Here is a 138,532-nt window from a genome sequence, read left to right as displayed (position 1 = left end):
CTAGTCTAGATATAATAAAACTGAAATTTTGATCAGATAAATTATTCAAAAAAAATCATTATATTTCAATAAAATGTGTAACCCAAAAATATATAGTAGGTCATTAGACGCATGATTTACTCATAAAATTTAGCATTTAAGTTAATTTTATTTTAAGTACACATAATTACATGTATCTGCTTTGAATGTATATGAGATACATGTATCTGGATGAGCCAGATACATCTATCTGGGTAACTAAATATGGTGCGAACTGTAATTTTGAAAACACAAGAGAAGACACATAATTAGATCATAAACTAGTGAAATTTATATTGTTTACTCTTAATTTTTGGGATACATATTGCATATATGATACATTTAATTAATTAGTTACCTAAGATTATAAACTCAAATACGCAAATTCTAAGTTAGAGTAGATTATTGTTGTCTATATAACTCTATCAAAGTACATTAATAAAAAATTCCCAATATTTTGTTTTAAGCACATAATGTGAAATATACACACCTTCTTTTCTTCTTCTTTTGATTTCTCATTTGATATTTAGCATTTACATTAACGTTTTGATTAAATTTAATTTTATACTGTGTAAAATCTATTAAAAAGAAAAGCATTTCTTAACATGATATTTTTTATTCTCGATACTCAAGTTGGAGACGTTTAATTATGAAACTATTTGGTAAAACATACACATTAATCCATAATAGTGAGTGATACCCAATATAGTGATGTGAGTCCTTAACAATGAGTGGTGTCAAATTAATGGCATTATGCCTCCCCCTTTAACTATCACGAGGGGACAATTCTCTCAAAGGCCTTGGAACAAATAAAGTTGGCCAATGGCTCTTGAGAATTTGGATAGATGCTAGTTTGGTGGATGTGTTTGACATAATCAATAAAGTCATTTTCTAAAAACTATTTCTAGGTTGTTTTTAGTTTTATGTTTGTATCAAAAAAAATTATGATTTATCTCACTTATGAATTGAAGTTATTTAGGAAATTTTAATAGCTTAGTTGATTGGTTATCTGAACTTTTATCTAGTTGGTGAGAGTTCAATTTCTTATCTTATACTACCTTCTCCCATTTCCCCTTCCCCTACCTCTATTTTTTTAAAAAGAAAAAAATTGAAGTTATTTTTCTAATAAGTATTTTAAATTTTAATTTTATATTATTCGCTAGCCATATAACAAGTGACGTACCATCTTATTAATTTTCGGTATTCTAATTTTTCATCAGAATACTATATTTTTAAAAAATTTCAATATATTATTTCCTATGTTTTAATTTGTTTGGCTTGAGATTTGGAGTAGGAGAGTCAAACTAACTAATGTTTGATGTGAATTCGTTTATAGAATATTTATAAATAAATAAAAACATTATAAGTCGCAATAGTTACAATTTAAAATATTTAGAAAATATTAAAAATATTATAATAATAAGATATCTTTAAACTATTTAAATAATAATTAAAACAAATAAATTGAAACGAGGACATACTATTACTCTTCCTATCTTATTGGCAAGTGGTTGATGTCTTTCAATTGTCTAATAATTGACATGACCCTAGAAAATCCAAGCACCCCAAAGTTTAAACATTTTATCATGTAAATAAATTGGTAAAAATCAGTGATAGAGATGTACATATTGACCCTCCAATAATTTGGAGAAAGAATACTATTCTACCCAACATTGGACTTGTCAACAGTATAAAAGATATTTGGTCTAAAAAATAGTCAATTTATAAAACTAAAATAGAATTAATTAATTTTTTTAAAAAAATAATTATTTTTAAAAATGAATAATATTGATTATATTGAATTAAAAAAGTTCTTACCTATAATTTTTTATAGGACAAGTAAAAGGGAATATGACAACTAATATAAAAGCGGAGAGCATTAAAAAACAAATTTAAATGTTCCACTTTAATTAATAAAACAAAGAAAAGTTGAATCCTTGAATTTTTTACCTTAAATATATACCTTCAAGCAGTGGGGACTTAAAATAGTAACATACTTTAATTATTAATTAATAGATATAATTCAAAATTTATAAGGACATAAAGATTGAACTCAAATATATGATTGAAGCTGAATGTATAAGAAAATTCACGCACCTTCTTGTAATTTTGATTTATTTGCTTAATCGTTTGTTTTACTTGGCATTTTCCTAGCGGATGACTTATTCTGATTCTTTTGAATCGCTTGAGTCATCAATGTGTTAGAATTTAATGGATTGTTAAAACATAAACAATCTAAATATTCATAAATCCTATCAGTTATTCAGGATCGTCAGGGGCGGCTCAACGTAAATCGGAGGCCTAAAGCGAAATCTTAATTAGAGGCCTAAAATCTAAATAAACTTCACATGCATTTATTTAAAATTTATTTTTCTTACACTTTTAAATGCAAAGTATTACCTAATATTTTTTATATATATAAATGATTTATTCGATTTCTTTTTCAATTATTAGTTTTAAATAAGATTTTATTAATTCAACGTTGAAAAATATTATTTTACTCGAGCAATCATTATATGAATTGTTAACATAGTTAGAACCATAGCTTTGATGAAGTTGATAATTTGGTTACCCCACATTTTACTATGGTTGTTGTAATGCTTGAAAATCTAAGAAATGGAAAAAGAATTTACAATTCAATTTGTTCAATACTTTTTGACTATTAATTGATATTTTTGACAGAATATTACTCTAACTTATCAACAATTTAAAGAAGAGAGTGTAAAAGGAGTTAAAAAGAAAATAATGTGAGTATTATTAGTCGAGAGAGTGTAAGAAAATAAAACAATATTTTCTTGATTTTTTCTATTTGAATTGGGTTGAAGAGATAAAATAATAATTTTAAATATATATTTTTTATCATAAATAATTAATGTTTTTCTTTAAAAAATTAACACATAATTTATTCTTGATAAAAAATTGAGGCCCCCTAAAATTGGGGGCCTAAGGCCAATGCCTTATTTTTGTATACATAGAGCCGGCCTTGAGGATCGTAGAACTATATGATTTTCACATAAATCTATTACTATAATAATTCAGTCAATAATACATACCTGAATCAGCCATAAATAATTCTTGACTTGAATTGAGCGGAAGTCTTTTCTTGAGTCTTGACAAGGAACTAGTTTTCTTTTCTCTCTCTTGACCTTATGCGTATTGGGATACCGTAGATGGGATAGGCTATTCCCTTTTAATAGGCAGAGAGAGGACCAAGCGGTTAATTCCTACTTTCCATCAAAGTAGGTAGTGGGAGTTATAAGTAGTGGGGAGTTATATCCATAATAAACTTCCCATATTTATCCAATTAGAATTTAGTTAGTAATTAAATATTAAACCAAACCAATATTAATGTGAGCCATAAAAACTAACACACGTGGGCCATAAAACTAACATTTTCCCACTTGGCACACGTAACATCATTTACTTAATGGCTTAATAAACATTTCAATTACAATGTGCACATATACTAAATCCAACATTATTTGTTGTTTGAGCAAACCAACTAATAGGAGTCATGGCGGTCATACATCACTTCTTGATATAATTCCTTCCATGTACTACAATTTTAGTGTATTGCCCAACACAACCTTTAAATACATAATGGTCCAACAATAATGCTTAGAATATCTTTATCTAAAACAAAACTTGTCATCATCATTCTCAACATAACGTATACAAGAGAAAACAGGTAATAACAGAAACATATATATAGTTGAGCTCAAAGTGTCAATTGCATAAACATAATAAAATCTTTACAGAAAGTCATTCATTGCTATCAATAAGACCCATTCTTTCAACATGTTCAACAAATGTTTTGGACAGTAATCCTTTCGTCAAAGGATCAACAATCATAAGTTTAGTGCTAATATGTTCAATTGTCACTTTATGTTTCTAGACTTCTTCCTTAACTGAAAAGTATTTCAATTCCATATGCTTAGCACCCTTCGAATACTTATCATTTTTTGGAGAAGAAGACTGTTGCAGTATTATCACAATAAATTTTCAGCGGCTTGAAAATACTGTCAACTAGTTCAAGTCCTAAAATAAAGTTTCGCAGCCAATTAGCCTGAACTGTGGCCTCAAAGCATGCCACAAACTCAGCCTCCATAGTGGATGCAGCTATAACAGACTGCTTCGCACTCTTCCATGATATTGCTCCTCCAGCTAACAGGAACAAATATCCAAATGTGAATTTTCTTGTATCCATACAACCAACATAATCTGAATCTGAATATCCAATCACATCAAGATGATCAGATCTTCTATAAGTGAGCATATGATCTTTAGTTCCTTGCAAATATCGCAACACTTTCTTCGCAGTTTTCCAGTGATCCATTCCTAGATTACTTTGATAACGGCCCAACATTCCAACAACGAAACTGTTGTCTGGTCTAGTACATGTTTGGGCATACATTAGACTCCCAACTATTGATGCATAAGGAATATCATTCATTTGCTTACGTTTCGATTCATTCTTTGGACATTGATTGAGATTAAATTTATCTCCTTTCTGAATTGGAACAGGACTTGATGAGCATTTTTTCATTCTAAATCTCTCAAACACTTTATTAATATAGGCTTTCTGAGACAAACCTAATAATCCTTGTGATCTATTTTGAAATATTTCTATCCCAATTACATAGGATGCCTCTCCCATATCTTTCATTTCAAAATTGTTAGAGAGATATCTCTTGGTATCATGCAACAAACCAAGATCATTAGTAGCAAACAAGATGTCATCAACGTACAGGACTAACATAATAAACTTACTCCCACTAACCTTCAGATATATATACCGATCAACAGTGTTTTCCTTAAATCCAAAAGTTACAATAGTTTCATTAAACTTAAGATACCATTGCCAGGAAGCTTGCTTAAGTCTGTATATTAACTTCTTAAGTTTACACACCATGTGTTCTTTTCCTTTACTAGAAAACCCCTCAAGTTGATTCATATAAACTTCTTCCTCCAAATTTCCATTTAGAAAGGTTGTTTTCACATCCATTTGATGTAGCTCTAAGTCATAATGAGCTATTAAAGCCATTATAATTCTGAGTGAATCTTTTCTAGAAACGGATGAAAATGTTTCTTTATAGTCGATGCCATCTTTTTGAGTGAAACCTTTTGCAACAAGTTTGGCCTTGTGACGTTCGATGTTGCCAGTTGAGTCACATTTGGTCTTAAAGATCCATTTACTCCCAACTCTTTTGACCTTCTGGTAATTCAACAAGGTCTCATACTTCATTTTGTTCCATAGATTTCAACTCATCTTTCATAGCATTTATCCATCTATCAGAATTATTACTTTCAATAGCTTGTGAAAATGAAACTGGATCATTATCAATTTTCAAGTCAATTTCTGACTCGCGTAAATATACCAAATAGTCATCAGAAATAGCAGATCTCTTTTTTCTTTGAGATTTTCTTAATGCTACTTCTTATGGTACATCTACTGCAGGTTCATTAATTTTCGCTTCATTGAGATTAACAGGAGCATCGATTTGTTGTTCTTGTTGATTGTTAGGTTGTACAATAACTTTAGGAACAACATCTTTAAAAGAAGTTAAAGTTAGAGAAACTCTCACCCTAACTTCTTTAATTTTCAATTTACGTGGTTCTTCACTCCCACTAACTTCACCATTCTCAATGAACCTAGCATTTTCAGTTTCAACTATTCTAGTACTATGATTAGAACAGTAAAATCTATACCCTTTTGATTTTTCTGGATAACCAATGAAGAAACCACTGATTGTTCTTGAATCCAGTTTCTTTTCTTGTGGGTTATAAACTCTAACTTCTGCGGGGAAACCCCAAACATGCAGGTGCCTCAAACTAGGTTTCCTACCAGTCCACAGTTCAAAAGGAGTCTTTGGAACTGCTTTACTAGGAACCCTATTAAGTAAGTAAACGGCAGTCCTTAAAGCATACATCCACAATGAAAGAGGTAAAGATGAATTACTTAACATACTCATAACCATGTCCATTAATGTACGATTACACCTTTCTGCTACACCATTTTGTTGTGGTGTTCCAGGCATTGTGTATTGACCACATATGCCATGTTTTTCAAGGAATTTAGCAAATGGACCTAGGTGTTGTCCATTTTCATCATATCTTCCATAATATTCACCACCTCTATCTGGCCTAATTATTTTCACCTTTCTATCTAGTTGTCTTTCAACCTCAGTAATAAATACCTCTAAGGCATTTATCGCTTGAGATTTTTCATACAACAAATAGACATACCCATAACGTGAAAAATCATCAATAAAAGTGATAAAATATTTTTCTTTACTGAAAGTTGCAATATCAAAAGGACCACATATATCAGTGTGCATAATTTTAAGAAGTCTTGTTTGTTTTCCTTTAATACAATTCACACAAATGTTAAGGTCTGTAAAATCCAAATTTGAAAGAATTTCATTCTTAACTAATCTTTCCAATCTTTCTTTGGATATGTGACCTAAACGTTTATGCCACAAGAAAGCAGATTGTTCACCAAACTTCGTTTGGTTCCAATATTATGATGCAGAGTTAAGAGTGTTTCGGCAAATAGATTAACAAGATTCAGTTTGTATAAGTTATCAAAAAGAGTACCAGTACTAATAAGATAATTATGTTTAAACAAACTAAAGCATCCATTACCGAAATTAAAATGATATCCAATCTTATCTAACTTAGACAAAGAAACTAAATTTCTCAAAAGAGAAGGTACATAACAAGTTTCAAGTAAATCTAAGTGACGCCCAGTATTAAGGATCTAACGGTAAGTCCCTATAGCTTTGACTGGAGCCTTCACTCTATTCCCCATATACACATATCTTTCATTCTGATTTATGGTTTGTGTTGTAAGGAATCCCTGCATCGTATTAGAAACATGAACAGTACAACCAGAGTCAATCCACCAAGTATTATAAGGAACTTCAGTTAGATTTGATTCGAGACATGTAAAAGCACTAAGCTTACCTTTCTTCTCGAGCCATGCCTTAAATTTCAGGCAATCTTTCTAAAAGTGTTCAGATTTTCCACAGAAACGACACTTATCATTCTTGTGTTCCTTCTTACGTACTTGAGAAGAGGACTCATTAACATTATGGTGCCTCTGTTTTCCCTTAGCATGTTTCTTTCCTTTCTTTCCAACTCCTTGATGACTTACAAAGTTGATGGAGTGGGTTCCTTGATTCTTGAGCCTTACTTCCTCCTGAACCAACATTCCATGCAATTCATGCACGTTCCATTTGTCTTTCATGGTATTGTAGTTCATTTGGAAAGGGCCATACTCAGACGGTAATGAGTTGATGATGAATTGTATAAGAAAATTTTGTTCCACTTCCATTCCCAAAGACTTAAGTCTTGCTGCTACGTTTGTCATTTCAATGACATGCTCGTGCATGGTATGTGAACCATCAAACTTCATGGTGGTCAAAGTACCCATTAATGTCCTAGCAAGAGACTTATCAGCAGTTTGAGAGGATTTTTCCACAAGTTTCAGAAAATCTTTTGCATTTTCAGTTTTGGGAAGAGTAGTCTTAATGTTGCTCGCAATATTCATTCGCATAAACATTATGCCTAATCTGTTAGATCGATCCCAGTTCTTATAATGGACCTTTCTTCAGTATTGTTGGTTTCAGTAATAGCAGTTGGCTTCTCAGTGTAAAGTGCAACATCAAGATCTAAAACTCCGACATGGAATTTGATCTGTTCGCACCAGTCCGAGAAGTTAAGACCGTTAAAGGCCGTAACAGAGGCAGAGTGTGAATGAAGAGCAAATGCTGCAAATATAATATGCTCATTTGTTAATACTTTGAGTTATGAATTTAAGCATACTATCAAATTCAAAAAAATGGTTAATAAATTCATAAATGTATATTGATGTCCTCCTTTGGGCAAAACATCAAAATACAACTTTAGACATAATGTTGCTTAAATGTGAATTTAACATAATTCAATAATTTTTTAAAGTGTCAATCAATAATATTTATTATCTTTGGATAAATAAATAAAACTAACAACACATCTAAATTATCTCCTTAATGTTCAATGGTTATAAAATTAAAATAATCAATCTTTGGGTGATCCGTAAATATCTTATAACCAAAAACTTCAATATATCCATAAGTGTTATATCGGTTACAAGCATCAAAATAATGGATAACTGAATATACATTTAATCATTATTATTTTGAATTAATTCTTCAAAGATTAGACCACTTTGATGATTAATTAATCTCATATATAATTCCAAATTGTTCAAGCGGCGTTATTTTTTCACATAATAGAAGCATTAAAACTTTTTCATGCTTTCCGTGACAAGAACTTAATTTTCTCATACTGACTAAAATTCATAATAGAATTGCTATTGAATAAGTGTTACATGACACACAAATCAAAGTTAATAATTACTAAGTTGACCCATATAAAAAATCTTTAAGGCAATTTTCTTTTCTTTATTTCATCACCTTAAATTCCTCCATCATCAACATATATATTTATTTTATTTTTTATTTTTAAATCATGTTGACATAACCCAGTAGGCAACAAACACTAAAATTTAGATTTCAAAATTGAGATATAATGGAGCTATAAAATAAATCAGTCTCCTAACATATTCAAACTCATATTTGTAACTAACAGTAATTATGACTCCCTAAACTTCATAAATAAGATCCATAGAATTGAAAGAAACATAAATCTTAATGAAAAATCATTAGTTCCTAAACCTGACTCTGATACCACATGTTAGAATTTAATGGATTGTTAAAACATAAACAATCTAAACATTCATAAATCCTATCAGTTATTTAGGATCGTAGAACTATATGATTTTCACATAAATTTATTACTATAATAATTCAGTCAAGAATACATACCTGAATCGGCCATAAATAATTCTTGACTTGAATTGAGCGAAAGTCTTTTCTCGAGTCTTGACAAGGAACTTGTTTCTTTTCTCTCTCTTGACCTTATGCGTATCGAGATACCGTGATTGAGATAGGCTATTCCCTTTTAATAGGCAGAGAGAGGACCAAGCGGTTAATTTCCACTTTCCATCAAAGTAGGTAGTGGGAGTTATAAGTAGTGGGGAGTTATATCCATAATAAACTTTCCATATTTATCCAATTAGAATTTAGTTAGTAATTAAATATTAAACCAAAACAATATTAATGTGAGCCATAAAAACTAACACACGTGGGCCATAAAACTAACACAATGAACAACTCAATTAACGTCTTAAACTAATACAACATAATTTACCGTATGAAGAATCTCATGCTTTGCAAAATAACAATGGAAAAATAATTACCATTATGTAATATAGTAACATAGATTTTTCTTATCAACATATATATATACTAGTTTTTTGACGATTTTTAAAATATATGTTATAGTAAATATTATTGTTTATTTAAGCAAAGATTTGAATAATAAGCTTAGTACAAAATAATATTGCAGATTCTTTTATGAATGTTCAATGTGGATCATCATATATATCTCTTATTCATACGAACTTATGAAGATGGTCAATGAAAATTTTTATTAGTTAAATAATAATGTTTATATTTATTTTAATTTGATTAGGTGCAATCATGTAATTAGTTGTATCTCACTACTATTATCTTATTGACGATATTTCTTGTGTATATAAAAATTAAACTAATACAAACTTCAACTGACGTTATTACAAGTCATGAACTTTTCTTCGTCTAAAATACTGAAATATTAAGAAATAGTTAATAAGTAAAACAAAAGGGCAATGTTTATATAGTATTAACTATTTTGAAGCAAACTTTCTGACAATCTAAATCACATAAGTATCATTAATAAAAAAAAGTCATTCTTTTGTCTTGAGCATCAAAAAAACAAATCGTGACAATTCTCTCAATTTTGGAAAAAGATATTCAGAAGCATATATCTACATCACAAGAGAAATTGTTAATAAAAACTAATGAATTTAGACTACATCATGTTAACTTCATATATTGGAACATTACATACTAATGTATATATTAAGAAAAAAATAATTATTATATCATCAAAATTATTTTTCTCAAGTACTTGAGGTTATAGAATATACCCTCTTAGGATAGAACGGTTTACTTCATCAAAATAGTAGTACCTCATATTCCGCTAAACTTTTAACTCACTCAACGACAATAAATCACACAAAAAATTTAAAATACAAGAAGAAGAAGAGTAGAAGATTAAAAACAATTGTGGTTGAAAAATGAGAGGAATCCCCTCTATTTATAGTCAACAAAGGATAGTATGAACAAATATTTTTGTGACTTATCTGAAAAGTCATGACTTTTCCGAGAAATCACAACTTATTGAAAAAGTCACAATTCTTTGAAAAAGTCACATCTCATCAAAAAATCACAACCCTTTGAGAAAAGTCACAACTCATATGAACAAATGTTTTTGTGTCTTATCTGAAAAGTCATGACCTTTCTAAGAAATTAAAACCCTTTGGAAAAGTCCCAACTTATTGAAAAAGTCACAACTCTTTGGAAAAGTCACAACTCATAGAAAAATCACAACCCTTTGAGAAAAGTCACAACTTATCGGAAAAGTAAAAACTCATCGAAAAAGTCACAACCTAAGTTAGGAATGTTATAGTAATTTAACATTCAAGTTAGGAGTTCATGCTATATATATATATATGAACTTAGGAGAAAATAACTTCAAACACCATACGTGTGATCTCATCTCAAATGAATACACATGCAAAAAGGTTAAAAATCAAACATAAGTTAAATCACATTAAAATCAGGTATCAAAACGTTATCCCTATTATCAATAGTTTATTCTCTCCGAATTTTGGGATGTTATCAATACTTCTCCCTTAAATATTTTATATCATTCATTGAACGTCGTGCAGTGCCACGTGATTGAATTCTTTGGTTGTATATATTATATACCAAAGTTTTTATATTCTTTAATTCCGTGTTTCATGTGCTGACAAATTCGCAACCTAACAAGCCGTTGAGCTATTAATTTAAGGTTGAATATTGTCTAATAAATAATTGTATTTGTATTTGTTTTAATATTTTGATTCCCTTGTTTTATGAGTTTATTTAATAAACAATTCAACTTGATTAATTTATTTATTTTTCGTAAACGTTATTGTCAACTATATTTATGTGAGTTTAATTATGTAGAGTTGGACGAAATACGTGAGATACACACATATTTAAAATGTAAATGTGATGGTTTTGATTTTGAGAATATTAACTTATTTGCAAAACAAATGACCCCTAACATATTGCACAAAATTGAAATACTATTTTTTAAAATTTATCATACAATGGCAAATGTTCGTAATTGACTTTCTAAAAATTTCCAGAATCTAAATAACATGAAGTCATAAGAAAGCTAACGTTTTAATAATGATAAATAATAAATAAATATAAGTATACTTACTATGATTTGATTAAACCTACGTATGAAAAATTAATATAAATAATATTATTGAGGGAATAATTTGCCTTTAAACAATATAATATTGGGAAAACTATTGTGTTGTATGATCTTCAATTTATAAAAGTTCAAAATCTGTTTTCTAGAATGAATTACTCAAATATATATATTTTTTTAAAAAAATTATCTTCACCAAAAAAATTATTTTTAACTAAGAAAGATAATTTTTATTTTAATTATAATAGAAATCACTCATTTTTTATCAAAATGTCTGAGTTTGAATTGAGGATAAAATATTCTTGAGCATTTTATTCTTAATATGTGATTTTCGATTAAAATTTAAATTTAATTGAACTTTACATTAAATACCTGATATCTAACCTGAGAAAAAAAGTTATACCCTATTATCTATTTTTGAAAAATATTTATGCCACATAGCTTATATATTTTATGAATAAGCACACGTGTTAATTCGTAATAATGCAGAAGTACTTTTTATAAAGAGTTGATATTGATACGATATATATAGTGATTTTTTTCTCCTGTATAATACTGTATGATGTATGATGTTGTATAATTATATTATTAATTAATAATATTAATAATAAAGAGCTTTACTTTTCTATTCATGTCTTGAGCCCCCAAATAAGACCGGTGGGAGCCATACCAAATTTGTATTTATTATAATAATAAAGTTATATTATACTTTTAATAAATAGCACATAGATGGGTGAATTTACCATTAAAACAACAGAATTATTATTATTATTATATTTAAAATAAAAGGAAGCTAGCAACATCAGCAGATATTATATATGAGGGTGATAGCTAGCCTATAGGAAATATTATATTATTGTGCGTAATTCCTCGAATTTCGTGACAACCAAATAATTGAGTTTCTATTGTGTGACCCTATGTGTAGGTTAGTTTGATCGAGTGCATAAAAATAATGTTAATAGAATGTATTAGGAAAATGATGTTTATATAATTAGTAATATTTATATTAATTATATTTATTATATTAGTTATGTAGAAATTACTTTTCATTTATTGTTTGATTTGATTTATTGAAATTAGCATGTATTAATTGTATATATTTTTTTAAAAATATTTATTTACAAATATATATATATATATATACCCATTATAAATATGACGAAAAAGATGGAAAAAAAAATGTTTTGAAGGGAATTGAGTCTTTAACCATTATAATGCATGCATTGAATTTCCTTATATTATCAATAAAGCATGAATTTTCATGTATTAGTAATATACTCCTCAAAACATAATAATTATGCATAAGCAGAAAAAAAATATATACCAAATAAAATATTATTAATACACAAAATTAAAATATATCTAATTTTTTCTAATACACTCTATCAAACTATTCATTAAATTCTATGTATGATAATGATATAGATAGTATAAATATACTTATTACTTACACAAATAAGTCAACCTGTAATTAATCTATTCCTTTCTTTCCTTATTTGTTGTCACGTTTATTAAAAACAGTTATTTTAAATTACTTATTATTTAGAAATATTAAAAGAAAAATTATTTTGTCTTAGTGTGAATTGGCATAAAAGTTAAAAAAAATTAATTACTTATAAAATATATATCAAAAATTCATGGTCAAGTTTTAATAATATTACTCCCTCCGTCCCAATTTTATATGACACTTTTCGAATTTTGAAATTCAAACAAGTTTATCTTTGACCGTAAATTTTTCATATATCTTTTAATTATTTTTGAATTGCCAATTATTATAAAGTATAGTACTTTTTACGTAGTTTACAAATATATAAATTTCATTTCAAGAAAATTGAAGATTCCACACACAAATTTTCAATCAAACTTATATTGCTCTTAAAAAATGAAAAATGATACATAAATTAGAACAAAAACTGTATATAATTTGACCGCAATCACAAAGGTTTTTCTTGGTGATCATGGCTGGTCTTCACGTGATTAAATAGCACACATTATTAGTGCATTTCAAAAGAAAAATAATGCAAAGTATGCTTCATTTCAAAAGAAAAAAGAGGTTTTTATGTTGATAGTGGGTTCAAACCCATAATACTAAATATTTTCACTGTCCTTTCTTACCACTGAGCTGTCAATCAATTATGTTAGTCGTTAGGGACTACTTCACAAGTTAATATACATCTATATTTATTTAACTTTCTAACACAAATACAAGATCTATGAAAAAACTACTGAATTCGTTGGAACCCACGAACCCTGCTATTGGGTCCAAATTCGAGCATGTATCAAACAGATTTATATGAAATCTCAAATAACTTAACAACACTAAAATTCAAAAGAAAAAGATGTTTAAATTTGACTTGTAAGCCTTGTAATATAAGATTGTGTTAAAGAACCTTCCCATGTTTCAACCCAAACTATCCCACTAAGTCCAGAATATGAAATGAAGCTAACTAAAGCATCAAATAAACAATTATTGTACAAATATTCAAAACAAAATAAAATTGGATTATTACAAAGTAACGGCCTAAAATGAAGGAGAAAAGATAATAATAGTGATGGATGTTAGATAAATCTAAAGGAAGGGAAGGAGAAAGTTTGATCGAATATAAAGAAGCTAGAGTGAAATGTGGTGATCTCGTGGAGGTAGGATCTGAAGAATTTACGAGGAAATCTAGAGGTAAATGTTGCGATATAAAATCATGATTTTAAAACAATGCTTGAATATGTGATTCAGGATTATAATTTAAAGTGTTCAACATATCAAATTTTGAGTTCAATGCCACATTTTCCCTTTAAGAATTTATTTTTTAAAATTATTAATCATCTTATATAAGTAAAATCAATATTTTAGATTCTGTATTTAGTCAAATAATTTAAGGAAAAATCTAAACATAAATGAAGTTCATCTTCATATAGATTTTGGGTTGACTATTCAAATCTAAGAGAGTAATGCATCTGGCCATAGATTCAACAATAAATAATATGATAACGTAAATAGGTCCTACTCCTTCCATTTTAGTTTATATACCGTAAAACCTCTATAAATTAATATAAGTGGGATCATGGAATTTTATTATTTTATAGAGATATTATTTAATCGATAAATTAATATTTATTAATTTAAAGAATGATTTGAGATTTAATGAAGGTTAATTTTAATTATATCAAAATTATTGTATCTTACTAATTTATGTATCATATTTATTGATTTCACATAAAAAAACATTATATATAAGGTACAACGAATACATCAAAATCATTGTATCTTACTAATTTATGTATCATATTTATTGAATTGTCACTATCGTGCAAACAAAAGAGCATGGATGACAAGTGTGTTTTTTGATGAATATATTCGTTGGTTTGATGACAAAATGCATGGTAGACGAGTTTTGCTTATGGTAGATAATTGTCCAACCCATAATAGAAATATTGAAGGACTACAAAATGTTGAATTGTTTTTCTTGCCACCCAACATGACATCCAAAATTCAACCTTGTGATGCTTGGATAATAAGAACTTTTAAGATGTATTATCACAACAAATTTTATCGTAGGATATTAGAAGGTTATGAAATGGGACAAATGATCCAGCAAAGATTAATGTTTTGAATGCTATCAATTTTGCAATCCTTGCTTGGACAACAAATGTTCAGCAAGAGACAATAGCAAATTATTTTTGACACTATAAAATTCGTTGGGGAATGCAATTTTAGAGAATTTGAATGAACCCACTTATGAAAATGTCATTCATAAACTTGAGGTCATGATTAATAATCTCGGTTACCACAATAAAATTGATGTCAATAGCATGTTGGATTATCCGGGTGAGAGTGATACATGTTTAGAGGTCCAGAGCTTAGAAGAAATTGTGGAAGCAATGTTGATGATGAAGTTGAAGATGATATTATACCTTTGGAACCAGTTACGTGTAAGAAAATCTTATCACATCTAGAACTCTTCACAATTTTATGGTGTAATTCGAAAGGACAACACCAGAGCTCTTGGATGCAATAAGAAAAGTTAGAGATGAGCTTCAACTAGATTTTAATTTTAAGAAAAAACATAATACAATAGAATCATATTTCACTAAATAATCAGAGGCGTATCCAAGATTTCGAGATGATGGGTGCATAATTACAAAAAGGTTGATCTAAGATATAAATTTGATCGATTGGACATTTAGGTTCTTATTACTGAAAACCGTTAAAATTAATATTATAGGTCCAAAATTAATTAAAATGTCAAAAGTGTTACCAATAACCATTTAGAGAGGTGTTATCTAATTTTAGAAAGAAAAATAAAACAAGATGAATATAAAATTCAAATTTCTAACCTCACGTAAAGAGGTGCACCCAGTCATCATCGCATTATAGATACCCGAGTGTGGGTTCACATATCTATATTTCAATATTTTCAAATATATAACACTACTATATATGATCTCGGGAGGGGACCATGGGTTCACGTGAACCCGGTGACCCCTCCTTGGATACGCCTCTGACTAAATTGTCTTAGATATATTTGTACTTTTAAAGAATTATTAATTTATGATATTAATGGGACCATATATTTATATAGGGGTCTTCTGGAAATATATTATCTTATCAAAATTGGTGATTTTTTCCATTGGCCCAAATCGAAACCGGAGGAAAATATTACTTTAGAGAGATTATTAATTGACCGAGTATTAATTTATAGATGTTTTATTGTAATGTAATTTAATTGTACACAAAATTATGAAAAAAAGTATTTTAGGATAAATTATTATGGTTGTTGGTAATCCTGATTTTAATATCAAGATTACATTTATGGGATATTTTAAATGTGAACCAAACAACTATAGTACGGAGAAAAGATTTTCTGCAAAATGTATTTTAATTTTTCATGTTTGATTGATCATTAAAAATATTTTTCTCGGAAAATTAAATAAATTCCTTACAAATGAGAAAATGATTTTCTTAATGAAAATAGGTCAAAAAAGTTACTTTTAAGTAATATTTTACTTAATTGTTTTCTCTTCACGTACCCACACTCCCCCTCCACCCACCCCATCCCCACCCGACCATCCCACTGTCTGGATGGAGGTAGAAGCAAAACCAAGTATCTTTTGTTCAAATAATAAGAAATTCAATAAATATGTCCATATCTTAAGACTCAGTTATTAGCACCTCAAGACGACATCCTAAATTTCAAAATCCCCATAAAGTTAAAATCTTAATTTTGCTTCTGCCATTACGTACTCTCTAGAATCCATAAAGTTAAAATATTAATTCGACTTACATATAAATACACTTAAAATCATATTTCATTCGTCCAACAATACTTATCCACTATACTAAAAATAGATGTCCAACAATACTTATTCACTTTATGAAATCCATGGATAATTTTACACTTAGGGTGTGTTTGGTATGAAGGAAAATGTTTTCCTAGAAAATGTTTTCTTGGAAAACAAGTTGATTTTTGACTTATTTTCTCATGTTTGGTTGGTGAGTAGAAAATATTTTCCGAAAAATATTTTTAGTGTTTGATTTATGAATGAAAAATGTTTTTGAAAAATTTCTTTTATTTTTACTAGAGTAGAAAATAATTGTTGAAATTGAAAATATTTTTTAAAAACAAACTTAATTTTTTTTGGGGGTGGGGGTAGGGGTGAGGGTGGGGTAAAAATATTGAATTTAAAAACAAACTTTAAATTTATTTTTTTGGGGGGTGGTTGGGGGGGGGGGGGGCTGGTTTGAGGGTAGGGACCAAATAAATTGATTTTTTCAAAAAAAAAAAATTAATTGGAAGTTGGAAGAGAGTTTTGGAAAATGTTTTCCTTAAGTTTTGAAGGGAAGTCATTTTCCTTAAATTTGAGGAAAATGAGTTGATTTGGAAAACATTTTCCAAAACATTTAGGGTGTGTTTGGTATGAAGGAAAATGTTTTCCTGGAAAACAAGTTGATTTTTAACTTATTTTCTCATGTTTGGTTGGTGAGTAAAATATATTTTTCGGAAAAGATTTTTTTGGGGGTCTGGTAGGGGGTGGGTGGGGGGCTGATAGGGGGGTCGAGGGTTGGGGTGAAAAAAAATAATTTTGAAGTTTAAAATATATTTGAAAAACAAAATTAATTTTTTTTTGGGCGTGGGGGGGGGGTGCTGGTAGGGGTTGGGTGGGGTGTGGGGGGATTGGGTAGGGGTGAAAAAAAATGAAATTTTGAAATTGAAAATATTTTTGAAAGACAAACTTAAAATTATTTTTTGGGGGTGGTGGTGGGGGGCTGGTAGGGGGGTGGGTGGGGGTCGAGGGTAGGGGTGAAAAAATGAAATTTTGAAATTGAATATTTTTTAAAAACAAACTTGAAATTTATTTTTATTTTTTTGGGGAGGGGAGTGGGGGGCTGGTAGGGGTGGGTGGGTGGAGTTCTAGGGGTGAAAATATGAAATTTTGAAATTGAAAACATTTTTTAAAAATAAACTTAATTATTTTTTGTAGGGGGTGGGGGGGCTGGGTAGGAGGTGGGTGGGTGGGGGGTCAAGGGTAGGGTGATAAAATGAAATTTTGAAGTTGAAAATATTTTTTTAAAAACAAACTTAAATTTTTTTTTTGGGGGAGGGGGGTAGGGGTGGGTGGGGGGCTGGGTAGGAGGTGGTGGGGGGTCGAGGGTAGGGTGAAAAAAATGAAATTTTGAATATGTAAATATTTTTTAAAAATAAACTCAGTTTTTTTTTTGGCGGGGGGTGGGGGGGGTGACCGGAGAGGGGGGTGGGTGATCGAGGATCGGGATGAAAAAATAAAAATTTGAAGTTGAAAATATTTTTTAAAAACAAACTTAAATTTTTTTCTTTTTGAAGGGGGTTGGGGGGCTGATAGGGGGGTTGATGTGGGGCGAGGGTAGTGGGTAGTGGGGGTAAAAAAATAAAAAATTGAAATTAGAAATATCTTTTTAAAACAATTTTTAATATTTTTTTGGGAGGGGGTGGGGGTAGGGGTGAGGGTGGGGTAAAAAAATTAAATTTAAAAACAAGCTTTAAAATTTATTTATTTTTGGGGGGGAGGGGGGGGGGAGGTGGTTTGAGGGTAGGGACAAAATAAATTAATTTTTTCAACAAAAAAATAATTGTAATATGAAGTTCGAAGAGAGTTTTGGAAAATGTTTTTCTTAAGTTTTGAAGGGAAGTCATTTTCCTTAAATTTGAGGAAAATGAGTTGATTTGGAAAGTATTTTCCAAAACATTTAGCCCAACCAAACATGAGAAAATTAGAAAACATTTTCCGAAAAATGATTTCCTTCATACCAAACACACCCTTAACCCAACCAAACATGAGAAAATTGGAAAACATTTTCCTTCATACCAAACACACTCTTAATTTCTAATTTACCCCTATCATTAATTATAGTCATTTCTCTATTATATTTTTCAAGATATTGTATTTATTATATTCAAAGGGTGATATAGTAAAATTACCCTTTTATAGTTTTTTAAGGGGTGTACCAACTGCCAAGTCATTGGTGGACAACTATTGTTGGACAAAAGAAATATTTTTTTCTTACTTACCAAACACTAAAAAATATATAAAAATTCCACTTATTTCTATTTTCCTTGAGTACCAAACACACCATTAATTCCAACAACCTCATGAGTGGACAAAACATTTTTTTTATACATATATAACCTAATAAAAGAAATTAATTTTGTCTTGAAATGATTCTTGAAAAACTCTCACCAAAGGCCACCCACATTTCTTTTTCCCCTTTCTGTTTATACTATTCCTCTCCCCATCCATGACTCAACCACCACAAAATTAGGCCAATGCAATTAATTCTCTACTTCTAAAATCATTCATTTAATCTCTATATCTACTCAATAATCTCTCATTTTAATTTCAATTACTGATCTATTAAGTGTTTTGAAGCTATGGAACTAAGTGCCATTAGGAAACATAAACACGTTGTGAAGATTTGTCAATTAAGTTGTCTTCTCTTTACTTCTACTGTTTAATATCCTATCTGCCTTTGTGTTTATAGCACTACAATAAAAAAGTTGTTTAGTGTAATAAATTAGTTGATTTTCTCAATTGTTTCATGGCGATGTTGAAATTGAATCGTGGTTGGAATTTGGGAATGGGGAAAAAGTTCGATTTTGGTACTCGTGGAGAAGGAGGAAGTGGATTTTTGAGAATTCGAAGAGATGATGAGAAACAGGGGATTTGTTTGAATTGCTGCAGCGGTGTTGAAAATGGTAGAACGATTACTATGAGTGATACTGATTACTTTTATAGTTCGATAGCATCAGTGACTGATTCAACGACTCAAACTGATAATGACGAAGGAGACGAATTTGTGAGGATGATGAGGGAAGCTCAGCCTTATTTTCTTGCGCATAGGGATCGAACATTTGTTGTTCTTCTGTCAGCTGAGATTATTGATAGCCCTTATTTGTCTTCCATAATCAAGGTATGTGTGTTTATAGTTTAAATTAATCGAATCAGTATGTTTTTGAATATCAAATTGATAAAAGAATGAAATTAAACATAGTTAGTTTAGACGTATATTTACACTATATTTTTGTAAATAATAAATTCAGAGTTGTTTGATGTTAAAAACGTGAATGTTATTATCAAAATGAGATGAATAAAATTCTTCTATTTTGTCTCAAGTTCGAGCATTTAAAAAAAAATACTGACGTACTATAGATCTTTAATGAGTCTTATGTGTTGTAATAAATGGAGGACTTATAGGTTTGAACTTTGATTGACCTGAATTTAATAATTCTATTTAATTAGTTTTAATTTGTTTGTCTTTTTTTTTGATAAATAAGACTTTTGAATATTATAATCATAAATTAAAAATATATCAAATATATTATTGAAAAGTCATTAATATTTTTTAAAAGATATATCAAATATATGTGCCGGGTGCATGTGGTTTACGTGTAAAACTATTGTCGGTGTGAACGCAAAAATAAGATTATTGTAACTTGTAGGAGCTATAAATAGTCGATTGCAATAAATTAAACTTGGCCATTTACGAGGAAGTTTGCTGAATTATAAAAGTAGAAAGGTCGTATTTAAAGCATTAAAAAGGTAAAAACAAAAAAATAAGAATTCTTTAGATATAAAAATATATTATTTTAAAACTAAAATAAAAAAGATCATGAAAAGTGAAACGACAAATTGTTTTTACCTTGACTAATTAATGATTGCCTTTTGTTGGAAATGGACTTCAGGAAAAATCAATTGTAAAAGTTTGTGGTCAAAACATTTTATAAGTACGGTAATAGTTATAAATTGTTTAATTACGATGAATTAATAATTAAATTAATTTAAATATTTTGTTTTGTTTTGATGATGCTATTTATTGTATATTATATTGTATTGTTAGGTTAAATATTATGTTTACTTTAATTGTTAATTAAATTTTATTTTATCATATGATTCATATTTATTGTTAGGATGATGAAAAGTCACGTATAACAATCAGTTTGATATGATCACATTATTATCTTAATATTTATTTTATTTATTATTTAATATTTAATTTTACTTTGTCTTTTTTTAATAGTAGCTTTACTCATGTCCTATAATTTATGTGTAATATTATATAACAATAAAAAATAAAATAATTTAATAATTTATTCTAAATACTACTATATGTTAAGTATCCATTATCCAATAAAATAAAATAAAATAAAATAAAATAATATAATATAACATAATAATAACATTCATGGACCATGGTTGAGACTTTGAGAGTCACCAATCAATATCTTACCTAAATAAGAAGACCGGTCGAGCCGGACAGACCGGGTCGACAGTAGCACTACCGGTTCATGTCCATTCCCGTTTCCGGCGAACATTTCTTCTTCAAAATTCTCCGACTCCGACTCTGACTCCACCAACTCCCCATAAATTTCCAATGTCATCTTCGCCGGCAAGGCCTTGTGCTCCAGTTATTAAACAATGTAAGCTACCAATTTTCGCTCGCACTGATGTTTGGACAACTCCAGTTGGAAATAGTTTCCAAGGGAGGCGAAAGCTGTTATCATTAAGGGTTAATTTTTCGAAGAGATTGTCAATTAGGTGCGGTGTTTATGGGGAAACGGAAAGTGCAGCTAGTATTTCCGACGTGAGCAGTGCAATAAAAGATGACTTATTCGTTGGGTTTTTTCGAGAAGCTTGGCCTTATTTTCTTGCGCATAGAGGAAGCACTTTCGTTGTTTTAATCTCAGCTGAAATTGTAGATAGTCCTCATTTGGATCATCTTCTCATGGCATGTTCCTATTTTAACTTTGTCTTTCTACTCAGGATATTCACCTCCCGTTTGGCCATAGATTTTGAAGCTAAAACTTGAAAATTTGAGTTTACGAAGTTGTGATTAGTTTTGTTTGAACATGCATTTTAATTGAATTTTTTATGAAGTTTTGTGATTGAAAGTGAAATTTCTTCCAAACTGCGAGTTTTTGGGAACTTGAAAATGTTTGAAGATCAGATTTCATGGCCAAATAGATATTTGAAGATAAATTTTCAGAAACTACTGCCAAGATCTATGGCCAAACGTAAGCTCAATGTGTTATTTTTTTTTTCCTTTTCTAGTAGTGGAATTCCGAGTTTGGATTTTTTAAAATAAGATTTGGTTGGAGATTTTTTCAACTCTGCTGCTTAATGTGTGATTTAGAGAAGTTTTAAATTTTAAAAGAACTTTAACTGAACAAAAATTTAAGATTCTTAATGGGTTTGAAATGAAGTGAAATGGATATAGAAGATTCACATAGTTGAATTGGGTTAGTTTGGGATTGAGTAGTAATTGATTGATTTTTGGTTATTGTAAGTTCATTAGTTTGTTGATTTATCCCACTTTTAGTAATGCATGACGGTTTGATTTACACACAAACTTTGCAGGATATCTCGCTCCTTCATGGCCTGGGAATCAAGTTTGTTCTTGTACCTGGAACTCATGTCCAAATTGATAGGTTTCTGGCTGAAAGAGGTCAGCAAAATGTTGTTGTTTTCTTTTCTTGTTCAGTTTTATAGTGCTAGTTTCAGGCCGCTACGTGTGTTTTCTTCACTATTCTGATGCTGATAGCAAATAATTGTTATTTTCTCTTAATTTTATTATTCTTAATGATAGACAAGAAATTTCAGCTTAGGCACCACTTGCAGTAGGTTGGTATTTACCAGGAGTCTTCGTACTTTAGTGAAAGACTTGTATGTCCATGTTCTGTGAGATTTAGTGAACTCATAATGTAATTATAAAAAACACTCTGGAGTACTTAGTATTGGAGTGAAATGGAGCTGAATGTGAATTCAGTTGATTCATATAGCTGGTGTTGGCTAGTTTGTGATTGATACAGAGTTAATCAATTAATTAGTTATCTCAGACGGAGTTTTGATGACTTTGTCTTAATTAAAATGTTAATTTTCCTCGTCTTGATGTTATCATCGTCTAGAAAGTGTCCCTGCGTTGGTACATGGATCGTCCTACCTATCAGATGAACAGAAACAATCTAGACATGTTTTACTCACAAACTCAGAAGATATTAAGCTAATAAAGATTCAGTAAAGTCTAAAAGGTATTCTGCCTCTAATTTCGCTCGAAAATTGCTTGGGTCTGCTTTAAACAGTGAAGACTTCAGGTTAAAGCTTGATCAACCTGCTAATGATGAGTTGGAGCTCATAACCTAGTAAATAGTTTAGATGCAAGATCCTTTTTCCTATTATATTGACTGTAATACATTTCCAAAGATTGCTAAAATTAACTTGGAGAAACCCAAAGCTTCGGCATCCATTTTCATTCATAGAAAGAGGAATCAATAGCATTAATGGCCTTGATAGTTATGCATTTTAAAGTAACCAAAATTTGCATGCAAAGGAGTTTTAACAGTCTTTACTATTCAAAGTCCTCTACTTTTTCCTTTTTAATTAGCACCATTATATTATTTTTCTTTTCTCTAAACTACAATTTTTTCTCTATCTTAAGAAGAATATTCTCAGAAGCAAGTGATTTGAAAACTCTTTCTTACAGGAAGTGAGCCCAAGTATGTAGGCCGCTACAGAGTAACAGACCCTGATTCACTGATGGCTGCAATGGATGCAGCTGGGAGAATTCGTCTTATGATAGAGGCAAAGTTGTCTCCTGGGCCATCATTGACTGGTGTCCGCCGGCATGGAGAAAATAGTCGCTGGCATGATGGTGTTAGTGTTGCTAGTGGTAATTTTCTAGCAATGAAGGTGAGAGTATAACGTCATTGCACAATGTAAATATTATGAAATGTATTTTCATTCTTTTTGGGTTTTAAATTTTTTGCATCAAATGTCATTTCAATGACAATGAGGTTGACTTGGGATTTTCATTATAAATTCCGTCAGAGAAGAGGAGTTGTAGAAGGAATTGATTATGCAGCGACTGGAGAAGTAAAGAAGATAGACGTTTCTCGCATTCGTGAGAGACTTGATCAGGATAGCATTGTGTTATTAAGCAATCTTGGATATTCCAGCTCCGGAGAAGTTTTGAACTGCAAGTATGCTTTATGGCTTTTGATAGGTATCTTTGTTGATGTTATGCATCATTAGTCCTGCATCTTGTTCTACGCAAATCGTTAAAATCAATGAATAAACAGAATTTCAGGAAGCTATATACTAGAGCATAGTGATACATAAGACTTCAGCTTAGTAGTGATCAATTTTCCGGTTCTACCCTCTCTTTTAATTAAACTGGTAAGCTTCCATTTTCAAGTTTCCTTTAACTTATGGGACATTCTCCTTTCTTTCTTTAACTGCTTGACAGGCATAAAATGCTCCTTCTCTCTTCTTCTTCGCCTGCTTATTCTTCTTCATCTTTTTTTTTTTTGTGAAAACTCGTGCACTTGGAAGATTGCAGTACTTAAATTTCAGTGATAGGATCAAAACCCAGAAGTCAATCAAAAGGAAGTCTTCTAGTGAAATCTTAACACGAAAAAGGGGGAAATAACTAGCAAGAATGTCATTTATGCCTAGGGTGCATGCCAACTATTATCAGAAGAAGTGTAAAATTAACAATTGTAAAAGAAATATTACTTCAGGTTGATCTCATTTTGGTCACATTTTGGGTTTATGTTTACTCGATTGAATAGGTTACACTCAACTTGGGTGGTTTCTTATAGTAACATTACCTATCAATTAGTTTCTTCACGATTCATATAGTTTTAGATACAATTCAAACACTCTCAACAGAGTGATAAGGAAGTACACCAATAACTTTCTCTGCTCTTCTTTCGTTACAAGATAGTACTAATAAAAAATATTGTGCTCGTGCAGACACACACACACATATATGCGACATTATGACTCCCATCTATTGGAGGGGTGATATAGATGGACTTGTGGAGTTGAAGTTAGCTTAACATCGAACTTTGAACATATCTTTATCCCTCACCATGGGTAGAAGCCAATAATTTCACGATTTTATGTGTGTCAGTGCCCTCTGCGGGAATGCTATTTTTTTTATATCAATCTGCTTTTCTTGGGAACTTAGCTTGTTTTAAACAGTGGTCATGTGTTTGCGGAGATTACTTCATTTTTTCATGTGTACTAGTTTTTCATGTTTTTACAAAACTATTTCTACTTTCAAAAGGTAGGGGCAAGGCTGCGTAACTGCACCCTCCCCAGACCCCACTTGTAGGATTACACTGGTTATGTTGTTGTACAAAACTATATCTAATTAATTAGGCTAGATGCTCAGTACACCACATTTTTCTGAAACTACCATTGTGAGTCAGCTTTTTGTGAATATGTTAAGTGTGTCACAGCCCTTGGTGTGAATGCTTATCTTTTAAATCAATCTACTATCTTGGGAACTCAACTTGTATTACACAGTGGTCATCTGTTTCATGATCCCATGTTGAGTTAATTCATTTTACAATTCCTAATGTGTAACATGTTTTTCGTTTTTCTATAACCATTTTCTGATTGATTAAGCTAGATGCTCAGCACACAACATTCCCGACTCTTCAGTCATGAGTCAGTGTTTTGTGGATATGTTTTTTCTTTTCGTCTTTATTTTGCCTTGAGTTTTAAGATTGATAATGTTTTTTATTTTATTGAAGCACATATGAAGTTGCTACAGCTTGTGCCTTGGCTCTAGGAGCAGAGAAACTGATTTGTATTATAGATGGTCCAATTCTGGATGAGTCTGGCCGTCTTATTCGTTTCTTGACTCTTCAAGCTGCTGACATGCTGGTTCGCAAACGAGCAGAACAAAGTGAGGCAGCAGCTAATTATGTAAAAGCTGTCAGTCAAGAGGACTTCAATCGTTTAGATCACAATGGTTCTAATGGATCAATCTCTTCCTACAATATGAATGGGTTTAGCCAAAAATACAGTGTTTTTCAGAATGGTGTTGGTTTTGACAATGGGAATGGGCTTTGGTCTAGTGAGCAGGGTTTTGCCATTGGAGGACAAGAGAGGTTAAGTCGACTAAATGGTTATCTTTCAGAGTTAGCTGCAGCTGCTTTTGTGTGCAGAGTAAGATCCTGGCTGTCTAATCACTATATCTGCAGATTTTCAGAAGTGTCTAAACTAGACAATAAATAACCCTAAATATACAACAGAAAATTGCATTTTCTCTAAACTTGACCCTTGATGACTAAAGGGGTAGATTTTGGAAGTTATCGCTCTTTGCTGTTAAAACTTCTTTTATAATAGCTTGTGCATTAGAGATATGTATGTTTACAGAATAGTCAACTAGTTTCATGTTCTCACTACATATTATGGCTATATATGGTTTGCTGTGTGTAGCAACTATCAACTTTCACAGTGATCTATCATCTGATGAAATTTTCATGTCTCTACTAAATTGACTCCTCATTTATCAATATGATATCTCTATTGGCTTATTGGTTAAAAGTTTTGCCAATTCTGTACTCCATTTGCCATCAGGGAGGTGTTCAAAGAGTTCACCTGCTGGATGGTACTATTGGTGGAGTTTTACTAAAGGAATTATTCCAAAGAGATGGAGTTGGGACAATGGTAGCTAGGTATGCAAATCTTGATGAAATATTGATTGTAATTTAGTCAAGACATGTTGATATTCACTTTTCCACATTTACATCATTTCCTCTTTAAGTTGATCAATGATATTCACTTATCCTTGTGTTTTCGAACCATCAAATCCATGGTACAAATAGTTCACTTTCAAAGCAAGTCATGAATGAGAAGACAAAAATATAATCTACAATAAACGAGCTCAGTAGGTTAAGAGTAACAAACTGGGCTAATGTGAGTCACCTTTCACCATCATGGTTAAAACACCACCAAATGTGGAAATGAACAGCAGGAAATTACTGTACTATTATTACTATCCAAATTTGACATTTTATTTCTTTGCGGAGAAATCCATGGTGCAACTTAAAAGATTCAATCCCCTTGGACACAATTTGGTATATGACTATTAGAAGTAATATCCAGAATTTCCTGAGATGTTTAACCAGCTACTTACATTGCCAAAATAAACTTAGCCTTCCTTTTACAATATTGATATACAGAACTCCACGAGCAGTGAGAATCTGCATGTCTCTGGTTGTCTTATCCACTCCCTATATGACATTATGTTTCTCACCACAAAAGTTCATGGTTTCCCTGTCTCTAGAATTAGAAGTTGTACTCTCAGTCGTATAATTATGTTAGGACATGGCTAATAGATATTTGCAATCCTTTTTATGACTATCTTTCGTCTAAGATGTGCATGAATCTCTCTTTCTCAGTGATCTTTACGAAGGAACACGAATGGCTAGGCTGTCGGATATTCCCGAGATCAAACAATTATTACAACCTCTAGAAGAGTCTGGAACATTGATCAGAAGGAGCGAGGAAGAGGTTAATCTTGATGCTTTTTATTATGCGAAAATAGTTACTAAGTCAGCTTCTATTTGGGTAATGTTTGTATATCATTTTTCTTTTTTCATAATTATGTGTTGTTTACTTGTTCTAGCTGGTGGAGGCACTGCATTCATTCATTGTTGTGGAGAGAGAAGGCCACATTATAGCTTGTGCTGCTCTCTTTCCTTACTTTGAAGAAAAATGTGGAGAGGTTGCTGCTATTGCCGTTTCTCCTGATTGTCGTGGCCAAGGACAAGGAGACAAATTACTTGGTAACTCTTTCTCATAGTAAACTAATTACTCTTTTGATAAATAATGCATGTAAGCAGTTTCAGGATGTTGTGATTATTTGTGTTTGTCCTATGAAGTTACAAACACGTTAACAAAGGAACAATCTTAAGTTTACGATATTTCCTGAAGCCTTTAATAACTTGGATTAGCAAACAGAGCAAAGCATAAAATAAAGACATGATGAATCTAGACCTACCATCAATGACGGGTTATATATCAGAACATCATCATAATTGATAACAATGCCACCAACATAAGTTGTAAGAATTAGTTCAGTACCTCCAATAATACCTTAAGATTTTTTATGAAGCCCAAGCATTAAAATGAGCCAATTATACATACCGTATATACCAATGGAATGTGATCATTTAGTATTCCCCCTTGTGATTATCCATTACTCCAAATTTCCTTGTATGTGTGGAAGAAATCTCGAAAGCAAACAATTAGATATAGAACTCCTCACCTACACCCTTATGTGTTTTCCCTCAAAGATGTCCGTCAACTCTTGTGTTTCTCTCAATACAACTTCTAAACCCTTCGGGGTGGCCCAGTGGTTTGAGCTTGGGACTTCCATGTTGGAGGTCTCAAGTTCAAAACCCCTTGCCAGCGAAAGCAAGGGGTTTGCCTTCTGGGTCGAGCTCGTCGCACCAGGCTTGCCTAGTGCGGGTTACCTCTCATATGTGGTTTGCGAGCTATTGCATAGGAGCGGGGGTTTTACCTTGTGCGCACCCAAAGGGTAGCGGCTGCGGGTTTCCCTTGTCATAAAAAAAAATACAACTTCTACTCGCTCTAATAATCTGACACAGTCTAGCCCTTTTCCGTTCTATGAAAATCCATAGTTTGAAATCAACTCACTGAAATCATTAACATTTGCTGGATTCCTTGAGGTAATTTTCTAGAATGGAATTGATGGGAAGAGTAAGGGATGATAAAAGCTAACAGATTAAAATCAACGAAATAAATGAGAAAGCACAAAGTAAATACTGGAGTTCAATATTATGAACATTTTACTGCGAACTAGCACTAGATTGTTCTCAACCAGAATCCAAATTTTTGCCCACCAATGGAAGATTTTGTCTAGTCAAGAATCAAAGAAGATTCTTTCCTCCTGTTTTTTTTTTCCTAATAATTCTTCCTGAATCTAAACAATAACAACAATGAAAACAACAGTCTTTTTTACTTTTTTATTAATAAACAGGAACTAAGACATGAGGGTTTATAGGAATAAGTCCAAGCCAAAGTTGTGATTCTAGATCATTGATTTTTTTTGAGAAAGGTAACTTGTATTATCAATAGAGGAATACTCCAGGAGTAGTCCAGTAATACTTACAAAACAAAGATCACAGATTTGGAATACCCTCAACCCAAAACTTGACAATTAGATGTTACTTGGGTAACAAATGCAACGTATTGACTTGTATTTTGCAACAATGTTCTCTTCAGCTTGTTTGTAACAATTGCCAAGCTCCAAAGGAGGTATTCCTTGAACGCCTTGGTCTTGACACGAGTCAACGGTCCACTAAACATCTCGGAATTGTTCACAATAGGCTGTGTAGTATCTGTCTATCCAGGATCGTATCAAACTGTTATGTGTTTACTTCTCTTCTATCTACCTAAACGCTGTTGGTGTCCTTGAACATTTTGGTCTGATTAAAATTCTGCACTTATTATTGCAATAGCCAATAACTTTCTATTCCAAAAAAAATTGCAGATTACATTGAGAAGAAGGCATCCTCCCTTGGATTGCAAATGTTGTTTCTGCTTACAACTCGCACAGCTGATTGGTACGTTCTTTCCACTTTCCTGCTCCCTGGCCAATATATACATTGTTCTTCCAATTGGCGAACGAACATTGATTGCCGAACTAAAGTGCAATGGACAATGGCAGATAACTGAGTGTCATTAAATTTGTTGCAATATTTATACTGAATTTGAGAATACAAGTCTTTAAGTCATTTCAACAGGGAGATAAAGCTAAGATGCTATGTCAAGGTACAGAAAATCATGAAGGGAAAAAAGAAAAGAGTTCCTCTTGGTTGACTCTTATTATTAGTATTACTACTACTTGTTTTTTGGGTATGCGTGTTACGCGTGTAAATATCATCAATGAGTATAAAATTTTAAAAATCGCATAAATATTATTAAACAATGTGTTTGAGTTATAAAATATAATTTAAAAGTATAAGCTCTTTGATACGATGGATGTTGATCCTATTTAACCAACTCAATAAAAGAAGCTGTCCTGCAAAAAGTATTCAGATGCTTTATTATAATTTCGGTATATGAGTTATGCATTTGCTTTAAAGCACAGACAGAGTAGCACAATGTGCTTACTTGTACTTTATTAAATAATGAAGTTCATGTGTTTTACTTTGTTAAACTCAAAATGGAGCTCTAATAAATCTAACATTTGCTCTTAAGAAAAAACTGACCCGCAAGAGTATTCAGATGCTTTACTATAATTTCGATATACGAGTTCTGCATTTGCTTTAAAGAACAGATAGAATAGCACAATGTGCTTACGTATACTTAACTAAATAATGAAGTTCGTGTGTTTGTCCATCTTTATTCAATATGTGCACATTGGCTGGATTTTGTTGACTTTATCTAGCTTATACAAGTGAAAACCACTCCTCTGATTCTCTAAACTGTTCTACAATTCCAAATCCTTAATATATCCACTCCTTGATATATGCAAGAAACCTCACAATCAAACATTTTTGTCATAGTTTCATTCATATAATGTTCAAAGTTGAGACTGGATTTTGTCCTTGAACAAGAAAAATATCATTAACAGATGGTTTGTTGATTTGATGTTCATGTATACATTTCTCTCCTTCACAGGTTTGTGAGGCGCGGTTTTTCTGAATGTTCCATCGACTGCATACCAGCTCAAAAAAGGAAAAAGATCAATCTATCTCGTAGGTCGAAGTATTACATGAAGAAGCTGTTACCTGATAGAAGTGGTATACGCTTTGACAACCCCTTTTCATAAGAACAAAAAAGAGGTTTCTGCTGGTCTCTGTAGTGGCTCTGCAATAAGCTTGGATTAAATGGGCAATCCTTGTTAATATGTGTCCATTAAGTGTAATCATAGAAAAAATATGCGCCTGTAAAATTTCAGGAATGTTACATTGTCTGCTTTATAATGTAGCCTATGCTTGATTTGGTTGCTAACATTCATCTGTCTTTAACCTTTATGGGTCAAATTTTTAGAGTTTATGTTGAGTTAAGAAAAGCTGGAGCGAAGGTTCCTTCTTGTGCTCCATAAATCTTCAGTTTTCCATTACAAAGACTCTTTTTGTGACATAAGAAGAGGAGCTTCTTTGTATTTTAGCTAGGGTCTTGTTAGTGTCTATAGTGATATTTTTTCCTGTCCCTCCGAATAGGATCGAACCATAATACACGTGGTAGGGATCTATGCCAAACCTTGCAGTATCACATGTATATATAAACATGGAAGAATATTCAAAGTTTCTTGGCTTTCATGCTTTTTTAAAAAAAAAAATTATAATGTAAAACTTGACTCATAGTTTGTATTTTGTAAAAAGAAAAATAACCCATCATTTTAAATTTTGCAAATAAGACTTGTGATCGATGTGAAGAGGCTTTTTGTACCATGTGAAAGGATAATAATTAGTTGTTACTTGTTACCATTGTTGATTAGTATATCTTTGAGATATGTTGTTTGAGGTGCCTTAGGATATTTCGATATCCTGTTTATGAATTATGGTTTGCTGATTTGGTAAGATTGTATAAAGAATTGGAGAAATTTTTATCGTCCTAACAACTAGCAGATTTTCATGTTTACGAGAAAAATATAGTTGAAAAATTCAAATTGCATTTCCAAACAAAACTTCAAAATCAAATCAATCTGATTTCAAATCGGAACATCATATCACATATCCAAATGGACCATTAGTGTACGAGTTGAAACTTCAACACAATATTTTAGAATTCAAACTTATAAAAGTGAAACTCTTAGAATAATGTTCTAAAAGTTTAAGTTACATAGGTGAAACCGCATGACACTCTCCTTGATCAAAAATTCAAACTAGAGGAAAATTCACAAGTAGCCTCATTATGGATTGTCAATTAAGCTTTAGCCAAGATTTCAAAATTATTCAAAGTCACATAAAATTTGGATAAGAATATCACTCAACTAAAACACGAAAACACTCATTATTGTTGGAGTTCGAAGAATTGCAAAAAAGATTTGGATCGTACCAAACACACTCATATAAGTCATAATTTGGTGTCAACAACTCAAACTGGTGTAAAACAGAGAAATTATAATAAATTAGTTTCTTCAAATAAATCAAAGAAGTTGTCCTTCCCCAAAAAAACACATTGGTACACAATTTGCAGGCTGGGATAATACATGTATCAATTCTTTCAATTGAGAAAACAATTTACATACAAGAAAACTCTGGACTCTGGAGAAACCAACAAAAGGTATAGCCTGACAACTTTTAACTTGTAGATCTGGAGAAAGGGCTCAACTCTTTGATTTTGAGTGCTTAACAAGCCAATCAATGACTGAGTCAATATTGGTGGAGTTTTTGCACGATATCATATAGCAACATACCTCCCTATCTGTTATAGATTTCAAGTCCCTGCAAAATCATTCAAAAATGAATCAAAACATGTAATGCAGTTGGGCATCATGAAAGAAGGAAATGGAAGAGAATTTGTTTCCTATCACCAAAATTTTTGACCAATTAGCCAAAATGAAAGATGTAAACTCCATCCCCTTCCCCTAATCAACCATAGCATAAACTACGAAGAGGAGAGACAACAATGAGAGTCCAATTTTATCTGCTTACATCTGATCAGTCAATGCCTGCTTGGAAAGGGCACCAGGCTTGTCAATCTTGTTACCCAATACCAGCAATGGAATACCACTCAACGATGGTTTACTCAGCAGGTCATGGATTTCACTTCTTGAAATGCTAACATTGTCATGATCAGCAGCATCAACAACATAACTGCAAGGAAAGAGAACTCAAAAACAAGATATTACTATGGCTACCAGGATCATTAGTAGAATTCCTTCATGATTTGAATAAAAAGAACGGCTAAAAGAAAGGAATTCTACCACCCCTAAGGTGTTTTAGAAATGAATCTGTCAAAAGCCTGATCAGGTAATTTGAACTAGCATCTATTCTTAAACATATCATGGTTGGTGAAAATTAAATGCAACCAAACAACAACAAGACCATTGATCTACTATGTGCTGTCTTCCATCACTTTCAAAAGTATTATGACTATGCATAATGATGAAGCACTCAAAATTGACTAACAAGCAGTGTACAATGAGGAAGGAATAGTAGCATCTGCACAATGTAATCAAGTAAGCTGAAGAAGGAGCATACACTATAGCAGAAACTGCACGACAGTATCTTTCCCACATACTGCGGAATCTGGGTTGACCTCCAAGGTCCCACAACTTTATAGTCACATTTCCTTTAGTCACTTTCCGCATGTTAAATCCCACCTGTACATCCAATAGATTCGTATTATTATCACAGATCAAAATGATGTAGTAAAAACTGGAATTAGATTACGACTAAGAGCTAGGAAGATGAAAACTTACCGTCGGTATCATATCTTCACTGTATCCACCAGTCTAAGAATGACAGATTGAACAAATAGTATTAGGTCATCACAGACAATCAGACTACATAGAAGCAAAAGGATACGAAAAAAACAGCATAGAGGAATTATCTACTTACAGCAATCACATTTACAAGTGATGTTTTTCCTGCATTCTGCAGCCCTATCAAAGAAAGCTCCATTTCCTGCTGAAAGAAGAGGCTGAAGGAAAAACAAGTTTTAAATTTTAATGAGCTGTTATGAGGAATCATTTCATAAGAGGAGCCAAAGCAGTCAAAGTTCAATGTGTGTTATAAGCCCTTTGAAAACAAAGATACAAATAACTTCCAGTTCTATTTTAAGCCACAAAGCACGAGTAACAATTAGCAAGAGGTCCAAGTTGCACAACATGGCGTGAAACTACTAAACTGGATGAATAAAATAATCATAGATCTGCCAATAATTAGTCATTCATCTCCTGAAACAACCCTCATGAGCTCCATAGGAAGTTCAGGCATAAGATGGAAGCACATATCGTATCACACCCTCAACAGCCAAAAATGTACAAAGGAGAAATTTAATTTCACATTTTCACCTTTCATCATCTTGTCCTTTGGAATATTAGATAAATTATGCTTCTTGTGAAGAGAGAAGCCTTAGAGACAAGGCAATCAATTTATCTAGCAATACACCTCCAAAAAGACACATGAATTTAGTAAAGAAAGCCTAAAGTTACAAGAAGACAAGAACTTTGGCAGAAGAAATGCTACTGGCAACTTATGCAAAATCTTTGGTGTGTGGAAGACGTGGAAGTTCCAAGATTGATTAGAAGAAACAAATTACCAAATTCTCAATAGTCCACTATGAGAAATCGGAATGAATATTGCAACTAGTGTACATGTCTGCTTTAGTCCCGACATACACAGTGAAATCCCACGAAATCCCACGAAGTTGAACCACAAATCAAAATTTTCTTGTCAATAGAATTAAATGACACTTCTTCTATATTCTTCGCATGTAGGGGAAGAGACTAGATAATGAGTGAAGTTGATGGCGGAGCAAGGATTTTCAACAAGGAGATTCAAAATATAAAATGTGAACACATGAAAAAGCCAATAGGATTCAACATTTATTGTATACATACAAAATAATATCGACCTTGTACATACAGTTTACATTTTCAGCAAACCCCCTTGCACCCCCCTAGTTTTGTCACGGGGAAGTGCACTGGGGAATTCAACCAAGAATATTGCTCATGGTCTCCTTTTCCACAGGCTTGGCACTATCTATAAATGGATTGAATATCATTAAACTCAGCAAAATAAAATTTCAAAAAATGAGGCCATATGATCACCATTGTAATCCAAGTTTCATGATAAAAGTCATAATCTGCCTCAGTAAATCAATCACTCTGGCCACCTAAAACTGGGTCTCTTTTTTTTTTTTAAGAAGGTATGTCATTAAAAACATCAAGCAGAAGCAGAATTACAGAATAGACAAAAGGTTCACAGAGAGCATAAGCAAAAGTTGTTAGCTCCTTTACAATCTTCAAACTAGTACTAGACAGCTAACAAAGTCAAGAAATTGTTCAGTGTTAAATTAACACCACTGAACAACATAAGTAAACATCTAGCTTTTAAGAGAGTTGTTTGGAGTTGAGATCCCATCAAAACATCTGTGGTTCCTTTCAATCCATAGACACCAAAAAATAACTCCAGGGATCATAACCCAAACTTTCTTGATGGACATATCAACACTCCATGTATTCCAGCTTGCATAGGCTTCTTTCACATTTTGTAGTCTCTTTAAGTGTGATCAATTTCACATTAAAAGCTTAAGTTGGTAGAAAGAACACACATTTAATTATTTAGGTCTCGGCAGAATCAACAAACTATTAATGGTAGTCGCGTTGAGTTACATCAATCATCTCATTTACATTCCAAAAACAAATGGGAAAATACAAGTAGCAGCAAATCATAAATCATTATTCAACTCACAAAAATTCAAAACACGAAAGCATTCCTTCAAAGGAATTTTATTATAATGATAAAAATTAAAACTAGAGATACCATGGTATAAGGGCCAATTTGCGAGCACCTTACTAATTCCACAGGTACCAAATAAGGAAATCCCTTATTTTTATTTTTTTTTGCCTTCGCTAAAATCTAAACCTAAGTTCTCATAATACTCAACATAGGTACCAAATGAGTTTCTTTAAGTTTGGTCAATCTCACGTTAAAAGCTTAAGTTGGTAGAGTGAACACACATTTAATTATTTAGGTCTCAGTAGAGTCAACAAACTACTAATGGTAGTTGTGTTGAGTTACATCTATCATCTCATTTACATTCCCAAACAAATGGGAAAACACAAGTAGCAGCAAATCATAAAATTATTATTCAACTCACAAAATCCAAAACGCGAAAGAATTCCTTCAAAGGAAATTTTTATAATCTATCACTAGAGATACCATGGTATAAGGGTCAATTTGTGAGTACCTTACTAATTCCCAAGGTACCAAATAAGGAAATCCCCTAATTTTTTTTGCCTCCGCTAAAATTTGAACCTAAGATCTCATAATTCTCAACATAGGTACCAAATGAGTCTCTTTAAGTGTGATCAATCTCAAACTGGTAGACAGAACAAACGTCTAATTATTTTGGTCTCAGTAGAGTCAATAAACTATTAATGGTAACCGCATTGAATTATAGATATTATCTCATTTACATTCCTGAAACAAAATGGGAAAATACAACTATACAAGCACCACCAAATCATAAATCAATATTCAACTCACAAAATACCAAAATGTGAAAGGATTCCTTCAAAGGAATTTTTTCATAATGATAAAAATTAACACTAGAGACACCATAGTATAAGGGGCAATTTGTTAGCACCTTACTAATTTTATTTTATTTTATAACCGAGAAATCCGTCTGTGACCCGCCCTTTGGACCAATCACAACCTTCTAAGCTCGGTGGATAATGGGCCCGCCCCTCTACCCTTCTCCACTTAAATACCAGGCTTCGCTTTGCATGGTGTGGGGCTTGAACCTGTGACCTAAACCACAACTCCTCCACCTTTTGCCACTCGAACTAGGCCTTGGGGGGATGAGCACCTTACTAATTTCACAGCCCACAGGTACCAAATAAGGAAATCCCCTAATTTTTTTGCCTCCGCTAAAATTTGAACCTAACACCTCAGAATTCTCTGCACGGATATCAAATAAGTCTCTTTAAGTGTGATCGATCTCATGTAAAAGCTTAAGCTGATAAAGAGAACACATTTAATTATTTAGGTCTCAATAGAGTCAATAAACTATTAATGTAATCGCGTTGAGTTACATATATCATCTCATTTACATTCCCGAAACAAATGGGAAAATACAAGTGCCAGCAAATAATAAATCGATATTCAACTCATAAAAATCCAAAATGCGAAAGAATTCCTTCAAAGGATTTGTTTCATAATGATAAAAATTAACACTAGAGATACACCATGGTATAAGGGCCAATCTGCGAGCACCTTACTAATTCCAGAGGTACCACATAAGGAAATCCGCCAACTTTTTTGCCTCTGCTAAAATTTGAACCTAAGACCTCATAATTCTCAACATAGATACCAAATGAGTCTCTTTAAGTGTGATCAATCTCACGTAAAAGCTTAAGCTGATAAAGAGAACCTAAGTTGCTCAGACTTGGGTGCGGGTGTTTGATACGGGTGCGGATCTAGAGGTCGGATCTTCTATGATCTAAATTTTAAGATACGGATCCATATATGGATACGGGTGCAAGGATTCGGCTAAAAATAATTCAAATATCTAAAAATAGAGTTGTAAAACCTAAATTATGAGATATTATGTGGAAGATTGAGGAGAAATTATAGATCAAGAGGCCAATCCTAGAAGGAGATAAGAGGAAAGGGAGTGACTATAGAAATTTATATACACAAGTTATTCCATTTTTTTCAACTTCACCTTAGTTTTTGTTTTGATTACAGAAATCATTAAATCTGTCTAGAATTTCTCCCTCGAATCTGGTCAAAGTACCCAAAACCGATTGACCAGATCGGGTACAGATCTCACACCCATGTCATGCCAATATGGGTGTGGCACCGAATATGAAGAATCTGAGCAACTTAGGAGAGAACACATGTTTAATTATTTAGGTCACAGAAGAATCAATAAACTATTAATGTGCGTTGAGTTACATATATCATCTCATTTACATTTCCGAAACAAATGGGAAAATACAAGTACCAGCAATTCATTAAAAAATATTCAACTCACAAAAATCCAAAATGCGAAAGAATTCCTTCAAAGGATTTTTTTCAGAATGATAAAAATTAACCCTAGAGATACCATGGTATAAGAGCTGATTTGCGAACACCATACTAATTCCACAGGGTACGTCCTCCTACCAGCACAGATACCAAACAAAGAAATGACCTAATTTGTTCGCCTCCGCTAAAATTTGTACCTAATACCTCATAATTCTAAACATAGATACCAAATGAGTCTCTTTAAGTGTGATCAATCTTAATCAAGGAGTGGAATTCTCTGCTCCCTAGGAAAACTCCATTGCTTTGACCATCATCAATGACCTAAGGATGCTTCTAGCCATCAAAAGAACACATGTTTGACTATTTACGTCTCAGTACGGTCAATAAATTATAGCTTAAGCTAGCATAGAGAACACACGTTTAAATATTGACGTCTCAAGAGAGTCAATAAACTATTAATGTAATCTCGTTGAGTTAACATATATCATCTCATTTACATTCCCAAAACAAATGGGAATAAACAAGTACCTCACTAACTCCACCTGATACCTGCAAAGGTTTTTCATTTTAATACCATGGTGTCACAGTCAGTTTGCACGCACCTTACTAATTCCACCTAATACCTACTACCTCCTACCAATACAGATACCAAACAAAGAAACAACCTAAATTTTATTTTTTTTTGATCCCGCTATGATTTGAACCTAACAACTCATATTTTCAATCCACCCTAGCTAGGCCACATCGTTAAGTGCCAAAGTTTTTACATTACATCAATCAATCAATTAATAATGTTGCATCCCAATCTAATCGAGATGAACATAGTATAATTGGAAAAAAAGTGAATTAGATCGGAAAATATACCTTCGAAGCCAATTGAGCAAAGCATCCCAAAGACCCATAGCTGACGAGAGCGAGAGATCTGTAAAATGTCACTTTATAGCAGATTTATATGTATATATATAAATCTCTCTCGCTCTCACTCGCAAATGAAAAAATGTGTTTGTGTTCGGTTCAAATTTGAACCTTTTTGAGAAATTTCGTTGCGTCGCAGCTATTTATCGCATTTGCGAAAAAGTATGAGAATCGTACAATCACATGATTATTTATTATGGAAGATGAAAAGAAAGTGACGGATTTGCCCTTCGAGTAACATGGATTTACTGAACAGCCATTCGGATTGTTAAGTGCAGGATTAGTGTCGGATTATACAACTGACTATTGGCTAATTGGACGCTATAAAAGCAGCACACAGTTTTAAATTCATTGCTGAATTTAGGTGCGGCACATTGGTAAGATTTGATACGTATTCGAGCTCTGCAAGGAAGCTTCGACTAAATTTGAATTGTGCACTGCAGGATCCATTTAAAGATGGCGTTCCTAAAATAATTTTTTTTATATCTAATGCTCGACTCTGAGACGTTTTATTAAGGCGGACATGGTAAGATAAGGTATTAGAAAATTATGATTTCAATTTTTTAAAATATTATCATGTAAAATTAATTTAGTATTTTTTTTAAGTTTAATTTTGATAATTAATTATAATTTATTTGACTTAGATTTACGTATATTTATATTATATTAAAAGATTATAACTTTTGACCTTTCAAAACAAGTCTCAATTATGTTAGACTTAACACCTTAGACATATACAAATATTTAAAATAAAATAAAAAGGTTCAAATAATTTTCTTCATTTAATCGATTACAAAAAAATATATTTTAATCGATCAACATTTTGAAGTCTAAACAACATTATCCAAAATGAAGGGCAATCCTGTTGTATAATCATATAGTTTTAAAATATTTATCAAATATTACATTAAATATCATAATATTTAAATTATGAAATTGATTTTTCCAGTTTTAATATAATAATTTAATATCTACCGCAAAGTAATGAATCATAGACCAGGTGAATTAGCCTCAATTATTGGTGAAAAATAAAAAGAATTACTCCAATAATTGGAGTGTCCCACTATCTATTTTTGGATGGACATTGTTCCAATATTCTCATTGATCCCAAATAGAAAAGATCCCCAACATTGCTCACCCTTTGGGGTTTATTTATTTTACTCCCTATGTCTTTAATTACTTGTTCATATTTTTCTTTAGTTGTCTCTAATTATTTGTCTATTTTGATAAATCAAGAAAGGACAATTTTTTTTACCTATTATACCCTCAATTAATTACTTTGAAAAATGAAATCTTAAGTTTTTAATTCATCAAATTCATAATTAGTAGGGGTAAAATGGTAAACTCACTATGTCAATTATTATTTTCTTAATAGGTGTGTCAATTCAAAAGTGGACAAATAATTAGGGACATAGGGAGTACTAGTTAATGGAACCCGTGCCAGCACGGGTACAATATATGTTACTTTCTCCGTCTAACAATAGTTATCTACTATAATAAAAAATAGTTGTCCAATAATATTTGTCCAATTTAGAAAATCAAGAGATAATTTATCTTTTTGTGTCTATTTTACCCTTACTATTAAATATTATATATCATCTAACACATTTCTCTAAGTATTAAATAAAGTCAAGGGATAATATAGTAATATTACCCTTATTATTTATTGTTTCTTAAAGAGTGTGTCAAGTCAATAGTGGACAACTATTGTTAGACAGAGGAAATTTTTATTTTGTCTCAATTTATGTGATATAAATAAAATTTTGAAAGTCAATTAATTTTTTTTATGATTTGTAAATGTTTTAAGTTATTAATTATTATAATTTATAGCACTTTTAATATAATATTTAGATAATATATGTTACTCCTTCTATCCCAATTTATGTGGCATCGATAAAATTTCGAGAGTTATCAAATTTTGATGTCTTTTATATATATTTAATAGATAATTATTATGATTTATAATACTTTTACGTTATTTTAAAATAAGATATGTTATTCCATCTATTTCAATTTTGTGACACTGGTAGAATTTTTCATTTAATCAAATTGCATAATAATAGTAATCCAAGTGACATACAAGTAGGGCCCACAAGTTTAATTGACATAGTAATAATTAAGTTAGAGTAAATTTTATGTATAGCAAATATAAAATTCATAATTGTATGTTATGGCAATAGTTTATATAATTGCACTCCATAGCAAAATTTTAGTTTGCTATGGAGCTGTCTTTCTGTATATCTTGGTATTCCTTCAATTTTATATACGTTTTGATTGTTTAAAAAATTAAATAAAAAGGCGGTAATTTCGGTTAGAAAAAAAAGGAAAAACAATCATTGAAGTCACGCACATTCTGTTTCAATCGATTTTTCTTCCTTCTACGTCTTCTTCAACAATAAGAACTCCATTGTAACTCAGTTCAGAAAATCGATCAAGTTGTTGATGGTACTATACAAACAATCGAGATCATATTGATTTTAGAAATAACAACAAGAGGTAATTTCAGGACGAAAAAATTCTCTGATTTTGTTTATTTCTGGTCGAAATTGGTGTTCAACGTGTATTCAAAATCAGATTTCCTTTTTAACTTTCATCAATTTCAGTTGAATGTAGATTCAGAGGTGTATTTTTGTTCGTAATAGAGTTTAACACTTATGATTTGTATAGTTAATTTGAAATCTAGGAAAATTTGTGAATTGCAAAATTTCTGGATGAAATTGTTGATTATTTTGAATTTGTGATCGGATATTCGCTCTTTTCACAGTAATATAATTGATGTTGAAACTATGAATGAAGATGAAATTGTATTATGATTTGCTTAGAGTTTATACGTATAGGTGTTTAGATATGATTCAGTAAGATATGTATAATTCGTATATGAAACTATTGACCTTTTGTTTTGAATTTGTATATTTATACAGTGCAGGTTCATCCTAATGTTGGATATATTATTCTTATACAAATGCAAAAACATATACTGTGTGAAAGTAACAATACCCCTACACTGTGTGAAATTGTAAATTTGTGTATAAAGCTTCAATTTGTGTATAGAATGGTTTATATAATTGTATATTCAGAATATGTATATAAATGAAAAACTAAATTCCATGTACGTTATAAACATATTAGTGTTGTTGTGACATTATAAGTATATGAAACTGTGACTGTTCATTGGAATTTGTAAGTTATATACATATATCGATTAGTGTTGTTGTGAGTTGTATAAGTACATGACATTGTTGATTGTTTATTCGAATTTGTATATTTATACAGAGCAGGTTAATCCTTATTTTGGATATTTGATTCTGTATATTTATATACAATAGGTATATGTATATGTCAATTGTTTTAGATTTGTCAATTGTATATTTGTATAAAGCTTTAATTTGTGTATATAAACATTTGTATAAGTATATAATGGGAATATGTATATTACTGAAAAACTGAATTCGCTATAATTTGTATAAGTATATGTTTTATTTGTTGTTGAGATTCTTAATCGTATAAAGGTATATGTATATATAATTTAATTTTTTTATACAAAAATTCTAAAAATGGCTTCATTAGCTGTGTACAAAAAGTATCCTTATACAAATGCAAAAACTTATACATAAAACAATGCACAAAACTGTATCAAATGTATAAATGTTTATACTGTATATATATAGAAGTTATTGTGACACTACTAATACAATAACTATTAATATTATACATTATACAATCAATTTCAAATGTATAATTGTTTACCTTGTATGTATAGTTAAATAGTTCTATTTTATACATTTAACTTTGCATATTAACATAGTGACTATATAAAACTGTATAAACAAACAGATAGAAGAAATGAATCAACACAGAAAATATAAGAAAAATATAAAATCGTAACATATACAAAAATAATGATTATACAAATACCTCATCATGCTCCAATGAGCCAGAAACAACTATTTCCTTTCTTTTTGCATTGTCATCTGTATAATTAGTTGTTTTTTCTTTTCTTTTTTTACTTGACCCAGCAATAAACTGATCTTTCTTACCTCCCTTCATAATTTTGATGTTGGATTGCTTCGATTTTGCACTCATTTCCTCCAATCTGATTGGGTCATTTTTCAATTTGGATATGATCTCTTGCATTGCGTTGGATTTGGACATTGAACCTGCAACCTCCCCAAAATCCTAAGTTAAACCCAAGGAAAACAATGGGCGTTCAACACTATTTTCGACATGCAAGGGTATACCTCTTGTGAATCTTTTAGAGGGAGACTGGACATCCATTGTTTGAATGAAAACTCTGTATGGATTATGAACTGATGTGAAAAATATCTTGAAAAAACTGAAAAAAATAGATAAAAATTTAAATTAATCGATTGAGAACGTGCTGGTGGAGATTTGAAATTTCAAACTGATTTTGGGGAGAAATTGAAGGAAATAAGAGATATAAACGAGAAGAAGAGATTGTATAAAAGGAATAACGTCAATTTTTTTTCTTACTTATACAAATCGGTGGGGTCGATTAATAGCAAACTGACCGAGACTTTGCTCCTTAAAGGAAATAAATGAAACGATAGCTACTTTATTTATTTTACATTAATAGTTTGTCATTATGTACAATTATCCCATTAAGTTAACACTAACATTAAAAGCAAAGAAGGAGTTGTGAAGTGATTGTCTGTTTTATTCAAAGAGCTACACGTGTCTTACAAAAGGATGAATTGACAAAAGTAACCCCAGATTGACTATTAATTCCAAACAACAGACATGTTGACAGAGAGGCGGTAGCTTATTCTCCTTAGTGCCCGTGCTAGCACGGACTCAATATCTGTTATTTTTTTTGGTTCTCATTTTATGTGATATAGATAAAATTTAGAGAGTTAATTAAATTTTAATATAATTTTTAAATATTTTAAGTTGTTAATTATTGTAATTTATAGTTTTTACGTAATTTTAAAATAATATATGTTATTTACCTTGTCCCAATAAATGTATCACAAATAGAATTTCAAGAGTCATTATATTGTTAATAATTGAGATTTGAGATTTACAATACTTTTTATGTAGTTTTCAAATTAAATAATATGTGTTACTTCTTTTGTCCCATTTTATGTGACACAAATAGATTAATTTTATGGATTAATCGAATTTTTTTATAAGCAATCAATTTTTTTTATGTTTTTAAAAAAATATTTTAAATTGTCAATTATCATGATTTATAGTATTTTTTGCGTATTTTTTAAAATATATAAAAGAATTAAAAAATAAGACAAACAAATTAAAATGGAGAAATTTCTTTTGCAAATGTATATGTAAGTGTGGAACCACACAGGTGAAGCAGGCATGTTGACCTTCACCTGTGTGGTTATCCACACTTATATATAAGTAGTAGTTTATATGTTTTTAAAAAAATATTTTAAGTTGTCAATTATCATGATTTATAGTATTTTTTGTGTATTTTTTTAAATATATAAAAAAATTAAAAAAATAAGACAACCAAATTAAAACGAAGTTTTTTTTTTTTTGCAAATGTATATGTAAGTGTGGAACCACACAAGTGAAGCAGGTATGTTGACCTTCACCTGTGTGGTTATGCACACTTATATATAAGTAGTAGATATTATGTATTCAACTGGTATATTGTATCAAAGTGTGTGTATTGTTTGCATTAAATTGAGTCGAAATCTTCTAATTGTTGTTTAGTTTAGTATAAGCTTTTTATTTTGATAAAAGAATGCAAAATACATTTGATTATTGACATATGATAAAGTAAAGAAATTAATTAGCTTTAAATAATATATACAATTTGTTATGACAGTAATATATCGTGTACGAAAATTTATTATAATTATTCGGAAAAGATACTATAATATTGATATTAAACTGGAACTAATAATAATAATTAAACTATCACAAAATAATGTATCGTGGCGAGTCATTACTTTAAAAGTCAATGGCGTAGTCAAAATTTTTACGAAGGGTGTCCAAGCATTGAGTAAGTAGTTATTCTTTTTTTCCAAATGAGTGCACCCAAATTTTTTAAAATCAAAATGTATAATAGCTAGCTCTACTGAGTTCATATTTAATTTAATAGGAAGCGAATGAACGATGCAAAAAAAAAAAAAAAGGAAGAAAGTTTATCCTAGAAAGAAATCACTTTAGGCTTTAATATTTCAAGAGTTTTTGGCGACGACGATAATAGCAAGACACAAAGAAGGTAGAGCAGAATCAAACGAGAGTTTTAAAAAAAATAGTGGAACATTTTTGCTTTTTGATTTTGGCAAAGTTGTAAATTTTTTTGTAAGTTTTACCTCCAAAATTTAATGTAAAGTAAAAAGAAATTCAAAAAGATACCTTGGGTACGAATTTAATTGGCTATTGATATTTTTATTTTTTTAAGAAAAAAAACATAAAAACCCCCTTGAACTTGCCAGGAAAACTTATTTTAGTACTTTAACTATACAGATGTTTATTTACCCCCTAATCTCATTTAAAGTGAATAAATACCCCCCTTAATGCTGATGTGACATAAAGAAAATAGTCAAGCGCGTCTTTCTTTTTTATTAAAGAATTGGTCCCACTAATATATGTATTATATAATTAAAAAAGAAAAAAAAATCACCCACCCCTACTTTCATCTTCTCCAAACCCACCCACCCCCATATCCCCTTTTTCTTCTTCTGCAAAACCCCCTAGCCCTTTTCACTTATTTTGAACCCCTTATCTCGCTCCCTTTCTTCTTCTTCGAACACCCCCATTGTACCCTACCTCACCTGTATCTTAATCTTCATCTCTTTTTTTTTTGTTTTCAGATCTACTAAAGAGAGAAAATCATTAAACTTTGTTCTGATCAAACTTGAGATTTCTGTCAAACAAAAGAAAATTTCATTAACACATTTTTTATGATTTCAAAAATTATGATTGTTGTATGTCATGAAAAAATAAGGGTTTTTGAAGATGGAATATTGGAAAGGATTGTTTTTTTTTTTTTTTTTTTTTTTTACTAAAGGGTTGAATTCATCTACATTTTCAGTTGATTTATTTGTCCTCAAATACCAAAGAGAGCAATAAATCGGTAAAAAATTCCATATTTATTGCAATCTCACATCAATGGATATTGATAGAAAATGTATGAGAATTTTCTCAAAAGAAATTGGTGAAATTGTTAGAAGATATTGAGGTTGAAAATAGAGAAGTCATTCGTGAAAGTTAATGATAATCAAGCAAGAACTGAGAGAAAGCACTAATGGAGATGGAAGGTAGTGCATCCATTGGAGAGAGAAGGGAAAAAAATTAAATTTTAAAATTGATTTCTGACATGGGAGAGAGAAAGAAGGGGAGGAAAAAAACAAAATTTTAAAACTGATTTCCAACATGGTTCTGACGTGGCAATGATGTGACGTTGATATGACAATGACTTGACGCGTGTGTAATATACTTGCCATTGTGAGACTGGTTTTGTATTCTTAGGGTGGTATTTATTCACTTTAAATGAGATTAGGAGGGTAAATAAACATCCGTATAGTTAAAGTACTAAAGTAAGTTTTCCTGCCAAGTTCAAGGGTTTTCTTTTTTTTTTTAATGTATTTTCCCCTTTTTTTAAAAAAAAATTACGAGAAAATCAAATATCTTGATCACTTACAAATTGCATAAAAGAAAATAATTATGATCTCTTACGTGTAAATAAATATATCATATAAAAAGATCATAAAAAATATGGAATTGTTAATAAATAAAGGGAAAAGGGTCAAATATGCTCCTAAACTATTCGAAAAGGTCTAGAAATATCCTACATTTAAAGTTTGGCTCACTCGTGCCCTCGCCGTCTAACTTTTCGTCTAGATATGCCCTTATGGGCGTTAGTTGGCCTGCTGGACATATCCAACTCATTTTCCATTTCTTTAAATGCCACATGGAATTGCCATGTCATTTTGACAAGCCATATGCCATTTATATGAAAATGGAAAGGGATCACTTATGCCCCTAAAAAATTCGGACCCATAAACACCTAATCCGACCCATAAATCAACCCCCCTTTTAAATAAACTATCCACCCGTTTTCAACAATTTTGTTTAATTTTTATTTTTTTCGGTAAATCCCAAAAATGAGTAATTGATTACTAAAAATTAAGAACATATATGAAAAAATATAAAATTAACGCAAAAAATTTACAAATAAATATAGTAACCTTAAATTCAACGATTTCAATAATTTTTTAAAATTTTTGTTTTTTTTTATAAATCCCGAAAATGAGTAATTGATTAATAAAAAATATGAAAAGTATGAAAAAAAATAAAAAATTAATGCCAAAAATACAAAAATAAATATAGTAACCTTAAATTCAACAATTTCAACAATTTTTTTTAATTTTTTCGGTAAATTCCGAAAATGAGTAATTTATTAATAAAAAGAGGAAAAATATGAAAAAAAATATAAAATTTACGTCAAAAATTCACAAATAAATATAGTAACCTTAAATTCAACAGTTTCAACATTTTAAAAATTTTTTTTTTGGTAAATCCCGAAAATGAGTAATTGATTAATAAAAAATAGGAAAAATATATAAAATTAACGCCGAAAATTCACAAATAAATATAGTAACCTTAAATTCAACAATTTCAACAATTTTTTAAATTTTATATTTTTTTCATATTTTTTCTATTTTTTATTAATCAATTACTCATTTTCGGGATTTTACTGAAAAATAATTTTTTTTTGTTGAAATTTTTGAATTTAAGGAGTAGGTCTTATACCCTGGCAAAGTATAGGACAGTTCTGACAGCGTGGGCAAGACGTTGTATCATCACATAGCTCGATGATGGTTGTCGGTTAGAGAAACTCCAACAGAGATATTTGTATTTTTATATACACAGAGTTTACTTGTATTTTCATATATAAACATAGTTTATATTGAATCCTTGCATACAAACTGAGTATATTGTATTCTTAACTACATTGAGTTGTTTTCTACTGTTTTAAAAGCTTTCCATGTATTGCATCTCTTATTGTTGCTTTATATTGAGTTGAGTATCCAGAGTTGAGTACCCAGAGTCGAGTATCTTATTCTTGAGTTTAGTTTTATTTCACTGAGTTGAATATCTTATCTTTGAGTTGAGTATCTTATTCTTGAGTTGAGTTTAGTTGAGTTTAGTTGAGTGAGTTGAGAAGAGGTAATATCAAGTTCAAGCTTATGTTATGCTTTAGAATTTCCCTTACATGCTCGTACATTCCACGTACTGAGCCATTTGGCCTGCATCGTTTCATGATGCAGATACAGGTATTCAGGGTCATTAACAGGTGCTTCATTGATACCACATGCATGCAGTTCGAGTTAGCTATGGTGAGCCTCTTTGCTTCCGGAGGGTTCCACTTGTACTTTCAATTATATCAGTTGTTAGAATGTCGTGAGTCTTGTCCCGACTTCCATCTTTGTCATTTTGAGGTTTCATAGATAGACAGTAGAGTTTCAAAAGTCTGTTCATTTATTTTATTAAATATTTTAAAGACTTAAGTTGCCTATTTTATGGTGAGTTGAATAATTTATTTTTATTCAGAGTTTTTCATTTGAGTTAAAACTTTGTATTTCAGTTTTTCATGAATTTTTATTCAGTTTTAAGCTTTGTATGCTTGAGTTAGTCTTCCGCCTGTAGTCAGTCAGGATGGGGGTTCGCTGGGGACCAACAATGGTTCTTGAGTGCTGGCCACATCCAGGGTGTAGGCTTGGATCGTGACATCAACGAAGGAAAATACAAGAGAAGTAAAGTCACAAGTAGTAAATATGGTACATTAGGGCATAACAAAAAGACTTGCCCCAAGTTTGCTTATTAGAATTAACAATGATATATTATTTTTAATTTTTTTCTTAATGTTTTCTTGCTTCTTGCAAAAATTTTGGGATTTTTTAAGAATGATAAATGTAATTTTATCCAACTTTGGTTACTCTTGATTAGTGTATTCTTATTATTAGTGATTAATTGGCATATCGTTGGTATTCACGTGTTTGATTGAAAGGCTGGTATTAAATACCAACCTTAAATATGAATACGAACAACAACTACTTAGAGTAATTGAAACAAAAATTATTACACAATGTTCAAGTAAATTTTTGGTATAATGTTTGAGTAATACTAAAAAATGTTAATCAATAATAATGGTTGTTATAATGGCTAGCACGTACATATTTGGTATACTTTTGGTGAAATAATCATAAAGATTGTTCAAATTAGGGATATATAGGGGCTGATATTTTGGTATTATAACAACAAGTTAAAGTCATGAGTTTGGTTTGAATTGAAACCAGAATTAATGCACACTATTAACATAAAATTTTTGATATAATAGTTGAGTAATACTAAAAATGTTAATAATAATGGTTGTATATCATAACCACCAAGTACACAATTTGAATACTTGTGGTGGAGTAAGCACAAATATTGATAAAAATGAGGAGGTATATATTGGTTGATATTCTGGTATTCTGCATATAAAAATCAATGTAACAATAAATTAACGTAAAAAATTTGATTTGAAACCAGAATTAACCCACATTTTAAACGTAAATATAGATTGGTATAATATTGGAGTAATACAAAAAAAATTGTCATAATAATGGTTGTATATAGTGACAAAAATGTTGGTATTATATACAAAACAACATACATTCAATCTGTAGCAACTACTTAAGTTTGAAACAACAATGAACATAGACAATTGACGTAATAAAAATACATTTTCGTAATAATACTATGGTATATTACGAATCACATACATTAGTATTATAAACCAAACTTGCACTATAAATTTTCATTTACTCTTAATCTTTTAAAAATGGGGATTTCATCCTCAAAATCGTTGTCATGAGAATAATTTTCTTCAACCAAATATGGGGATAATAACAACACACTCGTTGATTTGATTAGAGATTTTATTGTTGTCTCTAATAACTGGCGATTTTTTTCAGTTGCTTCGCTCTCACTGACGGTACCAATAGTAGGTTTCCTCTTTCCGTAATTTCAAAGTAATGCTCCATATCTCAAACGAAAATTTTCAGAATAAAAATCTGTCATTGATATGTTCATATCTTCTCGACACACATACTCATCAAATACACAAGTAAACAAACCACAATTGCTACAAAAATATGGAATAAGACTTTTTCGAGGAGTTCTATCCATAGAAATCAAAATATGAAATAGAAAAAATTAACAATGGTGAAAGGGATGGATGAAAGTGAAATAATGGTGAAAATGATGGATGAGAGAAGGATGAAAACTTTTAGCAAAATAAATTACATAGGAATATCTAATGTTTTGAATGAATAAAAATGTTGGGAAGATAAAAGGTTTTACTTTGGTGTAAAGACTTTTACTTTTTGTGGATTGTATCAAAAAGGCATTAAAATAAAAGGTTTTAGTTTAGTGTAGAGAACTTTTACTTTTGTGGAGTGTATAAAAAAGGCAGAAAAATAAAATATTATTGGATCGGCACAGTAACGTGTGACTTAAAAATAGTAGTTGGAGAGATAAAATATAGGAAAATTAAATACCATAATTATCATCCCAAAATTAGGCAAATAATCCCAAAAAGAGGAGAGAAGAAAATCAAAAATAAAAAATTAAATTAAATTAAATCCACAAAATTAATTATTTTGCTATGCTTGTAATTTTAAAACTATGTTTGTAATTAAATAGAAGTATGTGTATATATTGTTAATTAAAGTCTTTAGTAGTATATTATTGTAATTTTCACAAAATAAAAGATATTGTGTTTACTAGAGTCTAATTCCTCATTCCCGTCAGCCCGCTAAAGCGGTCATACAAACACTATAGCGGCGCTACCATAGCGGGACACTTCTTGCTATGGCAGACTAACGTCAATTCGATCAATTTAAATTAAGCCAATTTTGTCATGAGCTTAATTTTTAAAGAATTTGACACCGTATTTCTAGAATTTTGAAATTTCACACGAGATACCTTTGAGTAACGACAATTCGGATCGTTATAGTTTATCTCAAATAACATATATAAATAGGACTTTGAAATACTTTTGAATGAATAGTTGCAAACTCATAGATAATCTTGTAGCAAGAGGTGGAACTTTAAGCCTTGACATATGTTCAAAGCCTGAAAAAGAAAAAAAAGACATGTCTCAAGTATCATATTCTGGTGTTGTCGGGAGTTTGATATACGTTTGATGTGTGCTCGCCTAGATATTTGTTATGTTATAGGTCTGGTTAGCAGGTATTAATCCAATTCTAGATCATTGAAAAGTTGTAAAGAGAATATTTTGATGCTTGAAGAAAACTGCATATCATTCATTATGCCATAGTGGATCTAATATATTCATAAGAGATTATACAAATGTTGATTGGGTAGCTGATCAATGTGATAGAAAATCGACCTCCAATTATGCTTGCTTATTTAATGATGGTTCTATTTCATGAAAAGTAAGAAACAAACTTGCACAACTTTTTCAACCATGAAATTTGATTTCGTAGCTTGTGCATCTGCAGTACAAGAAGTTGTTTGGTTAAAGAGATTCTCTAAGCATTTGAATATTGCAAAGAATTTCAAGGGTCCCATAATTTTACATTGTGAGTCAACCGGCTATCACATACACGAAAGATTCTAAGTAAGTATCACAGTAAGACCAAACACGTTGATATTAAGTATAATTTTGTGAGAAACATAGTAGCAAGTGGAGAAATAAATTTACAATACATTCCTACATGTTAAATGATAGTTGATTTTTTTACAAAAGACAATATCTAGAGACTTGTTTGAGAATCATGTAAAAGCTCTAGATTTACATAGGATATGATAATATTTTGTATTGTAAAATAACTTGATTGTTATAATATTCTCATAAATATAAGACTATTAAGTATAAATTCATATCTCATATGCATATAATAATATTTTTAAAATAAAATGTGTCAAACAAGTCATGAGGTTGACTCTCTCACATGAACAATCACCTCTTACGTCTGGAAATATAAAGAGATGATTTTCACTACCATGTTATGGCTTATTTTATAAGCCAGATAAAAATCTCTCTAAGAAGATGAGTTTGAAGATCATTGAAGAGAGAAACTCAGGTTAAACATCTAGAGGTGTCTAAGGCCAAGATCTGTATGATGTTGAACAATTGAAAGAATAAGACGCATGCACCAATATAAGGTGAAAACATCATAGCACGTATTCCATATCACGTGTGCTAAGCGATCAATGGGTTAATGGAAGAATGATTCCATGCTTCTTCATTGTGTGAGACCTTGAAAAGTTACATTAACTTTTTGTTGGAATACCATTTAACCTTAAACTATTTCTTGAAGTTTCAATCAGTGTTACTAATTTAGCATATAACTAATAGCCATGAATGATTCGACAAAGCAGTGTGTCTAGGAGAGCAGTTGATTTGAAGCAGATAAATTTAAGTTAAAAGGAAAGATGAATTAAAATGAATAATTTAACTTGTATACACAAGTCAACTATTACACTAACCATAAAAGTGGAGTCTAATTTACAGACACACACAGTTTGGGTACTGTGAATACGGATCAAAACTATTAAAGTAGTGAATAATGGTTGGGGTACTATGAGTAATAGTGTCTTATATTAGTAGTGAATTTTTTCCACATGTGATTGGATTTCTATGTAAGGCTTGTAAAACCTTCTAGGTAAGCTCTTAACGCTCACAAGTGGCATACACTATTTGTCATATGAATCGAGTGTCTAGTTGATAAAGTATTAGCTTGGGGTCTTGTCCATCGTATGTGGAATGAGAGATGTATATTTTTGGATCATGGATCACTCATATGATCCGACACAATTTGATCTGATTCGACCTGATATAGTTTCTAAAAAAAAGATAAACACAATTTTTAAAAAAGGTGGAAACAATTATATGATAATTGTTGAACCGCAACATCCATTTTTTTATATAGTGCTTCACCTTCAGGCAAAAAAGTGTGTGAAAATAAAAATCAGAAGTACAAAAAGTTAGAAACTTTCTTTCTCAGAATTGACATCAAACAATCAAAGAAAGGACATTTAGTTTGTGACATTACACTCCATTTTTTAGAAATACAAAGCTGATTTGAAACAATTTCAAGTTGATAGTAAATTCACCATCTTCTGCTGCAGTTTAAGGTATACATATATTGTTGATTTGATTTTGCTCTGATAATCTAATAATTTCTAACAAATCGAACACACCTTATATTAGGGTCAGGGTCGGCTTGTAGGGGGAGTCCACTAAGAGCCTATTTGAATTGTCAATTGTCTTTTGACTTATGAGTAATAGGCCAAAAGTCATAAGATAGATATTTAACTTGTGACTTTTGACTTATAATTTTTGTTATTTTAGCTTAAAAATAAGTGTTTATAAACACTTTTTAATTTTACTCCAACATTATAAAATTGCTTTAAAATTATTTTAATATAAAAGCACCTAAATAAATCAATCCAAACAGACTCTAAGGCCTATGTTTTACACCTCAATTTTCTCATAATAATATGTTTATATGTTAATCTTAAAAGAAACAAAAAGTAATAATAAATATCATGGTATAGAAACTATAAAAAATTATAAGGAGAATTTTTCTTTTTTGGAAAGACCATTGTGAAAATGCTCAAGAGGGGGAATAACTTATTTTGCCTCTTAAACTTATCTCTGGATCTATTTTTTTGGATCATTTTATGTTTGATATTGGAATAAATTACTCATTCCTCCTTACAAGTAAATATCTTGTATATGTATTTTGTGTTTAAACTTTGACTCATTCAGTAGTGTAAATGTCATAATCCAACCTACCGGACCGTGCGAGCACCTACTCTGACACCTAGATAGGAGAACTCTTTCCTCCAAACTGGAACATGGAATGTGGAAGTGAACAAAAATATAAACTAAACCTCTTATTTAAATAAGGAAATACCCAACTTAGTTAAAAAATATATAACACTTTTGTCAAAAAATACATTGAACCCTCTCCAAGGAACTAGTCTAAACAGGTACAAGAGCTTTTAAGAGATTACAAGGTTCAAAATGATAAGACACGACTTCCACCATAAGGAAAGAAAGGTAGAAGCTGGAGGGGATTATCTCCGTCATCACCTGAGATACATCACTGATCGTGCAACCAAACTATGCCAAGTGGCATAACAAGAGTAATATCAGTACAAACAACACGTACTAATAGGTATCATTAGTCGACCCAAATTTATCACATAATGTCATGCAAATACTCAGAAGAAAACATACAATATAAGAATCACCCAACCCAATATGTAGCCACACGATCTTACTATGATTCTAATAATCATGACCCATAGACCTTAAACCACTCACCTTTTCCCACTGCCAACTCCATTATCTAAGCCATTTCACCCTCACATCCGATCAATACTTAACCCCTCTATCATATAAAGACTCTTGATTTTCTATCCAGTACTACAACGTTGTTAACCTAACTATTACTCTCCCTCAAGATCTCAAGCCAATACCCTGGTCCTTGACCAATCTATCAAATCACATGCGAGACTCTTACTAAACTACCTTGATCTATTCCTGTAATCAGATATGTCTTAGGCTATTCAGACTGGTAATACCACACAAGCTAGTGAATGAGCAAGGCTTCCAGTCAACATCATGACTTAACAACCACTCGAGACATACCCAAAATCATAAACATTCACCCAAACCTAACTCTTAACACCTTTTAAGGTAATCCAGACTACCAAGGACCTCCAAACATTATCTACATTGTTTAATATGCCCTCCTGATCTACACAAGAACCCTCTCAACATTGAAACACAATTTACGTCCATTCACGGAACAACATGTAACAATTACATTTCAATGAATTAAATCTGATTCACTCATGAAACCAACATACAATCGAGTAGTCAAACATGTACTAGGTGTGTTACCCAATGATAAGAATTAAATGGGCAATTGAAAGAAATAAGAAAATATTTGTGATATTATCGAAATATAATCGAACTTATGAGAAAAAAATGACTTTATAGTTTCACCTCTTAATTGAATCTGATAAGATAACAATAACCCAAACTCAACAAAAATGAGAAAACCAAATTGAATCCACAAAGAAGATAATTGGACAATTGATTAAGTTAGAAGAAGTTAACACAAACAATATAGGGAATCCACCCTAATCACTAAACTATAATTACTAACTACGAACTACACTAATTCTAGGCTTCACCTAGAAACTACAAGCTTCAAATCTCTCAAATATTCAATTCATCATAATCTTCATAATCTAGTCTTCCAAAATGATAAAAACTAGTACTATTTATACTAATAAAATAAAATAGACACTTCTTAGATAATTTTACCTTTAACGAGATAAAGGTCTTGTTTGGTTGCCTTCTTTTGTGAATTCTTAAATTTATGAGATGGTCATTTGCACACATGGTCACTTTCTTCTCTCTCTTCACTTTGATGGACCTTCAACACATTATATGTCTTTATTTGATGTCATCAAGCTCATCTAAAGCTTTCATATGATCTATGATATCCATGTCGTTTTCACCCATGCCAACCAATAATATCATGTACTAGATGTGGTATCTGAGTCAACCGTTAATATGTACTAGACATGGTGCCCGAGCGAACCAAAAGTTATCTCGTACTAGGCGTGGTACCCGAGTCAATCAATAATATGTACTAGGTGTGGTACCATAGTCAACCAAAAGATATCCTATACTAATCGTGGTACCCAAACTAACCAATAATCACACAAACACAATCACAATCACAATGGAGTACAAGTAAACAAAAATATCTTCATTACAGAAGATTGACAACATTTCACATTCAACCTTTATGTTTTCCCATCATGCATTGTACATGTTTCACTATAGAGATAATTAACATAACTTGAAAAACAATAACCATCACCTACTCTCAGATGGCTCTTTTGGGACAGTTCTTCCCTCTTATAACCCATAACCCACCCGTTACCGCCCTTAGAATAACACATAACAACATCCGTAAGGTCCACATCATCAAATTAAGTACCGCAACATCCTAAACAACCGCGATCCACACATTCGATCATCCAAAATCCGTACTTGAAGGCCTATATATGCAACCTCCCGACAATTCACATGGTATTATGTAGGGAAAGACAGATTTAACTATCCAGTTAAGCCTAACCTACTTGGACGCCAAATAACTGCCGAAGAACTTTGAACACAAGCTTCTGGTTCCATGGGGTTGAATTCTGACTGACGTAAACTGAATGGGTTTGACCCTCCTTGCGCTAGAATTACTGCTCTCCCTTGTCCCCAAGTCTGAAGCAACTTTTGGAGGGTTTTTGGAGTAACCCTTGTTTGCTTTTACCACTGTCCACTAAAGAGGCGGAGGGAAAATTAAAAGAATTTGTGTTACCAAGTTTCTACCCTGTTGACCCCGCTAGAACGACTGATACATCGCTACAGCAGGGCCGCCATATTGAGTATTTCCTCTATGACGGGATGACGTCAGCCGAATCAATTTCAAATTTCAAAATTTGCGTCGTGTCACCCCGAATTTAAATTGGTGGTGTTTTTTAAAAATTCTTGAGATTCAGTTTCTTTAAATAGCGACGGAACAAGCCGTTGTAGTAAAAAGCTCAATTTGGACTCAATTCTAATCTCGTTTTACTGTTTTGTCTTTAATACTCCCCCTGTCCAATAATAATTGTTCACTATTGACTTTGCACATTTCTTATGGAACTATAAATAGAAGTGTAATTTTACTATATCACCCTTTGAATATACTCCCTCCGTTCTTTTTTATATGACATCCTTACTATAAATAGTTGATCCATAATGCTTGTCATTTTCATAAAATCAATGCATAAATTACAATATTTTTCTTATTTTTCCATTATGAGTTATTAGCCTTGAAAATATACATTTGACCAACATAGAAAAACAAAATAAATAATTCATGTTCATTGGTCAAATTAATTGATCAAAATGAATTAATTCATATACATTGATTGAAAACTTGACTTAAAAAAAATATTAAATAAGGATAGAATAATAAACTTATATAATTTCTTAATGCACGTAAAATCTAAAATGGTGACTAGAGATAGGAACAGAGGGAGTAATACATATAATGTTTTGAAAAATGTGACATGGAAATGACTATAATTAATGTTAAGGGTAAATTAGAAATTAAGTGTAAAATTATCCATTAATTTCATAAAATTGACAAGTATTGTTGGACATCCCAAAATAATATAGTGGTCAACTATCGTTGGACGGAGGGAATACTAATTAGTATTTATTTTTTAAATATTTCAATCTATAAGAATATTATAGTAAAATATTTATATTAATTTTTAAAAATGCATTGTAAAGTACTCCCTCTGTCCCTAATTACTTGTCCACTTTTGAATTGACACACCTATTAAGAAATCAATTAATGACATAGTGAGTTTATCATTTTACCCCTATTAATTATGAAGTGGATGAGAAGTTTTGCATTTTTCAAAGTAATTAGTCATTTAATTGAAGGTATAATAGATAAAAAAATTATCTTTTCTTTGTTAAAATGAACAAGTAATTAGAAACAACTATAAATGAAAAAATAGATAAGTAATTAGGAACACAGCCATTAAACATAGTTTATTTTGGGAAACTTTTTTTCGGTGACCGTAAAGTTTTGAAAATTTTGTTGTGACTGCAGAAAAGGGACCGACAAGAGGAACTTTGGTCTGAAGTTTCTTCTTCATCATCATTATTAATCCAAGATCCAACAACAAACCTTTACTCAAATCTCCTTTTATCTTATTCCCTTTTCTGAAAAAAATGGTTTCTTTTCAACTTCTATAGCTGATTTACTGAAATTCATATACAGAAATGATATACCCAACACGGGTTCTTGAGAACTTGTATTGTAGTAGCTGATTTTGTATGAAAATTTGATGATTAGTTGTTTAACTATTGCCTGGCTTTGCTTTTTGGGCTGACACGAACAAAACATATGTCGAGAGATTTTGTTCAATCCACTTCAAGGCTGTGTTCTGGTAAACTTTTGTTGTTGTTGTTGTTGTTGATGAGTTTTTTGTAGAATTTTACATTTTTCCTTCACCCCTTTTATTGAGAGACCAAATAATTTGCTAGACCCTACTCATTTTGTTGGAGTTTGTTTGGCTCATATTTTTAGAGGTTGGTTTCCCAATGGTGTTTATTGCGGATCTTGGGCTGACCCATTTGGATTTTGGGTTGGTCTCTTCTGAAAGATTTGTTTTCAGATGAAGGATAGTTGGTATAGTTATTCCCTATGTTGAGGGTCTATTGGTAACGGTCTCTTTATCTCTTCGAGGTAGGGATAAGGTCTTTGTACAATCTATACTCTCCAGATTTCATTTGTGTGATTACATTGGGTATGTTGTTGTTATTGGTTTGTTATAGTTATTCCCTATGCTGAGCATCTAGCTAAAATTGCTTCTCTTGTAGAGGTAGGGATAAGGTATGTGTACAATCTACCTTATCCCGACTCCACTTGTAGGATTACACGGGGTATGTTGTAGTTATTCCCTTTGTTGCTTGACTCTCCTAAAATGTGGCCACAGCCAGGTCGGATCCTCCGAAAATACACTATTTTTGTGTCCGTTGACATTTTTGAAGAACCCGAGCAACATAGGTTGATCAAAAGTGCTTACTGTAGAGTAGATGATATTCTTGGTTAGTGTAATGTTTACCGAAATGAAAAAGGAAGAAAGAAAAGTTGGTAAGTGTAATGTTCGAGAGATGAATTTAGTCCAATCCGTAGAATTTGGGTTTAATTTTGGTGATGTTTCTCATCTGGTTATCGTTTGCTTGGACCAAAGCTGATTGAAATGTATAAACTTGGAAGGCTATTTATGCTTCAGTGTCGGATAGACCAATTCTCCTAAATTTAAAGGGTCCATTTTGGTCAAAGCTGGATGGTTAAACTTGAACATTGTGTCATAAATGTCTCATCAAATGACTTCTTAGACTTTAGGACTCTCGAATCACTTCACACAATTTTTTTTTCCTGTTATCTTTCTTGTTCATATAAGTTATGCAATTTCAAATATTGATAAACTAGTCACAAGATATATGTTTGTATGCAGATGTGTCCATACATTCGTGAGCATATGCTTCTTGTCTCAATTATGCTCCACATATATCTTCTTGTAGTTGTGAATTTAGCTTGAATTTCCATAGCTTTTCAAGATAGCAAAGATACAAAATGAGGGTCAAGAACAAATTCAAGGAATCATTCATTTTACATTGCAATGCAGGGGGCAGATTGTTTCCACTTGTTGTAGGGTGCCTTCTTTTCCTTCACCTTTTCTCCTTTGCTCATCAAAGAAACGCGCAAAGTGGGGAGACTCACTTAAGTACAAACCAGCGCACACAGTTTAGCATACTTGAAAAGGTCGAGGAGGAGAATATACAGCTTCCACAGCCCAGGAAGCGATCCACACGTGCTGCCAAACGGAAGCCTAAACGGCCAACCACCTTCATTGATGAATTCCTCGACGAGTCTTCCCAGCTAAGGAATGTGTTTTTCCCTGATCAGAGGACTGCTGTGGATTCTAGGAAGGAGAATGGGAATGATACCTACTATTACCACCCAGGAAGAATATGGTTAGATACAGAGGGAAACCCGATACAGGCTCATGGGGGAGGCATTCTTTACGATTTGAGGACAAAAATGCATTATTGGTATGGAGAGTATAAAGATGGCCCCACTTATCATGCTCACAAAAAGGGAGCTGCAAGGGTAAGTTTTGGACTTTGATGCATGGGTTACAGGTTAATAACTTTTTTATGTAACGCCATCGCTGTGTTGTCTAGAACGTCTTGTCTACACCTTGTAGTCTAGGCAATTCTCCTCCCCTCTCGTCTGTCATATACAATGTACTTGAATAAAAGATACTGAAAATGGAAAAATGAAACGAGACCTTATGCCCGTCCAAGAACACTCTAAAACAAATACTGTGTGACATCTTGCTTGTGTTCTCCTTTAGACAGTAAAGAACCGAACTTAGTCACCTGTGAAGCCTTGTCTGTGCTAAAACACTCGTGGTCCTTTTCTCCATTCCATTGGTTATGCATATGGATTCTTTGCGACTACCTTTCCTCCATTCTATAAGTTAACCATCCATTTGTGTCTTTTATGAAATTAGGACAATTATGCAGCAACAAATACTATCTTTGTTTCTTTTTCGTTTGTGTGTGGATAAAATCATCATCTATTGGTCCTCTCAATTCTGCAATTCTATTGTTAACCCAACACTGCTTAGTTGATTCCATCAGTGATGAACTTACATCATGAAAGCTGTTCAATTGACGCGCCAATGTGGCCTTGTATGCTCAATGTGGGGTTGTTATAGAGAATGATAGTGCTGTGTGAAAAACAAGATCCATTTGCCCCACAAAAATTGACAATAAATTAATTAGGAAGGAAAAAATAATTCAAAAAAAGGAAGAAAAGAATGATAACGGAGAAGGTATGAAGAGACATTGATGCATCTAGGATCCGCGGTCTACGATTTTGGTATTCTAATTGGATAGAATGATAGATGGTGCAAGCATGAAGAGACGAGGTAAAAATGACTGATGGAGTGATGAGTAGGAAGTGTGTGTCTAGAATCCCATGGTCTATGATTTCAGTATCTTGATCTAATAAATCATCAGAGAAATGGAGATTATTTTCTGTCTTGATCTCTGAATTTTAAAATTGAATGTTGTTCCATTCCCGTTTAACTGCTGAAATTTAAGAGATGTAACATTTGGATTTGGAAGATAAAATATATTGCCTCTTTTCCTCATTGATTAATTTATCTAATAAATTCTTGAGTTGTAACTTGATTATGGTAGGAGGCATATTTTCTCTCAAATTCCCCCCTAATTGCTTCTTTTCTACAATTATAATGTGGCAATATTGAGGAAAAAACAGTACGGAAGTTTATAGTCATGGGGAGGCATTCTGTACAGCACTTTATAGTCAGAAGAAAGGAACGCATACTAGTTTTGTGCTTAGTTTCTGGCTACTGTTCCTTTTTTCATGGTTATTTTTAATAATGGTATAAAGTATTATCTCATTTTTCATGCTAAAATGAGATTACTTTCTAATCCAAGTGTTGGTCTTTCTTGTTGTACCGGTTGGTAAGTTAGGAATCGTTGGAAGGCAGGATATGAGCACTGGAAGTTGACTCTTGGAATCTCAGACATTGTAGAGATTTAGTCTGTAGGCAAATGTGACATTACATTGAAGTGACCTAGATGTTGCTAATGTTGATTGTTTCCTCAGTCCCTAATTTATGTGGCACCATTTAACTTGGCACAAAGTGCAAGCAAGAAAGAGATACTTTTGAAATTTGTCGTCTAAAACACTCCTTGACCATTTGTGTGGCTATAGATCATTTCGTTAAAGGTAAAAGGAAAATTTTGAAGTTAAATTACTGTCAATTATAGAAAGGTGACATTCGTTTTGGGACGGACTAGAAAGGAAAGTGTGTCGCATAAATTTGGAACAGAGAGAGTATTAGACTGGATTTTGCTGTTTGATGTAGACGAAAGTTTTGCATATGGCATTAAGTGCTTTGGTGAAATGATGACAATGTATCTCATGTTCGGAGAGCCCATTAAACAAATTCTTCATATCATTGTCCTCAAATACTGTTAAATCAGGTTGGAATCTGGGAATTTCGTTAGTTCCTTCACAGCTCATCTCTTATTGATTACTCAACATTGGTGCTCTTATAAGCTGTTTTGACAAAGGCCAAATATTTTTTCTTGGTTGGCATTCAGTTGTGCTTTAAGGTTTTCAGCTTTTCATTTCCATGCTTTTTCCTTGCAGGTTGATGTCATTGGTGTCAGTTGCTATTCGTCTAAAGATTTGTGGACTTGGAAAAATGAAGGCATTGTTTTAGCAGCTGAAGAAAAAAACGAGACACATGATTTATACAAATTGAATGTGCTAGAGAGGCCTAAAGTAATTCACAATGAGAAGACAGGTAAATATGTGATGTGGATGCATATCGACGATGCCAACTACACCAAAGCTTCTGTGGGTGTTGCCATTAGTGAGTTGCCCACTGGCCCCTTCAATTATTTGTATAGCAAGCGGCCTCATGGGTATGATAGCAGGGACATGACACTGTTCAAAGACGATGACGGTGTAGCATATCTGATTTACTCATCGGAACACAACAAGGACCTTCATATTGGTCCACTTAACGAAGAGTATATAGATGCGACAGAGAGCATGAGAAAGATTCTTATCGGACAACACAGGGAAGCACCTGCTCTATTTAAGCACCAGGGAACATATTACATGATCACATCTGGCTGTACTAGTTGGTCTCCAAATGAGGCCCTTGTTCATGCATCCGAATCAATTATGGGGCCATGGGAGACCATTGGAAACCCATGCATTGGCGGGAACAAGATTTTTCGACTAACTACTTTCTTTGCTCAGGGTACATTTGTGGTTCCTTTATCTGGGGTACCTGGTCTCTTTATCTTCATGGCAGATAGGTGGAATCCGGCTGACTTGAAGGATTCGAGGTATGTGTGGCTACCATTGACAGTGGGTAGACCTTTAGATCATCGTCCTGAGTACAGTTTCGGGCTCCCTTTGTGGTCTAGAGTGTCTATATATTGGCATAAAAAATGGAGACTTCCTTATAGGTAACAGTGAAAAATGTAAATAGGGGTTTTAAAACTCTGATTTTTTTTGTAAAACATATTCCTTTCTCTGTTGTTTTTGAGTATTCATTCACAGCATGTGTTAAAGTTATTACCATTGATTTAGAAGAGGATCGGTGTAAATTTGTAGAGTTCATATATATACTGCGTTTCTTGATTTTAACTATCTTGTTATATATTTTTTTTCAAATGGACAGATTTTATATGGTGTTCAACCACAAATTCTATCTACAGTATTTTATTTTATTTATTCTGTTATATTATTCACAAGTTTTAAAGAATGAGTAAATCTTACATCCATAATATTAGAAACCAATTGCACAGCGGCTGCGGGTTTCCTTTGTCATAAAAAAAAAATATTAGAAACCAATTGAAGTTGTTTATTTGTTAAGTAGTAAACCAATGGATTAAAACATTGATAAACAAATGAAACCCAAGAATAGCCACTTTTGGATAGCTAATCAAATTGTAGTACCATCTCACTATTCAAGATTTAGACCTTTTTTTAATGCAGAAAAATTTTTGAACAAAATTATTCTTATCTAAAACATGAAAATATTTGTGTCGAAGTTCGAAATTTTTACAAGTGAACTCTACCGTAGCTCAAAATGCCCTTACAAATGAAACCCTATCACCGTATATTGGAATTTCGACTTGATTTTTAAATAAATTTTCTACTATATACTTATTGAACTCCAGAAATTAATAAACGTAAAAGGTTAGACCTCATGACATTATTTTAAACTTATAAGAAATATCACGAGTGAAATAATAATTCACATATTTTTATATTTTATTATTTCACTCAAGATACTTCTTTCAAATTCACACTAAATTCCCAGAGTTTCAAACCCCAATCTTTTTAAATGGGCCGAGTCCAATAATGGGTAAATCAAAACAAAGGCCCAATACATAACCCTAGTTTCACTATCCACAATCTTCTCCCTATAAGAACCAAAAAAACCCTAATTTCATCTTCTTCATCAGCCGCATTTACAGAGAAAAAGTGTGTGTGAGAATCCGTTTCTGCAACAATGAAGTACAATCCAAGAGTTTCCTCCTCTCGCCGTAAGAGCAGAAAGGCCCATTTCACTGCTCCATCAAGCGTTCGCAGGGTGTTGATGAGCGCACCCCTTTCATCTGAGTTACGTACCAAGTACAACGTCAGATCTATCCCGGTGAGAAAAGACGATGAAGTTCAAGTAGTAAGAGGAACCTACAAGGGCCGTGAAGGAAAAGTTATGCAAGTGTACCGTAAGAAATGGGTGATTCACATTGAGCGTATAACGAGAGAGAAGGTTAATGGATCTACTGTTAATGTTGGTATTAATCCATCTAAGGTTGTTGTTACCAAACTCAGACTCGATAAGGATCGTAAGTCTTTGTTGGATCGTAAGGCTAAGGGACGTGCTGCTGCTGATAAGGATAAGGGTACAAAGTTCACTGCTGAGGAGGTCATGCAGACTATTGATTAGATTTAAAGTCATCTTTCTTCTATCTCTGCTGAAGAGAGGTTATATCAGTACGTTTTTGGTTTATTAGGGTTTTTGAGATCTCTGAATTTTTGGGTTTATTTAATGTTAATTGAATGTTGCTGAAAGTTGTTAATTTTGGGTTGATCAATATAACTCAAGTTAAAGATTTTAACTTGTGTGCCTGTTTCACTTTATTTATGGTTCTTTCTGCTAGAATGATTGCTTCAACCACTTTGTGCTTTGAATATAACTTGTGCAATGTTTAGTGACTGACATGCTTATTGTTTATATTGAGGTTCTATCTATGTAGTTTCCAAGGTAATTAAGGAACTGCATAGCTTCTAAACTTAAAGAGTTGTTCGTAGTGTATTTTTGGTTTGTACTTTATGAAAATTATCTTAAGCTTGCATGTTCAGTTTTGTTCAGGGATATGTAGATTTATCTATTGTCTCATGTGGTTGATTGCAAGCGTTGTAAATTCTTTGTTGTTCACTATATTGTGATAGAAGTTCTGCATCCTATTCTATTAATAGGATCACCCAAAAAGAGTGGGAGGGATAAATAGGATTCATTGTGTTGCAATGCTAGCTAGTTCAGGATTGAGTCCTGGTGTCTTGAATCTATTAGAAGCTTAATATCTCGGCCTTGTGGGATTCTTCCTCTGAAGTAATGGCAGGAAGTAAATAGAGCAGGTTTTGCGTTTGTTTGATTAATAGGGTCACCCAAATAGAGGGGAGTGATAAATAGGATTCAGAGTGATGACCTAACTAGTTTGGGATTGAGTCCTAGTGTCTTGAATATTATATTAGCAGGTTATATCTCGGGCTCATAATGTTCTTCTTAAGAAATGGCAGGAAGTGATTAGAGCAAGTGAAACACTAGTTGGGAAGAGAAGGGAAAACAAACGGAAAAGATGTGTAAAGAGAGATACTTCATTTATTTGGAATAACACTGTTCCATTTTCCATCTGATCTTTTCTGCTGCACCTGAACATTTTGTTCCAATGGATAAAGTGGAAAAGATGGTTTAGGGTTGCTTTGGAAGTTGGTTTTTCGATAGAAAATGGAGCTTTAAGTCTGACAACTAGATCATTGTATCGGCTGTCTAAAAGTTGATAGGTTCTAGGTCTGGATTTGGAACTAGAAGTGGTCGTTGGTGTAACACTGCTGAAGTTCCGGGCAACTGATAAGGATAAGGGTGCAAAGTTCACTGCTTAAGATGTCATGCAGAGTGTTGATTAGATTTAAAGACATCTTTGTTCTATCTCAGCTTAAGAGAGGTTATATCAGTACATTTTTGGTTTATTAGGGTTCTTGAGATCTTTGAATTTTTGGGGTTTTTTTCTGCTAATTGAATGATGCTAAAAGTTGTTAATTTTGGTTGATCAATATAAAAGTTAAAAAGATTTTAACTGCTGCGCCTGTTTCACTTTATTTATGTTTCTTTCAGCTAGAATGATTGCTTTAACCAGTTTGTGCTTTGAATATATCTGTGAAATGTTTAGTGATTAAGATTGTTAAGAATGCCATTCTTATTGTTTATTCCGAGGTTCTAGATATGTAGTTCTGAGGTAATTAAGAAATAGCATTAGAGTTGTTCGTAGTGTATTCTTGGCTTGTACATGATGGAAGTTATGTTCAGCCTGTGTGTTCGGTTCAAGGGAATATGTAGATTTAGCTCTAGCCCATGTGGTTGATTGCAAGCATTGTAATTTTTTTTGGTCACTATATTGTGATCTAAGGTTTGTATTTGTTCTATTAATAGGATCACCCAAATAGAGTGGAAGGATAAATTGGATTGAGTTCTAGTGTCTTTTGAATCTAGTAGTAGGTTTATATCTTGGGCTCGTAAGATTCTCTCTCTGAAGAAATGTCAGGAAGTTAAATGAGCAAGTTTTGCATTTGTTCTAGTAAAGGGTAAGCCAAATAGAGGAGAGGGATAAATAGGATTCATAGTGTTGACCCTAATAACTAGTTTGGGATTGAGTCCCTGGTGTTTTGAATCTATTAGGAGGTTTATATCTTGGGCTCATAGGATTCTTCTTAAAAAAGGCAGGAAGTGAATAGAGCAAGTGAAACAATAGTTGGGAAGAGAAGAAGGGAAAACCATTTTGTTCCAAAGGATATTGGTTTGGAAGTTAGTTTTTCTTGTTCATGTTAGATTTGTTTTTCAATAGAAAATGGAGCTTTAAGTCGAATGACAACTTGATCATTGTTTGAATAACTGAAAAAGTGAGTTTAGGCTGCTTGTCTTAAAGTTGAAGAATTCTAGGTCTAGATTTGGAACCACAAGTGTAACACTGCTGCCTGAGAATTAGAGCAAAAGGTGCCTGCCTCCTCATGATGCTCGAGTGACAAGGAGTTGTCCAAAAAAAAAAAAAATTGAGGAAAAATGCTGTCCATGCAGCGATTTCAGTTTTTTCAAAAAATAAATAAAAAATTGACCAAATTGCTGCTCCAGCAGCGATTTTAATTGAACTTTTTAATGTGTTAATTTTGTTCGAAAGACATCGCTCCCTTAGGATTGATTTTGCCTTTTTTTTTTTATATACCGTTTATGTTTTTTTGAGGAAAAAAGTTGCAGTTTTGGCTTTAAATACGTAGGTCTGTTTGGTTTTGATAAAATGTCATCTAATTTGAACCCACCAAAATAAGGTTGGTTTTTCTCTTTTTGATTTGTTTGTTGTGATATTTTTCGGTTGTATCATATTCAAAAACCATATCTTTTGTATTGTATAGTTATATTTGAATGATAAAATAGAGTCCATAACTATCATATCACCTGATTTAAAAAGGATGTGCCATATTGGAGGGAGGACAATTTCTGTATTGATGACATACATACCCACCCACTCTCTTTAAGATTTTTTGATCTTTTTTTTTTCGGTATAATTTATGTAATGCAAGCCCCTAACGTATACAAAATATGACACTTTTGGTCTCCACATTCTTAAAACTAAACGGTTTCCTACCAGGAGGCAGGAGCAGAGCGAAGAGAATGTTCAATTGATGCCTCCGGTTTGATTTTCATTTTTAAGTAAAGAGAAATAAAACAAACACGTATTCAAAACTCTACAAAACACCTCCACCTCCATATTTGGATATGATTTGATATTTTCAGCAAAAAAACTTCTCCTTGATAAATTTTAGCTAATCGCACTTGTTTATTTTTTAAGATAAGTAACAAATTTAATTCACTTATTTTCTTTCATACCAAACAGTACTACGTTTTTCTGATGTGAGACTAATGCTGTTTATTTGCATTATTATAACCTATTCTCAATTTCACACAACAGAAAACTATTGCCTGAAGGTCCGTCTCTAAATAATCTTTACCAATCACTGTGATTAGATGGATGACTATCCCCACGAAAACAAAAACACTTACTCAGGTAAAAGCTGTCAATTCTGGACTTCTTACGTTAAGAAAAAATTGCTCTAGGGTAAAGACAAATAGAAAATTGTGAAATGCCACAAGCTGGTCTATTTTGGGAACCACCTATAGGAACAGATCCATTCCTGAAAAAAAAAAAAAAGTGTCTATGAACTTACTTATTGAGCGCCTCCTTTCACATGTCACCCCAAAGAATTTCCTTTGTGTGAGTTCACGAATGGCAGGCTGCAGTCCTATCAAGGCTTAAGAGCTAGTGCCACACCAAACTTGGGAGTCTTATCCAAGGCTTTGGTGTCGAATTCACTAGAAATGGTCAACAATGACTTTGGAATCACCTCATGCTGCAACACAGCCCCCAAATTTCCATGATTGTTGAGCTTGAGTTTCACAATTGTCAGGCTATCCACAGCATAGGACCCACCAACTGTAAATGTGTTCTCATTTGTGGAGAATCGTCTAGTTATTTCACCCGTAGCAGCTGTCGTCTTCAGTGAATCCATATGATGTATGTACGATGCCTTTATGGTGTCCCCTTTGTCTCCTCTTAAGGCCAAAAAAGAGCAACAAATATCACAAACTCAATCTTTTTTATCAAGTGTGCTTCTGATGGCACAAGTTATGGACGGACATTAACGCTTAAACTTACAAGATTATAGCAGCACAGGAATCTGGTTTTGTCACGCTAATGCCAGCAGTATACTTTGTTAGTTTACTTGTTGCAGTCTCATAACTTGCCTCTGCACCAAGAGCAAAAGTTGGAGTACCAAGTGTGATTGAAAGATCTACTGCAGGGGATTGTTTCAGAGCAACAGCAGTGGTGAAGGTTGCATGATGGTGAAAGTACTGAGTCTCTAGCTGAAAAAAGAAAGCACAAGACAAGTTTTGAGAAGGGAGAACTCTTTTATCCTTTCCAGCAATGGACCCAAGAAATGAGCCCAAAAGAGATGGCAAGAGCTTACCCTGCCAGAACTGTAGTCGGGGAATTTCAGAGAGGCAATGGTTTTTGTGGATGGGACGATGTCAGTCAAAGTAAGAGTTGTTAAAATCTGCAGGAAGATAGAAATGTGAAGGATATCCAGCAAAAACAAACATCATTAAGAACATCAAGGCGTGAGCAACACACATTTGATCCTGTATCAACTTTGACATCAATCAAAGTGTTCTTGTATTTGTACAGCGCTCCTACATCTCCAGTTGAAAGCCCTCCTTTCTTCACTGCGGTTGATGTAAGGGCCTGCACTAAGAAATCGTGATTAGAGAACATGAAATTTGGTCTCCATAGATCTATTGCTAAAAGAATTTAATAAGAAGATAACTACTGCACATAAGAAATAAATGATTGAGGGAAAGATCTGAAACTATGTATTTATTTTTTTTGATAACGTAAAGTATTGTTGAAACAGTACCAAGAAGGTACAGAAGGATACATAACATAACACAAGACCCAGCCAGACAATCTGCTATTGTTCTCTACTTAACTCCAGAAAATCCATGTACTAATCTAGATTAACTACATATTGCTATTACACCAGAAGTACAGGTTCTGTACACACTTATATTTAACTCTAGGAATGTGCTCTATGCCCTTCAAAACAAGCGTTGTTCCTTTCCAACCAGATTGTCCAGAAGTTGTAGAGTGGGATAGTCCTCCATAACTGTTTCAGCCTACTAGGGACCTTTTGAACTTGCCAGTTTTCTAATAGATACCTTAAATCTTTTGACATCACTCAAGAGATGCCACAAATGCTTTGGAAAAGACGTAAATAATCAATCAAACATAAGGCATCACCCTAAGGACAAAACACTAGAAAGGTTTTTGCAATTTCAGAATCATATCTTGAAGAAAGCGATTATAGTGGAGTTCTTCCATGTGTTGCGCAAAAAGATTTGAATTGAGAAGCTTCTTCTTGGTTTCTAGCAGTAGTTACTTGTTAATTTTTTAAGCAGGAATTTGCCCATCAAGATCATGTTTTTCAAGAAACTATATGAATGGGATTATAAGATCTAATACCAATGTGAGTAGGGCACACATCATGACGACCTTTCTGCTGACTGGAGCATGGTATTTAAGTGAAAGCAAGGTAGAGAGGAGGGCCAATATTCCCTGGGTTTCAAACATGTGGACCAACTATGGATGGGCATCAAAAGAGATTAATATAAATGCAAACTTCATTACTTATGAAAAAAAAAAGATCTTATATAAATGCACATTTTCTTCCATGTATGTCTCTAATTCAAATTGGACGACTTTTACAAACTCAAATAATGCCAGTTTCATTGAACAAAATGGAATGAGTTGAGTTATCAAGATAGGACAAGCAACCTTAAACACAAATATGCCCAGCAAAGATTTGGCAGATAAACATTGAAGAGACGATGGAAAATATTCTGTCTCATCAAACAAGGATTCTTAAAACATCTCGCGGAACACATCAAAATTTAGGAGTTCTTTGTCTCTGCTTTGAATTTAGAAGGTGATAACTATTACCAATGCTTCTTCCAAATGAAATTTAGTGAATGAAAAGTTGAAAACTATTGCCAAGTTACTATTCAAACAGATGGAGGCACAACTAATGGTCTACCTCCCCGGCTCCAACAGGTTTTAAGTATACAGTCAGTATTAGCTGTTTTTCCTCATAAAAAAGGAACCAATTGATGCACCAAAAGTAAGGAAAAATATGCTCTGCATGACATCTAAGTTTAATACAACAAAAACACAGGAATACAGTGATTGGGACCTGACTTTTGAGGAAAAGTGCGATTATTTCTCAAGGTAAGTCAAAGAGAACAACCGAAACTTATATATGATTAAGATTCAAAAGTAATGTATCTAATTACTCTGTCCATAGTCAAATTGAGAATACTCCTCTTTAAAAGAATCACTCGTATCCTCCAAACAGTAAACTAGAATTCAATTCATTTTGACATAATCAGTTTCCTGATTATGAAGATTGATTATCTAGTATTACACTATTACTAAACGACACTTCCTAATATCGTGTTCTCCTTATTGAGTTTATCAGCTGAATACAATTTTCTATGTATTATACCAATTGCGATATGGCACAATTAATTTTCATTTGGCAAATATCATTACCAAAACGGGGAAAAATTAACACAATGAAACCAACACAAATATGCTTGATATAAACAAAAATTCTTCACATCAATTAACGCACCATAACATGTAGAGATTTTTTCTCGTCAATCTCATAAGATTCCACACATAAATTAGACAAAGAAAATGCCATATACTGATATACATTCGAAAATAGACACTTGGAATCTCGAAATCTGGAGAGATAGACCTCCAATAGCAACTCAAAGTGCACATAAAAACTCTAAAGGATATGAAAACTAGTATGCAACAAATAGAGGTAAAACTGAACAAACTCATACCACTCCTGTGTCACTGTAGGTAGAGATGGACAATTTCTGATCGGAGATATAGTCCTTCGTCAGCAGATCTATCAATTGAAACAGCACAACATTTTATCTTTTGATTATTCAAAAACATTCATAGTTCATGAACATCAATTAAAAATCGGGAAAAATTACCTTTGGCCTTCTTGCCGATATCAGAGAACAATCCAGGTCCCATACTCGTCTTCTTACAGAGCAAAGTGAAAACCCAATTCCAATTCCAATTCCAATTCGATCGATCGAGAGAGAGAGAGAGAGAGAGAGAGAGAATTGGTGTTAGCGTTGTGGAAATGCGAAGAGAATGGAGGGGTTATTTTATTGGGTTTTCGTGGTGGTCAAGACTTGGTTCAATTATAGTATAACACAAGAACCGTGACCCGTTATGCTCGCCATCGTCAACTACTGACCGTCCATCACTCCTTTCCCATTTTTCTATTTTATTATTAAGTAGTAGTACTATTTTCCCGAAAAATATTTTTCAATTTTATCACTATGAAATATAGATCCTGACTTCAACCCGAGATCCAACACGAACACGGTGACCCCACTTTCAACCTTGACCTTGACCCCAACTCCAAAACTTGCTAAGCATGATAAATGTCCTTTTGCTTTGTAAAGAGACCAACTAAAGAGTTTCAATGAGCTCTTTAATTTGCCACCAGGATAGTTAGGGATCAATGAGCCAAAATGTTTTAGACTAACATATTATATATAATAGGTGAGTTAAAATGAATTGAGCTGATAAATGAGTGGGTTGATAATTAGCTTAAACTTAACACGTTGAGCAAATTATGATTTTATCTGTCACCGACCAAAAAGTGATATTTCCTGAATGCAAAAAGATTAGGATCTACATAATGTAAAAGAAAAGAGTTCAACATTGATCTTGAAATTGTTCTACTATGACCAACATTAGAAGTTCAAAATAGAACGAACTCTTGCCATTATGCAAACGTCTCACTTTTGTTCTTATTTTTCAATTCAACAAATGAATCCACATTATGTGAAGAAAAAAACAACCAAGATCATCATCATCAACATTACTAGTCTGATCTGGGCATTTGGTTGCTTATCCTCCTGAATGGGATGCCTAAATCTCGAGACAAGACACAGGAGTAAAACTCAAAATTCAAATTCTACATCATCAGCAAATATTAAATGGCTTATTGGCACCACTGGATCTTAAAAGGAATAACAATCCATTTGGTTTATGACTGCCCCCATTTGCAACATGATAATTGGTCTGCACACTTTTCTTTCCTTTCTGTACAACATGATTCCTGCATCTGCAATCTTTAAGAGGTGTGTTCGACTTGACAGAGACAAGGAGTCTGATATCTTTACCATTGTCGCAATCTGAATAAATACATCCATATACATATATTTGGCTAATCTACACCAAAATCCAGACTACTGTCCATTGTGCAATGCCCATATATCCATGCCCTCATGTTTAGGGTTACTAGACATTTCCACAAATCCGTTTAAGATGAGAAAGCAACAGCCTACTCTTCTTCAAAAGAATTCCTCGCATCGTCACATAAATAACATTTCCAAACAGGTTCAACCAATGCTCTTGCACTATGCAACTCCTGTCTTGCATCCTCATCATTACATGAGTCTTCTTCCAACTCCAGTTGAGGGTAGATCTGCTGGAGGGATGTCAACATTAATGTAAGTTCCTTCCACTCTCTTTCATCATGTCTGACTAGCTTAACACACATAAAATGCAGGAGCCCAAACACAAGATCAAAACTCTTTCTTTTCAGCCCAACTAGCACATTATTCAATATAGTCAGCCCAACTGCATCCAGCACATTATAGTTAGCTCTCAACAGCTGAACCATTAAATTCACAAGTTTCTTGAATGTTTTGAAGTCCCCCGTCTTAGAAATTCTATCAGGCTCCTCATCAGAATTTGTATCTTGCTGTTCAGCCAGCTCAGTCCTGGCTAATGTGGATACCCACAATGGAAGATCATCTTTTGGATTAAAGGAACTAGTTCTGCCTCCTGGAATCTTCTTCATCAGGTCTACAGATCCTAATGCCAGAATTAAATCAGGAACCCATGGTTTGACTGCAGGAAAAAGACGAACTGCATATCCATAGCCCAAATGCTCTTCAATGGAAACATAAAGGTTTAACAATTCATTGGCAATGTCAAAAGCTCCCCATAAAGGTTGTGATACCTCAGAGAAACTCTTGAGCACTACATTCATCAACTTGGCTACATATGTGAAGGAACTCTTCAGACAGAGATATATCTCTTTCAACATGTCTTCTGTAAATTGCAGCTCCTCATTAGAACTTCTCCTCAAATTTGAGATAATAAATTTTATGTTTTGCAGAGTAAAGGATAGGCATTCCTCCTGGCTTTTATGTACAAGATCCATTGTATGAGCATCAGCAATGAACTTCAGCACTGCGGTTAGCATCTTGACCACATTTAATATCCTCTGTTGTTTAGTAAGATCAGATCCTGGATACATGTTGTATACATAGATCAATTCAGTTCATGCATTGGCCAAAAAGAGGAGAAAGAACTAAACTGCCAAAAGGGTTGTAAGTTGAGACATAAATCTTGATGTTATACAGCAATTCCGCCGACAAGGTGGTTCAACAAACTAAAAAGTTCAAGCAGGGCCACATCCTGATCTAATGGAGCAGCTAAGATTTTTAACAACCTAAGAGTTCAAATGTTGGCCCACTAAGAACATAACAGTGGAAAGAAGAAACACTATGAACATTTTGCACTATTGAAACTTTCATACCATAGAGGTTACCTAAAGCAAACAGGACAACTCAAACTACATCACAAACTGAGCCTAGTCTATTCTTCAATAAGTTCACCAGACATCATAATAATCAAGGCAATGGGCAGCATTGACAACTAAGAAGCACCATTATTGATAGATCAAAAAGAATTAAATCAAAACCAATGATTTATTCATCACATTATAATCCCCACACATGAAAAGAAAACTCTATTTTAAAGTGCATCTCAAAAGGAAAATCAGATGGAAAGGAAAAGCTAACCATTACTGGTGAGGTCAGATATTTCACTAGATGGTACTCTGAGTAGCTTATTTGTGCAGCGAAGAAGATGATGAATTGTCATTTCCAATGCAGTTTCCTGGAAGATAAAATGGAGCATATTAACCAAAAAAAATCCGATAAATAAGTGCGAAAACCAAATCTCCAATACGTAAAGGTAAAAGCAGTCATTTCTGTGTGTGAAGTATATAGTTTCTCATGAACAGAATACATGGAACAAGAATGATAAACTTTCTAATGTTGTGTAATGAACCTAAGTTGCTCGGATTGGGCGTCCGATACAGGTGCAGATCTAGAGATCAGATCCTTCATGATCTAACTTTTAAGATTCGGGGGCACGAATCTAGATATGGATATGGGTGCGGGGATTTGGCTATAAATAATTCAAATATAAAAAAATAGAGTCGTAAAAATATGCCTAAATTATGATGCACTATTTGGAAGTAAGGGAATGCACATATATTTGAGAGCACATTTGAATCTGTAATCATGATTAAGTACAAGAGATAATATCTCAAATGGTCACTCAACTTTGAATATTTCACTTAGAATGCCACTCAACTCTATTTTATGACTCAAAAGTCACTCAATTTAGAGCAATTCACTTAGAAAGTCACTCAACTTCGTTTTGTAACTCAACTATTGGTATTTCACTTAGAAAGTCACTCAACCAATAAAAACAATTTTTTCTTTAAACTATGTTGAAATGTAATTTTTATTTCAAACCAGATTTTTAAGAAACAATAAAATATCCATTTTAATTATTTTATCGAGAACCCACTCCAATTATTTGATCATAAATTCCTTGGAAAACGCACAACAACAATTGGCAAAAATTATTTCCTTTTCTGTTCTAGTATTTTCTTCTCTTACTTTCCTTTTATATCAACAAAATTTCTTTTTCCTTTACTTTCTAGTGTCTGTATCTTTTTTTGTTTCTTTACATCGAAAAATTCTTGTTCTTTTTAGGAATTTAAAATTTTAATACAACACATTTTCCTAGTATGTTACAAATTTGATTGGTGAAGTGAAACAAGTCAATAAAATAATTTAAATGGGAATCTTATTATTTCTTTAAAAATTTTAATATAAAAATTACATTTCAACAAAATGTAATGAAAAAAATCATTAAATTGATTGGGTGACTTTCTAAGTGAAATACTATTAGTTGACTTACTTTTGAGTTATAAAATAAAGTTGAGCGACTTTCTAAGTGAACTGCTCTAAGTTGAATGACTTTTGGGTTATAAAACAAAGTTGAGTGACTTTCTAAGTGCACCATCAAAATTGAGTGACCGTCTGAGATATTATATTAACTCTTAAGTACAAATGCATCTCTTTATTGTTTATTATTAAGTTAGAATCAGAAATCATTGTATCTATCTCAAATTTCTCTATCGATTTTGGTCAAAGTACCCAAAATCTTTTGACCATATCCGGTACGGATCTCACACCCACACCCACCGTGTCGACCCAGGTGCCGCACTGGAAGTGAAGAATCCGCACAACTTAGAGCCTCTGTGGATTGGTTTATTTTAGGTACTTTTAAGCCCAAATAGCTTTTAAGTAGTTTTGTAGTATTTGGGTAAAAAAAAGTGCTTATAAGCACTTGTTTTTAAGCCAAAATAACATAAATAACCCTTCAGGATGGCCCAGTGGTTTGGGCTTGTGACTTTCATGTTGGAGGTCTCAAGTTCAAAACCTCTTGCCAACAAAAGCAAGGGGTTTGCCTCTGGGTCAAGTTCATTGCACTAGGCTTGCCTAATGAGGGTTTCCTCTATTATGAGGTTAATGAACTATTGCATAGGAGCGGGGGTTTTACCCTATGTGCACCCAAAGGGTAGCAGCTGCGGGTTTCCTTGTAAGATTTTTTTTTTACATAAATAAGCCAAAAGTCATATGTTGAAATTTCTAACTTATGACTTTTGGCTTATAAGTCATAAGCCAAAACCCGATCCAAACAGGCTATTAGTAATGAACTAATAAACTAACAAGAAAATTTAACCTATAGCAGGAAAACTTTCACCAAGAAGAAAACTCCAAACAGTGCTACCACAAAATAATCTCCATAAACATGAACTGCATTCCATAAATGAAGTTACACATTGATATGATATTTTGGTTCAATTATTTAAAGCAATAATATCTCTAAAAATATTAATATATGCTGCATAGATAGCTTAATTGGAAGCCTTGAAAGGTTGAAACCAATCAATTTAAGACAATTACTTTTTCATCTATAGAACCTAACTGTAACAGAAAACGGAATATTTCTGCATCCAGAAACAGATCATTGAAATCCTAACGGAAACATAAATATGAGATCTGTTGCGCCAGCCGCCAACAAATAATATCTCAATTATTTTCGCTGCAAAAGTTTGGTGCCTCCTTATCCCTTAAGCCCAGTACAATTATATGAACCCCTTTGATACCGAGGATGCACAGAAGACGGAACTCTGTTTTAAATAAAAGATTAACAAAAAAAGAGTAAAACTGGTTTTAATCTTTTGAACGTAGTATTGGAAGTTGAAGCAGCGAGCAATAGAAAAACACCACTCACCTCTGATGTTTCATTTGCAGATTCCATTCTACGCTTCCTCTTGTTGACATTTTTGTCTCCACCTAAGTTGTTGTCCTGCAAAGATCTGTGAAGAGCAAGAGCTGTGTATGCCAAAATTGGGGACACACTCATATATTCACGTTGTGTACATTGTAAAATGCTAGCTTCAGAGATGGCCTTCAAAGAAAGGAGTATAGTTTCTAAGCTTCCACTCCGCAGAATAGCAGTCCTTGTATTTTCAGACAAAAGGAGGTCCTTAATCTGCCAAGCCACTCCTACAGCAATTTCGTACTCTTCCTTGAAGCTACATTTAACCTTATTGGACATCTTTTTCTCCCTCAGATTCTTTGATTTAGAGGAGAGCTTGACGGAGGACTTACTCTTTACCCGTTTAGTTGATGGAACACTAAAGTTTACCAGTTCCGTCCCAAATATCTCGTGGCACTGGGAGGCTGTTCTTTGCAGATGCCTAGCTAGATTTTCAAACATCTCATCCAACCAATTGCAAGATAGCATCATTTTGTGGACAGACCTCACCTCAGCTTGCTTTTCTAAAGAATTGGATAAATCTCCACAATTAGTTACCAAGGTCATGCAGTCATTGAAAAGGCAATCCACTGCATCTGGACAGACACTTGAAATAATGTTACAGACAGAGGCCTGGGCACATGCTGAGGTTGCAGCAGCAAACAAGTGCTTCAGTCTTTCACCAGACAATTCCTCTTTAAGTTTAGTCTGATAAGACCCATCATGTACAAGATAGATACAAAGGTGGGAAGCTGCAATAATTGAACCATCAATCTGCTCCGCCTCCAATTTGCCAGATGATACAATCAAACTGATGAGGTTTTTCAAGAGTTCCATCCATGACTGCAGCGAGGTTCCTTCTGATACGGCAAATTCACAGAACCTTGCACCAGCCAAAGGAGACCTTTTTATAAGTGTGACACAGCGATTGCATGCTTCTTTCAGGTTTACATTTGAGGGGAAGTATGAAGGAAGGAGAAGCTTAGTGATTTTCTGACCAATCATTGGTTGATCATTTGCAAGTGTAGACAACAACAGGTCTATATGCACAACCTGCATAAGAAAATGTTAAATTGACTTGAGCAGAAACTCAATTATCCAGGCTTGTGTATGTTTTAGGTTATACAGTTCAGACCATACCTTGTGAAACTGAAATTTTCTTAAATCTGTTAAAGTGAGAAGGAGATCTACAACTGCAGCACGAACTGGAGGAGAAATATCATGAATCAAATGACCCATTCTTGGTAATAGTACTTTGAGGATCTCGTGAGAATGGGGGTTTCCAAGAAGGTATATCACAGCATTTACTGTTGACAACCTGACCTCAGGGCATGAGTCATGTATCATATGTTCAAAGATTTTGGTTAGAGTTTTTGTGATTGTTGGTGAAGGGATAACTTCCCAAAACAAACGAAGAATGCGGCAACAACCTTCAACTGCTACAACCCGCACATCAGGACACTCATCCACAAGTAATTTATCCAGAAGAAAGAACTGTTTATCAAGGAGTGTGTCTTTCACCTCTTTTGTCGCATCAGGATCTTCAAGAGGGAATAGATCTAGAAATAAGTGCAATGAATTTTGTCGGACATTTGAGTTTGCAACCTACCAGAAAAGCAGAGGTGTTATAAGTCACAATTATTAGTAGGCATAAGACTGGATAAAAAAATAGGGATGCCAAAGGGGAAAAAAATACTAATGCTAAAGATATGCTATGCATTCTTTAACCAACCCCATTTGGTAATATAGTAAGCATCAAAGAATTAGCATGTATGGAGAAGAACCTAATAAAGAGATGCATCGCCAATAGCTTCATTTAATTAAGATTATACAACTAAATTTGAAGTGACTTCCACAATCCTAGAGGTCAAACACAGAAACAAAGAATTAGCATGTTGTATTCTTTTATTTTTAGTTGTCTTAAGCAGAATATCTCAATCATCCCTTGGATTTTCTTATGGCCTCAGTTCGTTTTTGAGGGGGGCACCTTTGAACTGGATTTTTTTTTTCATTTTTAGGAGTAGTATTTATTTTTTAGAGAAGAAAAGACTCTGCCCAATGATGGATGAAGATCACCCCTTAAGAATTAGGTAGGGAACCTTAGCCTTAGGGCCATTTGAATTTGAGGTGCAAGGTTTAGGAGCTAAATCAACTGAATGGTGTAAGTTTTGTTTTTAATTCAAAAAATATGCTGTGAAAAAGTGAATGACTTCTATTGAGACACCTAGGCTCATTTTTTTTTTTGAAATTGGTAACTTTAACACCTAGGCTCATTTTCTTGACTCTGGTGTGATTATATTGGCTTAATATTGAACTCTTATTGTTGATTGCTTAATCGAGGTTTGATATGGATCTGTCTTAAGTCGAACATGTGTGCCATGTGTGTATTAGAAATTTTGTGATATTTTGTGTTTGCTATTGATATCTAGAACTTGCCTAGCATGTTTGCAAAGCAGAATGGTGAATGTTGAGTTTAGGAGATGATACAGTCATCTCTTTGATTAGCCATACTTTTATACTTCTACTTACCTACCCAGATGTGATATTCCTAATTAACCTCGTTGAGCCTTTATCCTATTTTGTTGGTAGCCACATCTGAAGCTTAATCCCTTGTTTCTAATTGGTATTATGTTTGGTCCCAAGACTCCTAAAGCACTTTAACTGAGAATCAGAATTTGAAAGGAGTATGAATGAAATAAAAAGGGATAGTTGAAGATGGAAGCATGCAGAAAAACTAAGAGTGCCGTTTGAAATCCTTGAAATGACAGTTCTTTGGAAAAACAAGATGGAAACTATAGATTGAGCTCATAAATCTCACTATTAGAATTAGAAATGCAGAAAGTTCCGTGCTTTCAGCAAAGTTTTCTACTTATTGAACTCAACCCCAATGAAACTAGTGAATGAATGATGCACGACACCTTATATCTGAATGGAGAAAACTTTTCTAGTAGAAATCTAGGGGGGGAGATAAGTTAGCAGTTGAGTAAGATATACAAGAAGTGGAAGGGTATCATAGCAAGTGAGACCAAAGGTTAGACAGTTCCAACAATTCCTGAAACTTGAAAATAAGGAGTAAAGCTATGTCCAATACCTGCAAGGAGCGGAAAACAACAGGCTCAGCAAGACGAAAAATGAGCTTCTCAACCCCCTCTGTGGTTCTCTGATTAATAAAACCCCCTAAAACCCTTCTAATGGACACAGCAAGTACCGCTGAACTTGCATGTACACAGCTATCTATCATCCCCTGCAAGAAGCTATTCTCAATCTCATCCTTAGCCAGCCCTTTGGATACCTTCCATGCCCGAAAAACAATCTCCCCAAATGCCTCCAAGATAGACTTACGCCCGAATGGAATTTGTGATTTAAGCATAGCCAATGCCTCTTTCAGAAGCTGCACGCTCAAACCAAATGTAAATGCAATAAATTTCCTCCCATCCTCGGTCTTCAAAAACAGAGGCGAAATCACACAACGCATAATCAAATGCTTCAAATCCTCAATACTCTCATCCTCAAAATCCAACAACGTAAATGCCTCTCTTAACATATAAACCCTATGCACATCCACTTTCTTCTTCAATGTCAAAGCTCTCGACAACAGAAACGGCAATGCCTGAGAAATTAGAGTTTCTTTCCCATACAAACCGTCCTTCCACCACTCCTCACATAAATTAGCAATTTCAGATAACAAAACAGAATCAGACTCAAATAAAATCAAACAATCATGTAACGCCCTAACCGCCGGCAATAAATCAGAATCCCTAAACGCCTTTCTCGGATGAGAAACACAGAGAAACGAAATATAAACATATATACGAATACCCTCAACGATTAATTGCTTTGCATCATCCTTTTCTTCTTCACTCTTCTTGTTCCGGGCAGATCTACGGACCCTCTTCGTCGGCGGTGTTTGAGGAGATAAAACGACATCGGTTGAGTCGGAATCAGTTAGGGTTTTGTATTTCCTGATGGATTGTGAAATGGAGTGATGGAGGGCGAGAGGAAGCGTAGTGGTGAGATCTGAAGAAGGACTGAGAGTGTGAATTAGGGTTTTGAGAGATGGTTTAATGGATTTAAACCCTAATTTTGCTGTTGAAGAAAGGAATTCTTCGGCTGAAGTTTTTAGAGAAGAACGAAGCCGCTTCTCCATTGGAGCGATGGAAAAGCTCGGAATTTTACCAGTGGCCTTTTCTTGATTTTGCGAGAGAGGACAGGGAGAAGAGTTGACAGTGAATTTTGAATTTGAAGAAAACGGGCATTGGCGCTTGAAGTGTATATTTACCAAGTATCAAGTTCCCAAATACTGAAAAAATTAGTATTTTTGAGTAAGTTCTAATATTTGGGAATTTTAAAAAAATTAAAAATTATCCTAATTTTTTATATTTTACAAAAATAACTCATTATATATTAATTCCAACTAATATTTGTTACTATCTCCTCTGAAATAGTTTGATATCTAATTTGAGTGATAAAATTGAGAAAAAAAAACAATTTGTGTTTAATGGATTATAATTATAACTAAATTAGTAACAAGTTTGAGTATGTGATTAATGTATTGTCTTGTCTATATTGTTATTTTGTTTTTGTTGATTGTTATCAATTATATTATAAGGTTATTTTTTAATGGAACACATTCATTATAAAATGATAATATAAATTTATAGGTATTTTAAATAATTTTTAGAACTTATGGCGTATAAATCATAATTTTTGAAATAATCAATTTTTTTGAAAAAAATTGGGGCCAAACACATAGTGAAACTTCACCAAAAACTTAACCCAAATATGATTTGCCAAGAATATTTGAGAACTTGGGATCAAACGCTAACCTAGTTATTTTCATTTTTAGTTGTTTATTTTACCACATCAAAAAAAAGATAATTTATTTTTCTGTTATTATATTTAACACTAATTATTTATTCTAAATTATTTCTCAAATAACATGTACATTCAACTAAACATAAATAATTGTTACAAAATCATTTAATTGTGGATGTTTCAATTCTTTTCATCAACAACCTAACGTAATGAACTATTTAATGTAAGTCTTAATGTTGTACTAACGTATTTGGTTAAAAGATGTAAATAGATGTTTTTTAAATCCTATAAAAGGGTATCCTTTACCCTTGTGAAATACACATTTTGAAGAGATCAAAGAATACTTCTACTTAATATTTTTCATTGCCATTTGTCTTACCTCCTTGTTTAGTATTATTGTGTTTGGTCTCATTTTACAACACGTTATCCGCACGAGTCTCTAACCAATTAAGACCTACTAAATTCAAAATTATCTTTTTTCCTAAAAGTTAATCAATTTTCTTTCTGAGTCGGGTATACATTTATATGTTTATAACATATCTAATAGGACTTACATAAGTCTTTGATCAACGATTTAATTATTGCATACATAACTTGCTTTTGGTATTAGTATGATACTTTACTTAGCATAATAATCAATATGTTTTAGGTTTATATTTTTATGTTGTTTATATGCTACTAACTTATAACTCTAAATTATATACCAGGGCATATGGTAACATGCTAGTTAGAATACTCGTAAGTATTTTCTTGTCATAAATTTATGATAAATATTGGTGTGTCATACAGAAAAATATTATTGTATTAAATATGACTTGAAACTCTTACCAAAAAAATGACGTTAATATCTATTGAAACTAATAATAAATATTGTAGAACAATTAAAATTACATATTAAATCTATTGTTTCAATACTTCATGAGTTTACATGTTTTAGAGACATTCAATGTGGATGCATATAACATATAATATATTTTATAATCATATTATACTTTATTATTTGAACATTAATTTACCATTTATTATAAAGAAATCAACATCATAATATTAACTCAATTATTTTATGATAGTTTCCATCATGTCGAATTTGTCAAAGCTTGAATTTGTGGCACTTGACATTTCTGGAAAGAACTATTTATCATGGGTACTTGATGATGAAATTCACCTTACTGCTAAGGGTCTTGGTGATAGTATAATCGAAGGAAATAAAGCATCAAGTCAGGATAAAGCGAAGGCTATGATTTTCCTTCGTCATCATCTTGATGAAAGCCTGAAGGTTGAATACTTGACAGTAAAAGATCAATTTGAATTGTGGATAGGTTTGAAAGGGAGGTATGACCACCTCAACGTAACGGTATTGCCAAGGGCTCGTCATGAGTGGATGCACTTACGATTTTAAGATTATAAAATCGTAATTGAGTATAACTCTGTTGTATTTAGAATCACTTCCCAATTGAAATTATGTGGGGAAACTATAAAAGATGAGGACATGTTGAAAAAGACACTAACTACTTTCCATGCCTCCAATATGATATTACCGTAACAATACCGTGAAAAGGGTTTTAAAAAATACTCTGAATTGATCTCATGCCTTCTAGTGGCTGAGCAGCATAATGACCGTTCAATGAGAAATCATGAAGCCAGTCCCACTGGAAGTGCTTTATTATTATTTTTTCTCTACTGAATTTTGTAACAAGCTCATCGCCCATCATCATCTTAATTCGTGTTTTGAACATCTCTTTCTTGCAATTGTTTGAAAATATTAGCTCGCCTAAAATCTTAAAAATTACTCAGTACATCAACTTGATAGTATGCCTTTTGGGCAAGTGTTTTCCTGTCTAGACCTCCCATTCCACATACAACAAACACTAACTGAAACTCATCATTTTCTTCATTGATCAACTCAGCAACCAACTTATTCACCTCTTCTACTAATCCAATGAAATCTTAGTCTACAAGACAATACTTTCCCAAAACCAATCAAATATCAGATAGAATCAATTTTTTGACCAGAGAAGCATGTGCAAGTATTGTACAATAATGACTAGAACAAATAAAATATCTTGATGTAATTCAAACAACAAAATCAAAATCTGAACTTTTTTAGCCTTTCTTTTGCTAATTGTGAAAATTCAGCAAAAGCGGAAGAAATCCATCAAACACAATATCAGTTAACATATAGGTCATTTGTGCAGCCATTCAAATAGATAAAAAAAAAAGGATTCAAAATTTTACTCCAGCATACAACTTTAATCATACCCATCAGATTGTTGGATCCTTAGAAACAACAAAAAGAAAACAGAACAAGGTAATCCAACTAAAAATTCTTCCAACATCAAATTTAACTTTAAATTTAAGACAAAAGGAAAGAAATATGAGCGGACTAACCTTTTAAGATTATCAAAACCCAAAAGGTGAAGTAACAGAGAATTGTAATAACCTGGAAAATATACCCAATGAAACCCTAAGGGAACCGTTTGTGATTCTTCACCATGCTCATATAATTATGATTTTTTTACGGGGAGGGTGGGTTGAAAAATGAAGAGAGAAATAAGCTAGGTCAAGTTTTTATTCAATATTAAACTCTAACGACTGGATATTATATTCTTTATTAATGATGGATTTATGTTCCCGGTTAAATGTTAAGCTAAAATTTGAGTTTTGACGACCGAAAAAAAGTTAGGTAGCTATATGTAATCTATAACGACAAAATTTATATTCCTTCGTTAAGAGGTGGTCGTTAAAAGTTAAATTTCTTGTAGTGTTGGAACGGAGTTTAAGAAAGGAAAAACACTTTTTAATCTTGTGTGTAATATTTCGTAACTTAAAATACATTTGCGACTCATAAACACCAATGCATAGATGTGATATCGGGGGAGGTATATCATTGAAAATGGTTAAGCATACCATGTAACTATATTTAGTCATTTGAAGGGTTAAACAAAAGTTTTAGGTCAAAGATATCATTAAAGAAAAGATTAAAGTTTAAAGGTTCATTGTGGAGGAACACTACAAATGATCTCATTTCTCATCTAATTTTGAAGGGGCATATCTCCTAATATACAACGAGTTAGAGAGCGTACAACCTATCCAATTGAAGGTATTTGAGTCTAGTTTTCAGCAAAATAAACCACTCATTAAAACGATATCAGAGTAAAAATTTATGTTCATTCTACGACAGACGCGTGCACTGCCCAATCACTGCGGGACATGTGGCACTTTAAAGAAAATTGGCCAAACTTGTTGTTTTTATATTAGAAGTTTGGGATATACTTTCCCATATACTCAAGAACGTGTAAGGACTGATTTCAAATTATTTCTTCAAGTTTTTCTCATCTTTAATCCACCAAAGCTTAAGGTAAGTTGGTTTCTTCAAGAATCAAGTGTCTTCCTCTCCATAGACCTATAATTTATACTTAGCTAAATGTTTTCTTGAAGGAAAAAGTATTGTTCTTGGAGAATAAAGAAGGGCATAGGCTGTTTTTCTTTAATAAATAGGTATGAATCCTCTTCTATCTTCATAAATAGTATTCCAAGGATGCTTTAAGTATAATTTGCGGGTAGGACTCACGGGATGGTGATAAGAAGCCGTGAGTCCATGTTTTACCCATTGTATTTGATGTTTTGGTGAGGAGGGAGTTTGTAGAAGGTTGTGTTGGTTGTTGTTTTGACCGAATGAGGGGTCAATGGTATTGTATTGGGGAAGTAAGTTGGTTACATTAAAACGGAAGGCAATGTATAGAGAACGCGACTATTATAGTTGTTGAAAGTTTGTCGCTCATCAAGTGTTTGATAAAATTCCTAAGTTGCTAAGAATCTGTTGTAGTTGGTTATATGAGCTCCTATTATTTTAATTTATGGCATTAGTTCTCTACCAACTTAAACTATGAGCTTTTAAAGGAATTTGACATCATTAACAAGGAATCGGTGGGATGGTGATCAGAGGCCATGAGTTTTACTTTTATGTTAAGTGTGGATAATTAAGGGGGTTGGTTCTTTATGGTTAAAAGATGAGGAGTAATACTGAATATGTAAATAAGTCACAAGCCTACATGGAAAGTATATAAAGAGAAGGGTATGGTGATACACCACTCATCTATGATAATTGTTGAGATTGTCGCTTGCAAACCATTATTTTGTTTTTGGCATTGTTGTGACTCTTGATTAGTTTCTTATACTACCTTTTATGATTTTATGTTATAGATAAAGTTGTCAACAAAGGAGTTTGACGATGTAAGATAGTAAGTCCCGAATTAAGGTATGTAAATCTAAAACCTCTTTTTCCCTTAAAGCACGACCTAAACTCGCATATTCTTCCGATAAATGTCATTATAGAATCTATGATACTTGAAAGAAAGTTATCCTATTTTATAAACCCTCTCATGTTGAGTCCTAAACCTATAGAGTTATAGTATTCTTCAAGGAAACAATATGTTTCACACAACTACATTTGTCTACAATTGGAACTCTTAGAAGTTAGCGGTGTACATGTTGCATAAATTTAAAGAAAGCAGCCAGCCACAGACTGTTCGTAAGTGCATAGGTCACAAGATATATGATTCTCAAGCTAAAAAATGTAAGCACGAATCGTATCACGAGCTATGTGATTAATGAATTAATTATTATAAATAATTGCAAGCAGTTGAGTTTATAGACTACTCTGCAGCGTAGGGTGGTATATTTAGGGCTACTACGTGCGACGCTACTCTATGCACAAAATTCAGATAGTCAACTGGAATTTCCCATCGCGAATTCACCTGACTGATACATGCCTGAGGGCAGACCATATAGGAGCCCTTGGGAGAGGGGGTATCTTGATAGACCTCGTTTTCAGACTATGAGATTCACGCGTGGTCGTGAAGTGGGCTACAGATGCCATACACGGTTCACTAATCGCCGTCAGTAGGCCATCATGTGATTCCCTGATAGTTAGCTTTACAAAGAGCAAATAAACGACATAATGAAGTAAAGATATCACTTAAGCAAATTATAGGGATTATATATATATATAAATGACTAAGCCATGAAACGTTCAATGAAGACGCTTGAAGTTGATCACAATTCCAGTTTGGGATTATGTCTCCTGCATACACATGCTCAAATTTGCCTATCATGATATTTAATGTCTACTTGTTATTCAATTTGCTTTACATACTAGTACATGTTTTGTATGTACTGATGTCCCTATTATTTTGGCGTTTCATTTGTATCACTACAGGCTCAGGTACTCAGGACAACAAGCATTTTCAGTAGACTAGAGACTTCCAGTTTAACAGTTAGTAAGCTCCACTTCTACCTGGAGCTATCAGATATTTAGAATCTATATGTAACACCCTGTATCCGAAAATAGACTATATTACACATTTTTGGTGTTGCAGGTAGCACTCATGGGAACCATCCACGGACCTAGGAGGACCCACAGTCTGTCCTACAGGTCCGCGGTTTGTGTCAGCAAACTCCTCCATAACTCAGCCAGAAATTCGGCTAAGTGTGGACCCACGGCCAGACCTACGGTCCGTAGGTCAGGTCACGGACCGTGGTTCGTGTCTGTGGATCGATGCCCCTAAAGCCCAGCTTCAGTGCCAATTGACGATTGGCCAGCACAGACCGTCATTCGATGCACGGTCCGTAGGTCTGACCATATGTGAGGGTCAACAGTCAGTTAGATGAAAATTATGGTTGAGTCAACTTCAGATGGTCATAACTTTTAGTACAAAAGGAATTATGTGTCCCGTGACTAATGATATGATAGATAATCGAATTCTCTTTCCAACGCCACCGAGTTTGCTAAAATCCGACCTCTGAGTGAAAAGTTATGCTCATTTTAGTGAAGCCCTATCGGGCAGACTTGACCGACGACCCCAATCGACGGACCGTATATTGAATGACGGCCCGTCAGTCCCGTCCGTCAGTCACTCCGACAACAATTAAGTTAGAGGTCTTTTTCTATTTCGTTTAACCCCTAAGGTACATCATTTAGACCCTAAATCATGAGGTTTTAGTCAGTTTAAGCCTAGAAACATATCTAGAACTTATCCAAGTCAAATCATTAATCAAAACTTAGAAAATTAGAAGCAAGAGAGGAGAAAAATGTCAAGAACCCTAGTTCAAGAACGTATCAAGTTTTCTTCAGTTCCAGCCCAGAAATCAAAGGATTTCTTCGTGAAATTCATCACCAGGTATGTGGGATTTCACTAGTGGGTTCCTTTCGCCCATTAGGTCCCTAAAATTCAGTCAGATTCTTGAGTCCATGATTATGAACAGACCTAGCGTTTCTAGAATCTCAACAGATCATCATGAATTAGCTATTTAAATGTTCCAAATCAGATTATCATGTTATTGCTCAGTTTATTGCATGAATTTCAGAACCTTAGCTATGTATTTCTTTAGTTCTTGAATTACACATGCTAGGTTAGATATTTCAATATTTAGATATGCATGCCTCAGTTTATGAATGCATCATTATCAGATTAATTGTTGCATTCTCAGTTTGCATATTCAGTTCCAGCTATCCAGTATTTACAGAAATTCAGTCATAACCAGTTAACTACTTAATTCATTGGGAGTAGCATAATACCGAGTTGGACTAGGGTTCAGCGTACCAATATAGTCCAAGAACTACGAGCCACGTAGGTGTAAGTCCCCTCTGTGGGCAACATCAGTTTAGTGATCACGCCAGCATGCCTCTATACCTCTGGCAGGGTATATTGGGTCCTCTCGATGGGGCGTATACATCGGACTCCACATTTAGCTCATGTGGTTTTATGTCGGTTATTAGTAGCTCCCACGGTTCAGTCAGACTCTATTGCATTGACCATATTTCAGTACAATCAGTATTCAGTCTCAACATGTTATAAATTTGGTCATTGCATCAATTAGCTTAGTATTCAGTATCTATATCATATTCAGATTATTTCATTGCTTTATTGCTTTGTTCAATTATATGTTATTTCAGCTTTACTCTATCCTGCTTGCTCAGTACCTTTCAAGTACTGACGCATACATGCGCTACATCTTCTCGTGATGTAGGTTCAGGTTTTCAGCATCCAGATCACGCTTAGATCGGTTCCCGATCTCTAGTTCAGCAACATTAGTGGTGAGTCTTCATTATTCGAGGACAATAGTCATGTTATCTTTCAGTTTTCAGTCTTTTAGTTTCAGATTTTCTAGACTTAGCTGGGGCATGTCCCAGGAATTCTAGTTAGTTTAGAGGCTTATTTCCGACATATATAGTTAGATTCAGCTTAGTATTGAGTTAATATCTTCCTTGTATTAAACTCATCAGTTATAGTATATGGGTATTCCCCATCTTTTCATTTTATTTATGATTATAGCTTCCGCATAGTTTCTATTATTCAGATTATATTTAGTATGCTCATGATCATGCCAGCAGGGTTAGCTTGGGATCACTTGTGGTCCTAGGTCCCGTGTCTGCGTCTCAGGGGTAGCTCGGGGAGTGACACTATATTTTGTTACGTATGTACATATATCAAAATAGGTATGTCGGGGCCCTGTCTCGACTAGTTATCAGATTCTCAGAGGCATACTCTTTAGAGGCTTCGTAGACTTAGTCTTGTTTCCCTTGTAAAGTAGCCCAACATGCCCTTTTGCCATCTATGTTTTAGTACGTGTCTTCATATAGGTTCCGCTGCTTATGAATCTACAGCTTTGGCATGAGATTAGTAAGATATTTAGCAGGTGCTCGTGTATATCCTTGATGTTTGCCCCTTTCTAGTTAGGGGTGTGACATTGTGGTTCTAAAATAAAGTTATGTCAAATGTACCAAAATTCTCTTTAATCTTGTGGCCTTAAACATGTCACGTGGAAAGTTGAAGTTAAAGTGTTGCCAAAAAAGGAAAGAGGTCATTTTTTTTAAAACAGACTAAAAAGGAAATTGGGTCATTCTTTTTTAAACAGAGGGAGTATATATTTATGAATAGTAACGAATTTATATAATTCACCTAAAAAATTGTGATTATTGGAATCATTTTCATCATAGTCTCTCAAGGCACACAATCTGTAATAGATGAAAAAGTTTGTTTTTGTTTTTGTTCAATGAATGGATTGAACATATTTAGTTATAAATGACGGTTAGACACGAGATTTGCACTAAACATGAATATATTTGAAACTCATGCTTTTATGATGTAAATATTATACATATCATGAATTGTATTGAATTTATACAATCCATCTAAAATACTATGATTGTTGAAATCATTTTTGTCATAGTATCTCAAGGCACATGATTTGTAATGGATGAAAAAGTGCATTTTTTTGTTTAATGAATACGATGACATGTTCAACAAAAAGTGACAGTTATATACGAAATTTGCGTTACACGTGATGATACTTTAAAACTCGTACTTTTATGATGTAAATATTATACATATTCATACTTTTGTGAAACAATTGTTTTTTTCGTAAAGTAGAAGAACATTGAAAGGTTGCTTAATGCATATGTTGAACCTATATAATTCATTAAAATAGACTATGATTTATTAAAATTATCTTCATCATGTGCCTCAAGACATGCGATATTAATAGGCGTAAAAGGTTTAATTACTTAAAAGTTTAAAAATTGTGTTGAACGCATTTACTGAAAAACGACAATTACACACAAAATTGACTAGTGTGTAGATATTTTAAGACTCATGCTTTTGTGTTGTAAATATTATACATATTTACAAATTTTAAATTTAATAGTTCATTGATTAATTTATTATTTCAAATCTTTCTCATAATTTTTTTTTTTGGTTGAATTATAAATGTTGCTATATCATATTGTAGTGGCCTGTTTTTATATATTTTAATAAAAATTAACTTTTTTTTAATCAAAAAAGGGTTTACCATTAAGCTAAAATGATAGTTTTTGAAATTGAAACAATTACTTTCAAATCAAAAATTAATTCAACAATTTAATTTGATGTCATGTTTTCTTAAAAATCCAACCTATAGGTTTTTTTATACAAAATATAATTAAAAATGATATATATATATTATCTTTTAAAAAAATAAATAACTCTAGGTGATCAATTTGCATTTCTCGTTTTTTACGATAAATTAATCAAATATTCGGAGGTTTATTTAGTTAAGAAATAGTAACAAGATAGATATTTTTTAAAATTTTGTTTTAGATTCATTTTTTCATATTTTTTAATAGTGAATATTCATAGTTATTTTCGAACATAAGAGATCTAAAAATATTAAGTAAAAACGTTTTGTAGGATACTATTCTTTGATCAAATTGTGAAAATTTATGTTCATTTGTTATATTGGATTATGGATATATAAGCATTGCTTCTTTACTATTAAACATTTTAAAATTTAATGAATTTGAAGAGTTATTGTATTTTATTTTACTGAATATGTTTATTAGAAATGTTAAATATATCAAAAATTGAAGCATCAGTAAATTTACTATCCATTTATTTTGTAATTGATGTAAGTTAAAATGCAAAATCATCAAAGAAAAATATGATACTGTAAAGTTGAATAATATTGAAAGTTTATTTCATGCCTATATTAAACTTATATAATTTGCCGAAAAAATTATAAATATTAAAATTACGATTATTATATTGCCTAAGGCACGTGATTTATAATGCATGAGAACAATTTAAATTATTTCTAATTTTAAAAATACATTTACACACTTACTAACAAATGACAGTCACACACGAAAGTAGTATAAAATGTGAAAATATTTCAAACCTTACTTTTATGATGTAAATATTATACATATTCATGAATCTTAAATATAATAAATCATTGATAGCTTATATAGAAAATTATTTTGAGAAATTAGCTTAAGGTGGTTGGTATCAATTTTTGAAGATGAATTTTGTTAAAAAGTATTTATGAAATCGATTATTTTCCGACTCTTTTTTAAGATCGATTTACGACATAGTAAATAGTAGTAATTATTTTTGTACATACAAAAAATTAGTAAATTGTTTTTGTAAGATATTTTCTTTTTTGTCAAATTGTGAAAATATACGTTCAACTCTTTTCTTTAAAAAATAAGCGTTGCTTATTTATTAGGACTCATCATTTTTAAATACAATGAATTTGAAGAATTCATATATTTATCTTGCTGAATTAGTTTGTTAGAAATATCAAATAAATCATAAATTGAAGCACTAATAATTTTGTCATGCGTTTATTTGGTTATCAATTTAAGTAAAAATATGAAATCACCAAAGAAAAATTATTATACTATAATGATGAATAAAATTGAAAGAATGTTTCATAATTATATAATTCGTTAAAAAAGATGTGATTGTTGGAAAACATATTCACCACATTGCGTCAAGGCACACAATTTAAAATGGATAATTTTTTTTAAATTTTTTTCTAATTAAAAAGATGTGTTGGATACTTATTAAAATAATAATATTGTAACATAAATTTAGCACTAATTGTAAAGATATTTTGAGGCTTATACTTCTGTGATATAACTATTATACATATTCAAGAATCTCAAATAAAGTAAGTCATTACTTATATTTTCAAAAATCTTACTAACATTTTTTTAAAGTTAGAATTGTAAATATTGGTCTATCATATTTTAAAATTTCATTCTCTTTTAATTGGATACAAAATGATTTTTTAAAAAAAAGTTTATGAAAAATTAAAACGATAGTTTATGAGAATAAATTATTTAATTTTGGATCAATAATTAACTCAACAAATTTGAATAGTCCATATGTTCATTTTACTGAATTAGTTTATCAAAATAGTCATATATTTCATAAACTGAAATACCAATAATTTTAGCATGCATCTTTTTTAAATGTAAATTAAAATATGAAGTCACCTACAGAAAAATCAGTATGTTACAAAATTGTTTAACATATCGTTAAAAATTCTGTGATTATTGGAATAATTTTTATCATAATATTCAAAGCACACGATTTGTAATGAATGAAAAAATGCAGTTTTTGTTCAATGAATAGAAAATGTCAGTTAGATACGAGATTTGTACTAATCGTGAAGATGTTTTGAAACTCATGCTTTTATGATGTAAATATCGCACATATTCATTGAATTTATATAATTCACCGAAAAAACTATGATTATTGGAATCATTTTCATTATAGTCTCTCAAGACACGCGATTTGTAATGGATGAAAAAGTGTATTTTTTTTCTATTCAAAAAATAATTAAACATGTTTAGTAGAAAATGACAGTTAGACAAATGTGAAGATATTTTGAAACTCATATTTTTATGATGTTTTATTATATGTATTCATGAATCTTAAATATAATACTGTGTTCATTATTTAACTTTTCTTTCTGAATCTTTTTCACATATTTTTTCAAGTTAAATTATAAATATTGCTAATATCATATTTCAGAGAATTATCCTCTTTGAATTTAATAGAAACTAATCTAAGAAAAAAAAATTCACCAATAAGTTTAAAGATTGTTTCTAAACATGAATTATTTAAATATTTAAATCAAAAAATCAATTCAATAAATTTGTATTCTCTAAAAACTCGACATTAAATTGATTTAACTTATAATCTAACGGAACTCTATTCGCTTTTCTGATTGATATATAAAATAATAGAATTAGGAAATCCTCTATTTACTATTCACTGAATAATAACTTTTTTGTTGACAAAAGAATAAAGATCATTTCTATTCCAAGGTGGGGAGTTTTATTTTCCCCATCGACCTATTTGCAGAATAAAATGCAAATAAAATTCTATATTTGCATATCTATAAAAGAACGTATATAAAATTCTTTAGTGAAAGTTAAGAACTCAGTGAAAGTAATTGATTCTATTTTGAAACCTTTTTGTTTTCTCGAACTTTCTCACTTTTTATTTTCTCTGAATTATTATATAGACCCCCATGTATATCTTGCCCTTAACCCAATAGAGAAAGTTGCTTAATGAAATTTTGTATGACTAATTGTGAATTTTTAGCGATGCAAAATTGGTTCTTTTCTTTCTATTTTGTCGTCAAAATCCTTTTTTTGTTTTATTTTAGATTTATGAAAAAAATAATAAGAAATTGCTACTTAAACAATGAAAACAAAAACTTTTTGAACTCTATTCCTTAATTGAGTATAGAACGGTTTAGTTACAAGAGTTGAATTCGAGGAAAGTATAAAATATAGGAAAGTCCCAGGTAAAAAATAAAAAAAACTAAGACTCTAAACTCAAATAAAAAATAATGAACCTTCAACCTCAAATTCCTATTTGAACAACTTTTTATTGTTATTGATCCATTTGTATCATTACTAAACTAAAATAGCTTACTCAATCTCAACGATTGCTTATTCATAGGCTATTATGAGTTCAAGACAAGCCGCTATGGTGAAATTGGTAGACATGCTGCTTTTAGGAAGCAGTGCTAATGCATCTCGGTTCGAGTCCGAGTGGCGGCATAGCATCTTCTAAAAAGGATAAATAGATCTTATAATGAATTCAATTCCCGATTTCCATTTTAGAATTATGTAATTAAGGGACTCTTCTTTTTAAAGATTTTTTATGATATTTTCAACCTTAGAGCATTTATTAACTCACATTTCCTTTTCGATCGTTTCAATTGTAATTACAATTCATTTGATAACCTTTTTAGTCAATGAAATTGTAAAACTATACGATTCGTCAGAAAAGGGCATAATAGTTACTTTTTTCTGTATAACAGGATTATTAGTTACTCGTTGGATTTCTTCAGGACATTTCCCACTAAGCGATTTATATGAATCATTAATTTTCCTTTCATGGAGTTTCTCCCTTATTCATATAATTCCATATTTAAAAAAAAATGTTTTAATTTTAAGTAAAATAACTGGACCAAGTGCTATTTTGACCCAAGGCTTTGCTACTTCAGGTATTTTAACTGAAATACACCAATCTGGAATATTAGTACCTGCTCTTCAATCTGAGTGGTTAATAATGCACGTAAGTATGATGATATTGGGCTATGCAACCCTTTTATGTGGATCGTTATTATCAGTAGCACTTCTAGTGATTACATTTCGAAAAAACAGAAAGCTTTTTTATAAGAGCAATGGTTTTTTAAACGAGTCATTTTTCTTGGGTGAAAATGTTGTCGAAAATATTTCCTTTTTTTGTGCTAAAAATTATTACAGGTCCCAATTGATTCAACAATTAGATTATTGGAGTTATCGGGTTATTAGTTTAGGATTTACTTTTTTAACCATAGGAATCCTTTCGGGAGCGGTATGGGCTAATGAAGCGTGGGGGTCCTATTGGAATTGGGATCCAAAAGAAACTTGGGCATTTATTACTTGGATCGTATTTGCAATTTATTTACATACTCAAACAAATAGAAATTTGCGGGGTCCAAATTCTGCAATTCAAATCTATTAAAAAATTGTGACAATTTTAACTCACAACATTACTAATGAATTGATTATAGATCGAGTCGATTAGAATATTTTTGTCGATGCGACCTATTTCAGTCGGTTAAAAGCCGATCAACATTGTGAACACGTAAAACTTTCTGCAATAATCTCCTGTACTCACCCACACCGTCTTTTCATCTACTCCCTATTTTTATTGGCTATTAGCTATTACGATATCCAATCAAAATTCGACACGTATTTTCTTCTTCGGCTCCTCCTGTTCGCTTATAGGGTTAGTATTTTTTCATCGATTTTTTTTCTTGCTGGGTTTGTTTAAATTTGCAAATTTTGAACACCCTTTTGGGTTTTTTATGGGTTTGATCTTGTTTTTTTTTTTTTAATTTTTTTGAAGTGGTGTAGTGTTCTGTATGATTTAATATGTTTGTTTGTTCCTTTTGAAGGGATAGGAGGTGAAAATCTTATAAATATCGGATTTTTGTTGTGTCTTCATCAAACAGGTGAGTTTGGCATTTCTTTTTATTTTGTTTCAAAGTGAATTTTGGTTGTGGGTAGTTAATACTGAGTTTTTTTTTTTATTTGAGATGTTTGGGGTTTCTGCGTTTCTGATTTTTCATGGTGTACCCTTTTTTGTCCAGCTTGTGATATTGGTCAGTTCACTCAGCAGTCAGGTTTAACCTATACTTGAATCCAAACCAACCAAATAGCAAAATATATATGTTCCTTTGCTATGAGTTTTGCCTAATTGGTTTTGTAAGATCAACCTCTAGCTCTGGCATTCATGATGCTAAGCATCTATTTTTCTTCGTTTTATATAGCTATTATCAAGAACATTCGTTGAGAAACTGTATAAAAAACTGACTATCAAAACCAGATGCCAATCTTACTTAGAGTGGCTAATGTATGTAGCACCAAATAATTTATGGAGTTTATTGGTTCCCTTGTCTTAGATTGATTTACTGTAAAGGAATTTCCTTTTTCTTTATCTCAGTTTTTCTTTCATTGTAAGTTGTAACTATGCATCTTCTTGATGCCCTTTTGTGAATGAAATACCTTACTTTATAAATAAAAAAATTAACTACTAATCCATAGCATGGATATTGGATTTAATTTATTGGCTGAGTTCAATAGTATTTAAGTTTTCCATTTAGAAGAGAGATTGGGGAGAAAGGGTAATAACTTTGGTGCATTGGTGTCAGTCTACTATGCCTCAATCCACAAGTTGTTCTCTTGTATGTATTCTGATCTGTGCGAGATACTTTTTTTTGGTTACTGAATGATTTGTCTATAAGTAGAATTATAGATTTGCTAAATTAGACGCAGTTTGATCTTTATCTCAGCACAAACAATCAAGTTTATACAGAATAAGAAGAGTATAAGAAGACTCTTGACAAGCAACTAATGTAAGTTCGTGCTTATCCGGTGGAACTGTAGGTCTTTTGAGAAAATTTTCTTCTATGTGTTTTTATGTTTGTATGGTCCTCCATTGCACCTCCAATATCCATATTTTTTGCACTGGAGTATGTACATATTGAAGCCTGCATAGGATGATCAAACCATCTTTGGAGGTTATTCTTTCATGTTATCCTAACCGCATGCAGGATCCGATCATTTCTTATCGTGTTCGATCATGAATTAGGATAACTTAAGATCTATTCTTACATGGGTCTCCGAGGCCAAACATTCCCTCCATCTATCGTTGTTGGTTTTACAGTTTTTTACACTTGCATTTTAGTTTATTTGATACTCTCTTAGTTGCGCGGGCTCTTCACTTTTGAAGCCGCACCCGTCTCGGATTCTTCAAAAATACACTACTTTTGGTGAATCCGACACGTACCCGTTGTCATTTTTGAAGAGTCCGAGCAACATAGGATATTCTTCATATTCCATAGCATTCCCATATAGTTCCTCCATTTTTGTCATCTTATTCACATCACATTTCTTTGAGTTGTCTAATTCCCACTTGATCCTCATTTATCAAACTATGACTAAACTTGTAATGCATATATTCTGTCTTGCTCTTTACTTATTTTGAAATCCTTGTTTTCTAGAGTGTTCTAAATGGAAATATGTTGCATCTTATTTTTTTTTGCCTAAGCTTATTTGTTACAGAGGTTAGAGGAGCATGTGGAGGTAGTTCTGTCAATCAATTGCGGAGCTTAGTTTGATTGCTTTCAATTCACTACCTCCTAAACACATCCATCTGTTTTCAGCATTTCCCTGGGTGACACCGCCTTCAGCTGTCGGTCATTATTTTCTTTGTCGTTCTTCTTAGACCCAGCTTCCTTTTGATGTGTCCTGTTAATCTGCAAAGTTCCCCTTCAACCTTCTGAGATCTGACCATGCATTTTTTACATGACCATACAAGTACTTAGCTTGCTCACTTGTCTGTTTGACCTCTCTGAAGATTTTATCTTGGACCTCTTCATTGTTCTATGCTCTTGGCTTCCAAAAGTTGGTCTTCTGTAAAGGTAGATTTAGTTGTGGTAGAATACTAGAATTCTATACCAAAGGTAGTTAATTCTTTGAAGATGGTCCAACCCTGAATTTAAAAATGCCCCGCGAGGTAAATTTGTTATGTCGGAACTAACAAAGACGTGGCAAGGGAGGATGGGCACTATCCTTGGTAAACAGGTCCCCTATTACAGGCTTTCAACTGAATGGAACAGTGTCCTATGCTAACCATGTTGCTTGTGTTCCTTTCTTATTTCTTTTAATGGGTACATTCATGTCAAACTCTTCTGGACTATGGGCCAGTGGTGATCTTATTGATGTATTTGTGGGGTGGCACAACACAAGGTGGGTCTATAGTTGTGTTGTTCTTGGTGGTGGTTTTTAAAGGCATGATTCAACTGGTAGACAAAATGTAGCGGCAATCCATGGTTAATGAAATTAGTAGGTATTTTGGTTACGATGTTAACTGGCAGGTAGGTATTTGTTGATTCTCAAGCCATTAGGATGCACCCATATGGAATGACACACTTAGCTTTGGTATATTTGAGTTCCCATTTTCTCAAGGTGTTTTTTGCAGCTTGCCTTTCCCCCATGCTAGTAACTGATTTAATCGATTTAGTTTATAGGTTTCGTGAATGCAGTCCTCCACAAGGTAGGGGTACGGTCTGTGTACACTCTACCCAGACTCCACCTGTGGGATTACACTGTTGTTTTGTGAATGCAGTCTATAATCGTGTAGCAGCTGATGAATTACCATAGTTAATTGTGGCAATTGCCTTTCAAGGAAATTGGGAGTTTGATCTTCCAATATAACTTGGTATACTATACAATTCTGATTCTATGGCTCGGTCAATATGTGCTAATGGCCTTTAGCTGAATATTGGCTAAATGCAGTCAGCTTGTTCTCTATAAGAGCACATACTGATCAATAGTGGGGTAACATGATTGGGAATTTTCACATTTGGCTGTTGCTGGAATGGTAAATTAATGTCATCCTTTTGTTGCAGGAAAATTCAATATGGAGCAAAATGATACAGGCTGCCAAGCTCCTGTCCTTTGTGTTAACAATTGTGGGTTTTTCGGTACTGCAGCAACAATGACAATGTACTCAAAGTGCTACAAGGATATGATATTCAAGCAAGAACAAGCAAACTTTGCTGCTTCATCTATTGAAAACTTTGTGAATGGAAGTTCAAGTGCTTGTGTGAAAGCTGTTGATGTTGCTGTAACCGTGCAGGAAGGTCCTGCAGAGTCCCTGGTTATACCCACACAAGTTGCGGCACCAGTAGAGAGTGTACAAGTTGAGAAGGCTAAGGAAGGGCCAAACAGGTGCACCACCTGTAGGAGACGAGTTGGTCTACAAGCTCTCCCCGGAAGCAACAAAATATGGCATGCGTATCTCCGCGAATGTCTGGAGTTAGTTCGGAATCTTCCAATCAACCACTCCCTGTACCAAGCTCTAAACAACACTTTCGAGAGAGCGCTTGTTACAATGCACAAAATGCCACGGATTTGGATCATGTACTTGGTGAGTTTAACTCAACAGAAGCTCGTTACACGAACTAGACGCACTTTCGATAGAGCATTGTGTGCATTTCCTGTTACTCAGCATGATAGGATTTGGGAACATTATTTAGTGTTTGTTAGTCAAAGGGGAATTCCTATTGAAACATCACTTAGGGTTTATAGGAGGCACTTGAAGTATGACCCTTCCCATATTGAGGATTTGCTTGAGTTTTTGTTGAATTCTGAGCTGTGCCAGGAGGCGGCAGAGAGGTTAGCTGGTGTATTAAATGATGATCGGTTTTATTCCATTAAAGAAAGACTAAACATAGGCTTTGGTTGGAGCTGTGTGACTTGTTAACACAACATGCTACAGAAATATCAGGTTTGAATGTGGATGCGATAATTAGAGGAGGGATTAAGAAGTTTACCGATGAGGTTGGGAGGCTTTGGACGTCGTTGGCGGATTATTACATTAGGGGGAAGTTGGTTGAGAAGGCGAGAGATATTTTCGAAGAAGGTATGACAACTGTGGTGACTGTTAGGGATTTTAGTGTTATCTTTGATGCGTACTCCCAGTTTGAGGAGAGTATGCTTGCCTTGAAAATGGAGGAGATGAGTGATATAGTGAGGTGGAGGGTGAAGGTAGTAACGGTGAGGTTGGGGCAGAGGAAGATGTGGATGAGGAGGATGATAGGTTGAATGTGGCAAAATTGAAGAAGAAGCTTAAAGAGTTTTGGCTGAATGATGATAAGGATATTGACTTGAGATTAGCGAGGCTAGAACATCATATGGATAGGAGGCCAGAGCTTGCGAATAGTGTCCTTTTGAGGCAAAATCCGCATAATGTAGAACAGTGGCATAGAAGGGTAAAACTATTCGAAGGGAATCCGACAAAGCAATTATTAACGTTCACTGAGGCAGTTAGAACTATTGACCCAATGAAAGCTGTGGGGAAGCCGCATACTTTGTGGGTTGCATTTGCAAAACTTTATGAAAACCATAAGGATAATGCAAATGCAAGAGTCATCTTTGATAAGGCAGTGCAGGTGAATTATAAAACCGTTGATCATCTGGCTAGTGTTTGGTGTGAATGGGCCGAGATGGAACTACGTCACAGGAATTTCAAGGGTGCTCTAGAACTGATGAGACGTGCCACTGCTGAACCAACTGTTGAGGTCAAACGGAGAGGTAATTCTGACTTTCCCTTTGTATCTGTGCTCTTTCTTTTTTCATGACTGTTCCTTTATTCTTGTCACTTGTTAAGTAAGTATTTAGCCCATCAAGCTTAAATAATAGTTCAGCATTAGATCTAATTGAGTCATGGAATACAAAGACGTACTATATTGGTATTACCATTCATCAGGAACTAAAATTTTGAATGTGGATGTCGTGTTACTTTTGAAGTAAAACAATCTACCGAAGTAATTCTTCATCCAAAAAAAAAAAAATCTACAGAAGTAGCAAGTAGTAAGAAAAAAGCTTGCATTTGGAAAAAATCCAGACAGCGAGTGATTCCATTTTTTTTTTTGAGATAAGGGTAACTTTGTATTCACAAAAAATTCTGTCATCCTAAGAAATGATGAATTGGAAACTTACATCCCACATAGTGGGCACACCCCCATAAGGGTAGTCAGATTACAATTCTCCTAGGAAATCAACTAAATTTACCACTGCCCTTTCCAAATCTTCTTTACACCAAAAAATAGAAGGCTAATTTAATTCATTTTTATCTTCTGAAAGTTGATATTTTTCCCTTCAAGACACCTAGCATTCCTTTCTTCCCAAATGGTCCGCCAAATACATGCTGGGATAGTCTTCCACCATTCTTCCTTCCTGCCCCTGCTTCCAATTCCTGACCAACTGTTCAAGATCTCCAGAGTAGTCTTTTTGCATTAGCCATCACCCAGCTAACCCTTAAGGATCGTTTGATGTGAGGGATAAGAATAAATAGTCATGGGATAAAGAAGTAGTCTTGGTATTAAATTTTGATGTCTTGTTTGGTTGCCATGTTTGAGATATCTTATCCCACCATTTATACCATAGTGATGGGATAAGTTATCCAATGATAACTAATCCTGGGATAACTTGTTCCCAACCAAACAACCCCTAAGTGTACATAAGAATATGTTCTACAGATTTGTAGCTGCTAGCAAGTGTAGGAATAGGTGGTTATTTACCTCAATTTCCTGCTCACACATGAAGCACCTGGAGCAAATCTGCATACCTCTTTTCTGTGATGCCTCATGTATAAGGCATGCCTTCCTAATTAGCAACCAGGCAAATTATGTCTCTTTGAGTGGGCAATTTCTCTTGAAACTGAAACTTAGCAAAGTAAATTTTGTCTCTATTTTTGTACACTCCTTGCTATAAAACTAATCATATGCTTTTAATTATTTTCTTTGAACTCCATGACCAATCTAAGTCTTTAAAATTGAAGCTGAAAAGTTTTAGGAAAACATTTAGTATATTTTGACTGAGGAATCTAGATATCTGATTTCATTTTCAGTCGATTGATGCTGTATGGATATTTGGGCTAACTCTTGGTGCTCTCTTCATGTTTTAACATGCAGTTGCTGCTGATGGATATGAACCAGTGCAAATTAAGCTACACAAATCTCTAAGGCTTTGGTTACTGTTTGTGGATTTGGAGGAGAATCTAGGAAGCTTAGAGTCAACTCGTGTGGTCTATGAGCGAATTTTGATTCTGAGAATTGCTACACCACAGCTTATAATAAATTATGCAGTACTTCTGGAGGTATGAATTTCATTCTAATCTTTACTTACGTATCATCCTACTGTTTTACGTGCTCTTAAAAGAATGGGGGAGTTCTTTGCATTTTGCATATCTAATGTATGAACCATTTCCTGGTTGTATCTTCGCCAGTTATTTTCCACGATTTACCCTCTAGTCTTAAGTTATTTGCAGAACTTTAGAAGATTTAATTCTGTGAGGGGCAAATTAGGGATTGAATTCCCAAAACGGAAGTGGGATTGGAAGGAAAAAATTGACAAGGAAAAGGAATAAGGGGCCAGTAGTGGGAGAAAGATGGAAGGCAACATTAGTAAGCTTAGTAATCTCCAGATTGAAAAAGATCTCCAATCTGCATACTTGTTGATTTGAGAATACTCTTGGGATGCTAAATTGTCACTAAGAAGGATTCTTGATAGAAGCTGTGAATAATTGGCTGAGAAGTTTCATTGTGTAGGTAACATAGAGCTTCTGCAATCAAACAGCTATTCAAGATCCTCTCCCCCACTAGAATGTGGAGTATCCCATTTGTCACTTCTCCTCACTAGGAAACTAAACAACAAAGTATATGAATTTATTAAAGAACTACTAGCTACTTGGTTTGTTTCTTAATAGTATCTTTTAGACTTTTACACAAATCCCATTAGTGGGGCAATGGCCTTATGCTGTGTGATGCTATCCTAATGTCTGCTTACAACATGAAATCCTTCAACTCTTACTTTTATGACTCAAAAATCTTTACTGTTATTGATTTTCCATTAAGAAGGAGCCTTTTGTATAGTTAGTTACTATCTACTGGATGGCTTCACTATTGCTGCTGGGTTAGCCCTTCTATTGATTTTCCATGTGTGAATAGTCTCTCCTTTTACTCTGCCTGTTTTTCTGATAATGTAATTACTATTTTTATCCATCAGAAAATGAGATTTCTATGATTTCACAATAGACATTGAAAGATCGGATGTAAATGATTAAAAAAACAAGAGGATAAAGTGAAGATAAAAAAATGCATACATTTGAGGTCAAAATGCAAAAACTCGAGAAAAGAATTTTGGATATCTTTTCTCTCTGGTGCAATTGGATTTAACCTATAATATCTGGTATTCATTTTGTCTAGGATCACAAGTACTTTGAGGATGCATTCAAGGTTTACGAGAGGGGTGTGAAGATCTTCAAGTACCCACATGTTAAGGATATATGGGTTACCTATCTTTCCAAATTTGTGAAGAGATATGGGAAGTCAAAGTTGGAACGAGCTAGAGAGTTATTTGAGCATGCTGTTGAACAGGTATGTATATGACAATATGTTTTATTTGTTCAGTCAACAAATATAACATTAGTTTTCTATGATATAAATCTGAATTGTAAAATCGTTCTTTTTTGCTCCAATATGGTAATGATTTTTGGAATTCAATGATTCGCTGTTTTAATTGGATGTTAGGTTCTCAAGTGATGTTTAAAAATCTCATGAGTTTTTCCTTGTTTTTCTCCAACTACCTTAATGAATATGTGGAGATTTTGCCATCGCTCTAATATTGGCACATTTGCTTCTCATTAGCAATATCATATCCTTATGCGTGTTGAACGTATGCAAGGGCACCAGCCACTTTTTTGACCTTCTTTACTGATCTGATATTCATTAGAATTTCTTGGACTTGTGTACCCTTTGTACAACAGGAACATCCCCTTTTTTGGGTGCAATTTAGTGTCAGTCAATCAACATCCCCTCTGGCGTAACTTAATATTGTTAGTAAAGAAGAAAATTGGCGGATCTACGATAGCAACAGGTTTAAACTGATGGGAGAAACCGTTGGCTGCCTAGATGTTTTGGGAGACACCTGTTTCTGTTTAAGAAGTGTCCGGAAATCTATCTTCCTTCAGCCACCGTATATCTTATTCTTCAGTTACTTTCCAAATTATCCTTTTGGTCTTTCATCATCCTCTACTTTTTATATGATAGTATTCTACCTGGATAAGGGCGCAAAAGTGGTTAGACAGCTCATTGAATCATTTTATGCATTGTGCTGCGCATCTTGATTTTTTTTCCTTAGGGTTTAGTTTGAGGTCTTGTCATGTCTACCTGTGTGCATTTTATATTTATTTTTGATGCACAATGAATATACACGCAGCTTCACCTATGTTGCCTGTAATTTGCTGATATCACATAAATCTGTTGTTATAGTCTAGAATCCTACATTGGCCATGTCTTGGGTGATAATTGCACTTCCAAATTATGGGAGAAATTTTGCTTAATGCTGTTAGCAGAGGCTCTTATTTAATGTCTAACTGCTTCTTGTCTGCGTAGTTGCATCTTAAAGCACGTTCCGTAAATTCTGTTTGTCAAACTATGTTTGGATACTCATCTTGTACTGTTTCCATTCCCACCAGACCCCTGCTGATGCTGTGAAGCCACTGTATCTTCAATATGCTAAATTAGAGGAAGACTATGGTCTTGCGAAGCGGGCTATGAGGGTTTATGATCAAGCTACAAAAGCTGTTCCAGCAAATGAGAAATTGAGCATGTACGAGATCTATATAGCTCGTGCAGCTGAGATATTTGGTGTTCCAAGAACACGGGAGATATATGAACAAGCAATTGAGTCTGGGCTTCCAGACAAGGACGTGAAAGTTATGTGCTTAAAGTATGCTGAACTTGAGAAGAGCCTAGGAGCGATTGATCGTGCTCGTGCACTACACAAGCACTCATCACAATTTGCAGACCCTAGATCTGACCATGATTTCTGGAACAAGTGGCATGAGTTTGAGGTGCAGCATGGTAACGAGGATACCTTCCGCGAGATGCTCTGTGTGAAGAGGAGTGTATCTGCAAGCTACAGCCAGGTAAAAAAATACTCAATTAATCATTAAGTTAGCCATCTGTGATGTCCTTGAGATCAGTAAATTAAGGAGCTCAATCGTATTCTCACAAAGAATTAAGACCAAAGAGTACTTGTGGCATAGTTTATCCAAAAAAGAATTAGAGTGTACTTGCGGCATAAAAGAAGGTGGAGGAGGGAAATTGATTTGGTACTTGATGGCTTCTAATAGGAAGGATTGTGTAAGAAGAGTAATAATCTGGTTAGAATGCTAGTGCGAACTTAATCAGGATAAAATAATTACTTTACAATGTGTATCATCCAACATGGCATATAATTAACTTTGGAAGATGACAACCTTGCTTCTGATTAAACTGGGTCACTGGGAAACCTACTGTTAGAGCTACTTCTGTTTTATGGCAGGAAATTTTTTGAAAATAGGAAGGGCTCATAATGTAGTATTTAGCTTAAGTAACTACCATTTTTAACTTCTCGGTGTATGAACTATCATGGACTTGGTATATTAGATCAATCAAATCAGTCAACTATACTTAATCTCATACTAGGGGTTGTAAGAATCCTCTATATACATATTCCGTTATATTCTTGTCCATGCAGTCCAATATTGAAAAACAATTACTTGTCTTTTAAGGCGAATTTAGGGTTCTCTAAATCTCACAATATCCCTTCAGTGATATAAATGTCTTTAGCCCAAACCAAGAGGACTTCTGGCAAATATTAGATCTAATGCAAGTTTTCTAACAATTACCAAGCCTTACCCCAACAAGTTGGTATCTCCTATAGTGGTCATTTGTTCATTATGTTCTTTTTTCTGACCTAAATGTACATTTATGAGAGATTTAGGTCTCTTGAGACAACTTCTTTGTGATTTTGGATCCACCTCCTCTTTTAGCACCTCAAATTGTCACATGTCACACTACTGGATCCATGAATTTGGAGGTCTACGTAAAATATGGCTGAACCATCTTAGGTGATCACCTTATAATTTATCCTCTTACATCTGTGCTTATGTCCTAGTTTTGCTTTGATCATTTCTAATTAGTTTCTGGTAAGATCACACATTTTCTTTAACATACGTATTTGTGAAACACCGATAAGTATATATTAGGCTGTTGAGAACCAACCACTCTTACAACATTGTCGCATCTCTCAGAATCGTTATATAGAACTCCTATGGAGCAGTGCTCCATTTGAATTATCCTATTTTAGTCCTTTATGCTCAACTTTCATCTATCATTGCATCTTTTTGGGGAAGATTTGAGATATTTGAATTATTGGACCTATCAAAAAGAATATTTGAGTTGTTTGTAGTAGTTACCACAAACCTATCCAATCTCACTTGTTATTCGTTCTTTTGCAAGCTAAACTTGAAGTTCCTCTGTTCTGTCTTACTCCACTAACCCTCACTCTCTAGAGTGTTAGCTTCTCTATAGTTCTAGTTTTTGGTTAATATCCTTGCTAGTTTTTCAATGATACAATCATATGCAAATAGCATGCTCCATGGAGTTCTCAAATGATCTGCTATCGGTAGACCCATAGTTTAGGGAAATAAGTATGGGTTTAAGGCAGACCTGTGGTGTAGACCCATACTTTCCTTAATACACATCCTTTTAATAGTTTTGTATATTTTCACATTTGTGCATTTGTTGATTGACCATACTGACTGACATGCTTCTTATACCTGCAGACACATTTTATCCTACCGGAGGATCTCATGCAAAAGGATCAGATGCAGACCCTTGAGGAAGCAAAGGACGTATGGCAGCTCTTGAAAGGCAGTTAGCGCCTGAAAATGATACAAAGAGCAAAGAACAGAGTCGGGTAGTTGGATTTGTTAGTGCAGGAGTAGTTGAGTCAAATGGACAGAAAGTCACTGCAAACAATGAGGATATTGAGCTACCTGAGGAAAGTGATTCTGAAGAGGATGATGATAAGGTTGAAATTGCACTGAAAGAAGTCCCTGATGCAGTGTTTGGAGGTCTAATCCGTAAGAGGGACAACAAAGGTGATGAAGCAGAAGACGACTCTACTGACAAGAATAAAGATAGTGATGGCCCTCTTGGTGCGCTAGAAAGAATAAAACGAAGGAAACTACAAGCATCTTAGAGTTTGTATTTTTCTGCTGCATTAGTTGGTTTGATATTTTTGACCTAATTCCTAATCGTGTAAATTCAAGTTTTAGATTGTTGTATGTCAAGATCTAAACTAGAATAAAATCAACAACAACCTTTTTTGGGATAATTTTCTGATTTATATTAGTAAAACTTCAAACTATTACAACTAAGAATAGAAATATGAGTACTGAATTGAACTACTCTACTGGGATTCCGTAGATGAGCTTCATATCTGCAGAAGAAGATAAGAAGAAGAATTTAGACCGAGGGAGAAGAAGAAGAAAGAGAAAAGAAACGAGAAAAATACCAATTGATTCGTTGGCCTTCTTCTCTCCTGGTTGTTAGACTTATAAACACCTTGCCTGAGCTGGCAGCATCGTATCCCTTCAAGCTCATTAAACAACTTCCAATCTCAGCCGTCTATTGAATGGATTGTTATTACTCGTCCGCCCCCCATATCGAATCCTCATAACTACAAAACTTTATTTGCTCTTTATTTGAAAGCATAACATACCCGACGACATCAAATAATCCTTGTCCTCAAGGATTAGCTATGAACTCTGGAAACTTAGCCTTGATGAACTCAAAATCCTCCTAGGTAGCATCTTCAGGAGGTAAGTTAGACCATTGGATCAGGAGTTTAACATCAACTGAATTTTCCCTCTGTACCAGCTGCCTCTGCAAAATGGCAACAGGCTTGACAAGAATGCCTTCAACATTAGTCATGGGCAGGGTTGATTGAACCACCACTCTAGAACCAACCTTTTTCTTCAGAAGTGAAACATGAAAGACAGGATACACCTTGGAAGAAGGTGGAGGAGCTAGCTTGTAAGCAACTAGTCCAATCCTGTTGATTACCAGATAAGGCCCATAATATTTTGAACTCAACTTAAGGTTCTTCCTCAGAGCTAAGGAAGTTTGCCGATAGGGTTGCAACTTCAAATACACTATATCACCAACTTGGAACTCCCTTTCAGTTCTCTGATGATCAGCAAAATACTTCATCCTCTCATGAGCCTTGTGGAGATTGTCCTTTAATAATTGTTGCATTTGTTGTCGGTGCATAATCACATCTTCAGTAGCAGGCACCACAGTGTCTAAGAGAGGCCCAAGAGACAGTTAAGGTGGAGAATAACCATACAAGGCTTCAAAAGATGTGCATTGGAGACTACTATGGAAGTTAGTGTTGTACCACCATTCAGCAAAATATAACCACCTCTTCTAATTAGTAGGTCTGCTGCTAGTCATACACCTCAAATAAGTTTCAATACACCTGTTCACCTTTTCTGTTTGGCCGTCTGTTTGCGGGTATTAAGCAGAGTTATAGGACAATTGAACCACCTTTAGTTTGAACAAAGATTGCCAAAAATTGCTAAGAAACACATTGTCTCTATTAGTGACTATAGAAGTAGGGGTACCATGTAAGGTCTGTACCTTCTTCCAAACTTATCAGCCACAATAGTTGCAGTATAAGGATGAGATATGGCTATGAAATGTGCTGATTTTGTGAACCTGTCAACTACCACCAAAACGACATCCTTTCCTTGAGACTTAGCCCTCTATAAACTCCATACTAATATGAGTCCATGCTTGGTTGGGAATAGGAAGTGGTTGAAGAAGACCAGGATATGCTATAGCCTCATCTTTGCTCCTCTGACAATATATCACATTCTGCAACATAATTGATTATCATCTGTTTCATAAGAGACCAATAAAACACCCCGGATAACCTCTTAAGTGTTCCTAACTGACCGGAATGACCTCCTAATGGTGAGCTATGAAAAACATGTAGTAGTTGTTGTCTTAGTGTGCCAATAGATCCCACATATATTTTCCTTTCTTCCGCAAGATCCCAGATTGATAGTGCCACAGATTAGGACCTTGTAAGTCTACCACCAACTGAGTAATAAGATCGGAAGCAAACGTGTCACCTTCATAACTGGTTGTGATGTCTTGCACCCAAGTTGGAACCGATGAGCTGATAGCTTGTAATTTAGCATGCAAAGAAATTGTTTCTTCTTCTTGCACCCCTTCAAATTGTTTAGAAAGAGCATCAGCAACTCGGTTCTCAGCCCCTCTCTTGAACTTAACTTCATAGTCTAAGCCTAACAACTTGGTAAGCTCCTTTTGCTGGATAGCTGAAGTAACTCTCTGATCAAGCTGTGGTGATTAGTTCTAACCACAAAGTGTTATACTGTAAGTAGTGCCTCCACTTGTCTATAACACTAAGCAATGCCATGTACTCCTTATCATAAATAGACCTTCTCTTATGCTTCATAGCCAATACTTTGCTGAAATAGGTCACTGGCCTCCTTTTTTGCATGAGAACTGCACTAATTCCTGAGTGACTTGCATCTGTTTCAACTACAAATTCTTGAGAATAATCAGGTAGAGCAAGGACTGGGGTGTTAGACATAGCGTCCTTCAGAGCCAAGAAAGTAGTTACAGCCTTATCACCCCACTTAAAACTGCCTTTTTTAGGAGATCAGTAAGTGGTCTACATATTGTACCATAGTTGGCTACATACTTCCTGTAGTATCCCGTCAGCCCTAAGAATCCCCTCAAAGTTCTCAAGGAAGAGGGTTTGGGCCACTTCACCATAGCCGTTACCTTTTCAGGATCAATAGCTACCCCATGAGCACTAATGACATGACCAAGATATTCAACCTTGGATTGACCAAACAAGCATTTGGATCTCTTAGCAAAAAGTGAATGTTTCCTCAATGTCATAAAAACAGTAATAACATGCTTCACATGTTCCGCAAGAGACTGACTATATATTAAGATATCATAAAAAAAACTAGCATAAACTTTCGGAGAAAAGGTTGAAATACATGATTCATCGGAGCCTGAAATGTGGCTGGGGCATTAATAAGCCCAAATGGCATCACTCGAAACTCATAGTGCCCCATATGTGTCCTGAATCCTGTCTTAAACACATCATCAAATTTCATTCTAATCTGATGGTAACCAACTCTTAAATCCACCTTCGAAAATATCGTTGAACCATGTAACTCATCCAATAGGTCATCTACAATGGGTATGGGATACTTATCTTTCACTGTAGTCTCATTCAACCCTCTATAGTCTACGCAGAACCTCCAAGTCCCATCCTTCTTTTTCACTAGCAATGCAGGTGAAGAAAAAGGCGACTGACTGGGCTGAATAGTACCATGTGACAACATATCCTTCATTTGTTTCTCCAGCTCCTCTTTTTGAAAGTAATTGTACATGTAAGGCCTTAAGATAACAAGCAATGATCCCGGCTTCAACGAAATTGAGTGATCTAAACTCCTCATTGGTGGTAAACCTTTAGGTTCGGCAAAGACATCTTCAAATTGTTGCAGTACCACTTTTATTGGTTCTTCAATGGTTTCCTGCTCAGTAGTTGTGTCCATGTTGACCATGAACAAGTGAGCCATCAAAGTCTGACCCTTTCTAATCAGTTTTCCCATCGTACCACTAATAATCATGTGAATACTTCCCTCTTCAGGAATAGCATGCAACACCACTTTATTGTTCTTTTTTTCAATAGTGACACTCCTCTTCTCAAGGTCAAACTTAGTGGGGTTGTATTTTTTCATCCAGTCATTCCCTAAGACTATATCACACCCTCCCAACCTGATAATCCATCACAACTTATGAATCAATAAAGCTATGAGTGCTTCCTGAACCAACCATCACAGTTAGATTCCTATTCTTAGCTATTTCCTTTACTAAAATGGTATTCACCCCATTGTGATTGCCAGACAAGACACTCAAACAAATAGCCTCTTGCATCTCCTGTTGGATTTCCCCTTCAATTATCACATCAGTTAGGGCTTGCTCCTTTATTATTTCACTAGTTTCAGTAGGTGTTGCCCAAGCCGCTTGCCCATCTTCAGTGATTCCCTTGATGCAATTCAACTGTCTATTCTTACATTTATGCCCTGGAGTATACTTATCTCCATACCTGAAACAAAGATGGTTGTTCTTCCTATATTCGTAAACTTTTGGACTCAACTGGTAAGTGGTTGGTCTAGTGGAAGTCATAGTTGATGGTTTTGGGACAAAACTACTCACATGAGCCTTGATAGGTCTAGTATCAGTTTTGTCCTTCTTAAGAGCTACTTCTATGGCCTTCTCTTGCATCCTGGCTTGTTCAATTGCAAAGCTGAGGGCAGTGGGCTTAAACATCTTAATAGTATATTTGATCTCCTTTTTGAGTCCTCCCATGAAACTAGATATGAAATGAGCTTCATCCAAGACCAGATTTCTTATCAACATCCTGCTTTGAGATCCTCAAACTTTCCCAAATATTCATCTGCAGATCTAGTCTGATTCAACTTGTTAAAGACTTCCAAAACATCATCCATTAAAATTTCTCCAAACCTAATACACAATTTTTCTTTGATCTCTACCCATGTTAATACCCCTACACTCAGTACCATAAAGTTATACTATGTTTCAGCCATTCCATTAAGATAGAGTGTTGCTGCTTCAACCTTCAAGTTGTTAGCAATTCTATGTAAATTAAAGTACCTTTCGCACTTTCTAAGCCATACCTTAGGCTGGTGACCTTTGAAACTGCGCAATTCCCACTTAGGAGGGTGCACGAGAACTCTCTGGTGCCTCAAATTCCTATGTTTTTGTCCTAAAATGGGTAAAATGCCATCCCCTTGAGGAATGTTCAGATCAGCAGTTACTGGTCTCCTTTCCAATGCAGTTAACCTTTCCACAATTTGTTCTAAAGCTCCTCTGATTCCCACCTGTGTTTCACTGATCTCATGATTACTATTAGCTAACCTTTCCATTGTATCTTCATGTCGATTCAGTCGATTGTCCATGGATTTGAATCTAGTACCATCCGCTATTATAGATCTTCACGCACAAGTCGTAGAAGCTAGGCTCTAATACCAATTGTCAACATCTAAATTAGAATAAAATCAACAACAACCTTTTTTGGGACAATTTTCTGATTTATATTAATAAAACTTCAAACTATTACAACTAAGAATATAAATACGAGTACTTAATTGAACTACTCTACTGCGATTCCATAGATGAGCTTCATATCTGCAGAAGAAGATAAGAAGAAGAATTTAGACCGAGGGAGAAGAAGAAGAAAGAGAGAAGAAACGAGCAAAATACCAATTGATTTGTTGGCCTTCTTCTCTCCTGGTTGTTAGACTTATAACCACCTAATCTGAGCTGGCAACATCGTAGCCCTTCAAGCTTATTAAACAACTTCCAATCGCAGCCGTTTATTGAATGGATTGTTATTACTCTTCCGCCCCCTATATTGAATCCTCATAACTACAGAACTCTATTTGCTCTTTATTTGAAAGCATAACATTGTATAACTTTAATTTCTCCATAGAAAAGGTGTACATCACTCGTTATTTAAAGTATACGTTTGTTTATTCCTCTCTCTATCCAGAAAAATGGTGAGGTGGTTATAGTCTTTCACTGCAAGAATGCATCATTTTGTGTTTAGAATTATATTTTGCTACTTTATTTTTTTATGACAAAAATAGTCCCTAAGTCTAAAATGGTCCCTTAACTATATACTTAACGGATATAGGAGTAGGTCTAAAATGGTCCCTTAACTATATACTTAACGGATTTAGTCCTTTAACTATAAACTTACTGATTTTAGTCCTTTAACTATTCAAAAACTTATCAGGTTTGGTAAGGTCCACTTTTTAAATATAAATAGCTTAGGTTTATATTAAAGGAATTCATGCCCCGAGAAATTAAATCCTTTAGCAACTTTTTCTGTTGTTTCTCTCTCTCTCTGCTATTTTTTCTTCAAATTAACCTAATGCGAAGAACCTTAACATCAACAATTTAAAATAAAATTTACGAGGAAAGAAAATATAAGTCATAGTTTTATTTAACAGAGGATAAAATGAAGCATATTATTGCTACTAATGACTTGAATATGCTAAACCTTATTATAAAAAGAAAATATTTATTACCCATTAAATCCAAAGTTTGTATTTCAACGACTTCATTGAACGAAATTTATAAAATGGTAGATTTGCAATTTTTTAAATAGATCAATTTTATTATTCTATTCATTTTATTTTACGTAAAGAAATTTGAGTAAATTAAATAAAATCCGCACTTATTAGCATATTCAAGTCATTAGCAACTATTATATGTTTAATTTTATCCTTCATTGAATAAAATTAGGACTTATATCTTCTTTCCTCATTAATTTTATTTTGAATAGTTGACGTTATTGTTCTTTTCATAAGAGTAGTTTGAAGAAAAAAGAATGAGGATAGAGAAACAACTTTAAAAATGGGTTAAATATTTAATTTCACGAAGATTTTGGTTAATATAAACCTAAGCTATTTGTATTAAAATAAATAGACAAAGACCAAACCTGATAAGTTCTTGAATACTTAAAGGACTAAAATCGGTAAGTTTATAGTTAAGAAACTAAAACCAGTAAGTGTACAGTTAAGAGACTAAAACTAATAAGTTTTAGTTAAAGGACTAAATCTGTTAAGTGTGTTAAGGTATAGATTCTGTTTACTGCATTTGGCTAGGGGAATTTTTGTTAGGAGAAATGGTGTCATTTTACTATTGAATAAAATTTGACACGTTTTTGTTCAATCATCAAATTGAATTTAGGCTCTTTTTTTGGCTTTTCGAGACTGAATTAGTTTTAATAGTTATTTTTTAATATGATATATTATAAAATTAACTATTACTATTATATTCGATTGAGTATAGAGTATTAAAAAAGATTTTTTTTCTCTGATCATATTTTTTTCAGAGAAAAGATTGTGTATTTTGTTTTTGTGGATTTGAACACGACAATTCACCTTTATCAATCTCACATAAATAAATGCAAAAATAATGAAATGCAATTAACTGAATACTCTCTCTGTCCCTAATTACTTGTTCACTTTTTCTTTTATAGTTGTCCCTAATTACTTGTCAACAAATCAAGAAAGGACATTTTTTTTTACCTATTATATCCTCAATTAAATTACTAATTACTTGAAAAATGTAGAACTTTTCATCCACTTCAAGGAGTAAAATGATAAACTCACTATGTCATTAATTATTTTCTTAATATGTGTGTCAATTCAAAAGTGGACAAGTAATTAGGGACAAATGAAATATTTCACAGGAAACAACAATTATAAACCACAAAATAATGATTTTATTTTGTTGGTGATGATATATAAGTACACAAAGATGTATCTAAAAAATCTTTCCCTCTCCCCACCAAGACTTGTAATCTCCTTCAATTCTTCATCCTCTTCCTTTTTTTATTTCATTGTAATTACAATCAAATCTCAATATAACAATATCATTTAAATCGTCTTTTGGTCTCTATAACAAAATAATGTTATAGAACATATATAATATAACATAATATAAAAAATCTATTTCAATTTTTTTTATCATAATTAATGTAGAGATGATTGTTTTAGGGAAATTTGACGATATAATTTAGTGCATGTAATAAACGAAAAAGAATAATAAAGTTGTAACATCTCGCAAATCGAACTAACTAGGAAGAAGTTAGGAATTTGGAAATAGTCGTTTTTTTTAAAGAATTGAAATCTGGAAATTTGTTTAAGTTAGGAAAAATGAGTTTTTGGTCAACTTCAAACGGCCATAACTTCTAGCTCAGGATGAGTTAGGAGCACTCCCAGATATGGTAGGAAAGCTCTTGAAATGATCTTTTCAACGCCGCCGAGTTTGCGTGATTCCGAGTTTGTATGAGTGAGTTAGGCCCTTTGGAAGTTGGGTTGTTCGAATAAGAAAAGTCTAAAACCGGATTTTTGAAGGGTAATTTAGTCTTTTCCTTACCTTATTATTCTAATTCGTTTTTAAGAGTTAATTGGGGTAAAAATCAGATTTTAGTCAGTTTAGAAAAAGTTGAGTTCACGCTAGGGCTTGGAGAAAAGAGAAAAGAGGAGGAAAGAGAAGGAAGTTCAAGATTCGTCAAGAACGTTCAAGAATTGCTTGTGGATTTCGTCGGGGGTGATCCCTACAAGGTATGTGAGATCACATAGCGTTGGGTTAGTTCACCCACGCACCAAGCATGTTTGATTCAGCGTGTTTTCGTCCTAAAATGATTGAGAAACTGATATTCTTGATAGTTGTTCTTGAATTGATTTCGTTCTTGAATATGAGTTGGGATTTAGGAGTTTCTTGATGATTAAGTGTTGTTTCCCTGAGTTGTTTGAGTTAAATTTTGTGTATATGATTTGGGTACATGAATCTAAAGTGAATTTGGAAAAAGGAATCGGAGTAGAACGATTTAGGGTAAAAAAACGCGATTCAAAAGTTCGTATGAATTTTGCCTGAAGGGAGGTTGGCGCGACCCGCCCCCATAGCGCCAGGAAGGCTGGGGTGGCGCGCCAGCAGTGCGCCAAAAATGAGCCCCAGTAAAATGGGGCCTGGCGCGCCGCTCCAGGGACGCGTCCGGATCGGCGTTTTTCACCAGTTTTTGTCGTTTAGCCCTTTTAAGTTATTCTAAAGTGTCCTAACACTTTTCGTTGATTCTAATTACTCTAAATGACTTCTAAACATCTAGAAATCATCCATAAACACGAGATCATGAACCTTGAATCCATAATGAATTCAAGGAAAGTTAAGATCAAAGTCAAAGAAGTTAAGAGTCAAGTCTAGAAGTTAAGAAGCAAGTCAAAGCAAAGTTTCTTAAAGTTTTCAAGAGTCTTTAACAATGTTTTGAATTCATTTTAAAAACTCAAGTTTTCAAGTTAAGCAAAGAGTAAAGATTTGAGTTCATTTCTTAAAACGCTATTAAGGAACTAAATATTCCCAAAGAAGTTTATAAATGTTTTCACATTTGATCAAGAAAAGGGAACATTGATTCCAAAAGAGCTTTTAAGCTAAGTTTTGTGTAATTATCTCAAACCAAAGAAAGAAGTTGTTTTAAAAACATATGAGCTAAGTATATTTTGGGAGTAGTATTGAGCACCGATATGGAGATGCGAGTTCATATTAACTCAAGTCTTCATAAATCATGTAGCCATCATGGGTATTAATGGGTCATACTTTTTAGATGATCACATAAGTTAAGCTAGTGGATCCACTAAGTTAAGTAGTTCTATATGACGACAAAGTATAGGACAGTCTGGCAGCGTGATGGTAAAAACGTTGTATCACCACTTAGGTTAATAGTGGTGGTTGTCGGTTAGAGAAACTCCCACAGTAGTAATTGCATGGTTCCTCAAGGGGTTCTGCTTAGTATGAATGGGGGTATGGGACTTCATTTATGCATTGCACAAGTAGACTTTGAGAGGAAGCATGGTATGTCTTTTATGATATTATGGTTTTGAGTTGACATCATGTTTTAAACAATTTTCCTTTTTCTTTATATTGCACTTGTTTTAAACTGCTTTATAATAAAATGAGTTCAGTTAAGTATTCATGAGTTGAGAAGAGCCAAGGTAAGTGTTTCTTTCAGAATCCTTTCAAGCCTATATCTGTTTTAGTATTCCAACTCGCATACTCGTACATTCAATGTACTGATGCCAGTTGGCCTGCATCGTATTATGATGCAGACGCAGGTAACTAGGATTGACATCCAGTGTATCGTTGATCCAGTGAGCAGTCCAGAGTCTGTTGGTGAGCCTCTTTGCATTTCGGAGGATCCCTTTTGTTTACTTTCAGTATTAGATAGTTCATTAGGATGTCGTGGGCCTATCTCGACATCCATCTCAGTTATTAGAGGCTTCATAGATAGACAGTCAGTTGGTCATTTGTCTTTACTTTGTTATTGACTTATGTTCAGAGTTGAGTTGCCATTTTGGCTAAGTTAAATGTTTATTTTAAAAATATTATGAGTTCAGTTTGAGCAGTTCAGTTTATTTTTTTAAAGTACATTTATAGTGTTTGATCATTATAACTTTGCATATAGTCTTCCGTTGAGTAAGTAAGCCAGGCCAAGGGTTCGCTTGGGGCCAACAATGGTCTTCGAGTGCCAGCCAAGTCCAGAGTATAGGCTCGGGGCGTGACAAAAGTAGCCCAGCTAAAATTGCCACGTGGGACAATGACACGGCGGCAACACTAGATGGGGCAGAGATTGAGGGCAATATTTGAGCCATGACTGAACTAATTGAGGCAGCAACAATAAGGGTGACACAAGCAATCTTCTTCAGCTCCATATTTATTTATTTTTTTTAAAAATAAATAATAATTATCTATTTGAAATTTGTGTTTGATTTTTTTTTTTTTTTTTTGCTTTGGTGAATTAAATGTGGTTGAGAAGAGGGTTATATATAATAAGTCTGCGTATAATTTCAACCACATTTGAATATTTATGGCTAGAGTGATTTTAGGGTAATTGTTAGAAAATCATCTGTTTGATTTTAAGGGTTCTCAATTTTCTTTTTCTTCTTCTAGGATTTAGCATTTTCTTGTTGGTTTTGGTTTGTCATATTTTTTTTTGGAAAAATTACTAAAATACACGTCTTATGTTTTCCTTATTTCCAATATCCCCTTCTATTTCTAAAAACCTCTAAAATCCCTTATTTCTTTAGGGCCCATTTGGCCATGCGATATGGTATCATGATAGGGAATCATGAGATGAAATTGAAGGTTTGTTTGGACATGCGATATGGAATTTTTGTGTTGTATATTTTCTCATAAACATAAAAATTCCATAAGTTGTAAAACTATTAAAATAGCCCAATTGTTTATTCAATCTGATCAAATAAACAAAAAATTATAAAATCGCATAATAAATTATTACAAAGTTATTTGTTCTCCACTTAAGTAATTGTTTCATCTAACTTTAATTTAATTAAAAAAATTGAACATAAATTGTAGTGTACTAGTCTTTAATATAATCCACCCACATAGTACGGACAATTTCTCACATTGAACTTGCATTTCTCGATCATGTGACCGAGAAGACGAACCAACATTGTTACTTTGAGCCATTTGTTGGTCAATATCCTCCGCAACTATATCTTCATGATCATAGACCATAAATATTTCATCACTACTTTGGTATTCTCGCAAATAATTATGTAACACTGCACAAGCTATAACAATTTTCACTTGTGTATCAATATCATAATGGTTCATGCCTTGTTTCAGTATTCTAAATCTATTTTTCCAAGCTCCAAAAGTCCGTTCAATCACATTGCGCAGAGATGAATGCCTATAATTAAATAGTTTTTTGGCATTTTGAGGCTCTCTTTCACTTCCTCGGTAATCTTGCAAAGGATAGCATAGTCCTTTGTATGGAGCTGAAAATCCTTTTGTGTTTCGAAAACCAGCATCAACAACATAATATTTATCTACCAAAAAATATTTTATAAAGAATTACTAAAAGCATATGTGACGTAAATGAGACAACTTTGTGTAAATAAATAATATTTATTCTAAGGATGTAATTTAAAGTTACCAGGTGGCGGAAATGGAAATTGTGATGTTGGTTCAACAAGTGCATTCTCAAGTACTTTACTATCATGTGCAGCACCTTCCCAACCAGCAACAACAAAGGTAAATCGCATATCAAAATCACAAGCACATAAGACATTTTGTGATGTTCTTCCTTTGCGATTACGATATGTTTGTTGCACCGCTTTAGGAACCTCCCATTCTATATATGTTCCATCAATCGCAACACAATCCTACCAAATAAAAAATACATCAATATTAGTTTAGTGAATATAAAATAAATTGGAAGCATTATAGAATGCACTTCATTAAAATAATGTTTGTAAGAGTAATAAAATAGTGCTTCCAAGACAATGTAAAGTCATAAAATAAATGTTATCTCTTTAAAGAAAGTTGATAGGAAATATGTAACTAAATACTAATAACTTACACATAAAATATAAATGTGCACTTATTAAGGCCACAAAATAAATTTATTAATGTGATTGAAATTTTACCTTAAACCATTGCCAAAATCGAGTATTATGTCGAATTTTGGAATGTACACCAGTCATATTTTTTGGTTGTATAAATGTTGGTGCCATTTTGCTAATTGCCTCGGCAACTATTTTAACATGCCGGTTAATTGTTTCAAGTGAATGTTGAAAAGTTTCACAATCGTGAGGTGTGAGTTAAAGTGACTATATGTTGGTGAGAATAATAAATTTTATGTCGGTGAGAATAATAAATTTTAAAAAGTAATGATGTGATTATAAATTTTATTTACGTATGAAACAAATGGTTAGTAGATATAAATGTGGGGTTGTTTTAACAAAATATAAACTCATGGATCAATTATTGTCTTAAAATATCTCAAATTATGATATGGAATCACCATATAATTCCATATCATGGTTTTTGGAGAATATGGTATTACCTCTCATGATATGGAATCATGAGATGGAATCAGTGTAAAATCGCATGTCCAAACACTGATTCCATCTCACGATACCATATCGTGATATGGTATCGCATGGCCAAACGCCTACTTAATGTATCCGAGCTACATATTAATGTATCCGAACCAGTATTTAATGTATTCGAGCTACATATTATGTATCCGGTTTATTTTATAATGTATCCGAGCTAGTTTTTAATGTATCAGAGCTACATATTATGTATCCGAGCTAGTTTTTAATGTATCCGCGCTACATACTATGTATTCGGTTTATGTTATAATGTATCCGAGATACTCTTTAATGTATCCGAGCTACATATTATGTATTCGATTTGTGTTACTTTTTAAGGGATTAGTGTAATTACAAACTAAAGAGGGATAGATTGTAATTTCATATTAAAACTATGTGATTCCTAAAATTTACCCTTTTTTTTCAGGTCAAGAAATTGCTAATTTGAAAATATTTTGACTATTTTTTATGCTTATGCTAAAAGAGCGTTAGATTTTGAGGGTTGTATTATTTCTTGTTCTTTTAAAATTTTCTTAAGTTTTTTTTTTAGTTGTCTATGGTATTTAGAGTTGAAATTTCAGTTCATGGTTATAAAATTAACTCATATTTTAATGAGTTAGATCACTTGTATTGCAATTAGATAAATATAGATTTTAACTCATAGAAATAATGGATAACATGTGAGTATTCATATACAAACTCATTTTTGTAAATAGGAGAAAATCTATTCCTTAAAATTTGAGAGAGAACATTTACAAGATCAATATATCTGTAAAAGTTGAATGAGTGGAAAAATAAAGTGTATATAACAAATGGCAAAGTCCATGGCATTGCTTATGATTACGGCCTTATGCTATTTTACAGCTATAGCAAATTCACATCTTCTTGCTAGCTGGACAGAGCAATATGTCCGGCCTTAGCCTAGGAGGTGTCGTGAAGTGGGACGGTATCGTTCCGCCGGCCGGAGTCCGGCCATCCTTAAACTTGATGCCAATCTTCAATGGGTGGAGCCAACTGATCCTTTACATGAACGTTACTTGTGGGATTGGTCCAGGTATGTAGGAAAGGATTTAAACTGAACTCAAAGCTTTTGGCAATTTAACAATATGTTATAATATAATATTTATATAAATATATCAAAATATATAAGTTTAGGACAATAATAATTCTTTTAGCTTTATTTAATTTATTAAACTATTCAAAATAATAAATAATATACTCTCACCCTATCCATATTATCATCTTGCTAGAATATAAAGATATAAGAAAATTTAATCATTAGATAAAAATAAAATATAGCTAAGAAAAGCACTATGATTATGATAATGCTAAACATAAAACTAAGAAATTTTAACTGCTTGAATATCAATTATATGATTTTTTTTATATATAATTATATGTGATATTTTAGTACAATATAATTCTTATAGTTGAATGATACTGGCATAAATTTATATTCAAATCAATTTCGAATAACACATTAAACAAATAAGGATATATAAAAAAGATAATCCTATAACGTTTAATTGTTATTGTAATAAAAAAAATATTGTTATAAAACTAAAGCAAAATAAGACAAGAAATATAGAAGATGAAAGTAATAGAAATAGGGAGACAAGAGATGAGAGCTTTTCTTATTATTCCAATCTTCAAGTGTATACAATATGAACCCTTATGCCTCTATTTATAGTGTAACATAGAGGCATACAAAAGGTTAGTCATAAACATGACATTAACATGAATATAATGGGGAGGTTATGGAAGTGAAAGGTTACAAGAATAATGGTTATAAAGGTGGAGGTTATGGAGGTTATGGTTATCTTCGTAATGGAGTAACTTCTTGATGTAGTGGACATCCACAATATATTATTTTATAACACTCCCCCTTGGATGTCCATAGATAATATGCCTCGTTAAAACCTTACTAGGAAAAAACCCCGTGGGAAAAAATCCTAGTGAAGAAAAAAGAGTACACATATCTTTTAATACGCTTTGAATGTTGCCTCGTTAAAAACCTTACCAGGAAAACCCAATTGGGATAAAACCATGGTTAAGGACAAGAGTACAACGCGTATTTTTCTCCCCCTGATAAAAACTTTACTTGATATCTCGGACACGATGCATTCCAATCTTATATCACAACTTCTCAAATATTGATGTTGGCAATCCTTAGTCAATAAGTTTACAAGATTATCACTAGAATGTGTCTTTGAACGTCTATCTCACCATTTTGTTGAAGATCATGTGTGAAAAATACTTTTGGTGAAATATGCTTTGTCCGACCTCCTTTGATTGTATCCTCCTTTCAATTGAGCTATATATTATTTCCGTATATGGTGGTTAGAATATCCTTTGCCAAAGGAAAATCACATATTTTCTGAATATGATAGATCATGATTCCAATCATACACACTCCCGACTTACTTCATAGATCAATATTATTTATGTATGATTTGAAGAAGTGGTTACCAATATTTGATTCTTTGAATGCCAAGATATTGTTGTGCCTCCATATGCAAACAAATAGCTCTTTTGCGATCGAGCTTTATGCATATCAAATAGATATTCTGCATCTACATAATCAAATCATTTCTAACTCAGAGATTGATCATTTCAATTTTATACGTTGCTCGTCTTTTCTTCTCAAAGAAAATAACACATCTTCTATGTGTTGAGTCACTTGCTTTGTTAGTTTCTTGGCATAACTTGAATGATAATATGACAATCCCCTCACATAACTTTTTTTATATATATATCAAATAATCTTCTAGCATTTGCATAACCAACAATCTGTAAGTGCACCAATTGCATTAATACATGACATTTTCAATCATTTTCATGAGGTTGAAAAGATTCTTTCTCTGTGTTAAGCAATTTAAGAATCATTGGGTACTTAATGGAATTGTTTTAAGACCTTTTAAATCCTTCAAGAATTTTCATAAAGCCTTCATCGTCTAGTTAGACATGATAATCAGTCATTATACATATTCAAGTATTTCATCTATTGCCATATTGAAATAAGTCTCATTGCATCCACCATTGGAGAACATATCTCCATTTAGTAATGTCAGGACTTCTGCGAAAACCCTTTATTCCCCGAGTCACAAACAATACTTTATATCTTATGGTTATACTTTCGCATAATGATTCATTTGTACCCCACTGACATATATTTTGATCTATGAACTATAAGTTCAAAAACATCACTTTTCTAAGTGAAACAAAATATACTTGAATAGTGCATTTTATTTGGCCAATCATTTATCTGTCCACATTATATGACATATTCGAATTTAAGATCCTCGTATCACTTATAGCATTGAGTGCTACTTCATATCAAAGATACCGTCGACGGTCATTTGACTCGATTCCAATACGACATAACTTATCGAGATCTCTTCATTCTTCATCATTTTCAGGTACCTGAACCTTTGTCAAGGTTTTATGAAGTGTTATGTCATAGTGCTCTTTCAAAGCACTTACCTCATTATCATGACCATTTTGATAATTTGCTCCTCTCCTTCCTCAAGGAGGTTTACGTTTGAAATCGATTGGTCTATCACGCTTCTGGCGTACTATAGACTCTGTCCTTCAAGGACTATTTATTGGAGCATTTGCAACTTAATTAAAATATTGGGTTAGCAAATACATATGGCAAATTCTTTGCAACATTTCGCAAATGAATTATCTCTTGAATTTCAAGTTCACATTTTTTTGTCGAGGATCTAGATAATTACCCCACGCATAATTTCAACTACTAAACATATCTCCCCCTTAATGTTAGGAAATCTAACATTCACCCCCAACCTCATTTGGGGATCCATCTTTGTGCGTGGTGGAACAATAAAATCATACGTGCACACATAAAATTTTTAGATGGAAATTATTTGGTTCCTGACCCTGAACCAATTGTGATGGGAGAACCTTGTTGGCTTGATGCATACACGTTAAATAAACTCATCTCATATCAAATTTTATTTGAGAGATTTGTTCTCATAATCATTGGTCTAGCTATAATTGGAGGCATACAATTTCTGCTAAACCAACCAACATTATCAACATAATTTTATAGTTTGGAACCGTGCTCTTAATTTAACAATTCGAGCAAACAACCTTACAAAAACCAATTTGTAAGTTGGCACAAATGCACATGTGACCATACCATAGATGCATCTATTAAATCATAATAGTAAACGGTTCACATGACAGGTGAACGGGCCCATATTCACCTTTCTATATGTTCCAAATAATTTCAGGGGATACAATCCCAACCTTAGTTGATACAATTATCATTTTGTCATGAGAACAAGCAACAAAAGAGAATCTTGAAGAATCTTTTATTTCTTCAAACATATAGCCACGTGAATTCTCAACTTCTTTTGCATCACTCTGAACCGGAATGGCCAACCGGTTATACCAACTGATATTTATTCTAGTAAACTTTTAGTTTACTTTTGCATGTGATTCCTTCATCATGCTCATATTTTTATTCAACAAACAAGAGAAAGGTGGGTAACCTTTTGTGTAAATATTCATAACCCGCTTTGATTGTAGTAATCTGAAGATATTTAATCTTTCAATAATTTATAGTCTCAATATAATAATTTTCAATTCCTCCGAAACTTAAAAAGTTTCTTTTGAGACTTACTACAATCCTAATATTATGAACAATTTCATTTCGGGTAGTAACAAATCAGCTCTTTCAGAACTCTCAATTAATTTTGTGTACTACCATAAATTTCACAACACCATTTTTATGGTGACCATCTCCTTCAAGGAGAAAATTATTATTATTGTCATGGTTAAAATTATTACATGCAAGACTTATTTCTTGACAATCAATGACAAATTTGTGTTGCCACACAACAACATTTATTTTGATCATAGCCACAACCTTTATAGAAAATATTTATTTCTTTCTTTTGTCCTCCAATAGTTCATAATAAAACATACCACAATATTTGTGTAGTACTCAAAGTATATGACCAAAATGACCATTTATGTCAAAATATTTCCTTTCAATCTCTCAAACTTCCCGTAGAAGTGAGATGTGACATTCATCCAACAATACACGAACATGTTCTTATCCATATGAACACAAGTCACATTTTCTTCAAGAAATGGACTATAACCATTTGTACATTCTCCATAAGTTTTTATTAGAAACTCATTGTCATGCTTTGACATTATCAAATTTATGTGGTTCACCTCAACATCACTTTAAGAGGTCAAATGTACCAATTGTACTACCACTTTGTATTCCTTTATTTTGATTGGGTTGCACCAACAACAATGTGCCCAATAACTTCTCATACCACTTTGATGGATAAAAATTAGCTTTAACAATTACCTTCACATTTGAAGGACCATCTTAAGAAACAATGTGTCCAATAACCTTTTATACCACTTTAATGGACAAAATTATCTTTACATTTGAAGGAACATCTTAAGAACCCATAATGTTCTTCCTTTTAATTACCACAATGACGACCATTAACATTTTACCACACTCATATTCATACATTCAACCACTTGTCATTTTTCAGACATATTATGCACTGCTACCACATTCACATAAGGGAATGAAGCAAATTAATTGGGCAAATTTTATGACTTTCAGTCAAAAGTATACAACTTATGTTAGTCACCATCGTATCATCACTATAGTGCATTAGGACTTAAACCCAATGTCTTACCCATATGAAAACGTCTTTGGTCATAAATTAATGGGACTTAAACCCAACTTCTTATTATCATGGTGCACCGAAACTTTAACTTTGTGTCTTACCCACTTGGTGCGGTGAAACTTGAATTCACCGTCTTACCCTCAATCAATGTCTTGATAAACCAAATACGTTACCAAGAAAATAATTACCGAAAACCATAAATATAATTTGAATTTGACTTAAAGTACAAGAAAAATGAACAAAATCAATTAATTAGAACAACATGTTAGAATCATATAAAAGCCCCAAGTTAAAATAAATTAAAACATTTTAATAATCCCTCTCAACATTGTTATGAAGATTATCATAATTTACTAACCATTTTAAAATAACCACAAAACAAGCTTTGTTAGTACAAATAATAAAATAATATATAGGATATGAAGTATACCATGCAACCGAAAAATTACTAGGAAAATCACCTACCATTGATTCTTGACGGAGAATGAGCAACTTGTGCTGATAACGTGTTATAAAACTAAAGCAAAATAAGACAAGAAATATAGAAGATGAAAGTAATAGAAATAGGTAGACAAGAGATGAGAGCTTTTCTTATTATTCCAAGTCTTCAAGTGTATACAATATGAACCCTTGTGCCTCTATTTATGGTGTAACATAGAGGTATACAAAAGGTTAGTCATAAATATGACATTAACATGAATATAATGGGGAGGTTATGGAAGTGAAAGGTTACAAGAATAATGGTTATAAAGGTGGAGGTTATGGAGGTTATGATTATCTTCATAATGGAGTAACTTCTTGATGTAGTGGACATCCACAATATATTATTTTATAACAAATCTATTAAAAGATAGGTAAAATAGTGAGTAAAAAAATTGTTGCATATATATTATTTATCATATTTTAGAATTATATTTTTAATTATATTAAGAATAAAAAATAGCCGGAACATCTTGAACAAATACGTAACACGATTTTAATTTAAATTGTCAAAACATTTTTTGAATTTATTCCCTTTTTTTGTCTAATTGATATCCTCGTCTTAATATGAAGTAACAAACCATTTAATAATGGTATGAATTTAATCTCCCTCTAAATAATAATATACCAATACAAATTTAAAAATTAATACTATGTACAATTTTTAAAAAAAAATAGACAAATAAAGAGAAATAAATAATATAAATCACAAATTAATACTATAAATTAGAAAATTTTCAAATAAATATATATATATATATGCATCAACTCCCTTTTCCTAATATTGTGAAATTCATCACAGAAATAGTAATTTTAAAAAGAAAAAGTCCATTGCTTCGTACATGTGAAAAAATATGAAATGTGATGGTGAGGAGAAAATAAGTGGAGAAGTGGGAGTTGTAGGTGGTTTATAAAACAAATTTTTTTTTTTTTTTTTTTTACTTAATACACATTCAAATAAAAGCTTACACGTAAATCAAATTTAAATTTGTCTGATATTTTCAGATTTATATATATGAAAATAATTTCTATTTTTAAATGTAATAATTGAGAACTTTAATTAGTTTAGAATTTAAGAAATTCTGAAGGATTAGGATAGAAGTGGGAAGTTAATGTGTGTCAACCTCCATTCAATTTTTAGTCATTTTTAAGCAAGTTTTTCAGTTACTTTAAACCGGTAAAATTGAAATTTGAAGTAAGAAGATCATAAAAAAAAACAATAAAGGAAAGTATATAATGATAGTTTTGTGTTGATATAATGACTTTTGTTATCCTATCAACATAGAATTTCCAATATAATTAAATTTGAAATGAGAAAAAAATATCAAATGGCATGTCCAATTCTTTAACGGATGACATAGATAATTCTTTTTTCAGAGTTTGATGACATATTATTTATTTATTAATATATTTACAGAGTCCAACAAAAAGTATTGGATTCAGTTGAATTCGTAACGATAGATCCGCCCTGTCAGAAACCAATTTACATTCCAGAGTATCTTCTACCTTATTCATTAGTACTTGTAATACCTTCATAGATCTATTGCTTTATGCAAAAGGCTGCAATTTCTTGAGTTAACACGTCAAAGTTCTTCTTTTACAGTCATTTGTTGTTGTTCTTTATTTTACAATTTCTGTATCTTTGAAGATTTGATAAAGTTAAAAAAATATGCTTTTACTTTTGTCTGATTTTTCACTTTTGTGATTGCAGTGGGGTCTAAATTTCCAACATTCTTTTCGTAGAATCCACTTAATAAAACCTTTAAACAGCTGTATCCTGTATGAAACTTTAATTTAGACAATTGTGTTGCTCAAATGATAATAATATCAAAATCTCAACTTTTATGTCACTTTACTATGTATACAAATGATGAATAAATATAAAACTTTCTTATCTAAGCTAGCTCTACACAGAAATAAGGAATTTAATCTTTTTACCTTAAAATGATCATTTTGTTTTTGACAGTATGCTGCAGCCTCTTATTCTTATTATGTGCGCGCTACGTGCTTTGATGGTTTGACATGCATATACTCCGTTTACTGTTCCCTCGTTATTGAGCTGCACGATTTAATGCTAATCTAACTTGTGCCTGTCGTCCTGCAACATTGTAGCAATTGTAACGAACTTTGAGATCCTAGCATCAAGGTGATGAGCTATCGTCATCCCAACTCCTATCTTGTCTCGTGTTGTATCTGTTTAAGACTGGTAATGATGCAGTTGTAGCTATTCTGAATGATCTAGCAGCACCAACCATTGTTCTATCCTGCATCATTCCAACATCTTTGCACACGCTATCCAATATGCAGAGGAAGTCTCTTACAATCAGAAATATTCTGAGAGGATGAGCTTCTTCTTTGGCAGCATCGCCATGGAAATATTCTGTTACCTCTTTGACCATCGACAAAGCTTTTCTTTCTTCCGCCTTGATCCTCACAATACCATCTTCTGCCTCCTTTAGAAATACTTTCATTGACTCAAAGAAGTTCCCTTCCATTCCTGTCTTTTCGTACTGCAAAACCGACCTAACTTTAACAAGTCCTGCCTCAAGCTTCGATACGTAGCCACTTAGGACATCCGAGTCCATTCCTGCTGCTTTTTTGACATTGCAAAGTTCTCTGCTTAATCCGGAAACTACCTGCAACCCTTGCTTCTTGAATTCTTCCTCTTTGAATTTGATATTTGATAAATTAGCAAGGTTATTATCGTCCGAACTCAGACCTTCTGATCTGATAATCTCCTGAACCACAAAGTGAAGCAAGGTTGTCTTTCCATCTGTTCCCTTTATATCTATTAATTTCAAAAGAGTTTCGAGTTTGAAAGCTCTTGCATCACCGCGGTTAGTGCCAACATTCATGCGGTTTCCTGCTCTCAGAACAGCTTCAAGGAGTTTGAAGAATAGTCTGCTGTTCTTCAGTTCTTGACTTGCTTCCTGTTGAAAATTGGCTCAAATTTACCAGTGCAACAAGTGTCGTAAAGATTCTTAGAAATGGCTCATCAATAGACATTAAAATCAAATCCAAATTCAGTCACAAGATTACTGATATAAAATTTTCCGCATAGTTAAAACTTTGGGAAGTCAGTATATAATGAATGTGTTTCATCCTAATCAAAGTCAAGGGCGGAGCCATGTGGGAGCAAGGGGTTGGCGGAAAAGTTACACTATATATTCAATGTTTAATTATTTTCTATGTATAAATAGAAGATGTTGAATCCTCTTAACTTCTTCGTATTTTGAACTCCCTCAATAAACATTCTGGCTCCGCCACTAATCAAAGTAATCTATGTATGAGTTTTAAAGGACTGATAATACCTCAAGTGTCTGGAAAGACTTCCTCAAATCCTTTACTTCAGCATCAAAATTTGCTCTATACAGCATGGCTTCTACTCTTTTGAAGGCAAATGGAATATCAAGAATAGCCTTGAGGAATCGTTCTGCCGACCCTAATTTTGAAGTGTCCCCATTGTAATCTCTTAGTTTTATCTCTTCTTCCTTTGTTGGAGCCATCTTGACCAAACTCTCGAGAAGTTCAGGCCCCAATCCTTCTGCACTTCCTGTTGTCATCAAAATACATTCTCATTTATATGAATTTTGAAGGAATACTTTCCATGACGATCAAAATAAAATTTAGCCATCATGTAAAATGTGTTTCATGACAAAGATATTTTCTGGTGTTTGGTTTACTAGAAAGGTAAACCAAACAAACATCAGAAAACATTTTTGCACGAAAAATGACTTTTGTAACACCAGAGCACACCTTATTAATGCAGAGTAGAAAATTTCACATCATACCATCTAAAAGGGATTCAGAGACTTCATCCTTTGTTACATTCAATGCTCTCAACATTATGGCAATGTTCTGTGATTTTTTCGGGTCAAGAACTCTGTTTTCCTTCTCAACCGTAGGACGGACTGATTTCTTAGTGACTTCATTTGGTACTGAATTTACAGAATTACATCCAAAGAGTGACTCCATCATGTCTTCATTTAATCTGAAATACATATAAAGATATTTATGATATGAAACTACATGTCAATACTGAGCAAAATAAACATATCTTTGTTAATCAACTTACTGGAAAGAGCTCGATTTCAATTGATCCCACACTGTTGCTTTCTCAGAAGTCGCTCGTACTTTGTCCCAATGTAAAGGCTTCAACCTGGGCTTTGATTCATCCGTAGTGTCGGTATCATGTATGGCTCCTCTTCTTTGTTCTTCCAAATGACTTCTCTTCTCACTCACAACATAACCTGATCTTGGTGTGGGACTACTTGATTGAGGCTTTACAGATAAAGAACTTCTTTGTGATCGTTCAAGCAGAGGCGGCTCAATAGAATTGGTGACCTAAAAACAAAATCATCATAACAGTAACTTAAACTCATATGATTCATATATTAATGAGACACAAAATAACCCTCTTTCTAATTCAAAGAAATATATAATATAACCCTCTTACCCTTGAGCCAACTTTGCCTCCGAGTACTCGAGAGGTTGATAGTGGAGGTGGAGGCGGTGGAGGAGGTGGGGGAGCTGGAGCTGAAGCTGAAGCTTTTGATGTCTCTTTTGATTGGTTGTTTGGTGATTTGAGCCTGGACATATCTGGTGGAGGAGGTGGTTGTGAGAATTTCACTCTTTGTGGTACATAAGTTAGTGTTGGCTTCTTATGCTGCTGCAATGTAACTTCTTGTGATGGTGGTGGAGGAGATGGTGGTGAAGTTTGCTTAACTGATGGTACAATTATCGCGCGTTTTATATCAGGAGATGAACACGAAAGAGACAATCTAGGGGATGTTCTCTTTGAATGAGGAATCGAGTTATTTGATCTTGTCATTATGCTAGTACTACTACTACTAATATTATATGGCTTGTAAATTTTGGTTTCATCGTCCTCAGATGAATTTATTATGGCAGGAGGAGTGAAAAATGTAGGATTATTTCTCAATGAGGGAAGTGGTTGGAGTTCTGGACTTGGTCTATACCTATCTGATTTCTTAGCAGGACTCAATTTCCTGTAAGGGGAACTATTATTAGCAACAATGGAGTGATTAATTTGGGTTTGTGAGGCTGCTGCTGCTGCGGCTGATGGTTCAACAGTACCAATGTAAAGAAAATTAGAAGGTGGCATTCTTGATTCTTCTTGAAAACTATTGGTGTTGTGGTTACTAACAAGTTTTTGGGTTTCATCTGGGTGTTTTGTTTTGTGTTTGTAGATGTAGAATCCCAAAGCAGATAACATTCCAAGAGTAACAATTCCAACAGAAACTGCAATTGCAAATTTCTTGGTTGGGTTTGTTGGTTGAGGAGCAATTGAGTTGTTTCTTGAAATTGGTGTCCCATTTGGTTGAATTTGTTGTTGGGGTTGATCTGGGGTTTGTACAGTTGGGACTTCTGGGAAAAAAGGGTGATCTGGGGTAGGGAAAATGGGTTCAGAATTGATTTGTGGTTGTGGGGGTGGGGATGATGAAGTAGATGGAAAGAGGGGTTGATGAAGAATTCTTCTGGTTAAGGGATTAATGTCAATGAGATGTTGAATTTGTGTGTGTTCTGCTGCTGCTGTAATAGAAGATGTAGTGATAACAATTAGTACTAATAAAAAGTTGTAAATGGGATGAGCTCTCATTGTGTTGTTGTTGTTTTTCTTCTTCTTTTTCTACAATTCATCTTCTTGTGGTTTTTGTTTCCAATTTCTTGAGATGGTAGAGAGAAGCTTCTAAGAGCAGCTACACTTTTAAAAGGGGTGTGATGGAATCAAGATTTGTGCTTCTAGTGAATTTTGGAATAATAATAATAAATAATTATTAAAATTAAAAAGAGATGTTGTGATGGGGTTAAAATTAAAGGACCACGTTGATGCCCTTTATGGCTTGTTTGGGTGATTTATACTTGTCGTTTCATAATTTATCGTATTGTATTGTATAATTTTGAAAGTTAATGATCGAAAACAAATTAAATTACTACTTTTTCAAAAGTTTTACAGTTTGACTATCCATTATCCTTATTGCTCTTCATATTAAAGCACACATCGATGATAAGTTAACCAAAATATTATTCTCACATGATAAAAAGTATGTGTAGACCGACTCAACATTGAAGTGTGTTTTAATATACAAAAAGTGATAGTTTAGATTATGAAATTCATGAAATGTAGTCATCGGTCGAATGACCTAGAATTCATTTTCCCTCAATATCTTCTGAGTCGAGTCTGTCACATATGATTTGCCTAGTACGATTTACATTTTCTGTATGATTTGCATTCTATTACATAATGAAGATTTACCTAGTGTGCACAAGGTGGTCACCACAAAGTGTTATAGCGATTGCGAATTATTCATGTATTTCAGAAACAATTCGTGAACAGGTGATACTAGACACTCGAATAATTAGAGGTCACTGAGTATGCACTTTCAAACACCTCAATTTACAAAATGATTATCTAGATTCCTTCTAAATTTATGTGTCATGTCAACATCAAATTAAATTATCTAGACATATGCTCTCAAATTTAAATACTTACTTAACAAGTATAGTATGGAAAAAAAGGTTGCCTTGCATTTAAATTGACCGTACTTAAAATGAATGTATTAATACTCCAACTAGCTTTGTCATTTATTAGTGGTGACTTTGTGAGTGGGGATAGTATAATTTATTTATTTTTGCATAAAATAAAATAGAGAGTAGTAGCCCACATGATTAATTACTGTACCCGTCAAAAGCTAAATCTACCTAACCATATTTTCAATTTTCGGCTTTCGTATTTGGATTGACTTAAAAGTTAGTTAAATATATTTTTAAATCAGTTTTTAAGTTCTGAAAATATTTGATAAACATAAAAAATAACTTTAAATAAGTCAAAAATGACTTAAAATAAGTCAAAAAAAATAAAAGTAAATCTCCTCCTACTTTTTATATTTTTGACTTAAAAATCATTTCAATTTGACCTAAAAGCTATTTTTTAAAAGTCAATCCAAACTTAATCATTTTATATCAACCTACCTATTTCTTATCAGCTGAGTTATTTGGCCTGGTTTCAAATTAATTCCTTTATTAAAAGATTGTTATAATTGAAACACACATCGATTTACCTATTTTTTGTGTCCTTGCAAATTATTTGATCTAGTTTCAAATTAGCCGTTTATTTAATATTGTTATAATTAAAGCATGTATTATTGACCTGATTTCAAACTATTTGCTTATTTAATAGAACTAGTTAATTACCTTGAATGATTATAGTAAATTTATTGTGTTCTCGTTATAAATCTAATTCTAACAGGTAAAATATAATTTTTAAATATTATATATAAATATCTTTTTTTTTTCGGATCAGTTCCAAAACTCATGACAATATTCAAACATCCCAGGCCAAAAGTTTGATAGAATATGTTTTCTATTATATCTTGATCATATCGATTGTATTCCCTCCGTCTCAAATTGTGTGGTAATTTCTAAAATGTTTTAAGTCATTCACGATTTTTTAAAGTTTTTTACGTGATTTACTTAGACACTTCAACTCAACATTAGACCTATCAAACACCAACATACAATTAGTTCATAAATTTAGAATTTAGTAAATTTTTTAAAAGAAATTTAGAATTATAAATTGAAGTTTTTTTATTTTCTTACTTTTAAAAGAACTTTATTTAATATGTTAGAAGTTTTAATTAAACTATTCAAATCTTGTATTAATAATATAAATATAAATAAAGTTCTTAATAATAAGATCTATTACTGTGTATTGTAAACACATAGCTAAAATCCCCTTTACTTAAAATAATCTTTGTCAATATAAATAAACAGTATTATCAACCTATGGAAAAAAATTGTATATAAAAAGAATTTTTTTTGAGATATTTACCAAATTTTATATGTTTATCTAATTATTTTGGATAGGTACCTTTCTAAAACTTTTCCTAAATACTAATATACATTTTTTAAGTGATACATGTTGCCAGACAATTATCATTTTACATCAATATATGCATATTTGTGAGAATTTTGGGTATACCAATAGTGTTTTTTATTGTTCTTGAAATTTGTCTGGAAATTGTTCTTGATTCCTCACTCTTTATGCAAGCCATTTTAGCTAATTTTTTATTTTTTGCCCCCACAAATTTTCATTTCTTGGACTAACTCAAATCTTACCATTGCACATAATTTATTACATGAATTTATCTTTGTTGTGGTCAATGCAGAGAGGTGTGATATATAGTTACTTGATCCATATTGTTGACTTATGTTATTTTGGATAATGACAAACATGTATCACAGGGGCATCAGGAACGGACACGATTGATCCACTAAATTACTAAAGAAGTGGATGCAGTAAATCAAGGATTTGAATGATTCTCCAAAATCAATTCAATCCACAATTAAATCAACTCTAATGGAGCCAGAAAGGAAAGAGCAAAATCCAACCTTCAAGATAGCAAGAAATTCATAACCAGCAATTCAAAGATATCTGATAGACAATCAGTCAAATATCAATTAAAAAATATCAGATAGACAATCAAATCAGCCAAATATCAAGACTACAAGAAAATCTTAAGATTAAGAAAAGGAAAATTATCAAGATCACAAGAAGATCTACAAGAAAATTAAGAGGGAGGTGAATTAAAATTCCTTTAACAGGAAATTTGTGTATAAACTTACGATTTAATTCATACTTATGCATAACCATTTTTTATATACATTTTATACAAGATTAATATATTATGTATGATGATTCTTTTCCAAATATATATTAATCTAATTGACATAAATATTTTCAAAAATGGTTTACGTTTGAAGATTTTCCAAAAAAAAAATATCTCGTTTCTTGTATATTCTTTTCCAATATACAAGATTAATATATTGTGTAAAAATTGTTACACAATTCTCGAGAGTTTGAAGTGAAATGGTATTTCCCTTTTCCCTTTTTTGCGGGTTCGTAATTTGAGTCAGGGTCTTTCACTTATTTAAATTCGGGCTTTTATGAACTCTCACCTTTTTTTTTTTGGGGGGTTGACTTATTTTAAGTCATTTTAAACTTATTTCAAGTCATTTTCTACCTTATCAAATACCTTCTTAACTTATTTTAAACCATTTTTGACATTCTTTTTTAAATATATTTGTCAAGCACTTCTAAAAGTCAAGAACTAACTTAAAAGTAGATTTGACCAATTTTTAAATCAATCCAAATACTCCTCTTAATTTTGCGTAATTTTTAACGTTTTCTTCTTTTTAGAGTCACTTTTCTATTTTATCTAAGTTTATAATAATGGGCCGATAAGCTCACCATCAAATTTGCTTCATATTTTATAGGATAACTACAAGATATGTTTCATTCTTTATTAGAATTTACGAGTAGGAGATTTGAATATGAATTTGCTTTCAATAGATAATAATTTATCCCTAAAATATAATTTTTTTCAAAATAAATATCAAATAACTGAATAAAAAGTAAAAAAATAAAGTCTTTACTTTTGTTTATATTTTAGTGAATCTATTGTTGTAGGAGTTAGGACTACACAAACAGACTGTAATCCTTTTCATTGCTCACCGCGCACTCTTATCATTAATGCTTTTGTGATTATAATATGTATACTTCTTTTCCGTCCAATATACTTGTAAAATATTTTTTATTTTATTTTTGATAAATTAAGAAAAAATAATTTTTTCCCATTATATTCTTAAGTCGTTATTAACATTAAGTTAATCTCTTTAAAAATATAGTGAGTAAATATATTTGATATCTTATTGATTAATAGAGATAAAATGATAAACTCATTATACCAATTATTATTATTTTCTTAAAGGTATGTCAAGTCAAAATTTGACTAGTAAAAAGGAGAGGCTGGAGGGAGTAATAAAACTTTTAGTCTTCTTATTTACTCTCTCTATCTAATAATAGTTGTCTAATATTCTTGACACACTTTATGAAACAATAAAGGGAACATGGTATGAAAAATACTTCAACTTTGACCAAAATTGTTGTTACGATACCAAACTTTATGGAGGACCTTTTACCCCCCTACACTATTTAATAGTGTATTTTAAAAGTATATATGTGCCCGCGTGGACACATTACTATTTATAATTATGCAATATTTATGATGTCCACGTGGACATATATATACCTTTAAAATACACTATTAAATAGTGCAAGGGGAAAAGGTCCTTGGACAGCAATTTCGGCCAAAGTTCAGATATATTTCAGATCTTTTTCCCAAACAATAAATAATAAGGATATTGTATTATCTTTTGAATATATTAAATTTAATATTTTGAAAAATATATTAGATATTGAATATTATTTAATAGTAAGGGTAAAATATACACAAAATGATAAATTATATCTTGATTTTTCAAACTGGACAAGTATTGTTGGACAATAACTTTTAGTATTGTAAACAAGTAAAGATGGACAGAAGCAGTGGCGTAGCCAGACATTTATTTATGCTTCAAGATTTCAAGAACCTTTGATGACTAACAACAAGAAATGGAAAATAAGAGTAGAATCAAACGAGTTATATTAAAAGAAATTTATAAGGAACATTTTCACTTTTAGTACCTTTATGGAATAAATAAAAGAATTTTCTTACTAACTTTAAATTAAATAATTAATTTTAATTATTTAATTATTTAATGGAAAGAAAAAAAATCAAAAGTCAAATAACAGATTTATTAACTATGATTAAGAAATTAATTATGAGCTCTTTTGAAAATATAAAAAAGTCTAGTCAGGGGAATCAAACCTGCGCACAACAGGTTGCAAAGGACTTAGCTTGAGCTGAACAACTAAAACCACTGAGCTAAGAAACTTTATTATTTTTTAAAGGTGTCCAAAATGTGTTATATAACCATTTAAAATATCATTTTACTTATAAATACTGTGTAATTCTTCAACAAAGAGTTTCTGATTGGACACCCTAGGTTAAGGGTAGCTACGCCCCTAGAAGGAGGGAATACTTGTGCATCTTAAATAAGCAAGTGATTTCTTATATTATACCCCTCTATTCCTATTCATATGTCGTCTTTATTAAAATTTGAAGTTGCTTAATATTTATCGTTTCACAAAATCAATGCATAAATTACATTATTATTTTTATTTTACCATTTGAATGTTATTAGCCTTGAAACTAGAAAGTATACATTTGCTCAACGTAGAAATTAAGTAACCAATTCATATTTATTGGTCAAATTAGTTAATCAAAGTAGATTAATTCATGTTCATGTATTGAAAACTTGATTTAAAGAGAACTCTAAATAAGGATACAATGATAAACTTATCTAGTTTCTTAAGGGGCGCAAACTAAAGTGGTGACAACTAAATAGGAACGGAGGGAATAAGTAAGTTACAATTAAGGGAAATTCCATTACTTTATACTTGTTATTTTACAAAAATAATATATGTTCATTAATACTTGTCACTTTACAAAAACAATGTATAAATGATCATTTTCTTTCTATTTTACCCATGAGAGTTATTAATCTTAAAAGTGTGCATTTAATCAACATAGAAAAGCTAAATAATTAATTCATGTTCATTGATCTAAGCAATTAATCAAAATAAATTAATTCATGTTCATTTATTGAAAACTTGACTTTCAAGCTTGCACTAAATAAGTATACAATAGTAAACTTACCTAGTTTCTTAAGGAACGTGAAACTTAAAATAATGACAACTAAATAGAAACAAAGGGAATACTCTCTTCACTTTATACTATTAATTATTTACATTATTAAAAATAATTATCTAAAATTACTTATTAATTCATTCAATTAAAATAAAATTAATTATATTTTTCTCATTTTATTCTTACCATATAACTTCCTTCCTTATAGGAATTCTTTCCTCTTTTTTCTGCCTGGCATACTTAATTCTCAAACTACAACTGTCATTATCAAAACCTGTTAGAAATTTAACTCATAAATTCACAATTTGTCTACATTCTCTCTTAAATATCTTACGTTATTAATAATATACTTCCTCCATTTATGTTTAATATATATGTTTATTTCGTGAAATCAATATAGAAATATATTATTTTTCTTATTTTATCATTAGACTAATAGTCATGAAAATATATATTTAACCAATATAGAAAAATTAAGTAATTAATTTATATTCATCTATCAAATTGATTAATCAAGATAAATTAATTATGTTCATTTATTGAAAACTTGACTTCAAAAGAACACTAAATAAGGGTACAATAATAAACTTACTTCATATCTCAAGAGTGCGAAACTTGAAATGGTGACAACTTAATAGGAACAGAAGGAGTACTTCATTGCTTGGAGCAGCAAGGATAAATTTGAAACTCAAGTCCGAGTTTTGGGCATGGAAAAATTAGTATGTTGGAAGAGTTATTCAAAAAATTAAAATAATAATCAAAATTTAACTTCTTGTTTTCTAAAACATCAAAAATTGATTATGTACAATAATAACATAATATTTATTAGGTCACCGAACTTAATAAATTGAAACTGAAAGGAGAAACCTCGAACTACTGTATATTGATTATGTATGTACAATAATAACATAATATTTTAAAAATATTTTATTGAAATATCTAAAATAAATGGACAATTTAACACCCAAATTAAATATTACTGGCTTACTGCTCTGAAAGTTAAAGAAAGTTGGTAGGGCAAAATTATGAGACCAAGGACACATTTGAAATGATGGATAATAGAAAATAATTTTGAAATAAAATTTAATTTTTTTTTAAGTATAACATTTGAAATAATTTATTTCAAGATTGATAGTTAATAGTCTAAGGGTGTACATGAATGGGTTGTTTCAGGTTTTTCAAATATCAAATCAAATTATTTGTGTAAAATATTTAAATTTATAAACCAAACAAAATTAATAAAATTTGGGTTTTTTCGACTTTTTCAACCTTGGGTTGGTTCGGATTTTTCAAATACCAAACAAAACCTAACCACTGTGTCGATTTTTAAAATTTTTAAATCAAACCAAACTAATGAACCTCGAATTTTTTCAGGTTTTTGGATTTTCCGGTAAAAGTATGCATACAAACATATAATTAACTTGTGCTCCAAATATTTCTTTAGTCCAACCAAAATACAACTATCTAAGGTGTTTCTTAAGAAAATAACACAAAAATATGAGATGAGTGATGACACAAAAATATTCAATAAAAAATAATAATGAAATCATCATATAAGATAAATATTGCAAAGTCATAATGAAAATAATTATAATTTAAAAATACTAAATCATGCTAAAATAAGTCGAATAAGTATTAGTTGCATGATTAAACATTAAAATAAAAGTAAAATTAGATATGTATTTTAAATGTCTAAACCAATGTAAAACTAAAGAACAAATATTCAACATTATTGAATTAATTTATTTGTTAGCATAGTATTGATTTGATTTCGAATTGAGTTTTATTAGAGTTACTAATATCTATGGACTATAACCTTTATTGGATCATTCAAAATTTTAAGTCTCAAAAAATTTGAAAAAATATATTAAAAGATAAAAATTATGAAAACTTATAAGTAATATTTAAATATTACATCAAAGTGAATACTTTTATGAATAAAATAAATTTTAAAAATTATATATATAATGTCGGATTAGTTTGGTCTTGGGTTGACTTTTTTTAGTTAAAACTAAATCAACCCAAGTATAGTCGATTTTTTTTTTCCAATAGCAAGCCAAATCATTAGTCAAGTTTTTTTCGATATGACTCAAATTGCGATTTGATTCGATTTTCAATTCGATTTAATTTGTACACCCCTAGTTAATATTGAGATAAGCAATTCTTACCTCTAGATGAAATAATAATATACTCAACAACTTATTTAGATATAAAATAATTAAAATAATAATATATCCTTTTAACCCTTTTTATACATTAAGCTACATTTATTTTTTCTCATAGCAAAATTTGCCCAACTCATGACCTCTAAAGCACTCCAAATTTGTCGTTGGTCCTCATCTTTTAGCTAGGTTACCTCACCAAAAATTCATGCGCGATAGATTTTTGGGCATTATCAAATTGTAGTCCCACTTTTTATTCTTTGTCTTTATATATATATATATATATATATATATATATTATGTAGAGTTCATAGACGACGTATGTACTTGAATTGTGTGCTAGTAGTTAAAGATGTGAGCTTCATTTTAATATTTTCTTCGTTTTAATTTAATTGTCTTATTTTACAAAAAAAATATGATGTGTATTTGAAAATTACATTAAAAGTACTATAAAT

At 32.6% G+C, this 138,532-nt stretch overlaps 8 protein-coding genes across 10 annotated transcripts; 4 read left to right on the top strand and 4 right to left on the bottom strand.

The window, feature by feature from the left end:
• Positions 1 to 19,478: 19,478 nt before the first annotated feature.
• LOC125810376 (probable amino-acid acetyltransferase NAGS1, chloroplastic) lies at positions 19,479 to 30,827 on the top strand. 2 transcript variants are annotated; one of them, XM_049489876.1, is made up of 10 exons: positions 19,479 to 19,873; positions 22,318 to 22,405; positions 23,441 to 23,646; positions 23,785 to 23,936; positions 25,500 to 25,917; positions 26,332 to 26,429; positions 27,156 to 27,267; positions 27,383 to 27,542; positions 29,273 to 29,345; positions 30,406 to 30,827. In XM_049489876.1, exons 1-10 carry the CDS (start codon positions 19,502 to 19,504, stop codon positions 30,554 to 30,556), a joined length of 1,830 nt encoding a protein of 609 aa, XP_049345833.1. In that variant the 5' UTR covers positions 19,479 to 19,501; the 3' UTR covers positions 30,557 to 30,827. The 2 variants fall into 2 exon arrangements, with proteins under 2 accessions (XP_049345833.1, XP_049345834.1); XM_049489877.1 differs by lacking the exon at positions 19,479 to 19,873 and adding an exon at positions 21,298 to 21,688 and having other exon boundaries at positions 30,406 to 30,781.
• A 1,006-nt stretch (positions 30,828 to 31,833) lies between these two features.
• On the bottom strand, positions 31,834 to 38,524 carry LOC125810395 (ADP-ribosylation factor-like protein 8b). Its single transcript, XM_049489894.1, has 6 exons — positions 38,301 to 38,524; positions 33,297 to 33,378; positions 33,158 to 33,190; positions 32,937 to 33,058; positions 32,388 to 32,549; positions 31,834 to 32,177 (listed from the first exon to the last, which is right to left on the bottom strand). Exons 1-6 carry the CDS (start codon positions 38,336 to 38,338, stop codon positions 32,060 to 32,062), a joined length of 555 nt encoding a protein of 184 aa, XP_049345851.1. The 5' UTR covers positions 38,339 to 38,524; the 3' UTR covers positions 31,834 to 32,059.
• Positions 38,525 to 57,174: 18,650 nt separating this feature from the next.
• LOC125810381 (uncharacterized) lies at positions 57,175 to 62,053 on the top strand. Of its 2 annotated transcripts, XM_049489882.1 has the most exons (3): positions 57,175 to 57,389; positions 58,635 to 59,119; positions 61,202 to 62,053. In XM_049489882.1, exons 1-3 carry the CDS (start codon positions 57,347 to 57,349, stop codon positions 62,036 to 62,038), a joined length of 1,365 nt encoding a protein of 454 aa, XP_049345839.1. In that variant the 5' UTR covers positions 57,175 to 57,346; the 3' UTR covers positions 62,039 to 62,053. The 2 variants fall into 2 exon arrangements, with proteins under 2 accessions (XP_049345839.1, XP_049345838.1); XM_049489881.1 differs by lacking the exon at positions 57,175 to 57,389 and having other exon boundaries at positions 58,583 to 59,119.
• A 977-nt stretch (positions 62,054 to 63,030) lies between these two features.
• On the top strand, positions 63,031 to 63,699 carry LOC125810399 (60S ribosomal protein L26-1-like). The gene has a single exon (XM_049489897.1). The coding sequence runs from the start codon at positions 63,087 to 63,089 to the stop codon at positions 63,525 to 63,527; it is 441 nt and encodes a 146-aa protein (XP_049345854.1). The 5' UTR covers positions 63,031 to 63,086; the 3' UTR covers positions 63,528 to 63,699.
• A 3,267-nt stretch (positions 63,700 to 66,966) lies between these two features.
• LOC125810390 (mitochondrial outer membrane protein porin 2-like) lies at positions 66,967 to 70,576 on the bottom strand. Its single transcript, XM_049489890.1, has 6 exons — positions 70,479 to 70,576; positions 70,320 to 70,387; positions 68,044 to 68,154; positions 67,880 to 67,966; positions 67,567 to 67,775; positions 66,967 to 67,463 (listed from the first exon to the last, which is right to left on the bottom strand). Exons 1-6 carry the CDS (start codon positions 70,519 to 70,521, stop codon positions 67,157 to 67,159), a joined length of 825 nt encoding a protein of 274 aa, XP_049345847.1. The 5' UTR covers positions 70,522 to 70,576; the 3' UTR covers positions 66,967 to 67,156.
• Positions 70,577 to 71,808: 1,232 nt separating this feature from the next.
• Positions 71,809 to 80,232, bottom strand: LOC125810363 (uncharacterized). Its single transcript, XM_049489862.1, has 5 exons — positions 79,076 to 80,232; positions 77,125 to 77,589; positions 75,958 to 77,037; positions 73,380 to 73,476; positions 71,809 to 72,822 (listed from the first exon to the last, which is right to left on the bottom strand). The coding sequence occupies exons 1-5, from the start codon at positions 80,129 to 80,131 to the stop codon at positions 71,849 to 71,851; spliced, it is 3,672 nt and encodes a 1,223-aa protein (XP_049345819.1). The 5' UTR covers positions 80,132 to 80,232; the 3' UTR covers positions 71,809 to 71,848.
• Positions 80,233 to 97,605: 17,373 nt separating this feature from the next.
• On the top strand, positions 97,606 to 105,793 carry LOC125810326 (uncharacterized). The gene is given in 8 exon segments (XM_049489832.1): positions 97,606 to 98,415; positions 98,418 to 98,725; positions 98,728 to 99,292; positions 100,675 to 100,859; positions 101,968 to 102,138; positions 103,239 to 103,691; positions 105,375 to 105,441; positions 105,444 to 105,793. Coding segments are annotated over 8 exon segments (2,898 nt in total). The 5' UTR covers positions 97,606 to 97,616.
• A 20,285-nt stretch (positions 105,794 to 126,078) lies between these two features.
• On the bottom strand, positions 126,079 to 130,035 carry LOC125810404 (formin-like protein 6). The gene is made up of 5 exons (XM_049489901.1): positions 128,760 to 130,035; positions 128,379 to 128,647; positions 128,095 to 128,294; positions 127,615 to 127,856; positions 126,079 to 127,233 (listed from the first exon to the last, which is right to left on the bottom strand). Exons 1-5 carry the CDS (start codon positions 129,921 to 129,923, stop codon positions 126,445 to 126,447), a joined length of 2,664 nt encoding a protein of 887 aa, XP_049345858.1. The 5' UTR covers positions 129,924 to 130,035; the 3' UTR covers positions 126,079 to 126,444.
• Between the last annotated feature and the right edge of the window lie 8,497 nt (positions 130,036 to 138,532).

Source organism: Solanum verrucosum, unplaced genomic scaffold (assembly GCF_900185275.1).
Source record: "Solanum verrucosum unplaced genomic scaffold, falcon-dt-bn FXZP01000038.1, whole genome shotgun sequence".
Lineage (NCBI taxonomy): Eukaryota > Viridiplantae > Streptophyta > Magnoliopsida > Solanales > Solanaceae > Solanum > Solanum verrucosum.
Note: the sequence above shows the minus strand (reverse complement) of the source record. Positions and strands in the feature narration are given on the sequence as shown.

What these genes read in the sequence shown, in the direction of transcription:
- LOC125810376 (XM_049489876.1), top strand. Translation starts at nt 19,502, where the DNA reads ATGGCGATGTTGAAATTGAATCGTGGTTGGAATTTGGGAATGGGGAAA. An exon ending in CAGCTGCTTTTGTGTGCAGA is followed by an intron (nt 25,918 to 26,331) that starts GTAAGATCCTGG and finishes ATTTGCCATCAG; the next exon opens with GGAGGTGTTCAAAGAGTTCA. An exon ending in GTTGGGACAATGGTAGCTAG is followed by an intron (nt 26,430 to 27,155) that starts GTATGCAAATCT and finishes TCTCTTTCTCAG; the next exon opens with TGATCTTTACGAAGGAACAC.
- LOC125810395 (XM_049489894.1), bottom strand. Translation starts at nt 38,338, where the DNA reads ATGGGTCTTTGGGATGCTTTGCTCAATTGGCTTCGAAG. An exon ending in CACTTGTAAATGTGATTGCT is followed by an intron (nt 33,191 to 33,296) that starts GTAAGTAGATAA and finishes TGTCATTCTTAG; the next exon opens with ACTGGTGGATACAGTGAAGA. An exon ending in CGTGCAGTTTCTGCTATAGT is followed by an intron (nt 32,550 to 32,936) that starts GTATGCTCCTTC and finishes CTTTCCTTGCAG; the next exon opens with TTATGTTGTTGATGCTGCTG.
- LOC125810381 (XM_049489881.1), top strand. Translation starts at nt 58,583, where the DNA reads ATGAGGGTCAAGAACAAATTCAAGGAATCATTCATTTTACATTGCAAT. An exon ending in ACAAAAAGGGAGCTGCAAGG is followed by an intron (nt 59,120 to 61,201) that starts GTAAGTTTTGGA and finishes TTTTCCTTGCAG; the next exon opens with GTTGATGTCATTGGTGTCAG.
- LOC125810399 (XM_049489897.1), top strand. Translation starts at nt 63,087, where the DNA reads ATGAAGTACAATCCAAGAGTTTCCTCCTCTCGCCGTAAGAGCAGAAAG.
- LOC125810390 (XM_049489890.1), bottom strand. Translation starts at nt 70,521, where the DNA reads ATGGGACCTGGATTGTTCTCTGATATCGGCAAGAAGGCCAAAG. An exon ending in CCTACAGTGACACAGGAGTG is followed by an intron (nt 68,155 to 70,319) that starts GTATGAGTTTGT and finishes TTCTTAGTGCAG; the next exon opens with GCCCTTACATCAACCGCAGT. An exon ending in TCCTGTGCTGCTATAATCTT is followed by an intron (nt 67,464 to 67,566) that starts GTAAGTTTAAGC and finishes TTTGGCCTTAAG; the next exon opens with AGGAGACAAAGGGGACACCA.
- LOC125810363 (XM_049489862.1), bottom strand. Translation starts at nt 80,131, where the DNA reads ATGGAGAAGCGGCTTCGTTCTTCTCTAAAAACTTCAGCCGAAGAATTC. An exon ending in TTGTTTTCCGCTCCTTGCAG is followed by an intron (nt 77,590 to 79,075) that starts GTATTGGACATA and finishes CTTTTCTGGTAG; the next exon opens with GTTGCAAACTCAAATGTCCG. An exon ending in CTGCAAATGAAACATCAGAG is followed by an intron (nt 73,477 to 75,957) that starts GTGAGTGGTGTT and finishes TTTATCTTCCAG; the next exon opens with GAAACTGCATTGGAAATGAC.
- LOC125810404 (XM_049489901.1), bottom strand. Translation starts at nt 129,923, where the DNA reads ATGAGAGCTCATCCCATTTACAACTTTTTATTAGTACTAATTGTTATC. An exon ending in CTCTGAATCCCTTTTAGATG is followed by an intron (nt 127,857 to 128,094) that starts GTATGATGTGAA and finishes TGATGACAACAG; the next exon opens with GAAGTGCAGAAGGATTGGGG. An exon ending in AGTCTTTCCAGACACTTGAG is followed by an intron (nt 127,234 to 127,614) that starts GTATTATCAGTC and finishes AATTTTCAACAG; the next exon opens with GAAGCAAGTCAAGAACTGAA.